General features: G+C 37.7%; 5 protein-coding genes across 9 annotated transcripts; 2 read left to right on the top strand and 3 right to left on the bottom strand.

Annotated features, from left to right (window-relative positions):
• Nucleotides 1-1,040: 1,040 nt before the first annotated feature.
• avpr1aa (arginine vasopressin receptor 1Aa) lies at nucleotides 1,041-6,783 on the bottom strand. Its single transcript, XM_066667418.1, has 3 exons — nucleotides 6,153-6,783; nucleotides 4,251-4,782; nucleotides 1,041-2,443 (listed from the first exon to the last, which is right to left on the bottom strand). Exons 1-3 carry the CDS (start codon nucleotides 6,489-6,491, stop codon nucleotides 2,151-2,153), a joined length of 1,164 nt encoding a protein of 387 aa, XP_066523515.1. The 5' UTR covers nucleotides 6,492-6,783; the 3' UTR covers nucleotides 1,041-2,150.
• Nucleotides 6,784-60,135: 53,352 nt separating this feature from the next.
• Nucleotides 60,136-74,039, bottom strand: coro2bb (coronin, actin binding protein, 2Bb). The gene is made up of 12 exons (XM_066667873.1): nucleotides 73,903-74,039; nucleotides 71,537-71,737; nucleotides 68,674-68,790; nucleotides 68,348-68,497; nucleotides 65,463-65,627; nucleotides 64,938-65,054; nucleotides 64,335-64,443; nucleotides 64,029-64,121; nucleotides 63,018-63,130; nucleotides 62,764-62,854; nucleotides 62,547-62,686; nucleotides 60,136-62,092 (listed from the first exon to the last, which is right to left on the bottom strand). Exons 1-12 carry the CDS (start codon nucleotides 73,915-73,917, stop codon nucleotides 61,967-61,969), a joined length of 1,437 nt encoding a protein of 478 aa, XP_066523970.1. The 5' UTR covers nucleotides 73,918-74,039; the 3' UTR covers nucleotides 60,136-61,966.
• A 4,671-nt stretch (nucleotides 74,040-78,710) lies between these two features.
• On the top strand, nucleotides 78,711-116,969 carry itga11b (integrin, alpha 11b). Of its 2 annotated transcripts, none has more exons than XM_066668193.1 (30): nucleotides 78,711-78,816; nucleotides 85,625-85,736; nucleotides 91,268-91,377; nucleotides 91,575-91,666; nucleotides 91,807-91,921; nucleotides 92,104-92,231; nucleotides 92,720-92,868; nucleotides 94,480-94,624; nucleotides 94,860-95,022; nucleotides 95,488-95,558; nucleotides 101,031-101,175; nucleotides 101,668-101,816; nucleotides 102,922-103,065; nucleotides 103,780-103,983; nucleotides 104,143-104,273; nucleotides 104,368-104,534; nucleotides 105,792-105,934; nucleotides 106,904-107,014; nucleotides 107,184-107,269; nucleotides 107,428-107,626; nucleotides 108,853-108,951; nucleotides 109,749-109,825; nucleotides 110,042-110,125; nucleotides 110,312-110,402; nucleotides 110,546-110,659; nucleotides 111,084-111,170; nucleotides 111,407-111,517; nucleotides 114,079-114,174; nucleotides 114,675-114,788; nucleotides 115,194-116,969. In XM_066668193.1, the coding sequence occupies exons 1-30, from the start codon at nucleotides 78,768-78,770 to the stop codon at nucleotides 115,266-115,268; spliced, it is 3,561 nt and encodes a 1,186-aa protein (XP_066524290.1). In that variant the 5' UTR covers nucleotides 78,711-78,767; the 3' UTR covers nucleotides 115,269-116,969. The 2 variants fall into 2 exon arrangements, with proteins under 2 accessions (XP_066524290.1, XP_066524289.1); XM_066668192.1 differs by having other exon boundaries at nucleotides 107,428-107,632.
• A 3,709-nt stretch (nucleotides 116,970-120,678) lies between these two features.
• fem1b (fem-1 homolog b) lies at nucleotides 120,679-124,587 on the bottom strand. Its single transcript, XM_066669293.1, has 2 exons — nucleotides 124,222-124,587; nucleotides 120,679-123,699 (listed from the first exon to the last, which is right to left on the bottom strand). Exons 1-2 carry the CDS (start codon nucleotides 124,467-124,469, stop codon nucleotides 122,064-122,066), a joined length of 1,884 nt encoding a protein of 627 aa, XP_066525390.1. The 5' UTR covers nucleotides 124,470-124,587; the 3' UTR covers nucleotides 120,679-122,063.
• A 29-nt stretch (nucleotides 124,588-124,616) lies between these two features.
• Nucleotides 124,617-139,795, top strand: cln6b (CLN6 transmembrane ER protein b). 4 transcript variants are annotated; one of them, XM_066669295.1, is made up of 9 exons: nucleotides 124,715-124,751; nucleotides 130,376-130,399; nucleotides 130,493-130,867; nucleotides 132,557-132,677; nucleotides 133,078-133,176; nucleotides 135,182-135,370; nucleotides 135,503-135,558; nucleotides 136,098-136,220; nucleotides 139,284-139,795. In XM_066669295.1, the coding sequence occupies exons 3-9, from the start codon at nucleotides 130,809-130,811 to the stop codon at nucleotides 139,558-139,560; spliced, it is 924 nt and encodes a 307-aa protein (XP_066525392.1). In that variant the 5' UTR covers nucleotides 124,715-124,751; nucleotides 130,376-130,399; nucleotides 130,493-130,808; the 3' UTR covers nucleotides 139,561-139,795. The 4 variants fall into 4 exon arrangements, with proteins under 4 accessions (XP_066525395.1, XP_066525391.1, XP_066525392.1 ...); XM_066669296.1 differs by lacking the exon at nucleotides 124,715-124,751 and adding an exon at nucleotides 125,056-125,155; XM_066669294.1 differs by lacking the exon at nucleotides 130,376-130,399 and having other exon boundaries at nucleotides 124,624-124,751.
• The last annotated feature ends 4,384 nt before the right edge of the window (nucleotides 139,796-144,179 follow it).

The raw sequence follows: 144,179 nt of genomic DNA, 5'->3' as shown, positions 1-144,179 counted from the left end.
GTGCTACAGACAGGTCATATAGGCAGCTAACTTGCAGATAGTCCATGTTTCAGTAGAGTTCTTGTATATTAGCCTGTTTAAATATCTAACTAGCTTTGCCATTTGTTTTGCAAAGATTTGTTGTAAACATGTACATGAGGGTTTGATCAGTGAATTTAGCAGCTTTTGTGTATTACTGAGTCCAGATGATAGTGACAGGCAATATGAGAACAAGAGGAAAAGCAGTGCAGTATTTTATTCTGGTATGAAGGACTGAACATTGTCCCCAAACACATTCAAAAGTAATGTTGCTAAACCGTGAACAGGAAGTCTATAATGATTTTTAGGTGACATACACATTGATTAATTTTGAGCTGTATTAGCTTTGTAACTCCTGTGCAACACTAAATATGCAAACACTGAACTGGTTGATCAACTACATTTGGGGTAAGGAAGACAGGGAAGTCAATTTAAATGTACTGTACCTCTGAAGTGGAGATCCATGCAGGTCTTAAGGCTTGACTGCTTCTTGTTCTGATACTTGCATGCACACAATATCATGCTTTTCAAGACTAGCACAGCTGCATCTACTCTTTGCTGCTGTTTAAGCTCGTGGCAGTAGCTAGCTGAGAATATGCACATGGTTCATTTGGGGGAGAGGAAGTTTGTGACAGAAACAGGAAGACTGTTAGGCTATTCTGGGATGTGTGGGGTATTGGAAGTTGGCGGTAGCTGAAGACAAACTGTGTTTATGCAGGCCAGCCCTATTTGTACTATTCTCTAACAAATGCACCATTTACTGATCAGCCATTGGGTGATATGAAATAAACACTTACTGCTTTCAAAAGCCATCACAATGCTTCTGCACAAACTCTGCACTACCTCATGTTTCCACCACTGGGAGCAGTAATGAAATGGAGCCTGACCATTTCAGACTTCAAATGATGAAATGTGCTAAAAGCAATACGAACCAGAGATCATAAAATGTAACTCTTTCCAGAAAGAAGATGAGACTGGCACTTCCTACACGATTTCACAATGCAGAGCAAAGGAGACGTTTCATGGAGTGGTTTATTGGATTTTTGCACATGGATACATCGATATGCTTGAGACGTGATGCAATAATACATAACGGTTAACCAACAAACACTGCATCAACAACACTTTGAGCAGTACTATATCATTCAACGACATAACATACAATATAAGACTTTTGATGACACAAACCTACAGAACATCTGCATATACACAAAAATAACATCCCATTAATTGCAGTTGTATGTGGGCTTTTTATTTACAGATTCGATAAATACAGCAACAACAGTTTTTACACATGCACTGATGGAAAATCTATTCAAACTGTTCTGAAACTAGCACTAATGAAAATCCATAACTGGAGATAATGGATACTTGAGGATATTCCATTCAAACAGTGACTTAAAGTAATATTCTCATTTTGAGGAGAAGGCTTGTCTCATTTGTGTTAGCATTATTTGTTACTGGTTTGAAGCTAAGTCATGAAAACTTTGTAATGAAATTGGAGATAATAGCTAAGACTGGGATAGATGGAGTGGAAAACAGTCTGTGAGAGCGAGAGATCTCCTGAACACCTCAAACTTGGTTACTGACCCAGGTGACCACATCTAACACTGTAAACAACATTACTTCTCAGGAGCATGAACATTAAGAGTCAGCTCACAGCACTGATCTCATGTGTTCAACCTATTTTCCTCCTATTTGCAGAACATCTAAAGACAACTCATATTTGATTATTTAACCTGCTTGGACATTCATTTCAGTGTCGTCCACACACTGTGTTTTGTACAATATATACATTCTACAACTGGCATTTATTGATTTAGAAATAATCCCAAACTCAGAAGAGCGATGCTGGCTTTGTCCTTGACTCCAGGGCTTTTACTGGCATAAAAGTGAGGCTGCAGGCTTTCTGGAGCCCAAATAAATCCCGTACTGGTCCATAATTGGGCACTTATCAGCGGAAAGACCTTGCCTTCAACGATCATGTCTATTGTGCTTTTGTACCACGCTGGAGATTTACAGCACTGCCTTCTGAGTTTATCTTCGACTGCCCTAAAAAAATCTTTGAAAAACAACACCTTAAACATGCCCCAGCTTTGATAAAATATTCGCAGTCCCAGGCTTCAACAATGTCATGTTTCCAGTGGAGTGGACGGGTCAGCTTTAGTGACCTGGTCAAGGTCTCTCCAGTTGCCCACACTGCAGGTGGGACTGCGGTTGGGCAGTTTAGTCAGTATTGTGGTTCTGCGTATGCTGCTGTCTGAGTCCTCCTTTTTGAACTTGTGCTGAATTTTGGGGAAGCAGGGGAAGCAGTGGGCAAAGTCATAGAGAAGGTGTCCACTGAAAATCATGTAGATCCAGGGGTTACAACAGCTGTTCAGACTGGCCAGCAGGGCAGACAGAGTCACTGCAGTGTTCTCGGAATCTGTGTGGATTAAAGGGGATACACAGGGAAAGGTTAGACATGGTGAATTCTAGATGACATAAAATGTTTGAAGATACTCTTCAAAGTATCTTCAAGTAGCAGTAAGTAGGAGATGTCCCCAGCTAACAGTAACATTCTCTACTCTTCTGGGAAAGTTTAACAAATTGTGACTTATTGATTGCCACAACAAAATTAGCGAGGTAAGTTTGTTGGTTTGTTCTGGATCACAAACCCCACTCATTTTGCTCCAAAATGCTCTAATAACACTGATCATTAAGCATCAATTCTTACATAAGCATTTATTATTACTGTTTTTAATAATGTGGTATTGATTGGTTGATCGATTGAGAGTAAATACATTTTTGGAATCTGAGTTGCAACCGCAATCAAAACAATCTCTATGGAAGGCTGGAGAATAATCATGCTATAGTCTGAGATTAGAATAATTTTCTGAATATCTCCATTTGTTTTATTGTGTCTCTTTTGCAGCTAACGACATGAAAGAAAGCAAGACACTGTGTCCAAATTCCGAGTAAGTCTGTGGGGAATGTTAAGGAGCGTTTTATTCCTTATGAATTCCTCACAGCTGTCTTCTACTGACAGGCTATTAATTCTGCATAGATATCATATCTCCATAAATATGTGTTATTTACCTTCTAACCAACCTTATTTGTCAGAGCATAACCTAATCAGACAGGGAAGGATGGGCTTTATACATTAGTTTGTACATACCAAGAATCCCAGAATTGATTAGAGCCAGGTATTTTTTTTACAGTGTAGAATCCCCAGTGATGACTGCAGTGGCTGTGTTTACTTAAGGGCAGCCAAAAGGTTTAATAGTCCTAAAGACTCTCATTAATGAAAGCTTACACTAGAAGCAGATAGTGATATCTTCTGTCCATGTCTGTTACACTCCATCATAAATATTTACCCTCTCTCTCATTTTCTCTCTCCCTCTCTCTCTCTGTTTTTTAGTACAAGGCTTGGAGCCAGTGGGAAATAAATGACATTTAACCTATTTTGCAGAAGAATATAAACCAAATTCAGACATACCTTTGTCCTGTCTGTGATTATCATCATTCTAATTAGCAGTGTTTTTATGTTTAATACATGACAATTGGACAGTTGGAAGTTATTAGCCTAATATAAGGGAACACACTATTTTCAAAAATTAATATTATGGTTATAATTACGGTTAAAAAACATTTTCCTGTGCCAAAGTTATGAAAAATTATGATGATGTGACTTTGATTTGATTTTAAATATTGATCCGAGATGACATTAAAATGACCTTCTTTCTGCACTCATTGTCACTTTGTTCACTTATATCTGCACTTTGGAGTCCTGTGTTGGACACACCTACCTTGTTGATCCACCTTGTAGATGTAAAGTCAGAGACAGCAGCTCATCTGTTGCTGCACAGTTTGAGTTTGGACTTCTTCTAGTCCTTCACCAGTGGACTAGTGGATATATATATTGATGCGCTATTCTTAGCCCAGCAGTGACACTGAGGGGTTTAAATAATGGAGCAGCCTTGCTGTTACTGATCCATTCATACCAGCACAACACACACTAACACACCATCACCACATCAGTCACTGCAGACTGAGACTGATCCACCAGCCAAATCATACCTCTGTGTCCCTCTGGGGGTTCTTACCTTTGCAGAACAATGTGAAAGAGGTCTAACACTATAGTGTGTAATTGTAGAATTACAAATTGCAAATATGTGGCTTGACAATGAGAACAGTGAGGTATATTTATGATATGGCTGTTCAATTCAATCAAATTTTTTAAGTCTCCGTACCAGCCCAGCTGAAGTGGGCGTCCCACACGGACCACATCTGCACGATGAAGAAGGGCGCCCAGCACGCGACGTAGGCGAGCACGATCACGAGCGTCATCTTCACCGTCCGGAGCTTGGCTCTGCTGATGGAGCTGACCCCGCTGACCGCGCTCTTGCCCACGAGCCCGTTCCGCCGGCTCTTACTTCGCACGTTCTTCCAGATGCTACGGCAGATGAAGCCGTAGCACAGCACGAGCACGAGCACGGGCACCACGAATATGCCCACCGTTATCCACGTGACATAAGCGCGCAAGCTCCACGGCTCGAAGTGCGCCCAGCAGTCGTAGACCCCGGAACCGTTGTGGATCTCGCTCAGGGAGAAGATGAAGAGCTGCGGCGCGCTCAGCAGCGCGCTCCCCGCCCACGTGGCACCGATCATGGCGTGCGCGCGCCGCGCTGACTGCTGCAGGCTCTTCAGGGGGTGGCAGATCGCCACGTACCGGTCCACCGTCATCATGACCATCATGTAGGTAGAGGCAAACATGCCCAGAACCTGTAACACAGAGGAAAGTACTTCATAGTTCATCACTTATTTACTAGCAGTGATAAAGTGGAAAAAAGGTCGTTAATATTTAAAAGAGTAGCCTATAATACAGTTTTCACGTGTTACCCTCCAATACATCCACAGATTAGATACAAAAATATTAAGAACTATTTTGTCTCGTATTGTCTTCCAATGTTGCTACGGAGATGGTTAGCCTAGCAGAGGCTATAGCATTTGTTGCTAATGCTAGTAGATATACTACAAAATAAAACTAAATAAGCACAATACAGGCAAAGTTTTGCTTTAATTGTTTCTGTTCAAAACGTCCGCGGCAGTCACAAGTACACAACATCTTCCTGTTCAATCACTCACAGAATCATAAACATGGTAAATTGCCTGCTCACTCGCACACTTACTCACAACCAACCACTCTCACTCAGTGGCTTGTGCACTCACATATCTCAAGTTTTCTAAAACAAACATCTCCTTTGTAACAGTTTGAAATAAATTGCAAAAAATAAGTTTTTATGTAAAATAAATTGCAAATACGTTAATATATTTGGATTTCTTTGTAAGATGTAAGGAGCAGTATTCATTTCCTTGTAAGCTCCAAAGTTTTTGCAAAATCTTTGGTGCAGTTGGTGTCAGAATAGGACTTCACCCTTGTTCTCATTCCTCTGGAGATACTTTCACATCCTCCTTGTTTTTTTTATAAATACAAAAATAATAACAGGTTTTCTGTTATCTGTTCCTGCTTGTTTTAGCTTTTGGAATAACACATTTCACAACATAGATTAGAAGGAAATTTGGGCGCTTAGAAAGGATTTCCCCTTTGATTTATAATTGTTCTTCAATTGAATTATAGGCTGGCTATATTTAAACCTGTTGTTATGTCACATAGCTCTGTCACTGATAACATGAGCCCATTCATGATCTCTTCTGGGATTTCAACGAACAAGTCTGAATGTTCCCACCTAAAATTTCTTAAATGATTAATTGTTTTTTTTTATTATTATTGCAACATTCTACATACACAGAAGACTGTTCTACAGAAATATGACCTTTATATAAAATTTTTGAATTCAACTTTACACATTTGTAGCCTAACTGCCAGTGTTAAATAAAACATTTTGGCTGTAAATTGTATGTTTTTAGCCCTCCACTTTTAAATTTTCGATGTTTTCTCATCTAAATCCAGTAAAAAAATGTTTGCTGTTGCTATGAAACATTAATTTAATGGACGAATTGTTAAGGTTTGCATCAAGGAAAAATATCACTGCTAATTGTTAATTTGAAAAGAACATTTGCTTTAAGTCAGAGTATCCCATTTTCCAGTGTAAATGAATATGTCTACGCCTCGGTGAATGAGTGCTGGTCACCTGCACGTGTTTGACGAGCCTACAGAGGAGGTCAGGACCGCTGAAGCGGAAGGTTATCTTCCAGCAGAGTTGGGGCAGCACCTGAAAGAAGGCAACAACCAAGTCCGCCACGCTCAGGTGCTTGATGAACAGCTGCATGCGCGAGGGTTTCTGCTTGGTCCTGTGCAGGGCCACGAGCACGCACGCGTTCCCGAGAACCGCCGCCGCGAACGTCACGCTCAGAACCCCGATCTCCAGTTTCGCCACCTCCTCATTGCGCCCGAAAGGGTCCGTGTCGTTGTCGGCCGTGGACGTATTTTCCGAACGCGCCGACAACAGCGAAGAGTTGGAGTGGAGCATGGTCGACCAGGGGTAGATTTACGAAGAAACCAAATACGTAATGATCAGTGTACATACACTTAAATATGCTCTTTTAAAAAAGGCGCAACAAAGTCCAACTGTGCGCCTTCAAGTGGAGTTTAAAGATTCACTTTCCCTGTGAAGAGGGGTGTTGTTGTAGTCCCTGACGTATTTTCAAGGCATACTCGCTCTGCAGCTGCTGCCTTTGCGCGCTCGCTCCCTCCAGATGTTTTGTGCGCACTCATCTCCTGCCCATTCCTCCTCTTCGGCGCTCGCTCCAGAGGCACTCTGCGATATAAAGCGCCTACCCACCAGCGCTCAGCCAGTCAGAGTGCAGAGAGACACTACACTCAACACACACGCGGAGAGAGAGAGAGAAAGGGAGAGAGAGAGTGTTTGGGGGAAAGAGGGGCTGTCCACATCCTCCTTTTGCTTTAGTGTGTAGTTTCAGTACACAAACCAAAATTAACCAATCAATAAAATCATAAAACAACTCTCTATATAATTGATTTTAGGTCACTTCTTTCTGTTCACAAGTGAGCTATACATTTAACATTAAAAAAAGTACAACCTCAGGAAATCCAAGTCTGTCTGAGTAATGCTGAAATCAACAACTGAAACCACACTTCTGTTATCATATGTCTTCAGCACTACCTTGGCAAATCACTTGACACTGTTAATTCTTGCATCTCCAAATGTAGGTTTGCACAGAGTAATCCAAATGTCTGTTATTTCACGGGACTGATACTCAGTGGTGATGTACATTGTAGTCTGACAAATTAATACATTACAATGTTTCCTCAAGGCCCTAGAGCAAGTGTGCCATCCATACTGATTTTTACCAGTGTAAAGTTCAAAAGTCAGAACCTCTAAGTACATTATTGTCCTGTGCATTGAGTCTTGGTTGCTCTCAAAGTTTCTTCCTCGTGTTCTGAAGGAGCTCTTTCTTGCCAGTATAGCAAGGGATTATTGTTAATATCGCACAGTTTCAAGTTTGTAGCTAAGATACACCTGAAAATTCATTCATTGAATCTAGGTCCCGGGAGCTGTGTGACTGCGACACTACCTGCTGCACCACCATGCCGCCACATGAAAGTTTATTCACAAAATGATGGGAGTTTGATCAGAACCAACCCTTCATTAAGGTTCACTAATGTTGCTTAAATCCACCTGCAGTACACAAGATAAAATTCTCCTTGTTGCTAAAGTGACTAGCCGTCTAGACCACAGGCACACTGCAGTGTACCACTTAATCAGGAAACTAACTTGACACTGTCCCATAATGTTGAATTTATTTTTCTCGTCACCTCATGTAGAAATAACACCACTAGCCTGAAAAGAGTTCCCTATAATAGTGCATTATATAGTGAGTAATGTAGGGAATAGTGTACTGTTATAAGGACCTTAATACTGCACTACTATAGGGAACTTACGATTTCAAGCCTTGTAAATTAAGTTCCATATAATAGTGCACTATATAGTGAGAAATATAAAGAATAGTGAGTAGGGGGCTATTTTAAACATGCCTTCCAGATCAGATTGCACTGTCTCTACAGTTTAATTTAAAAAATACCTAAATATTAGAGTCTATAAGAGCAATCTGGGCGATTTACAACCATACTAAAATTGCCCAAACCATCTAGGACAGGCACAGTATGTATAACATTGTGCTAGAATGTGACAGAAACATTTCTTTCTGTTTTAGTGGCACACTGACTAATGGCGTTAATGATCTACCTTTGCTCATATCCTTGTACTTGACAAGGATTTTGAAAATAATTTCAACCATTAACAATTCATATTTTGCCCCCTTGTATGCTGTTTTTCCAAATCAATTCAATCCAGATTCACATCAATTTAAATCAAATAAAAGGTTATTTGTCACATACGTAGTCATACAATTAGCAATCAAATGCTTTGATGACTGCTCATTCCATAAAAAATGCACTGAAGTGCTGAATAGATCCATGTAATTAGTATTCAATGGAAAGAAGGTCCAGTGCATGCTGAGTTTGTGTGTGTGTGTGTGTGTGTGTGTGTGTGTGTGAGTATTGGCTTATTGTCCAGAGTTCAGAGCCTGAATGACTTGTGGGAAGAAGCTCCTCCTCATCCTTACAGTATTTGTCTTCAGAGAGCGGAAGCGCTCCTCTGATTGCAACATTGAGAATAGTCCATTGTTGAGGTCCTTCCTTCACAGTCCTCAGTGCTTTGGTCCAGCACCACTAATTGTATATTGTCTGCAGGTCAGGAAGCTCTGCCTGAGTGATGCGCTCAATTGAACGCATCACCATCTAGAGAGCCAGGCTGTCCTGATTTGTGCTGTTCCTAAATCAGAATGTGATATTTCCTGTGAGGATGCTTTCAGTGGTGCAAATGTAAATGTTCTGCAGCACCTCGGAGGGCAGTGTGAAGTCCCTTAGCTGTCTGAGGTTGTACAGACTCTGACAAGCTTTCCTCACCAGGGAATCAGTGTGGCACAACCATGACAGGTCCTGTGAGATGTGCATTGCAAGGTGCTTGAATCTCTCCACTCATTCCACTGCATCTGTCAATATACATGAGTTGGTGGCTCCTTTCCTGCTTCTTACTGCAGTCCACCATCAGCTGGACCTAATGTCTTGCTGACATTAAAGAGCAGATTATTACCCTGATCTCCAGGTGTATGATCTCCTCCAGGTAGGCCCTCTCATCATGATATCAGGCCCACTTCAACTGTATTTTTGGGCATGTGTAGTACATTGCCTCCCAAACTGCTGGGAGAGTGAGAGACAGAGAATAAGACAAATACAACACTGATTTTTTTTTTTACATGTGTCAAATATAAAGAACAATATTTGGAAGGTAAGTAACAGGAAAATATATGCAGGACATGCAGTGCTCCAGTGGAGTGGACCTCTTGCTACCACTGATCTTAATACAAAAGTTTACATAGTCAAGAGAATTCTGTCCCGGTGTGTAAACTGGAATGCATTTTTTAGAAAATGGTTTCATACTACATTACTATGTCCCAGACTCCTGTTTCCTCTTGGAATTCCAATTGCCAGGATTCCTCTGAGGAACAAGTGAAATTGACAGTCATTTCACCAACCAATCCTAGACCAGTTTCAGTACCTTTTATATACCATAATTGTCAGCTTTGTCACTGAGAAGTATGCCACTACTTCTCTATATTACTGAGTGTTAGAAGTCATTTTATTTGTTTATTGCTTGCTTCACCTGTTTCTGGTTAAAGTTTCAGACTTTAACAACTGCAAGTGTTCTTAATTAGGATGATTTCACCAAGCTACCTTGTAAGGCCTACATTTTTTCCCTTCATGAACTGATTCATTTTTGCATTTGCCTGGATGAGTTTCTACATAAATCCAAATGCACAGGGAGTTATCCCTGTTTACCTAAACAGATAAATACTATCCAGTAAGCTTGTGTTGGTTCTCTAGTTGGACAAGGGACTCTTGCTAACCACTAAACCAGTCATGATCAATAGGTGACCCACCCTCAATTCACCACTGCACTGGCCCTCTGGGTCGTCCTTGACTGTGGAAGGTGGTCCACGTCGTTGGACTTTTTTGGGGTGCTGACATGCCTCCTCCTGCCTCAACAGCTCAGATTCCTTTTCCCTGTAGGATCTCCAATTTCCAGAATACCTCTGGGGAATATTTGATATTTCCAGGTATTTTAACAGTTGAGAATTTGAATTCCCTTTTGGTTAATTAAGGTGCAGTTGCTTATTTTTATCTGCATATGTGTTAAATTCTAACACAGCCTGGCAATTTTTGGCAGGAATATTTTTTTCTTTCCTTTCTGTGCATGCAAGGATTATGTGCAGAGACTGAGAGGTTTTAATTCATTCAGTTGGGAGTGTGAGTTACCCTTCAGTGAAAAGGGATTAGAAATGGCCATGCTTTTTCAAGTCTTATGTAAATTAATGCTCTTCAGAGTTCCTCTTCTGATAGTGGAACATATTCAAGAATTATAATTACATCATACACTATAAATGCCTAAAGAATTATGCTGAATGTTGTACAGTAAATTATGGCAGTTTCTCTAGTATCATCTAAAGTTACGTTTTGTAGATTTGCTTCAACGATGACAATAGGTAAATGCCCCCTGTTCTTACTGTCATTAAAACTCCAGTCTAGACTGAAACACCCCTCATATTTTTTTTAGTGTGAATGGGCGGAACTAAATTGCTGTTGCTGTTTTTGTGGATTATTCCAACGAATGGACTATGGATTGTACAGTCTTTACATACTAGACACAAATCCTGACTTTTCAAAATATATAAGATATACAAAATAAGATGTAAAGGAGAGGCACAAATAACACTTTGGACAAATTATGACTAGTATTTTTTTTACAGTCCTTATCAATTCTGATAACATTGTTTCATGCAATCCACACAACATGTGTGCCTTGTACTCAAGAAAAAGCATTTCAAATTGTTGTGGAAGAAGGCTATTTTAGGTCTGCTGGAAAAGAAACCTCTGTTTTGTTGTGACTGGATTTGCAGCATTTCTGCACTTTCATCACATTTCTGAGCTAGCATTTGTTTTCTGAACTTGCATCTTGTTTGTTAAATGAAGCCCAGGTGTTGTTTTAATGGATGTGTTTTGTGCTGTTGCAGTTTGTTTTATTTTGCAGTGCTTTGGGCTTTCTTGGCCACCGTACACTTCTGACATTTTGGCACTTAAGGTTAGGGTTATAAGGGTAATTTTTCATGCTGGGTATAGGAGTCAAATTCATTTGATACCATGTAGGTGGTCCTGCAGCTGTGAAGGCTTCTTTAGTATGTACATAACTATCAAACACTATAGAACATAATATGTCTCCCTTTTGTCATTTATTTATTTATTAGATTATTTTCACATTAGATTATATTACACTAACCTGAATTAACGGTACATTTTCAATATCAATATTTAGTATAGTGTTTCATATAATATAATCTATGGAGAGAGATTAGTCTCAAAATACTTTACAAAGGTGTAAATGTTAATCCACAAATTAAACACAAGTCACAAATATGTTTCACTATTAACAAATGAATACATCCCAATCTGTGTCTCAGTCTGCAATTTGTACAAATACAGTCACATTCGTAAATATATGTTTTTGGTTTTCATCGAAATCTCACAATTTTATGTAAAAATATATTCATAATATCCACTAGGGGACTTTTGGATTTTGAGTCTTTCCTTTCGCATTTCACCTGATACAAATATAAACACAAATTTTTAATTTCGTGTTAACTCGCATGTGTTCACACCTTTAGAGCCCAACGGCGTTCTATAGACCTGAGGGGCGATTGGACACGAAAACAGCGAAACATCACGTGTGGCGTCATACTTAACAAGTGGATACTAATACCGTGTCACTGGAGAACAGAATGCGGTTTACGTTACCATGGCACCCCACAGCCTCAAAACAGAGCAGTTTTTTTTTCGGGGTTTTTACTCTGAACTGCGGTTGTCATTTTACACAGGATACACAATAAAATGGCACAGGTGGGTAGAATTGGCATTGCACAAACATCCACAACTCAGATAAAATCTCACCAGTCTCTTCGACACAGAGAGGAGGCTTGGCTATGGTAGTCTTGTGATTGGTCAGGGTAATACTGACATAACCATTACCCAGTTTCAGAACTGCCCATTCTATATTAAGAAGAGAGCAATATTGGTAATTTTTAAGGAGAGATTTGTCTTTAAACTGTGCTGAATGTTTCACATAATGCCCAAGTTTATCATTATACAATAAACAAATAAATAAATAAATAAATAAAAATAAATATTTCAAAATGAAAGTTGACAGTTAAAAGTTTGGTTGTGACTGGGTCATGAAGGCTGTGGTTCTGTGGTGTATAACTTTCCTGCAAGTCTTCTGAATTTTATTTCTCTCCTCAAAACACTTTTTGTCCAAAGGTTGAGGTCACATCACCATTCAACACTTAAATCAAGGGTGTTAATGGGCAGTCTGTTCCCCCTACACTTTTGGGAAGGTTTTCACAATATGTTGGAATGTATCTGCAAGGATCTCAATGCATTCAGCCACAAGACCAAAAACACTATAAAAAAAGTGTTAAAAGTCACAGTACCAAAAACACTATAAAAAATAGCTGAATTATTTGTATAATACTAAATTGTTCAGCAAAGTAGCAATGCAGACATATGATAAAATACTTTTCAAATTCCAAAATAAACTCATCAGTCTCTACTCTGAGAATGCAGCAGATGTGGTCTTAATATTATAATTTTCCTACCCTTCTGCAAAAGTTACAGAATGCAGTTTGTGCAGTGATGAGCCCAGAGTAGCAATGACAACAGTCAGTAAGGTTTAGGTTTCCATGGTTTTAAATCAAACAGGTGATTATGACTGCTTTTGCCTAACTTCAAAATTGTATATATATTTTCCTTCCATTGTAAGTAAAAGTAGAAGTAGAGTTGAAGGAAGGGGACAAAGTCAACAACACATTTTATTGTTTTAATCACTATTTATTTATGTATGTATTTATTTATTATATAAAATATATTTATTAATGAATGTATTATTATTGATTATTATTTCATTATTAATCCCACCTTCCCCGCATCTCTCACATTCACCCCTATACCCAAACATATAGCCCAGAAACAAACAAGCACACACACACTTTACCCTGGCTCTCTGACCTTTTTTAGCCATGTGTGTGCCACTCTGCTGGTGCCAGCCTACCACCCACCACCATTCTGCCCTCCCTCACATCCTCATCTAATTCTATCTTCCTACAACCCCCATTAACAGCCATAAGTGTTAGCAGTGATCTGGAAATGAAAGGTCTCTGATTTCACACTGGAACAATGCATGCTGAGAGCAGTAGCTGAACTATGTGACTGAGGTCATAAATGATCCCTCAGATTATTAAGAGGGGCTGAATATTCCCATCAGAAACTGCATCTCAAAGCTTAATGACATCTTCTGAACGATAAACCACAGTTTCCCAGAAGGAAAGCCTTTTGTTTAGTTCTTCTGTCTGGACTGTGGTGGAACAGGGTGACCGCTTTATGGCCTCACGGCACTGATCAGATCCTCATGCTAGTGTTCTCTCTACTTAATAGGTTGAATTTACTGAGTACCGTTTTAGATTTATGGGATTTGTCAGACTTTTTGTCTCACGAATCCCAAAGCTGATCTGGCTTGTCCCTCAAGGTTTCCCATTTTTAAGTCAGCAAAACTTCTCAAATTAACCTAGTACCCATGACATTTATATCGTCACCAGATGTTCTTATTAAGATTTACACTTGTGATCATTTTTTAGAGGTAGACTTATGTAGTGTCAGAACTCTTGCCCAACTCTTACACAGGTATTTGCATTAAAAGTAGCCAGACACATTGCAATAACACAGCCTTCGTAATGGTTATTGATTAAGTCATGAACACAATGAATCACTATTATGCAGTTATAGCATATTATTTATAAACAGAGCATCAGTAATATCTGGCTGATGAATATAAATAGTTACAGGTATAATGGTGAAGACAAAGTAAGATCAATGTGTAACAAGATCTAAGATCAATACAGATAGTAATAGATTGTGTTAATGACCTATTTAATAAGCATTAAAAATCTAAATCATTCATAATTCTTTATAAGGCTATCCATACGCTAACATGTTTCTGTTTACTGTATCATATCAAAATATCCTAATTCCATTTGTATTCATGTTTTATATTTATTTACAAAATGTATAAATTCCAGTTATTCCTTTACAGTGTAATGATGAATGGTCATTCAGTAAGTAAAGTAACTTAAAAAAATCTCATTACATCAACATAACCTCAAATGTACATATATTTTAAAATATCTCTGTTATGATTTTAGAACATTCACATTCTCTTCTCTGCCAGGGTATCTCACAGTAGGAGCACGAGTTGTCAGGGTTTCTGTGCAGTTTGTGTAAACACATAACAGCAGACATTACTGTGGAAGATAGGCTTTGTTTCAAGTATTTTCACATCTAAAATAGGATGTGAAATATCTTTGAAATGGAACTCAACAAATGACACAGTGAAAGTTTCAGCAAAGGCCATGTTATCTGACCCTGAACCTTCCAATCTGAAAGTGTAAGATGGGTTTTGGGCGAGCATTGCACTCCGTCCAATCTGTTTTATATTTTCATTTAAACGTCAAGTCTTCAGCAGAGTAGGAAAAGGCAATGAAGAATGTGGGGATTTTTCTAACGTCAAGGCCCAGACTCTCTCAGTCTTCCCTCTCAGAAACAGTTTTTGCAAAAATCGAATTGGAGTGTATGCCCATGTTTTAGTAAAAAACTGGAGAAGTTCTAGGATGGAATAGCAAAGTGAAACTCTCCCCAAATCGAACTGCCTTTTGCTTTTTAAAAATCTTGTCTCTGTTTGCTCAGCTCAGCACCTGACTTTGTTTAACAATCTGTAGTGTAGTGTAGTGACTGTACTGAAGGATGCTGCAAAATGTAATGTGGCTGATGCAGAATATATCCTCGGATGTATATTAGGGCTGAATAAGCTTTTCTATTAGGAAACATTATTATTTTACTATACTTCAGTTGTTTAAAAGGTCTTACAATAATGTAGTAAACACAAGTGTAGAATACCCATAGGAACTGTAAAAAACACCACAGGTGGAGGCTGTTCATTAGCCTATCTTCAAGGGCCTGTGACTTCAAGCCTCAGTGATGCCTTGGTCATCTGAGGCCAAGAATACCAGTGTCAATCAGAGTTTCAGAAAAAACATGCAGAAAAGTGTTTGTATGTTACACACACACACACATATATATATGTATACAAATATATATGGAGTGTCTTGTGGAAGTACGCAGTGCATGCGCCGTACCATTATACAATATCATCAATATACAAGACCCTAATCCATGTAATTATGTAATGAGCATAAATGCCACAGTGGAAAGAATCAATGCAAAACTCTATGATCCATGCTTCAAATTATGACTAATGCATACAGGAAATGAACAAAGGAAACACGATTTATACTTTAGATTTCACACTTCTGATTCATAAGTCATATTATGGATGTATGTTCCTAGGTTTAAACAAAAATAATAAATTCACAAAATAAGCAGAAGATCCAGGCCTTTTCTGTGTTGACAGTACTGCAGCTTGTGATAAAAATGGTTGATCACAATGATTCATGGATCTTTTGACTTGGAATTTTTCCATCAAACCTGACAATGAATACAACTGCTTCAGTGCACACAATGCAAGGTTATTCATGTTTTGATTAGGTTAAATTGTCATGAATTATTAGTGAAATTTTGTTCTGAATATTATATCATTGCTGTAGAAAGAAAACCATGTATATCCAAATGTATTAACAAGAGAAAGAAAAATACTTTGTTTACATTCAATAGAATCAGTTCAATAGAAAAAAAATCCAAGTAACTTGAAGCATTTCTATTGATCCTTTCATCATGAAATTTTCACAAAATGCTAAGGACAGTACCGTGTTTAAATGATATAGTAAACTAAAAATTGACAATATGGAGATACAAGTTTGTTATTGGAAGGTGACAATATGCTTAACTTCATATTTTAAGTTTTTTACTGATTTATTATAAGGCTGTGGGCTGCTTTACCCTGAAAACATGCAACATTGTCAAACCATTGTCTTCTTTCTTGCAAAGTTGATAAAACTTGAATTGTTGCATTTGTTGAGTTCATGTCATTTTGAATGGAATGTGGGGAATCAGCACATTTTAGCCTCTATGTTGTGCTGCAAATTCAAGAACCAGTGATGAAGGAACAAGTTTTAAATAATGTCCAATGGGAGAATCCTTCATCAGCCAAGACATCCCATGATTCATTGCAAGCTGGTGAGGATTTGAGAATATGACGGAATCAGCAAAGGAGCAAATGGCAGCTGATTAATCTACTTTTATATATTTTTATTAACTTTTAATTGAATGGTGGTATTAACTGATGGAACAAATGTTAAAAGCATAGAAACATACATCTTCTAATGTGTTGTTTTGTTTTGTTTAGTGAGCAATGAGCAGATGGTGCAGTTTATTAAAGTGTGAGGAGAAAATTAAGGGTTGTTCACCAGAGCCTATATTTGGCTAGTGTGGCTTGGATGTAATTCAGCAGTTATCTGTTTGTGTAATAATCTCCATCTGACCATCTTGTAGACCACCCTGTTTTTTTTTTCCTTTTTTTTTTTTAAAAAAAACTCTAAGTAATTGTGTTTTTGCGTCAATACAGTACAGTGGCAGGAGAAAAGAAGGCGAAAGCATGGGTGAGCTTCTAGAGCTCATAAAAGTAGGTATGAGGTGGCAGAGAGGCAGAAGAGAGAAAAGCACATTAGAGCAGGGAAAGCATGGACAGTCTGTTCTCTCTACTTGAGGACTTAAGTTAAATTAATTAAACTCAAGTGTGTTAACAACCTTGATAATGTGTTTATTGGTAATGTTTTTAGCGCTGCTATTTAGAACAAACAACATTCAAAAATTAACAGTGAACTTAATTAACAATCTTTAACAAACTTTATTAACTAAAATCTACTATATACATGTGTATTCTTGGTTCTTACAGCTAACCAGAGAGTCCCTGGTTGTTGTGCTGGACCTGGATGGGTGGCCACAAACATATCATGGTATCATGTGTCAATGGGATATCATAAGGTTTGGTCTTGCATGTGTTTGAAAATAGATATTTCCACTGTCCACTGCATCTTTTATCAACAGGGTTTGCTGGACTGAGGCAATCAACGGTTGCCATGTCACTAAGAAGATTTCAAAAAGAGGCAAAAATACAACCTAGAACTCAAAATACTACTTTACAACCTTGTTTTAACCAAATAAATTTTACTCCAAAACACTCATGGTCAGGGATGCCTCCTCCAGGGCAAATACCTCTGCAGACCACTGACTCTCTTCAAACCATTCTCCCCCTTATTCTCCTGGGCCATGATGATATAAGCCCATAGGCAAATGTTTTGGAGAATGGCACATGCTCTTACAACCTGAAATAAAATGATAAAAAAGTTAACCTCCTGAGAGAAGTTATTCCTCTTGTTTGATTTAATTTTTTCAGTATTTGAAAAATCCCAATTAGTGATTACTTATGTGAGGTGCAAATATGTTTATCAGCACTAAAGGACTATCTGTAATGAAGCATGTAATGAAATGACTGCTATTGAAATGCTGGACTTGCACACCTTGTAATGGCCTCTTGTAGGATATTATGAGGCGGAGTGGGTGTTGGAGGCACCATCTGCTATTATAAAGAGCACTGGAAGAGGGTAGGACGAGCACAGGTACAATGTGTTGTGGTGGCGCAATCTAGAGTCATGTACTGACCCATCCCATGACCCATGTCAATAAAGTGGTCCTGATGATGGAATGGAAGAGTTGCCTGTTCAGCCCACTTGGTAGCTTGATGCAGACATGGCAAATGTCAATTGCTCAAGCTGCTCTCAGAAAGGCCTTGTGTCTTGCCAGCCCTGCAAACCCTCAAGATATATTCTCTGTGTTTTGAGGAGAAGGATGACCTTGTGTCAATGGACATCACATCCTCAGTGACTGTGTTGATGATATGGTGGACAGCAGAATGAGGCAATCTTATAAACACTCGGGAAACCACTTTGTATGAGGCCAGAGGAGAAATATCAGGGTCTCAGTTTTGTACAATTCAAGCATAAAGTTGCATAAAATGGAAGTACGTAAGTACAAATGATAGTTTTTATGTAAACATGTGAAAAAGAGTTTTTTTTTTTACTTTTTCTAATTTTGGGGTCATTTTAAGAAAAAGTAATCCAATTTCAAGCTAATAAAAAGTTGGGGGTGTTTCTCTGCTGGTATACATAATGGTGGGTCATATTTGACACATAAGACAAGATAAGGGTAAAATATGTTACACATGTGAATTTAATTAGTTACATTCTACCTCCATTTTATTTTAAATATTCAATCATTGTCTGTAGCCACAATTTTCAATTCTGGGTCACTGTGGGTCCCGAGCCTACCCGAAATCATTGGGTGCAGGGCGGGATCACACCCTGGGGCGCCAGTTGATGGCAGGGTGATAAACACTCATGATTCTATGATACTTATGATACCAATATTGTCAAAGTAAATAGATATTTGCCATAAAGTAACTACTGGCTGTTAACTGCCTAATGTTAAAGTTATTTTTGGCTAAGTACACAGCTTTACAATTTTTTACGTCTAAGGACATTTTCATGCCTTTAGTTTGTTTGCACTGGTCCGAATCAGTAAGGAAGCACATAATCTTTAAGCGATTGGCCAGACTGGACAGACGATTCCTGAAAACAGTAAGAAGGTCCTGTTATCTAGGCTAGTGTACAAGTCTTTAGTATTTCTCTGATTATCTCTGACTTCCATGATTCTGGATTATGCTTCAAACATTGGATCACAGATTTATCACATCATCTTTAGCATTGCTTTAGCAAAATGTACATTTTTAAACCATGAAGGGTTTGTTAAGCTTGTGGATAAAATGACAGAAAGTCCATTCTCTGTAGAAGAGAACCTGGGTTGTGTTTGCTTTAGAAGGACTGAGGAGTTCTATCTGCAATCAAAACCTGCACTGAACATCGTGAACTCTCTGAATACGTAAGACACCTTATAAACTCAGTTTAATTGGCACCATTCAATTTGGATTTCTATAAAGCATTTTCATCATGTCCAGATAGGATGCAAACACACATCTCATAAAAGAATGTTCAATCCATAAAGCACCCATCATAAAGTTTACAGTTATGCAAGAATTATATTTGCCTGTACAGTACATTTGTTTTTAATTGAATGCCAGTGTCATGTAAACAGAACCATGGGTAACAGCAACCAAAAGATAAACTCTCAGATATTGTGGCTTATATTTCATTTGAACATGTGTCCACTGTCCTGATTTTAAAAATGCATTTTGATTGGTGATTTGAATGATATTTAAAGGTGAAATCTGTTTCAAGTTTAAAGTTGTTTACAGTGGACAAGTTTTGCTTTGTATAGTTTCTCCTGACACAATATGTAGTGTCATATATTTATTTCTGATCTATAATGACATTGCATTCCAAAACTTCCTAAAAACAATATTTTACAAAGCCAATTTAAAAATTGTGATTTGTGACAACACTGCTAGGTTTGATCCACTTGTATCAGCACAACACACATTAACACACCACTCCAACATAAATGTTGTTTCAGTCTGAGAATGGACTACAACCCGAAAAAATACCAGATTTGTGGTGGTTCTGTGTGGATCCTGAACATTGAGAACAAGTTGGAACAACCAAACAAAGTTTGCAGAGCAATAGATCCCATGGAAATAAAGAATAGATGGACTGGAACTTTATTTAATTGTAGAACTACAAAGTGCTCCAGTATAGTGGAGCTGATGAAATAAACAATAAATTTAAAAGAAAGGCTTTATTATTATTCCTTATTGATCTTAATCAGTGTAATCAGAAAAATCACCTCTTTTTAAAAAGAAAAAGAAAACATGAATAATGGAGTTACAAACTTTTGTCTCAATAGGCACAGCATAGATATGTTTTCAGAGACTAAAAATGTCAGTCAGGAGTCAAGGGAATTGTTTGTGTAGCCTCAGTATTGATTTGGACAGGTTTCATGAAGCAGCTGAAGTACACCTTCGATCCTTCAGTCAATATTTAACTTATGAAGTTCTTCCGAACCAAGTCACACAAGAAACAATGAAGTTGTTTTTTGATGTTGATTGCTAGTGGCTTGAATGCCCTGACCTTGTATTATCGATTTATAAACACTGTTCCTAGGTTTCTAGGAAAGAACCGAGTGAGATATGTGTGTATCCTTTTGAGTCCTTTGTGATTGCTGATGGTAGCTGTTTTCATCTCTGAAGTTCAGAACAGTGCAAATCCTAATGGGATTTTCTGCCGTTTTCCAAATAACCCAGTGGGATCACCACATTCCAGAAAGACTGAGGGCCAAGATCCCAGTCCATGTGCTGAACCACACTTAAAACTTATTGTCTCCACTGAAAATCATGTAAATCCCTGGAGCTCACTCTTTTTTTTTTACTTGTGAAAGCATGATTCATCTGCAATATCATGTCCAAGTAGGCTTGATGACTACACAAATCATTCCAGTTTATGTGAGCAAAATTGCAAGCAAACTACAAGGCGGTGGGCCTTCCAAGTAAATGTTCTAAGCAAAATAGTGTGGAAAAACCACTCCCCTTCACAACCACAGCAGCCAATGAAGGGCTAACTGACATTAGACGTCTGAATGCTGCAAGTGTCATGTGAACTACTCCTTCCATCTGAACTCATGGGAAAGCAGAATTCCATAGAAAATCCTGTGCTGCTTTGGGTGGAAGTTGCCCTTTTAGTGCTGATAAAGGAGCAGCCCATTCTTTCCAAACTATGACCTTAACAATTACAAGAGAAAAACCACACCACTCTTCTCAGATGAGCATTAAAGGGCACCTATTCCCAGCACCCCCTCTTTTCTCTTCTGAATGCTGTGTGTGTCTCCTCTCTCCCTCTGGGCCAAGATATTTCTTTCAGATCTCCATCGTTGAACTGGAACGGATGTCTGCTATTTTGCCACTAAACTCTCCCTTAATAGCAAGCAGCTCTGTTTATAATGTCATCCCTGCCACCAAGCAAACAAAATATAACCAAGATCTGCTCAAGATACTGCTGACAATTTGGGAGCTAGCAGCTTCTACTCCAAGCTGCTGCCATAAACTGAAGTGTAACAAGCAACATGGGTGTTCTCAGTCGTAGTTATAAATACTCAATCCTTCAAAAAGCCTCTTGGGATCTTTAAAACAACAGACATTTTTAACATACTGCATCAGGGACATTATTCTTTTGTTAATTGGTTGTGTATCGTGAAGTTTCCCACAATAGTAAATGCTCTCACAAAAAGTTACGATGAAGATGTGCCACTGGGGATGTAAACACACAACTCTGGACACAAAGTCCCTTCCAGTGTCTTTAGTATGAGCTGGAGTGGTGTTTGTGATCCAGAACTAGCCGCCTAGCACCCGTACATGACCTCACTGTTTTCATGGCTGAATTCCACCAAATGTTCACAGAAACATGTTAGATGAAAATTGCCTGAAGTATGAATTGTTACTTTTTTCCTGAGAAATGTCAGAAGATTAGGTATATTATAGTCCCTGGGTATTAGGTGCTGAATGTCAAATTTAGAATTTGTGAGAAATACATTACAAAAAGTATGTAATCCTGGACTCACTTTATTTTCCGCAGAGAATATCCATTCATAGTGATTTTTACTACAAGTTAATCAATTAATCCTATAGAAAAATGAGAAAAATCTCAGAACCTTGATAGAGTCCACCCTTAAACTTTCAACTTCAAGGGATTAATAACTTCACACTAAATTTAAGACTACTAATAACAAGATCTACTAGACCACCAAAACTGTCACCAGTTTAAGCTGTACAGGGAACGTCTATGATTGTGGGCAATTGCAGTACTCCCTGCTTGTTTACATTCTGAGGTCAAGTGTCTTTTAAGGTGGAACAGTGTGTCTGACGGGAAAAACTGACAGTTGTTTGTACATGAATGAATTTTAACTTGTACATTTTTGTTCATGATTTGAATTACCACAGAAACGCATTTGGAACTCGAGTGGTTTAGTTTTGTAGCACTTTCTGTAATTCCGAAATTGGAGACATTTCCACCTTAAGTGATTAGAAACAGCAAAAGTATGTGAACAATACCCACTTATGGAGCAGGAATAAAGCAATATCCTCATTTTGGTTCATGCTTTTCAATGTTTGGAGTTCTCTCAGTTAAATAAAAATACATCAGATGCCTCTGCCATAAGCAGAGAGAGAGTGAGAGAGTGTGTAAAACTAGCATACCAGAGCCATTCTTGACTTTTCACTAATTTACAGACACTGTGGCTTTGTAAACAGATCTGACTAGTTTCCAGTATGAAAACAGTCAGAAGAGCTAGCAAACGGTGAGTTAATAGCTTCTGAATTTTAACAAAAGTGTTTTTTTTCTTTTTTTAGTGAACTATGCCTTTAAAGCAGCCATTTTAAAGAGAGAAATTTATGATATGATTTGTGTGAGTGCATGTGGGTCACACAGACTAAATGGTCACTGGATTAGAAGCACATACAATTACTGTCCATTTGATCAGCTCCAGTGACCGTAAAGGAGCACCTTGGAGTTCTACAGTTACAAACTGTAGTCCACCTGCATACTTTCTTATCCCCATTTCACTCGGCTCTTCAATGGTCATTACCCTGACATATATAGATCCACTTAAAATGATCCAGCACCTAAATCATATCTGCTCTGTGCTGGTTTTGTCGAGGTCATGACCACTGAACAGCAGAGTTTATATATATATATATATATATATATATATATATATATATATATATATATATATATATATATATAGTGCTGAATACTAAGTATTATTTACTAATTGGTTTTAATGTTGTCTAAGCTTATAACTATTTTATTATTGAACCCAAATACTTCTTGTACTATAGATTATTTTGTGACGTGATTGACCTCAAGGAGTTTGGTTAAATTGTTATTATGGTCGTGTCTGGCCTGGAGAGAAAGGCCTGAAATAGAAAGTTGTCAAGTGTACATTTGCGATTAACTTCTTTAGCCTTCTATTTTATCCAGTTACAGTTCTGCTTCTTTACCTGTTTCTTTCATTCAGTTCTCTCTCTCTCTCTCTCTCTCTCTCTCTCTCTCTCTCTCTCTCTTCTCTCTCTCTCTCCCTCTTACTCATTCTCTGCCTGGCCACGCTTGAATGTGTTTTGCTGCTGTTTGAGGTTTATCATTAAACCACTAGACTCCCATGAGCTTGAGACTGTGAATGAATGCAAATGAAATGTTTAAGCCTGGAACTTGGGGGCTCTTCCACTTCCTCTATACAGTACACATATCACCTGGCTGAATCAGCCTATCCTGCACGCTAAATGGGAGTATGCTTGCTGCTTGGCTAAGCTGCTGTTTTCCCCGCACTGTAATGTATGCACAAAGTCAAACTCGATAGTTGAATTCAGGCCATTGGCCTGTGTGGGTGATGGTGACCCCAGTCAATAAGCTCCATGCAGTGACCATAGTAAAGGCTTCCTATGACTGTTTTGATATTTATCGTTTATGACAGAAATCCTTGATCTTGTTCCAGTATAATATAGTCTCAAGGGTGAAATGAACTAAGTGGCTTTGTGTGTGACTGAAACTTATGCCTGTGAGAAAGAGCATCATTCAATATTAAACAAACAAGTGACATTTTGTTTTTTGGGGGGTGCATGCAGACGTGTGTTCTGGGGCATGCATAAAATGTTTGTGTTCCCCCATAGATTTGAAAGAAGGACATTTCTCTCTCATTATCTCTTTCTCATTGTCTCTCTCTTTCCGCCTCCAAGAAACACACACGCAGTTCACACAGATTCAATGTAGTCGTAAGAATTGATGAATCTGTGCATTGTTCTCTAGCCAATGTCATAACCATATAAGAAACTCTGTTTTTTCTATTCACTGCTATTGCAGCTGTCATGCCGTGTGGCTAAACTGCTAAACAACATCATAATTCAGAACATAAAGTGGCAAAGGGAGAAGATAAACACAGGATAAACATTTTAGGTTTGGTTACCAAACAGTGCAGCAAGTGTATTTTTCAAAACATTTTTAAATTTTCTCATAATGAAATCTGATCAGATTGGAATTCGAAATATGGGCAACTTATTTGCTGATATTTAACCTTAATGTCTACATTTACCTCTTTAAACTGCATTTAGTTATAGACAATAGAGTGGTGAATATTAGCTTCAACCCATTGTGTTAATTGCATTCAGAGCAGAGCCCTGATTATGTATCTGTTACATAAATATGCATGACTTTAAAACGCTATTGAAATAAATGTGTCAAATGAATTACTAAAGCAAAGCAATTACTCATAACTATTGTTAAACAAATGACAACTACAGCATTAACAATCATTACAGTAACAACATTTCTATATGCTCTTGCTCTCTGTTAATTATCTTCTTTAGCAGAGCCACAGAGCCTCTTATTCACTTATTTCCCCTCTGTTTCATTCACCTCTCTCTCTCTCTCTAGGATAAAACAGTGGATGAACTGAACAGTGGCCTCATTTTAGAGTTCACAAAGCAGTTTTGAACCAAGATATGAAATTTCTCTGAGAGCTGGGATCTCAGACTCCTACTTTCTGTTCTACAGCTCACTGTGTATGCATGTGTGCAAAGCAGAAACTATATGTATGTGTGGTAATGACAGAGAGAGGATTGCCTTCAGAATTTCTCACAATTCCAGCTGCTAATGGTGGACATATGTGGAATGTTTCAACCAACACACATAGCAAGTTTCAGTGATGGGGCCAGGATAGGACAAGCATAAAGTCAACATAGGAAGCCCACCTAAAAACACAGTATTTCTATAAATGAAGGCAAGCCACATTAATGAAATAAAGGCAATCCACTTGTGTCCAAACAATAGGCATTGTCAAAACCCACCAAGAGCCCATGCTCATCTTGGGCTTGGTGGGTAAAAATCTACATTCATTTTTGAGGGAAACCCACAACATACATTTACTCACATTTACATCCATATTTGGGATTTTTTATATAATTTTATAATTTATAGATTGGGATTAAGTAAGGGACAGTAATTTAATTACATTAAAGTTATATACATAACATCAGTTTCCTTTTTTCTTCATTTTTCACATGCAAATTTAACAGATTTTAAATAAAGATGGACAGACATCCACCCACAGCTTATTATAAACAGGGGCAATGGAGTAGATAAAAGAAGCTGGACAAGAGGCCATGTGAAGTTTTGTGGCATTTCGTATACTCCTTATCTTATTATATCTCCCAGTGCTGTCTAGTTATATTACACAGAAAGCAGTCATGCCACCAAAGTCCATGTTTTGACTTCAGCCCTTCCTCCTGCACTGCCAGCCCCAAAGATAAGGGCTGTAGGTTCAACTGAGCAGTGTTACATCTATTGTGACCGGAGAGTATAGCAACTTTCATTCCAACTCAAATTTCAGTCTACCACCTTAAGTAAACTGAGAAAGATCAAAAGTCAGAAGTTAATAGGGATGACCCATTGTTTGTAGATTTTAATCAGCCCCACACATAAACCCATAATCCATAGAAAGACTTTGTAAAACAATAAAAATAAAGCACATTTAGAAAAGCATATCTGGTGTATTTCAACTTGCACAAGTGTTTCAAGTGTAAAGCATTCCCAGAAGTCTAGAAGCTATTACAGTAACAAAAATATTCCTATTGAAATGTGTGAGGATGAATGTGTTTTTAAAAGTATGTAAAATTAATGTTTGAATAAATGGTTTTCACTTGTACAGGAGCTGATTTTAGACATCAGTGACATTAATATTCTAAATCATCATTCATAATATGCATTGAAATATAGGGTTTTAAAGCCATTTTATTCATTCATTCATTCATTATCTGTAACCGCTTATCCAGTTCAGGGTCGCGATGGGTCCAGAGCCTTAAAGACATTTTAATGCTTTTAAAATGACAAAACAGTCTCAGAAGTATGTCATTTTATAGTAGCTATATACAGCCAAAGCACACAGTCTCGGATGCTGACAAAGAATATGCAGGGTGTTTAGCATTGGCACACAAAAATAGCACCTTATCAGTGTTGCCAGGGTGACATTTCACAGGCCCTCAACAGAATCCCTAATAGATGGCTTTGACCCTTTTCACAGGCCATAATACTGCCACTCAGACATCTTGGCCAGTGCATATGTGTACGTCTGGACTAAAAATCTTTTGAATTCTTCTCCCTAAAGCATGACAAACTGTGGGTGCTTAAGAATTTAATGGTAGACAAAGGTCTGAGTTTTCAAAACAAGAGCAAGTCATATCTCGAAAGATTATCTGAATCCCTAAGAAGTTCTTCAGGTTGAATTAAATCAAATGCTCATAGTAATGTTCCAACATTTGGTATAAAAACCCTTCCCTGATTCGTTGCTGTTTGTGCAGCAAAGGGGATACAGGAATATTTTAAGAATGCAATACCCACTTAAGAAAAAAAATAGTTTCCTGAATGGACTTTGCATAGATATATACAGTTCAAGGAAACACGTTCACCAAGGTATGACCTTTATATTGTGTACAGTGTATCTCAAATTTCACAAAAAAAAGTAATAATAATAATAAAATAAACATGTAAGGGTTGGTTTTTATTCCAGTGATTGTGAGCTGTTTTGGAATCCAACATGTGCTTTGTGCATTTTAGTGTTTTTTTTTTTTATCTGCTTAACACAATGTTTATTAATTAGCATGTAACTTGATAAGAGCAAAGAAAATAATAAAATGTGCAGAGCAGAGGACCTCAGGCTTCAGGCTTACAGTTCTGTGGCATAGTTCCAATTATTTTTGGCACTTGTTTTAAAGAGAGTAGAGTATGTCCAGAAGTCATCCCACAGGAACTTTTTATTGCTCAAATGTTGCTTGCTGATGGCACAAGAAACTTAATAGTGATTCTCCTAAAATTCCTTTGGGAAAATATAATTAGACTCTAGACATGAGATACTGCTGTTGCAGATAATAATGGTATAATTACAACATTAAGCAAAAATTTATTTAAACAGAAGTGCAACCCCAGTTTCAGAAAACTTAGGATGTTTTGTAAAATGTAATATAAATTAGAATCTGAATTGTTAAACATTTTGAATCTTTATTTAATTGAAAAAAGTACAAAAATATTTCCAGGGTTTTCACTGACACATTTCACTGTATTTTGTTAATATAAGCAAATTTAAAATTTGATGCCTGAGCACAGTCCCAGAAAGTTGCACATAATCATGAATATTATCACAGCACATCTGAGCCCAGAGTGATTTTCCTGAAATCTGTAGGAAAACGCACGAGTACACAAATGTGAAATATCTCTTGAGCAGCAGAAGTTTTATTTGTCTTTCCATTGGATCGCATTGTTTGTGAGAAACTATAGCAACATTAAGGAGATCTCTTCGATGTTTATTTCCTTCCTGTGGGATAGTTCCGGGCACTGTTTAGGATACATGTTAAGAGTTAAAGAGGATGCTCATAACAACAAAAGACCCAAACAAAGTCAAACTATTGCCATGTCAGAAATATACTAAAGAAGTGTATATCTCTACATGCAGTGGACCAATCACAGTCACAGAATCTCAAGGAATTTAGAAATTCTGTTCAGCCAGCGGTGCACACCAAACCACTGCATGGTTTCGAGCAAAATGCTTTAATCTTATTTTGCCCACAGTTCACTGAGGCCCATTTAGACCCCTATTAGGCCACAATTATGTAATGGGAGAAAATAATAGGGAACTGCATAAAGCACAGTTGTCGAATGCTTTTGTAAACATAGTAGTTCCAAACCAAATAAGTTTTGTCCTATTCAAATTCCTCCTCACAATGAGGCTGGACCCATTGAAATATGAGTTCATTAGCAATATCACAATATGAAGTTTGTAATATGTGAGCTGACAGTGCTGAGCCCTTAACTGGAATCACAAGAAAACCTTACCAAATTTCCCAAGACTAACCAGCAGGATTTGTCCAGTGAGGGAGGCAAGATGCTGTGGCAACTGAAAAGTACACTTTTCAGGAATTGGTGTTGTTATATAATATGGTCTATGTTCAGTCATAGGTTTACTTTTATGTGACATCATATCAAACATTTCAAAGCATAAATTAAGCATTATTCATATTTTACAATTTCTAAATGTAAACTGGAAACAAACACAGAACAACAACAGCAATTTTCGAAAAGCTTAGACCTTGTTTGGACCTAATATGGTCATGATGCTGACTACAGACTGATGCATGACTTCAGCGATCTGTTCAAAATAAACAAGAGGCAGGAACAGGTTAAAGCTGAAAGAACACAAGAACAATCCCAGGAATTAGGAACAGAGAACATAGCTTAAAAATTGAGCTAAGTTGTACACAAGGCCTCAAAGACAAGCTCAAACCACAGGCTATTTCCACAAACAGAGCTAACAGCACACAGCTGAACACAGTGATCAGTGGATAGAGCCTGACTCTGGAGTTAATCAGACACTAGTCCATGTAAGAGAAGAAAGGGGAATTTTGTGATCAGTGCTGTTTCTTCAGACACGCATTTACACACACACGAACAAACAATTTAGAAGCACAGTGTGCATCAAACGAGGTTAGGAGAGGAAGGAACGCATGGGCCTTTAATCGGCACAAGGTTCGTTTAGCAGAATTAGTGGGATTAGTCAGATCTTCGGTGCCCTGACACCTTGTCAGGCTCATCTCAGATTTAACAGCAGATTACAGCCTGGATTGTCTGTAATGACACATATTTGTAACCAGTACAGACATTATAGTTAATAAAGCACGTCTCATGAGTTGGGGATTTACTTCAGACAAAAGGTTAATTGCTGTATTTCAATGGGTCAGAGGCCTATATCTGTGCAGCAGGTTTGCTCCAAACATCCACACTATCTGTAGTGACACCCAAAACTGGTGGAGGATAATATCCTGGTAATTTATATTTAATAATAAATCTTAATAAAAGTTATTGCAACATTTTTTTATTTGGATTGAATATAATTGCTATTACATATAATCACATTCATTTTCAGCCAGTGTGATTTGCGCCTGTCTCTGTGTGTGTGTGTGTGTGTATCTATTTCTCTGTATGTGTATCTCTCTCTTGCTATCACCCTTTCATCGCTCTTTCCCTCATGCTTTCTCTCTCCCTCTCTCCTTGTTCTCTCTTTCCCCTTCTCTCTTTCTTAACCTTCTTTAATTATATCTCTCCTGCACTCATACTTCTTTTAGCTTGTTGCTAAGGGCTATTCCTGCACCCTGACATCTGCCCAAACATAATTGCCTGGATTTTTATGCAGTGCTGTAAAAATGATAAATATTGATCTGTGTGGCACACTGGAGGCCTGCGGGTTTCATACGCATCCATAGAAAGTGTAATTAAGCTCACCTTTTAAAGCAGAGCTAAAGGAGAATGTTCAAAGGACTTTATATATGTTTCTGCAATTATATTTTATTTAACATGAAAAATGCTTTCATCATGCAGACTATGTTTTGGACAGGGCTGCATCCTTTTGATTTCACTGCTCTACAGCTTTATATCCCTGGCTGATGCTTGACATAGAGAATGGTGATATTAACCTCCTATAAAGATTTTAGTTTAGAATAGTGTATTTCATTACATTATTTTATATGGTGATAGCCCCAGCAAACAAATAAATTAGTACACAATTGAACATCTGCCTCTTCTGAATAAATGCCACATTGAGTCTCATTGGCACTTTGCAAAGAAATAACTGGAAGACTCTGATGCCATGAGGCTAAAGGTTTTAGGGTCAAATGAGACCAAGACTTTTAAGACTAAACTCTAAGCATGATTACAAACAAACAAACAAACACAGCACACAACTCAAAATACATTACACACCTGTCCCTCTATTAAACATACAGATATGGGCAGGTTTGAAGTTCACCTTCAAATATGACAGTAATCCTTAAAACACAACCAAAATAATAATAGTAATAATAATAAATAGGATAGGAAAGTGACTATACTTGAAAGGCCAGGTCAGAGCCTTCGCGCAAATCTCAAAGAAAATCTGCATATAGACTTGTAGAGAGCTATGCATTGTCACACAACATGAAATCTGACTTATCTCAAACTATTTTACCATGGTCAATATTCCACAAATACAAACCCAAAACAGGCTGAGGTGGCTCTAAATCGTATTATATCAAGGGACTTATCATTTTCCTAGCACTTCTTTCATTTATGTTCTAATTCATTTCTAGGTTTTCATATTTTATTACTTTTTTACAATGACTTTTCTCATTAATTACATTTTTTATAAATTCATTATCTGTTACCACTTGTTCGAGGTTGTGGTGGGTGTGGAGCCCACTCAGGGGGCTCCACACAGGACACAACACACTCTCACATTCACTCACACACACTCACTGCTATGGTCATTTAAACACAGCCAATCAACCAACATGTGTCTTTTGAGTCTTCCTCGTGCACTGAGGGAGTTTTTCGTTGCCACTGTTGCCCTTGGTTTGCTCATAGGAGGCTTGTACCCAGATCTCTGTGCAGCTGCATTATAACAATTTTCTGTTGTCAAAAGTACTTATATAAATGAAATTTGATTGATTGATTTCTGGTGTCTACAACCCACAGGAGTTGCTCAGGTACTGCAGCTCATCCAGGATAGCACATCAATGAGAGCTGTGGCAAGAAGGTTTCCTGTGTCTTTAAGCACAGTGTCCAGAGTATGGAGGAGATACCAGGAGACAGGCCAGTACACCAGGAGACGTGGAGGGGGCCGTAGGAGGGCAACAACCAAGCAGCAGAAACACTACCTCCTCTTTTGTGCAAGAAGGAACAAGAGGAGCAGTGCCAGAGCCCTGCACAATGACCTCCAGCAGTCCAATTCCATGTTTCTGCACAAACAGAAAAAGACACAATGAGGGTGGTATGAGGGCCCGACGTACACAAGTGGGGCTTGTGCTTACAGCCCAACACCGTGCAAGGCAATAGGCATTTTCTAGAGAACAACAAGATTGGCAGGTTCCACATTGGCCCCAGGTTTACACGAAGCACATGTGACAGAGTTTGGAGACGCCATGGAAAACATTCTGCTAGCTGTAACATCCTCCAGCATGACCGGTCTGGCAGTGGGTCAGTAATGGTGTGGGAAGGCATTCCTTTGGAGGGCCGCACAGCCCTCCATGTGCTAGCCAGAGGTACCCTGACTGCCATTAGGTACTAAGATGCGATCCTCAGACCCATTGTGAGACCATATGCTGGTGCAGTGGGCCCTGGGTTCCTTCTGATTCATGACAATGCTAGGCCTCATGTGGCTGAAGTGTGTCATCATTTCCTGCATGATGAAGGCATAGGTGCTATGGATTGGCCTGCCCTTTCCCCATCCACCAATGCCACGTTGCACCACAGACTGTCCAGGACATCACTCAGAAGAACATCCACTGCCATCCACGTGGAGGCCACACACACTACTGAGCCTAATTTTAAATTGTCTTGAGGAATTTCCACTGAAGTTGGATCAGCTTATAATTTTATTTTCCACTTTTTATTTTTATTTTGAGTATAATTCCAAAACCAGACCTCCATGGAATAATAATTTTGATTTACATAGATCATTTTATATAATTTTGTTCTCAACGCATTCCACTATGTAATGAATAAAGATTTTCAACTGCAATAATTCATTCATTGAGATCTAGGGTGTGTTATTTTAGTGTTCCCTTTATTTTTATGAGCAGAGTATATACCTCAAAGTTTCTAATTTCCCTGTATTACTTTGGAAGCCTAATCTGTGTAAAGAACCAGTTTTAAAGAATATCAAACGTATAGCATAATTTCTGTTGAGATAACCTTAGTGCTTTTATCTGCATCAGTCTTGTTATTTTGAGGGAACAGAGATTTATGCCTTCAGACATTCAATAAAACTTCAGATAGTGTTGCTTGTGTGAAAGTTCTGACGTTTTGTCATAAAAGTGTTAGATGATGAGGGGAAAAAAGTTTTCATTTATCACCACTTCCAGTGGCTGTGATATTGCACTGATTCATCTTTGGCCTAGATCATGAGTTTGACTTCTGCTTGGTGAGTCATGTTTTATTACACTGCCTTCCCACAATCTGCTGCTGACTGAGGCAGATGGCAAACTGCACACCTGCTGACCACAAAGCATTTTAAAAGGCTAAACACTGAAGTGGGCACTGACACTTTACTGGGAAACCTCCCTGGACCATTTCTGGTGCATCAGAGCAATAGTCCATTACTGAGGAACCATTGCCTTGACACTAACAGTGACTATATTTTATTTTCTTTGGACGTTTGAACATACAAGCTGGTGGCCATCCATCTTTTACATGTCGCAGATTTATTCTAGGAAGAATTGTTATTGTTTTTGGCTAATCGCAAATTTCCATTGAAAAGTGAAGGTCTTGGAAGCAGATGAACTGAGAACAGCATCTGACTGGAATCTGAGCTGAGTGTGAGCACATTAGTGTCATAAATTCCAAAAACCATGGTTTCTTATTAATACTTGGATAAAGTCCTGTAACTTTAAAGCATTTTCTACAGCAATCTATTCATAAAATTCTATACTATTGATGACCAGAAAATGTGTTAATACAACCGCATAACATCAGCACATTAACATATTTGTTTTTAAAATATACATCCAGTTATGATCTGGACAGATAAATGCATGCATATATGGAAAGAGATTAGTCTCAAAATACTTTACAAATGTGTAAATGTTAATCCACAAATTAAAAACAAGTCACAAATATGTTTCACTGTTCACAGATGAATACATCCCACTCTGTTTCTCACAGTCTGCAATTTGTACAAATACAGTTACATTCATAAATACATGTTTTTGGTTTTCATAGATATATCACAATTTTATGCAAAAAAATCATTTGTTTAAATTTTCATTGTATATTTTTAAAGTCAAAGTCTCGAATTTAAAGTTTATTTGTAAATGTTAGAATCTGCGTTTGTGGATCAAGTCACTTGCATGTTTTCCATGATGTGCATTTGTTCATTTCCTCTCGTGGGTTTTTGGATTTTGAGACTTTCTTTTGCATTTCACCTGATCCAAATACAAATGCTGCCTGATCCAAAAATGTGGCCAGCAGGAGGAATCAAGATGGCGGAGTGAGTGACAGACTAATTGCAGGCTCTCCTGGATACATTTGTTTTTTAAGTCCTTGGAATGTTAGTCTATAATCCTATAACTCCTTACTGCAAAGACTGGCGATAAATTCCAACCCCCGAATTATAATTTGAAACAGTAATTTATATTGGCTGTGATACCTGCTAAGTTCACTGCTAGCATGAATGAACATAGTTACAGTCAGGTTGTGCTATATGAGGTGTGTGATGACACAATATTAAAGAAATCGAGATGAATCAGTCTCTGAAAGAACAGAAAGTCAATAGAGAGCACACACCATTTAATAACCCTCATCCAAAAACAATTAAGCAAAATGACATAGAAGAAAGCACTGGAGCAGTGATTCTTCACGCTGTGCAAGCCTTGACCTAAAAGATGGAAGAACAAACTGAACTTTTAAAATGTTTTGAAAAACGTATTGAAGCCAACACAGTTGCGACTAAAGAAAACAAAGAGGAAATTATCAAGGTGCAAAATGAAATTCATTCGTTACAGAAACAACCTCTACCTGAAGTGTGCATGTGAGGAACAAGCCCGATATAAGAGAACATGGAACCTGAGGTTGACCGGTCTTCCAGAGAAAAAAAGGAGAAGTAGTAAGAGATGTGATCATCGGGATGCTCACGAGAGTGGTGCCTTTATCTGTGGAGCGATTGTGGGAGACGGTGGATACAGTTCATTGTGTAGGCAAGAAGGGGAATGCTGCTACCTCTAAAAACATGCCGAGATCAATCATCATCCAGTTTGCTATGAAAACTGTGCAGGACGACGTATGGAAATCGATCGAAAGATGCAAAAGTTTGTAAGGAAATGCACATACATTTTAAAGAGGACTTTTCTAAAGAAGATCGCTAGGCTCGTTGTATGCTATGGCCGCCCGCGGGTGGAAGAAGCAAGAAGAAAAGGCAAACAAGCTTCCTTGAAGGAAGGGTATGCGATGATTGATAACCTAAGAATAAATGCAAAATAGGCTAAGAGACAACATTTAGGCCTAATCGTTAAGTTGAGTGCTGTAATAAACAAAACTGCTTTAAAGTTCTGAGGCTTATAGCGCACAAATGAGGCTATGTTTTGTAAGGACCTTAGTTATTCATTCCTGCACATCGGCTAAGACCTTGGGCCTTCATTCAAAATGCTTTAATTTATCTCCTTAAACTCTAGGGGTTAAAAAGCAATGGAAAGCATAAGGCTATTTTTCTTTTTTGTAAGCAGCAAAAGGTTAACTGCGTTTTTCTACAAGAGATTAATTCAGTTAAAGATGACTCAATTTTCTGGAAGGGTCAGTGGTGTGACACTTTTTTGTAGTCATGGTTCATCACATTCAGCAGATGATTTTGTTGAACAGATTTCCTGGTAATGTAATTGACCACAAAAGTGATGAAAATGGGCATTGTGTAATGGTGGTTGTACAAATGACTGGAGTATACTTTATCTTATTGTGTGTTTATGGGTTTAACAGAAAAGTACAGAACAAATCCTTCTATTCATTGGTGAGTAACATGTTGGATTTTTAACATGGTTCCTGACTCGTATGCCTCCTAAAGGGAACTGTCATAATTATCATGAAACTATCCTTGAACTAGTCACAAAATTAGGCTTGATAGATTATTGGAGAACACATAATCCCAGTACACAGCAATATACCTGGTTTAATGCAGCAAATAATGGTCAATGCTCTAGGTTAGAGTATTGGTAATTTCAGAGCATTTAATCAACTATGTTTCTAAGTGTGAAATTTCTGCTTCTTCATTAACAGATCAATGTGTTGTAGCATTATCTCTGTCTATGTATAGATGGATAGAGGATATGCCAAACCATGTCTGGAAATGTAACAATATGTTGTTAGAAAATGGTCCTTTCTGTATAAATGTTAGACAACTAATTGGAGAAATTGCTGGTTTGGAAATGTCATATCTAAGTAAATGGGAATGGTTCAAATTTCAGGTTAAGCAGATAGCAATTAATACAAGTAAACATACATGTAAGTCTAAAAAATTAAGACAACAACACATCATCAAGCATATAAATCAATTATGCTGTAAATCTGATTTAGCTGAAGATGAACAAACTAGTTTGCATAATCTCCAAACTCAACTTGATGCCTTTTAATTTGGAAAAAGCCAAGGGAGCCTTTGTAAGGTCAAGGGCCCTTTGGATCGAAGAAGGAGAAAAGAACTCATCTTACTTTTTTAGTCTTGAAAATCAAAGATAAATAAAAAAGAAAATTCAAAAGTTCAATATAAATAGTAAAGTGAGTGATAATGGATATTAAAAGCAAAGTAATTAAGTTCTATAGCAATTTATACAACTCTCAGTTCTCAGAGACAGGATGTTCTATATTCTTTGAGAAAATTGGAAAATTTTGAAAAAAGAAGATGGATGATGTCTTTAAACAAAATATGGAAAATGGTATTAAATTCGAAGAATTGGATATGGTAATAACAAGTATGGCAAAAGGAAAGTCACCAGGAGTTGATGGGTTAATTGTTGAGTTTTATTTGTTCTTTTGGGGCGAAATCAAAATTCTACTACACAAAGCCTTTAAAGGATGTATTTCAAACAGAAAATTATCTGCTACTGTGAAACATAACGCTAATTTCAAAACATAATAAAGATAAAAAAATTTTTAGATAATTGGCAACCAATAACACTCTTATGTAATGATTACAATCATGTTTATGCAAATCGACTACATGAGGGCCTAATGGCTATAGTTGATGAATCCCAATCAGCCTTCATTAGGGAAAGGAAAATTCATAATCACACAAGATTGATACTAGATATGTTGGACTACAGAAAGTTCTTCTACACTGATAGTTTTGTTTTTATTCCTTGACTTTTACAAGGCTTTCGATACTGTCAAGCATTCCTTTCTTTTGAAAATTTCTTGGTTTTCAAGAAAGCTTCTGCAATATAATGCAGATGTTCTTTACTGACACATATATAGCCCTGAATTCAGGAATGAACCCTAGGTTTCAGGTGTAGGGTGGTATTCTCTCCTAAATGTATTTATTTTGGCCACTCAGCTATTAGAATTGCTTGTTAATAATAGTCAGGATTTACTTGGTATTACTATTTTTGAAAAATAATTCAAAATGAATAATTTTGACGACGATATGTCCAGCTTCCTCAAAGATAAAGGTATGATAGAAAAAGCTTTAAAAATAATTCATGCTTTTTCCAAAGCATCAGGGTTAATCCTCAATACAAAAAAGTTTGAAATACTTCCTATACACACTTGAGCAGAATCCTCTATTGCTTCAATTATCTGAAGCAATCATCTTAGATGAATCTGAAGTGAAACTTACTTAACAGAGAGGATACAAATATCTCAGTCCGAACGTCAGACATGAAAAAAAAAAAATCCCTAGCTGTTGGCTATCCAGAGACCTGACCATTTTTTAGAGCGATTCTTTCTAGGACGGATGGCATTTCACATTTAATCTGTCCCTGCCATTCACTATACATTTCTCCTAACAATGTCAAAAAAGCCAATTCTTTCGTTTTTCAATACCTGTGGAAGAATAAAACACACTACATTAAAAGATGAGGGCGGCACGGTGGCGCAGCAGGTAGTGTCGCAGTCACACAGCTCCAGGGACCTGGAGGTTTTGGGTTCAAGTCCCGCTCCGGGTGACTGTCTGTGAGTAGTTGGTGTTTTCTCCCCGTGTCCGCGTGGGTTTCCTCCAGGTGCTCCGGTTTCCTCCCACCTACTCCAAAAGTGTTTGTAGGTGTGAGTGAGTGTGTGAATTGCCCTGTGAAGGACTGGTGCCCCTTCCAGGGTGTATTCCCCCTTGCACCCAGTGATTCCAGATAGGCTCTGGACCTACTGCGACCCTGAACTGGATAAGCAGTCACAGATAATGAAAAATGAAATGAACATTAAAAGATCACAGCTGGTTAAAGACTATAAAGTAGGTGGTATCTGAGTTCCAGATTTTGAAACAATGGTTGAGACTTTGAAGGTAAAGTGGATTAAAACATTTTTGGCCCAGTCTGATTCTATGTGGTTCCATATAGAGAGATCAATTTTCACTAAAGAAGGAGGAATTAATTTTCTGTTAAAATGTGGTTTTGATATTAATAAGATTCATTTGAACCTTTCAAGATTCCATAAACAAATTCTTCATTTTTGAAAGATGATATTTACCCATAATTTTTCACCTCATGGGGCAACCTTGTGGAACCTTGGTATTAACATCAATAGAAATTCACTATTTAAGAAGGATTAGTATGAGAGAGATATTTGGTTTGTTACTGATATAATGGACGGGGATGGTGAATTTTTGGAGTATAATGTCTTTTCAATTAAAGATAGATTGAAATTCTTTTCACACGAATATAAGAAAATTTGTAAGGCAATCCCCCTACTTTAAATTAAATTGATATAAAAGACCATGAAGTCCTCTAATGTTAGATCTCTTTTGCCCCAGTTAATCATAGCTGAAACTCACATAAACGATAAGAAGTGTTACAACAGAGTTGTTAGTACAGCCTTTAAAGTAGATTTGTTCCATAATTTCAACAGAGCTCTGTTAAAAATAAGTGATGAAGTGACCTTGTCAGTTATGGAAAAGGTCAAAGAAACTCATTTTAAAATAATAAATAAAATTTATCCAGTGGCACATGTTTTATTTATGCCCTGTAACTAGAACATTTTGGCTGGATGTTAATGATTGGTTATCCTTTAAGCTAAATGATATGTCACCTTGTATCATCTCTCATATAATTTTCTACATGCATAATCTAAACTCTTCTGTTTCTGGTTTGATAAATATTGTCATACTTATGGGTAAATGCCATATTCACTGCTGCAAATGGAGAAACTATAAGCCCTCCTTTTTGGGTTTTGTCAGTGATTTAAAGTAATTTTTCCTTTCACTCCAAAAGCTTAAGTCTAACATGGCTTGTAAAATATATAACATTGTTTATTTTATGCTGTTGTTATGAAATCACCTTGCTCCTTTATGTCACTTTACCCCAATTGTTTGTTCTTTTTTAATTTGTGTTTGTAGTTTTTGTGGTGTATGTCTCCTCTATGAGATGCTGTAATTCTTGATGCTTTAAAAAAAAAAACAATAAAAAAAAAAAAAAACGTGGCCAGCAGGCGAACAAGCCACAAGTGCTAGGTGGCACTGTTGTTTTCCCCAGTGTGTCAGGACTGACCTGTTTCTCCCAGGGCTGCAGCAAACAAACCTCTGTAGGCGGGAATGTGACTCCATTGGCTGCAGCACTGAATGATGGACAGCTAACGCTGGCTGTGGATTGGCTAAATAAAAGTAATGACCAATGAGAAAAGCATTTTCTGTTTGAGGGAGAGCATCTGTCTGAAACAAACCACGTCTTAACAATCCAATCTCAATAATATCAGTCCAATACACAACACAGTTTTTAGTGTCCAAATACGGGATGATTTTAACGTATTTTATTTGACAACTCTAGTCTGCAGCTAAATTAGGGACTTTCCACAGGACTTTAATGTCGGTAAATGTAGGGCACCTTTATAAACAGTGATCCCCCGTTTCTAACTGTCTGTGATATGAAGCTGAATTCAGCTTATTCTGCATTTTGTTCAAACTTCCACATTAAATGTTGCGCAAATGCAATGACTGGCGGGACCCAGAAGAAGTCTGTTTGGTGGTGTTTTGCTGCCATATTTCTCCCGTGTGTATTCTGATTGGGGATGGTAGTCACCGATGCACCTGTGTCCACTTTGAAACTAACAAATCGTCATTTAGGTGAAGTGTTTTGGTCCATGTGGATGATTGTGGCAGGTTAACTGTTCCTAGGAACGCTGCCACATCATCATCCTTAATAGATTCCAGCTTTTGGGCTGTTCTGCAAACTCATGCAAAATGTTTTTTGGCATTTTCCACATTCAACCTCTTTTGCTGGACAGTCAGTCCATGAATGTTTTGGAGTTTTTCCACACCTCCCACACTGCTTTGACTTGGTTGAGTTTGGCTGAGTCCGAGTATTGCTTGTGCCTTGAGCAGACATTTTCCTGTAGGTCTGTCTCTTACTGCTACGAAATACCGCATCTGCTTGCTCTGGTGACCGCAAAACTGCTTGTTGCTTTTTCACCTCTTCGTGCTGTCTTACTTGAACTATAGCTGTAGCCAAATCTAGTTTGAGTTAAGCTGCAGTCTTTCAGGCAATTTGGCATCACATATCCTTACAACAATCCTATCTCGGATCATTTCTTCACGTAAGAGGCCATATTTGCAATGTTCATATAATTTGTGCACTGCTGTAATGAACTTGTCAGCTGATTCGCCTGCTTTCTGATATGGCATATTGAACTTGGCTCGTTCATAAATTACATTGTGCACTCCCACAAACAGAAAATAAACCAAATGAGCTACAAATTACTTTATTCAATACTTTATTTCCCTGAGTGATTCATAACTTTTTCTCATTTGTAAAACAATATCATTACTTAGAATAAAGTTATTTGTTTTTTTAAGTTATATTTCATAAAAACATAAAACTATCCATTAACACAATGGCACATCTCAGAAAAAGTATTTACTTATCCAAAAATATCTTTAAAAAACTCTATTTTTGGAAGGATTTACACTGTGAAATGATTACAGTTGTTACAGTTGTTTACAAGTTGTGTAAAACCACACAGGCTTGTTTTAACTTTGCATAGCATTCAGCTTCCTTCTGGCTATTAGTCAAGTGTAGATCATGTGAAAGATTTAAACATGGCAACAGTGCTAGTACTTGTATCTGGTCACGTCTCCTCCTCTTTTCCATTCTCCATTCATCCTGCTGAACTTTGAACTACACAACAGGGAGAAGAAGGGAGGGAATCAGACGAGAAGAGAAATTGTATGATGCACTCAAGGTCTTTATAACTTGGGAAATGGCAGCAAGTCACTGTGGAAAATGTCATTTTTGTCATGTCACCCACTCCCACTGATCCCAGAGGCCCATCCTGCCAATTTAAATAAAACCAACATCCTAGATTATCTCCTCTGACTGTGTTAACATTGTGCTTTTTAAGATGAATGTGTTCTATGAAATGGAAAACATTTGAAGCTAGTACTGAATTATCATAGCATTTGTAATGCAATTAGGTTGCTAAAGTGGAAATGATCATTTTCAAAATAGGAAGAAAGTAAACATACCCATTTTTAATTTTAGTGTGCGAGAGTTCTCTGCCAGTGGCCTCCTGTGATTTGTGTAATGACATCCACTGTTGTATTCAACTTTGTATTTCCATTGTGATGTTGTAGCTTTATGTAACACAACTTTTAATATAATGCTCTTAGAAAGAGATATCAATAATTGGGTAAATCCCATTTCTTGTATTTCGAGTGGTGCCCTGTAGGTAGTGATATTAGAGGAGGCCTGCTTTAGTTAAATTCCTTCAGAGTTGTTTGACAATCATATATTATCATCTACACGTAACTTTTCTATGAAGCTGATTACAGCTTCTTATTCAGTTGTCTTTTGTTTGAAACTTCCAATTCCACCTTGAATATTGCAGTTGCACCAAGCACCCGAATATAATTGTGTCAATATTTAAAGCAATGTTAACGATTTTAATAAAATAACACTTTTTATTAAATTCAAAAGATGTTTCCTCACCATTTACTAGCTCCAGTTTTTAGTATGCTCAGTACAAGTGTAATGTTTTTCTGAAGCCCCAGTGTCATTAAACAAGTAAAACTAACCAATGGTCTCTGTCCAGAATGCTAGTTTCTCACATAACTCTCCCATATACCTAATGCAGCCTTCATGTTCATTAATTGAGTCATTCAATGTCTGTAAGTGCTTATCTAGTTCAGGGTTGCAGTGGGTCCAGAGCCTACCCAGAATCACTGGGCACAAGGAAGGGAGGGTGCACCAGTCCTTCACAGGGCAAAACACACTCACACATTCACTCTCACACTCACACCTATGGACACTTTTGTGTCGCCAATTCAACTTCCAAAGTGTGTTTTTGGGCCATGGGAGGAAACCAGAGCACCTGGTGGAAACCTACAGGGAGAACTCACCAAAATCCTCACAGACAGTCACCTGGAGCGGGCCTTGAACCCACAAACCCAGATACCTACCTGCTGCGCCACAGTGCCACCTGCATTCATATGTCTCTGTAAGATGTTTATATTGTTCAGCTGCTCTGAATGAAATCATCTGCCAAGTATGTTGCACTTACCCTTGGTTTTGATTATATAGATTACTTGAATAGATTTTTTATCATGTTGCCCTCTCAAATTTATTGCTTTTTTATCATTTGATCTTATAGAGGTGCTAGTCATAAAATTACAATGTCATGAAAAAGTTGATTTATTTCAGTAGTTCCATTCAAAAAGTGAAACTTGTATATTATACTCATTCGTTACACACAGATTGATATATTTCAAGTGTTTATGTCTTTTAATTTGATGATTATAACTGACAACTAATGAAAACCCCAAATTCAGAATCTCAAAAAATTAGAATATTTTGAAAAGGTTCAATATTGAAGACACCTGGTGCCACACTCTAATCAGCTAATTAACTCAAAACACCTGAGGCCTTTAAATTGTCTCTCAGTCTAGTTCTGTAGGCTACACAATCATGGGCTGACTTGATAGTTGTGCAAAAGAAGACCATTGACACCTTACATAAGCAGGGCAAGACACAAAAGGTCATTGCTAAAGAGGCAGGCTATTCACAGAGCTCTGTGTCCAAGAACATTAATAGAGAGGCAAAGGGAAGGAAAAGACAAAAAGGACTGGACTGCTGCTGAGTGGTCCAAAGTTTTTTTCTCTGATGAAAGTAAATTTTGCATTTTCTTTGGATATCAAGGTCCCAGAATGCTGTACATGCTCATACTTTTCATGTTCATACTTTTCAGTTCGGCCAGCATTTCTAAAAATCCTTTTTTGTATTGGTCTTAAGTAATATTCTAATTTTATTAGATAATGAATTTGGGGTTTTCATTAGTTGTCAGTTATAATCATCAAACTAAAAGAAATAAACACTTGAAATATATCAGTCTGTGTGTAATGAATGAGTATAATATACAAGTTTCACTTTTTGAGTGGAATTACTGAAATAAATAAACTTTTTCATGATATTCTAATTTTATGACCAGCACCTGTATATGTGTCCGTCTCGTCTCATATTTCTTGTGTGTGTGGCCTAATGATTCCACCGGGAGCTGCACTGGAAACACTTGAGTGGGCCTCCTCCTGCCTTCTTAGGGAACAGAAAACCTCAGGTGGCAGCCCACAGCAAAAAGCTCACTGCTATGATACATGTTTTCTCACTTACATCACATCTGCCAGGTCTCCTTCAAGTCCCTGGATTCAAATCACAGAAGTAAAAATGAATATCCTCCTCTTTGCCAATAATTATTTTTCCAAAGCATAGTTTCTGTGGAGTAATTAAGCATTTCAAAAGATGGTGTTTTTAAAGCCAGCTCTGCTTGATCATTTATCATGTGTTGTAGTTTACCTAGTACTAATGCTTTCTGAATGAACGATTAACTTCATTGAATGCTGTTGCATTTTTCATTAATTTACAGTGCATTGATTTAAAAATATCCTTATCTTTTAATGAAAGCTTAAGTTGACATTATTTGATACATGGAAATGAAATATATTGTGTAATATATGCATTTGAACTTTTCAAACATTTTCCTAAGAGCTCACTCATTGCCAGGTTTTGTTAATGTATATACAAAGGTAAAGTCAGGCTGCAAATACACAGGTACTGTTTAATATTAAACAAAGACAAAGCGCAGACAGGTACTAAATAAAAGTAAACACTTTAAACAGGAAGAGTGTCCTACACATCATTTGACTGAAATGCATAAAGCAGATGCAAGAAAAAACAGAACAGAGAACCGTCATAAACCTACCCTTCCCCACCCAAAAAATAAAAGATTACATAGTGAAGTTTCTATAGTGCTGAGCCCAGAGCACTACCCTATTACAGGTATTTGGAGCATCACACTGATATTTAAGCTACAATTTTTAAAAATATTATATAGTGTTTCTTTCATAGATGAAGGGTAGGGAAGGGTAAGTGAGTGGCAGAGACAAGGACCAAAACGTGTTCAAGAACAGCCAATTCCTAATAATAATAGGAACAAAAAAAGAAAACACAGTGGATGGGGGGGCAGAACATGACAGCTTTTTTCTGCAAAGTTATATCCAAATAAAGGAAATATTTCCACTAAAGGAAATATTTTTTGTGGAAAAAAAATAAGAAATTGACAGGAAATTACATACATACATTTTCTTTCCCGCTTCTCCATTTCAGGGTCGCGGTGGCAACAGGGCGAGCAAAGAAGCCCAGATGTCTCTGTCCCTTGCAACATACACCAATTCCTCCTGGTGGATCCCAAGGCGTTCCCAGGACAGCCGGGAGATATAATCCCTCCAGGCTGTCCTGGGTCTACCCTGGTGCCTCCTTCCAGTTGGACGTGTCTGGTGTACCTCCAGTGGGAGGTGTCCAGGAGGCATCCTGATCAAATGCCCAAACCACCTCTACTGACTCCTCTCAATGCGAAGGAGCAGTGACTCTACTCCGAGCTCCTCCCTTGTCACTGAGCTCCTCACCCGATCACGGAGAGTACGCCCAGCGACCCGTCAGAGAAAGCTCATTTTGGCCGCTCATGACCATAGGTGAGAGTGGGAAGGTAGACTGACCGGTAAATTGAGAGCTTTGCTTTATGGCTCAGCTCTCTCTTCACCACAACGGTGCAGTACAGTGACCGCATTACTGCAGACGCTGCACCTATCCTACGGTCAATCTCACCATCCCTCTTCCCATCACTCGTGAACAAGAACCCGAGATACTTGAACTCTTTCACTTGGGGCAGGTTCTCACCCCTTACCTGAAGAAATTGACAGGAAATTACATTAAAATATAATCAGTTTTATGAATTGTATTTTTTATAATCTCATATCTCCCCCTCCCCCAACCCTTGCACTTACTGTACTACTTTCCATTATACTACCCTACGTCTGAAGATTATTTGAGCTGATTCCCACATTAAATAAATTAATGGATAAATATGAGAATTACAGCATTTTGAAGTTTCTAATTTCTTTCAGTTTTTCACCAAATAATAAATTTTACTCATTCACAAACACTATTTTATTTAATTTGTGTTATCACTGATCCAGAAACTAACTGGACTCGTGGTACACTATATAATTTGGTTAACAATTAATGTACTCTTATTTTCCAGTGGCTTTTGACAATCCTCAGCTGATGCTGTAGGATTACAGGCTACGTTTACAGTTAAAAAGACATTATGCAGCCAAATTTAACATGTTGCTTTATAAAACTTTAATAATAATAATAATACTTTACATAATACCATTGTTTAGTTTTCTAGATAACCATGAACTCTCTCATGTTGGCTACAGTATATATAGATAACCCACTACAAGTTTGAAGCTGTTAAATTCAATGTGATCACAGATTTTACCAAATGGGAGCTGTTGCTTAAACAAAGCAGTGATCTAATCTTGGAGAGGGAGAGGGAGTGTTTGATTTCTGTATTTAATAATTATGTTCCTGATCCCTGAATCCTTATGGGGTCCCATATTGAAGAAGATCTTTAAGTTAACTTGAAATATCAAGAGAATAACCTAAATGAAAAATACCTATAATATTATTTACAACAGTCACAAACAAAGCATTCATTTTTTTGGCATATACACAAGAAGAAAATAAATCGCGCTAAATTATTTTCACCCACAAATAGAACAGCCTTGGTTTACTGTTTCATTTGTTTGTCTTGTTGTTTTGGGTTTTGTCCCCTGTCCATGCATCATTCTGTGTTTAGGTCAGTATTCAACCCTCTCTTCACCTGTCCTAGGTTTAACTTGTGTGTGTTCAAGAATTTTAAACCAAATGAATTTATAAATGCACCCAGCAGCCTGGATTAAGATACATTTATTTAAGCTTCTAAATCTTCTAAAGAAAGGAAACCTCTTGGAAAAGATTATATCAGAATGTTTGCAGACACATTAACTTTTCAAAGGAAAAACACATTACCAGCCTGCTGCTCCTGTATTTCTTATGGCTGAAAATTCTGGTCTGGGCAGGGACCAACATAATAGAAAAATGTGCTTCTCTGATATCCACATTTAAGTCCATAGCCCCAGAATGATGTATAACATTTCTTATTTGCTGATGCTAAATGTGTCTAGCTTCCAGTTAGGCAGAGAAATGTATGTGCTTGTTCCAGATCCACAGCCCAACTCAGCTGATGTAAAAACAGCTCATGTCTTGAAGTATTCCAGAGAGGAGCACAGAGTCAGAGCACACCATTAGAAACCAGTCAAACAAATATAAACATGATCGAAAACACATGCAGACAGGACAAATTTACAACTATGGATTTTCTTGGTTTAAGGGCTTTCCAAAGCTTTCTTTTAATAAAGGGGGAAAATCCTTTATTTGTTTCCATAATCGGAAACAGCAAGGCTGGCAGTGAGTTTAGAGAGGAGGATTTAACAGTTAACCAAACCTGCCCTTTACAATATTAAACTCATCTTTAAAGGGCTCTAATCAGATTTTAGCCTACAGATCCTCCAAAACACAGTGGGCTGATGACATTTACTGACACTTTGAGAGATTGGTGGAAGGGTTTACGTGATGGAGAGTTTATGACTCATTTTTTGCACTGAATCTTTGTTTGAACTCTGTGCTGTCACCTAGAAACATCACTAAGATCATCAACACAGACTACCTTTTGAGTGAAATCTTTACTATAAATAAAACTTGTCCTTATTCTGTCATGCTTAAGCATTTTCCTCATATCATAAGAGCAAAGGGGGTTAAGGGGTGAGTCATCTTTCCTCTTGAGATGAAACTCTGCTCCTGTATCACACCTTCAAAGCTGTTATTTTTCAAGTGCTCATCCATAAAAAACCCTGAATTGGAGAAGGGTGAAAAGACAGATAATATTGGTTCTGTTTTTGACAACAAATGTTGGATGTTGTAGGTGCAGGTTAGCTTATATAGCAGAACTGGCAGTTGGCATTCTCTGTTCAGTGACATTGTGCTGTTCAGTGGCATTGTGTTCACAGCAGGTCTCATGTCAGTGGTGTTGTGTTGAGTTGTTCAATAGTGTTGTATAGAGTTATTAAGTTGTATTGTGTTAGCAGCAATTAAAAAGATGCCGTGTCAAAGAAACCTGTGCTAGACTTCACTCTCCCAGCTTTTTATCACTTTGTGACTGGGCAATAGCTAGCTACAAATAATTTAATGAATACAAATTGTCGAGAAAAAAAATTACCTTCTGTGGCACGGTGGATCAACAATGATAGTAAAAGACACCTGGGATTTTGACTTCAAGCCCTGCTCTGGGTGACTGTCTGTGAGGAGTTTGGGGTGTTCTCTGTGTGGGTTTCCTCCCATGGTCCGAAAACACACATTGGTAGGTGGACTGGCTGCTCAGAAGTTTCCACAGGTGTGAGATAATGTGTCAATGTCTCGCTCTGCAAAGAACTGGCGTCCCCCCTCCAGGGTGTGTTACTGCCTTGCGCCCAGTGATTCTGTGACTCCGGACCCACCGTGACCCTGAAATAGATAAGTGGTTACAATGATATATAATTTTTGTTATATATGTATTGAACTTATATTGAGTCTACATTTATATATATTATTTGATCTATGGTGTCATTGTCAAATTTTATTTATATCGAAATTTGTTTTGATTATTTAAATAATTATGTATTCGCTTAAACTTATTTTTCCTTACCTGTAAAGCAGTTTGAAATGTATGAAAACTGCTCCATAAATAGGTATCCCATTTCTAAAAAATTTGGGATTTAATGTAAACAGTTGTGTCCTTAATTTTGTGTCTTTTTTTTCCAGCATTTTCACCCCCAATCATGGCAGTATAAATATAATTAATTTAATGCCTGAAACACACTCAAAAACTCTGAGAATCTTTGCTCATTCTTGAGTGAAGCAACAGTCTTTTATTGATGTCGTCTGATTCGTCACTTCAGGATGCCCAGTAGAAAACAGAAGTGGACTGTAGGCATACACAGACTGTTGTAAAATATTGTTTTTTAAATTTTTTGCCACAAAAATATTATATATTGGGCACAAAGTGTTAAGATTTGACCGTTTTTCTTTGCAATGACTGAGCCTTTGGTGGTTGCAACTCTTGTATTCATGTGCTTACACTAGAATATTTCAGAGTTTTTACATTGTTTCAAAACAATGTAACTTGAATATTTTATGAACAATTTTGCACCTGTTGTGACATTTTTTAGAATATGTTGCTGGCATCGAATTCTTAAATTCTTGTTCACAAAATAAAATTAAATTCATCAGTGAAAACACAAATCTTTTCTTTCATTTCCCCTTTTAACTTATAAAAGGTTTAACTTTAGAGAAAGTTTGGATAATTAGTTTCTCACTCCATTAAAAGGACTGGTTCAAAGAACCATTACTTGAAAGGTAGCCATTTTGTAGACAGCAGCTGAAATAAGAAGGAGATGTTGTGCTGTGTTGATTGTTGTGTTTGTGTGTTGTGTTTGGGCTTGGTGTGTAGTGAGATGTGGTGTTGCGTTGCTGAAGAACATTTATCTGTTTAGACAAGACCACTTTTATTGCTGAAGGGCCTTAATGCTGCTACTTTGAGTACTTTAAGTTTTGAGAAAAAAACTTAGCCACTGACCTTTTGTTTCATTAAACATGCTGCTTAAAGTTGCTCCAGTGGGACTTCTCCTTTAACTGGCTAATGTGTTTTGGCTTTGGGCAGAAACATCATGTAAAAACCAATGTAAATCCTGTGTGGCTTCTTATATTTATTTTATCTCAGTCTGTTCAGGAAAATTAATGAAGTGTTTCTTTTTATATCATCCACAATCTTCAACAACAGTGTGTGTAATAGTGGTCTGTATGCACAACCATTTTATCATGAACTTTTAAAAATGTATTTATATTTTCCCACCAATTATCTAGACTGCAAAATAACTTCAAATTTGAAAGTATAGACATTCTTATGAGACCCTCTTACAAAACATTGCCATAAAACAGCATGTGCTTAAGGGAACTGTATGTAAGAGCTGAGAGAGAGAGAGAAATATCAATGTTTCTTGCACAGAATGCAATTGTTTTCCTAGTTGTTCCACTTAGATTATCACAGATTTGATGGTCATACTTTAGATATCTATTCACAGATCCACTTTAATGGTCATATAATTATTAATTTTAGTAGTTTTAATGTGGAGGTGGATATTCCAGTAAACACGGGCTTTAGAAAGATGATACGGATGAATGCAACATTTTACTGAACAAGATTAGACTTTACAGTTCTCAGAAATGTGAGATTTAAACTGTGGGGGAAAATGGAGAAGTGACGACTAACACATTTTTATAGATACATTTTTATTCACTATTTTCAAACTGCATAAATGTGTCCTCAAATGTACAAGAGTGGTCTTAAAGTCCAGTTGAACTTTAGGTTACAGTACATTCACTTCCCTGAGGGCACTTTGTCATGAATTTGAAAAAAAAAACTTGGTGTACAGAATCAATGCAGCTTAACAAATAATTGCAAACGTTAATATGCTGTCACTGGGCTGGTATTTCTCATTCAGTAAAGTGTACCACAGAGTTACATATTCAGTAGTTTTAATTAAGACACATAGTTGTACATTTTTCAACTGCATTTATTACATTTTCAATGTTGTCTTACAAATACACCCCATTCTTTTTGTGCTTCACTTAGAAAGATATGCTATGAGGATCACACATATGCATCAGTCCTCTTGGGAAAATTAGATCTTAACTTACACAATACTTTTACCTTTGTATACCCCATTTACAGTGTTTGAACTTTTGGTGAATAACAGCTCCTGAATACGGGAAATATATTCATGCAGTAGCTTTTATTAGTGTGAATCATTACTGCAGTTGGCTCTTCTCTCTGTTCTCTGTTCATACTTTATATGGCATCTCCTCCATTCTTTCCATAGTCTTCAAAAGACATAATGAATATCAAAATGCTGCTGTTACAGGTCTGTGGAAACATAGCTGTAACTCTATTTAGCAGGGTAGTGAACCTCTCTTAACCTTTGTTCTGAGAGCTGTAAATTCTAATCCTGTTTACTGAAATAGTTTGCACTCTCCTGTGTTAACTTTCTGCAGCTCAGGTTTACGAAAATATTCACCTCCACGTCAAAACTACTTACATTAATAATATGACCACTGGAGGACAAAAATATTGTTAATGTTGACCTGTGTAATAAGAATCTGGCCCTCTCTCTGTGTGCGAGTGTGTGTGTGAGCACTATGCCTCCTATGATGCACTGGTGCATTCTCTCTAGTATTTAATATAGCAAGAACATTAAAGTGTGGATGCAATGCAAAATCTGCTGTAGGTCTCAGGATATTTTGTGGGTCACTTCAACATGAAGCATGTTTCCATACAACACAGAAACAGTTACAAATACACTAATATTTCAAGGATAGCAACTGGTAGTGTGGCTGCCACACAGCTTCAGGGTCTTGGTTACATTTTTGTGTCTGTTTGGGTTTCCTCCCACAGTCCAAAGACACATTGGTAATGGGGTTAGCCATGGGACACTCTCAACAGGTTTGAGTTTGTGAGTGGTTGTGTAAGTGTATGATGTGGAGTCAGGGGTGTGCTCCTGCCTTGTGTCTAGTGATTCCAGGTAGACTTTGGCTCCACCGTGACTCTGATCAAGATGAAGCAACTACAGAAGATGAATGAATGAATGTAATATTTTTCTTATTTTAAGTGTCTGGTGAAATTATTGTTTGTTATATAAGTCAAATTTATGATATTATGAGCTCTACTTTCATAGAGAACTTATGATGCTTTAATTTCCAGTAAAAAAATCAACCAGTAAGTACATTCTTTTCATCAGACATCTAAATCGATTAATCAGAAGATAAGATGTAATCCAACTGAAGGGGTAGAGTTGAAAGGTACAAAAACACAAATTGGTAGGTGGATTGGCGATTCAAAAGTGTGCATAGGTGTGAATGCATGTGTTGCCTCGTGAAGGACTGGTGCCCCCTCCAGGCTAGTTGTTTTGACCTTTTATCTTATTATATATGTTGGCAGTCACAGTATGCATTTATTAAATCCTCTGTATGATGGGGGTTGACATTCTTTTTAAACCTTTTAAGAACTTTTTTCCATCTGTTGGATTCTGAATATTAGGCGATTTATTTGCATAAGTCTACACTACATGTATTTCTCAGAGGGCCTGAAAGCCTTTTTTCAGAGATGGCACTTTGATATAAAGCGGACATGCAGATTCCCCATCGGCATCAGGAGCTCATGACATTTCACACCTGCTCCTTTCTTTATTTCTGCCATCTTTACTCAAATGTTAGTGGCTGTGCAACCTTAATGTTTTTAAGAGCAGAATATTTACTACCTTTTATATAGCAGCCACTAGTCATTGCAGGTTGCTACAGAATTCCTAAATATTATGGAGAGTTAAAAGTCTGAATTTGGAAGTATTACAGTTACATTAAATTTTGTAGACACTTTCTCTTCCAACACATAAAGGGTATCAATAGGGAGTGTGTATCTCTTTGTGACAGTAGAAGCTGATCTGGAAAGGCTTTATATTAGAAATTGGGAAACTGGACAAATTGAAAGCATTCAATCTTAAAAAATTAGTGAGGTCAGATAACAATTTTCAGTGATTAGTTCTAGATTACAAATGCCACTCAAACTCATCCCAGAAGTAATGGATGGGGCTCCATCACTTCCGAGAAAAAATGCTGAAGGACTTAATATACCTCAGGCTATGACTGGCATTGACCAAGGCTCATATGCAGCTGCTCCTGGTGCTTTGTGATTTATAACATAAATGCAATCCAATATGTATTGGCACTAACAATATGTTGTATAGTGGTAGAATCTGTAATTGATTTAAATGAAGACATTGACTGTAGCTGTAAACAAATTTGGATGCAAGTCATATATGTAGTTAAAGGCCTTTAGCCATACATCTGCTGAGAGATAGAGTCTTAGTGTTGTACTAGTGTGGGTTTACTGAGGTTAAAGCTGTATTTACCTGCTTGTTTTCAGCATCCCAGTCTTCTGTTCTGTCGTTAGCAGTAAATGTCCCATTATTACGGACATCCAAAGCAGACACACTTAACTGCTTCTTCCATTCTATCATAGGCCTGTTACATAAGAGATGGAGACCTGGATATAAACCAAGAACATCAGGCTTCACTCCTCTGGTCTGTGGCACAGCCTGTTGTTGTAATAAAATGGCTGCAATTTTGAAGTAAATTGACGTGCTTTGTTTAAAGGAATGTTTAGTGGAATAATGTTTGTGTAATGTCAATTTGCTGAATTAACATCTGAGTTAGAGCCATCATCAGGAACATTGTGAGTGGCTTTTATCTTGGCCCTAATGTTTATAGCTCAGTTTGAGCCGTGCACATCTCCATCAAGATCTCCCAATCAATGCGTATTATAAAATGAAGTCAATAAATCTTTTCAGCTGAGAAGCCCTCTTTCTGAACCCCTGTCATTGGAGGATGATGTGCATTTCACATTTCTTATTATCTCTGGAGCTTTATGCAGAAGCTCCCCGTTCAATAACAGGTCTACAAAAGTCCTATCAATATCCAAAGACATTGTTAAAATAGTAATAAGCCAAAAACTTGCCTCACCACTCATCTCTGCTGGTTTTGAATAAAAGAACATTGATCTGTAACAGTATTAATCTAAAATTTAAGCAACATTTAAACAATGCAGAGATAACACCTTCAAGTGTTTTAATATCATTTCACATTTTTCATTTATTATTTATATTCCTACATTTTGCCTGATTATCAGATTTGTTTAAATGTAGTGTCTGTGGGTCATGCTGCTTTTACGTGAAATAAATCCTTGGGAATTTTTGAGCATTTGAGACTGAGACTATAAATATACTTGCTCTGTAAGTATAATTGCTCTGTTTTGCTGTTCTCAAGGTCTTGTTTTCACCCTCGATAGTCCCACCTTGTCGGAATTTGGGCCCTTCCAACATATGTTATGCCCTGCCCAGTGAGATCAGCATTGCCCACAAAGCTTTATCTGATGGTGGATTCCACTACCAAACATTACAACCATTGCCACCATTCACATATTCCTTCACTGAGAAATAAATGCCGCCTTCTGCAAAAACAGCCACGAACAGAGTGAGACAAGAATCAGCACTGGACTGACTCTTTCGATATGGAGAACACTAAGTTCTGCTGAAAGGCTCCAATAAGGCCCTGAACTCACTGCTGTTCTCCTGGGAATGCTCACCTGGTTCAGTGTCTCCTCTCCCCATTGATGTGGTGTGATGGTGCACTGGGAAGTACTGCTTTTTCTTCCTCCCTATGTCAGGTAAATTCCTGCTTCACTCACTGCTGTGTGGTGTCTGGGGGATGGGGAGGTTGGATTTTCACATCCCACCTTAAATGCTGTCGTATACTTCTATAGTCAAATTTCAACCTTTGAAAATCCTATTACTGCAGTAAAATATTTTAAATTAAGCTTATTTCATATACATCAAGTATTATTTTGTAAAAGCACAATAAGGAAATTCAGTGAAAACATGGTGAAATATGGACATTTCATTTTTCAGCACAAGTCTCAGAAACCTCAATAACAATCAACACAAAAAATATAAATATTTGCATTTATTTAAATTTTTTTTCTATCTACAGTAGAAAATAATGTCAGCTAGAATTGTCCAAAGATTTTCCTTGTGATAATGATTTAAATGATTCCAGGCCCTGTCCCATTATACACTCACCCTTGTGGGTCAGTACTGGCGTAATTGTTAAACAGGACTTAGGACTGAAAGTCAGTGGTTCGAATTCCATGACTGTCAGAAAACATTGGGGGCAGTGGGAAGGAAGGAACAGTATTGTCCTCTTTCCTCGATTCATGCCGGAATTCCCTTTGAGCAAGGCACATAACCTCCATCTGTTCACTGATAAATAATTGCGCATTTGTATTGCACATATGTATTGAGGTAAGTCCAGACACAGTGTTTTTTATTGTATTGAGCAAACCATTTTCTCTCTAATGTTGTGGTTTAACAAATAAGGAAATTAAACTTTTTTTGTGTGTGTAATGTTAAAGTTACATAGAAAAGTTGTGCAGATGTACAATCAGACTCACTTTTCCAACCTGAAAGGCAAATAGAGATCAAAGCCTGATCTGTCACAAAAATGCCCTGCTTGGATATGAGTTTCTCTAAAAGGATTCAAGTACCTTCTATGTGTGTCATTAGAATGGAGGAACTTGCTTAAATTGTGGTTTGCAAATTCAGACCATGCTTTCATTGGTATAACATTTGGAGACTGAAGGAGGAAAGAAAACTCTGGGAAATTCAGCTGGAGGCCTCAGGCATGTTCCTTTTTCCAAACCTCAATAATATTATAATTCAATTTATGGAAACAATTATAGTTACAATATGTGGAGCATTCATTTTATCGGTCTATGGCCCCAATAAAAAAATGCTGTAGATGTTATGAAAGAGTGGCACTTAGCATCAGTGATATCGTGTTAGTGAAATGTTTGGCTAAACATGTATTTACCTGATATAGTAGCAGTCATAAAAGAACAAATATGTGGGATTTCATCATCTTATTGCTTTCATTATAAGTGACAGATTATTTTGGATATGCTCGGCTGGGGCTCTAGTTGAAATACAGAAAGTGAGAAAGTTGTAAATTCTCTCTACATGTAGCAGTCTGTGGCCCTCCACACAGCAGAGCCTCCCTTCAAGGACTCTGGCCTTACTGTGGCATGCATAAATTACTAAATATATGTACTAAAGCAGGCAGTGCTTTTTCATTTAATAGACATAAAGTGTTTTCAGAACAGTGCCAGTGATAACTGTTAATGGCCTTTTAAGGACTACAACTATTTTCTACAATGTACATAAAAAAGGCTCATTAATAATATGGAATCTTTGTCTGGTTTACTGAAGTATGTGGAATGAACAAGTGCTCCATGCTCTTTCCTTTCTAAATGAATCAGTGTAAATGTTATTCGTAACCTTAGAATTTCACACTAAGTCTGAATTCCTTTGCATGAGTCTATACAACAACCCATCTGCTTTCTATAAGAATTATCTACACTGTAACAGGTTTCTGTTTCTAACGTATTAAGTGTCCACTTCAAAAGATGAAAAAACGATTTTACCTTTTTTGGACATGAAAGATGGTCAGTTCCAGTGCTGTTAATATCTGCCCTGTGCAACTGTACTGTCTGCCTGAATCCTCAATCATTTTTCCAGGTTGTAGTGACATCTCCTAGTTTTGTTAGAGGATAATGTAGTGTAACTGCATATCAAGTGAATCTCTTAAAAGCACACCCTAGGGAACAGCTAAACCTTCTAAACAACTACACATTATGTGCCACTAGAGAGGGATTTCTTGAAACAATTATACAATGTTTGAAACTCTGAATGTTTTCCTGATTTATTTTATGACTGACAAAATCTGTACACATTTTCCTTCTTTTGAGGTGGTATTAACACTAAACCTCAAAACTTCAGAAGTTCAGAATGTTTCTTGTTTCTTGGAGGTGGTTGGAATTTTATTGCATGCTGAAATCCAATTGTTTGGGGAGAATTAAAACTATCTATTTCACACTTTTAAACACTGCACGCATATAAACAAAGATATACAAAGAAACACATATAAACCTTGTCCACACATATAAGCAGATGAGGCTATTAGTAAACAGTGTAAGACCAGAACTTCATGATCAAGGCATCTTCGTGAATCCTTCCATTTTAGTCCATATAATAGATAATACAAGCCAATAGAAAGCCAAACAGAGAACTAATTTTTTTCTGCTGCACCCTTCATACCAATCTGATTAAACAGTGCAAGCAGATTATGAGCTCCTTGATATCTCCCTTGGACTATGAGTTTGTGACTTTGAGAGGCCCTTGCCTTTTGTGTTTTATGGACATTGTTAATTCTGGGTTAGAGGAGCACTGTGGAAAGCTTTTTCACTGTTACAAGTTTATGCTGCGTGTATTCAGCAAGCCAAACCAAAAAATTATCTTACCTCAGCCTATCCTCTTCTGCTGTGGTTTCTGGATTTTTGGACCACCTCATTGCAATTCTCAAAGCTGTTGTCATGCCCCCAACTTTGATAGAATGGCCCAGTTATGAGACATTAGGCCAGGCAGCAACTCATTATTCAGAGCGGGATGCTACCCAGTGGGCTGAACTTACACTGATGTCGTGTCATGGATCCTGGAGGCAGTATTACATTACTGCAAGGTTAGAGTGCAGCTTTGTCACTGGCCACCACCTTGTGAGGGTAATAGATGTTACGTATCTGTTTAAGGCCTGAAATTTTACTGGCAAAATTTTCCTCAACATCCTCTCAGCAGTTTGCAGTTCAGTTTGAAGGGTTCTGTTTAATTATACCCCCCCCCCCTTTTTTTATATATATATATTTTTCCCCCTACTTATTGATGGCAGTCTTTGATTTGTTGTCACTGACGTTGAATATGTAAATGTATTTTTGCTTCTGTTCATGTGCCCTCAAGTCTTTCACTTTGTTTTCCAAGATTGAATACTGCCTTAAAATCTGATCATTTGCCCCAAAGTGTTTAAGGCAAGGCAAGTTTATTTATAAAGCACCTTTTGTACGCAATGGCAATTCTACATCCTTTACAAAACAATACTGAAATATTACAGTAAACGTATTACAATTTTAAAAGATTTAAAACATTTTAAAAGCAATATTATTTGCTGAGTAAATATTTTAGCTAGCTACCAGCTGATTCCTGTAGATAAGGCAGCAAAATACTGCATTTATAATGTTGTGGAACAGCATTTGATTTACATTAACATTAGAGAGTGAGGCTGTGTCCCAAACATCACACTATAGAACTTTACATACTACACCACAGAAAACATTGCTATTATTCAGTGTAGCAGTGTGCAGTTAGGGTCATGGACAGAGACTAAGGTTAACTTACTGCATGTTTAGAGTGCTTTCTCACACCCTGAACACAGCTCATATTAACGTTCACTAACTGTCAGATCCTCCTCTGTTTCCCTAAAAGTTATATACAAGCCACTTTTATAACTGTAATTCGCCGTCATTGTTATGTGTTGTGCTCTCGTTACTGACCTCAAGCCCAGATCTAAGAGGTAAAAACTAACTTTATAAACCAGACTCTGATGGGGAATCGGAGGCCAGTGAAGCTGATGTTTGGAGCAGCTTTATATTTGAAAAGGTGCCTTAATGAAGGCTGAAAGAATACCCACGTTTTCTGACTCGTAGCCAAAACACATTAATCTCTGCGGCACATTTTCAAAATAAAAGTTTAAGTATAAAAGCATATTTTGGTTCCCAACAGGCTGTGTTTTTTTCTGGGGTCCCATCTAATGCTCTTTTGTGAGTGAGTGCTTTATACTGAGTAAGCTTTATAGGCAAGACAGAAAGGCATTAGTAAAGATGGGCTCATTAATAAAGAAAAGATAATTTCTTTAGATTCCTTGGGCCCCACATGCAATACCTACACGTCACACTTTGAGAAACGCTGAGCTAAATCCAGTATTGTCATGTGCTCAGCCTGGTCAGATAACTTGGCTGGAGTCTTTCACATCAATTACTGGGGTGACAGGAGGTTGATAGATTCATTCCACCTTGCATACAATTTGCTTACACGGCTCTTTCCAGGGTTTACTTTATTGCAATCCTTCATAAACATTTTGAAATAGTGAAAATGCACACACCTCTCTTTCTGGAGAAGAGAATGTAATGTACCTTTAGGGAACAAAACTGGACTTTTAAACATTGTTGTACCTTTAAAGGTACATTTAAACTGTTTGTACATTTAGTGACCAACAATGTATCTCTACGGCATAGAATTTTGACCTGTAACCACCACACCTTACTGGTGTTTCATATTAAAGTTGCAATTATTATAATAAGCAATTATTGCATCTTTTCTCAAGAAGAACCTCCTGTTCTAAATGGGGTGTCTGGTCTGGCAGCCTTTCATTTTTTAAACTGACTAAAACGAGCTTCTTGCTGCAGAATAGGTACTTAGGCAAACTATAAAAAATTTATACTAGGAATCTGACACTACAAAAATATTCTGGAACAACGTACTCAATTTTCTGTAAAATGCTGAACAGTGGAACGTATATTCATAGTAGATGCTACATCCTTCCATGCATTCTTTGACTTCAGATGAGCACAATTAAAGACAATTCATGGAAGAGGATATTTCGCCTTGTGCTTCCTGTCCGTGTAAATTCTTCAGGTTGGGTCTGCATTACAATGTCTCATCCAACAATGAAGATGTTTTTTTAATCTTCCAGATTTTATACCAGAACTAAGGAAAATCTCTAACCTCCAGGGGACGATTCTGATAGACTAAGCTTTCCTAGAAATATCTTGCAGTGAATTCAAAACATAGTGACCAATGCTGCTGACAACTTGTAACACATATTGTATTAGAGTGAATGTTTTACTAAGCCTAATGTGTCTACTTAAGTAAATAGCACTGATGGTGATGACCAGAAACGGAATAAAGGACATTCTTCATTAATTTTCTGAAACTGATTTCTCCTGAGGGTCATGGAAATAAGGAACAAATGCCTGATAAATGAACATAATCTCCATATCCAGTGTACACTTAAGGACCTTCACATGCAGATATTTGTACAGCATATCAACTACTATTCACAATGCAAAAAATACACATTACTTCCTGGTTATAAGAAAAAAATATTATGAATCTTAAGTAATAAGGATTTTCACCACTTGAATTTGTCTCAAGGGAGGAAGTCAAAAATGTAAACAGGAAAAACATTCAGGTTATATTAACAAAACAGTGCCAGAGTTATTAGTACATGTGTCAAAGTTAAAAACCTCAAAGAATAAAGGTGGGTGTTATCTGACCCTCATACATTTACAAATAATTTATATCTGAATCAAAGATATGTATAAACTAGTTACATTTAAGTACCGTATAATCTTACTGCATGTAACTGGACTATGTGAGGTCACTAATTTTCACACAGTGTGAAGAGCAACTGCTGTTGAAACACTATGCTAAAGAAAACAAAAGTGATTAGTGTATGGTATCATGGTCAGAACCAAAAATTCTTAGAATTTTTCACACTAAATCATTAAAAAAAAAAACAGCTCTATATTGAGTAAATATACCATGGTGAATTTATCAACAGACATGGTCCAAAAATAGTCAAAGTGAAATGAAATCATGAATGAGAGATTCAGTGGAAGCTGAGAGACAGATGCCCTAATACTTGCAGTAATAATAATTATTTTAATTATTAAGTATTTTCACCTTAAAAAAAAAAAATTCAAGCATGAACTGATGTTCTAAAAATAAATGCAAGTATCATTTTAAAATATTAACACTTTCCAGTAATAGTTTTGCTACTTTGTGCTATAAAAATTATTAATTGAAATTTGTATATTAGGGCAGCACAGTGGCGCAGCATATAGTGTCACTGTCGCACAGCTCTTGTGTCTGTGAGGAGTTTGGTGTGTTCTCCCCGTGTCCATTTTCCTCCCACGGTCCAAAAACACACATTGGTAAGTGGATTGACGACTTAAAAAGTGTCTGTAGGTGTGAGTGTGTGTCACCATGTGATGGACTGGTGCCCAGGGTGTGTTCCCGCACCCTGTACTGGAAAAACTGAAAATTGTTTTATAATAATTTTTTTGTATTATGTACAATTATTTTCTGGCTCTGTTTTGTCCCATACAGCTTTTTTTGGCACATGTTACACCTTGTCCTTGATAGTTTTATTCATCTAAATGTATTAAATTACACAATCAGAGACTTGTCTGGTGGACAAATAGCTCATAGACAATAAAAGAATCTATTTTAGGTAAGAATTAACCACATTAAACCACATTAAACCTATTAAAAAAAGTGTACCCAGAAATTACAGAAAATTAATGGTTCACATCGTTCTGACAATTGCTTTTGCAGTATGATTGCAATGTGAACATTATAGAGGCAGCAGCATGATGTTCACTGCTCTACTCTTTACTCAAATAGAGGTGAAAGCCACCCACTCAAAAATGTGATTAAACAGAAAGCTTTCATATATTATCCTGCAGAGTTCTACTTTCTCCAGCTCTGGAGTGGGGGTGAAGGGGGTGTGGGGTAGCAGAGAAATAAAGGAGAGCAACAGAGAGATGGAAAAAGAGGAAGTGAGTGAGTGAAATAAAAAAAGGGGAGAGAAATACAGGCAGAAAAGGACAGACAAAGAAAAATTGTGACACAAATAAAAAGAGCATAAAGCGAAGGGAGGGAAAAAGTGAGGGACAAAGATATGGAGTGAAATATTTGGAGTAGTGATAGGCTTTATCAGACTGCACTTGACAGTACATAAGTCTGAGCAAGGCCTATATAATAGAGGTTCATTTAAATTCAATGTTAAACTCAGTTTGTGTTGAGGTAAACATATCGATGGTGCCCAAGACAAGGTCACAATCAAGTAACTTGTATCCAAGTGCTTTACTCTTTTAGAAAAATACAAAGTTTTGTGTTAATCTTAGAGTAAAGTGGCATTGTCCCTCAATATATTGAACATTTGAGTATAGATTTTCACCAAATACAAACTTCCAAAAAAAAATTGGGAAGCTGTGCAAAAGTAAAGTAACAGAATGCAATGATATGCGTAGGTTAATTGAAGAAAAAAAAAGGGATTACGATTAGTGTATAATTTCACTGTCAGAACTCAACCCAAGGAGGCTTGTTATAAGTGTAAAATTCAAAAGCCATCTGTGATGGTATGAGGAGGCAATTGTGCACAAGTTGTTACTTGCACATCTGTGAATGCACCGTCAATGCTGAATGATATTTACAGGTTTTGGAACATTCTGCCATCCAGACACCATTTTCTGGAAATGTCTTTATTATATTAGCCAGACAAAGCCAGTTCACATGGATTATAAAAGAATTGTCCCATTGTAAATAAGAGTTGCTAAACTAGTTCTGATCCATTGAAAAAATCTGGTGAATTATGAAATAAAAAAAATAATAAAGGAGACTCAAAATACTGAGCAGTATAAATCCTATATCAACCAAGAATGGGGAAAAAACATTCCACTTTCAAAACCTTGGTCTCCTCAGTTCCCAAACATTTACAGAAGAGTTGATGCAGCCCAGACACTACCCCATTCCCAGTTATTTTGGATCATGTTACTGGTGTCAAATAAAAAATAGGTCAGTATTTTTTTAAAAAGCAAACAATATGTCAATATCATTTAAAAGTTTAAAATGTTCTTTGTTCTTTTTAAAATTTTAATACGTTTTTGGAAGTTTTATATATTTTGCACATCAATGCATTCTGTTTTTATTTACATTTCGAACTTTCCTGGAAATGGGGTTTGTGAGTTAAAAACCTAAATTAAACTGTTTACAAATGAAGAATAATTGATTATTCCTTTAATACAATAACCTGATCAAGCCGGCTCTGTGTCACCAAGGTTTTGCCTTAAAAAAGCATGCAGCCTTCAGAGCTGTCTGAGAAAGAAAGCAAATAAATACAATGATGAATTAAAATAATTCATAAATCACATCAGTAAAGTACTTTGAAATCAAGCATAACAAAAACAACAATTTGGAATCCTAAGGGGGATAAGCTGTTATGGTCTGATTTTAAGCAGCTATGTTCCACCACACTCCAGATACATTTTACATGTTTAAAACATTTAATCTTCATTTGTCACGGGGATAATACTTAACAACCTCCAAAAACCAAACACAAGTGTAACTATGCAAGGAAAAACATTAATCCATAGTCAGTGTGTTGTACTGTGTGTGTGGCATAATATTAGGAGAAGATTAGGACACATGTATAGGATCAAATACATTTTATTCTTCTGTGACGGTGAAAAGTTAGTGCACCCATTTGAGATGTGGAGAATGTGATGACACAGCAGTGTTACTTCACTGCCATCTGTAGGTAATGGCCAGCAATTCTTGTCTTTATAGTGAGTGACTAGAAACATATTCTTATGTAAAATACAGATACGTCTGCCCTTGTACCTGAATATTTTCTCATGATAATACGTTTAAATCTACCCAAGTGCATTAGCAAGAAAAGGAGTTTTCATTCCTCTTTTGCATGCAATTTCCTTTCGTTTCATTGGTGCGCTGCTCTCACACCAATTCAAGCTTTAGTATTTTATTTTATACCAGACCATTATAGAATTATAAGAATAGATTCATACAGAGTTCAGTACCTTTGCTGGTTGATGCTTAGTATTAAGACGTTCCAATGCTGTTCTACAGGTCACTCAGTATTAGATTTTGGAAGGTGCTTTGAATCTAGTCACTATTTTACTCAAGTAACAATGCTTTTACTTGGTTATGAATTTAGGTTTATCATGACTTCCCATTAACAGAAGCAGAGGCATACATTCACAGTTGAATTACTGGCTTATTCCTAACATTAAATGATAAATATAGCAGTTGTGTGATATGTGTTTTTTCATAAAGCAATCATTTGACTCTGACCTTCGTAGTAGTATTAGAATCATGACCTCATACAGATATCTACAATCAACCTGTTACCATTAAAAGTCAAGTAGATATCAATCAGTCTAGTGCTCATCTGCAAAATTATATCGTATTACAAATTGATATGGGATTATATTTATTTCCACGTTTCAGATGTTGCCATTTGTGGCTTTTGTGGTTCACTTGGAATGCTTGCTTAGAGCATGCAGTTAATCTTTAATGAGTCACATTCTTCAAGTTGTTAAGTTCTAGTTCCAACTGCCTGATTTTCTCATCTTTATCACTGAGCTCCTTCTGTAGTCGTTTCAGTTCATCCTGCTGCCTGTAGAACATCCTTAAAAACTACAAGAAACACACAAAATACACACACACATACAAACACCAAACACACACACAAACACCAAACACACACACACAAACAGGCACACACAGAGAGACAATTAATATCACGTGTAACATGCAGGTCATATGTGCCACAGTACTTTTTTATAAAATTGTTTTGGTTGCTTAAAACAATTGGTGTGGGTTAAAGGCAGCTTATAATCCTGAGATGGCCTTTCACATTTTAATAATAATACACCAAAATGCATTATCAATACTGTAAATATTTAAATAATACACATATTTAAACAGGTGTGCTGCCCACTACTAACTCTAAACAAGAATAAAACATGAACCATTAAAAATCTCTCTAGCAGTTTTTTTTTATAAAATTTAATCAAAAGTAAAAAAAAAAAAAAAGTTGATTTTTAATTTTTTTTTATTTTGGGATAGTGACATTATCTCACATACACACCTCATTGTCTGTTTTGTGAGAAATATTCTCTAGCAGGTCAAGACCTTTCATTGCCAATGCTCTCCTCTCTCTCTTGGCAGCTTTAGGTCCAGCAGGGTTTGGTCGCTTATAGGTCTCCTTCAGAGATATCAGCACTGGTCCTATGTGACATATACACATGTATAAGGGAAATAAATCATAATGATGTGAAATTCTGTGGGATAGAACATCTATTTACCTCTGTCTATCCCACTGAGCCACTCTTCTGCAGAGAGAGCTGGCTCTGCACCTGCAGTCTTTGGGTAGATATCCTCTTGGAATTTCTCTGCCTGAAACAGCAAATGAATGTCATCTGTCATGTTGACATTACTCACTAAGTCTAAATTCAGCTCAACAGCAGCACTGCACTGATGTTATTAAAACTGGAATATCTGGCAAGCTCAAAGCTTTATATAAACCCCAGCATATTATTTGAGTCAAGTCCAAACTCACTCTGCGTGGAACTATCATTGAGATGGGCTCCACTAGACCTTTCAGAGTCACCAGTTTATAGAACCGGTACACTTCACACTCTCCCACATCTAGGCCCCTCTTTGGCATCACACCTAGGAAGAGAAAGAAGCTATATTAAAACAGGAATCGTTGTTTAACTCACTGATTTTTTTTTTTCTACTTGAGACTTATATTACAGTGTACAGGTCAATGAAAAAAATAATTCCTATTATGTTCTCTAATTGTTGAGCAGTTAAATAGTATCAGGCCCAGATGTACTCCACTCAGTGAGGTTTTTGTTTTTCAAATAAAACTAGCATTAACTTTGCTTTATGCCATGTTATGCAATATTCTCTAATGCAGGAGAGTTAGAACTGACAAAAAAAACATGTTTTGTTTTCATTTCATTCATTCATTCATTCATTCATTCATTCATTCATTCATTGTCTGTAACCACTTATCCAATTTAGGGTCACAGTGGGTCCAGAGCCTACCTGGAATCATTGGGCGCAGGGAATACACCCTGGAGGGGCAGCCAGTCCTTCACAAGGTAATACACACACACACACACACACACACACGCACACACATTTACAGACACTTTTGAGTCACCAATCCACCTACCACCATGTGTTTTTGGACTGTGGGAGGAAACCAGAGCACCTGGAGGAAACCCACGCGGACACAGGGAGAACACACCAAACTCCTCACAGACAGTCACCCGGAGCAAGAATCGAACCCACAACCTCCAGGTCCCTGGAGGCTAGTCCATAAATTGAGCTATAGGTAATGATTTAATCTTAAATAGATTTTAAAAAGTATGTTTTCTTACAAATCATACCTGAGAAAAAAGAGACAAGTGCTCAGCAAGACACCCAGATTAGCTAAGTTTTGAATTGTAGCTTTTAGCTTTTGACTTTATCTTCCGAATGTTTGTGCGTGCGTGTGTGTGTGTGTGTGTGTGTGTGTGTATGTGTGTGTGTGTGTGTGTTGGTGTTTGGTTTCACTTACCAAGGCCTTTTTGTGGAGTGGGTGAGTTGAACTCCATTAGATACTGTAGACAGGGCTTCTCTTGCCTGACTTCATAATATCTGATATTACCATCTCCCTGTGAACCACAGTGGAAAACCAAACAATCCAAGAGTTTCCAATCTTTTCTGTATTTCCAAACAGTTAACATTAAAACCTTATGCATAAGTGAGACATAACTGCTACTGATTTAATACAAAGTGATACTTCTTTGTACCTCAGTGCTACACAGTTATGCTGCACATCAGGATATTGTGATTACTGTGTAGTGTATCTAAAAAGTAGCACTTGCCTTGCCTGCCAGGTACAGCATGTGTGTGTCTGCGTCATAAAAAGGGAAAAGAAGTCCAGACAGCCCATCAATCTCTTCCTCAGTTACTGGCACAGACAGGTTCTCCTACAGAGACACATACATATTTGAAATCATAGTCAATTGAGTTCTCAATTAAGATTCTGTGCAATATCTAAAATTTATTGTCACAAAGTGGTTGTTTAAAATTGAAATTATCTATTAAATTGATTCTTTTCATATATTATCAGGGAAAACCTCAGCAAGGGAAATTGATTCTAAAAGATGTCTTAACAGTAAAAATTGTAAAGGTCTGCCCCATCCTCTGTTGTGTTCTTGTCTTGTTGTTTTGGATGTCATTTGTTCTCATGGTTTACCCCCAGTTGTTTAAGGTTTGGTTTCTGTTAGTTCAGCTGTGCATTTCATTTATTTTCCTGCATTTTATCCTCTTTGTGTCTATTATCCACCTCCAGTATAGTTTCATCCTTGAAGAATTGTCTTTGGTGTTCCTGTCAACACTAAAACACTTCTTCTAAATTTAGAATAATCTTTGTTTTTAAACATACGTTGTTGTTATGTCACTGCTCACGTTTTTAACTCACCTGATCCCACAGTGCAACCTGCCTTGTGTTCCACTGAGACACTCCAGTGGTGAGCACACGTTTCATGTTGCCCAGAAACACTACTCGGCCGACTCTGTGACGCTTACAGTCTGCTTCCTGAATACACACACAGACAGCCTGGAAACATTCTCCTGCAGTAGATAAAATCTGAAAGTGTGCAATTCTGACCAAGGTCCTTTATCAGCTGTACAAGCAAAGGATGTCATTAATACGGTCCCCATTGGTCTTAAAATGTTTGGCCACTGGAAAAATGAAAGTCCTTAAAGCTGGTGTTTGAAGAGTCAACAAGCCAATCAAGCAGTCATCTTCTCTTTCAATATGCATATGTCAGCACATCCTCTACAAAGAACTAAAAGTAAAATATTTGCTTTTTGCATAGGCCACTTTCTTTATTTTTCAAGAGTTTTCAGATAAATTTGCCTAAGATGTTTTCATCGATGTAAAATCGAATAGCAGCAAGAGGCTTTTTGTTTTGGTGCTGTGTGTCATTCCTAAGAAACCCACCTGGAGCACTCTTCCTGAACGTGCATCCATAATTCTGAGCTTTCTGTCCTTACAGCTGGTGGCCAGCAGGCTTCCATCAGTGTTAAATGACATACAGAGGATAACGTCTGAATGACTGTCAATCATTCTCACGGCCTTGCCCTCCTCCAAGTTCCAGATAAAAATCTTTGAAATAGAGTGGAAACCAAAAAAATAATAATTATTTTATATTGCATTAGAAGCAGTAGCTACAAAAATGTACTGTTAGAAGGTTTTTTTTTTACAAGCACTGTAATAAGATACGTTTAAGTAGTTTGCATGAGAACACTGTTTTCAGGGATAAATGTTCCCTATGAACCAATCCTTTGACGAAGACATTATTTATCCTTTTATCCTGTTTTCCTGTTATTCATCCTTTTAAACCCAATTTATAAAACTGTCACATAGGGATCTAGTTGAGTTTGCACCATGGTGTAAACTGGGGCCTGATGTTTAATGTGAAGTTTTGTGAAATAAGTGTTGCTGTTTGTATTTAAAGGCATTCATTTGCACTTCTATCCAGCGATTTTTGCTTGTAGATTAATATGGTGAAATAGCTCCATTAGTTCAGCAGGATAGTTAGACATGGAACTGAACAAATTGCATGCACATTGCTGCACATCACCATCACTTCTCCTAAAAACTTGAGAAAGGTGTTCCTCCAAGCATCCAGATAAAGATAGGAAGGTTCTCAAGTTGGACCAATGTTTGGAGCAGTAACTTTAGAAGCTTTTGTAGTTTGGGTGACTTTAAATTTTCTTGGATATTTTGATGTAACTATGATGTCAAAACTAACAAAGAATTCAAAAATAACAAGTAAATTAATACCCTCATTACAGGCTGAAGCATGTTCTACAACCCCAATTCCAATGAAGTTGGGACGTTATGTAAAACATCAATTAAAACAGAATACGATGATTTGCAAATCCTTTTCATATATATTCAACATATATTCAGTTGAATACACTAAAATGATGAGATATTTAATGTTCACCACTTGGCCACAGTTCTGGTCTTACAACTTCCTGATCCAAACCTTCCTTTCTGGAGGAAGTAGATGCTTCAGACATAGGCATAGGGGCAGTACAGTCTCAGTGCTCGGCTTCTGACAAGAAGAATGGAGACACTGGCTAGAGGGGGCTAAACACCAGTTCCTGGTCTGAATGGACCACAAAAACCTGTCTTAAGTCCAACAGGCCAAGTGCCCCGTCAGTCCAGATGGGTGCTTTTTTCTGGTTTGATTTCATTCTCTCATATCGACCATGTTCTAAGAACGCTAAGCCTGATGCCCTCTCTCAGTAGTCCCCCATGGGGGACATTCTGCATTGTATAGGGACTAGAGTAGCAATGACAGAGGCTCTATTCTCTCAATTACAGGTCAGTTGGGCTTCACATTGATCTTAAAGGTGTACTTTTAAGGTAAGAATACTACCTAGTGTTGCTTTAACTTTGATCCTACTCTACATTTATTCTCTGACACTCACAGTAATGGACATCCTTAGCTTTGTCTGTATTACTTCTTCCAACATGCATGTTGTATGTTATGATGTTCACATCCCTGATAATGGAGTAGTCCTTTTTGAACTATCACTGTCTCTCCATTCCATAAAAACGCACACTCTTTGTAGTATCACTTTTAGTAAGATCTGTAATTCCTGATAGTCCTTTTGCTTTTGTGAACACCCTTGACCTGTTTCCTCTTCCACAGACTCTCTTGTCAGACATCTTCTGTGTCCCTGGGCAAACTTGATGTTGATATGCTAAGTGAGCACGCCCTTCTTTGAACACAAGTTGTGACTTTGTGCCACCCTGCTCCTTGGTTTACTGCTAAATGAAAGCAAGAGACTGCCAACTGGAGCACCTTATTAACTGACACTTCATGCAGTTGCTTACAAATGCCATATTCAGAATTACACAATATTACCAATAGCTGTCTCCTCTACAAGGCCTGCAAATAGTTCTATTTTAACTCTTATGACAGCATTTTGCAATGACTTCATTGTGTCCAACCCACCACCCTCGACCCTATTAAAGCATGTAAGTCATCACTATGCCTGCTCATCAACAGGATTATCACTACCTCCCCTCAGCTCAGGAATTGTTCCTCCCAAGAGTCTTGCCTGACTGGTACACAGTTCAAAATGACCATCCCATATTAAACACTGCTTTCTTTAGTAAGATACTTCAACATGTAATCTTGTACTAATTCAAAGAATACTCAGCTTCCAGGCAATCCACACTTTCTACCTCTGGATTTATTTTGTCCTCTGAGGCCCGGCCTGGTGACCTCTATCATCTTTAACATTAATAACATAACACTGCTCTTTCCACTTGAAAACCAATGCTAGACATCTTTTACTTTCAGTAACTGCAACCCTTATTCATGCCTTTATCATATCCAGACTGGATTGCTGCAACTCTGTATTGGTTAGGCTCCCTGCTAGTAGTCTAAGAAGCTCCAGTATGTGCAGAATTCAGTGGCAAGAGTTCTCACGCACATCAGACCACAGGAACATATCATTCTCAAGTAAAAGACCTACAATGTCTCTTGGTTCAATGTCACATACAATACAAAATCCTCCTATTGGTTTTTGAATTTTTAAATGGTTTGGCCCCTGATTACCATTCTGCTTTTTTGTCCAGACACTACTCTTCACATTTGCTCCAATCTGCTTATGCTCATTTGCTCTCTTTCTCCTGCCAAGTTACATATTTTATATATTTATATATTTGCCCACAGCTTTGTGGTATTTTATTACGAATATGTCATGCCACATGAACTGATATTGATATAAGGAGAGATGTATTACATTGTAGTACAAAAACAACTATAAGTTACTTGAGGTGGTTTTGGATTTCATGGTTACCTTGTTGTCATATCCAGCGCTGAAGAGTATTCCACTGCATGTGGGGTGCCATTCTATGAGCCCCACCCTCCTGCTGTGTCCGGTCAAAACCAGTAGAGCTTCCGTCATATTGCGTCTCAGGCCTCCATCAGGAATCTCCCAGATCCTCACCTGACGTCACCATCATGATCATGCGCATCATCATCCATACTGCCATAAGTTTATTAAACTGTATAAATCGTCGTTATCATCATCAGCAGTACACAGCATTGCTCTCACCTTTTTAAACAACCATCGCTATTTTCATCATGCATTTTCCACATGTAAAAATATAGTATACAACTCACAGTGCAGTCTTCTGAGCAGGAAGCCAAGATATTATCCCTGAAAGGACTCCATTTGATGTCCAGCACACTGCCCTGGTGACCGCATACCTTTGGATGATGAGTGTCTACCCGACCTGTCTGAGGCAATAAAATAGCATTGGTCAATATTTCCATTAATTTCAGTTCAATAGCAGAATATCAGTGATGTTAATGATGAAGCATGCTGCACTTCCACTCACTTTCCATAAGGTGACACCCTTTCTCTTAAATGAGTTATGACTGGTTTGCTTACCAAAATCCAAAGATTCCAAAAGGTTGCACATCAGGTTTATCATTAAACTATTCTGTATGTATGCAAAATATGTAAAATAATATCTGGATTTGCATTTTTTTGCATATTTTAATATTCTCTCTGAGGTCCAGTTATGAAGATTGTGTAGATTTATGTATAACCAAAACCAACAGATTTTTATATAACTTGCTTACAACCTCTCCTTATCCTGACATATTCAGCAGTGTTTTTATTCTTGTCTATTTGCTCTCATCTGTCTAGCTGATTAGTATGTTTAAACTAGCTATTTCTTTATATACCTATTTTTTAAAACTATTCTCAGATCACACACTGCTCCATTTCATAGCGACTAGTTGGGGTTAAATTGCTTATGGGATGTTGTGACATTATAAATACAGTGAACTCAAAACAGCTCACTTTGCTGTTTTATTTCTGAAAAATGAATGGTATTGATTGGGAGAGAATTATTTAATTTTTAAATACATCAGTAGTTTTTAAGCATGTCAGACACTTTTATTCAAACAAAGGAAAGGATATTATATTTTCCAAGATAAGGACCATTTTATAAATAATACCTTGACAAATTGTATCAACATCTACATTTTTAAGCAAAGTATAGATTACATCTGACCATATCACAGTTACACCACAAGGACATCCAAAGAAAAAGCGAGGCTGTGCACATTCAGAGATGGTCAGCAAGATTTGGCCACATTCCTCACAGGCTGAACCCTGCACTCAATTACACACATTTTTTTGGAATTTAGATACAAAAGCATATACAGTTACATTTACACATGAAAGCCAAGTGTAAATTCAGCATTGTGTTAGATGATCATGATTTAGCAGATGTATCTTACCTGGAGTTAAATTAGAGTAGTATATTTATGTAATCTCTTATTGTAATATAATTTTGGAAAATATGTATAGCCCCATATTAAAGAAAAATCAATATCTCTGTAGTTTCTCCTTGGCCATGAGATCAGTTGGAAAGACTTCAGTCAGCTCAGTTGTATCTCCTCTTGTGTTTTAATTAAGTTCTCTGATACCATCCATTTTTATCATGCTTAATTCAACTAAACCAAAGACCAAAAGCTCAACCATTTCTCATCCAAGACTATGATGGGCCACTGAGCCTCCTGAGACAAAATTTCCTTGTGGCAGTGCTGGTCACATTGGAACACAGACATATCAATTGTGTCACTTTTCTGCTTTATGTAAGTCCTGTAGTTGTGTTCAGAAATCTGCTCTAAATGGGCTAAACGTGTGTGTGTGTGTGTGTGTGTGTGTGTGTGTGTGTGTGTGTGTGTGAGAGAGAGAGAGAGAGAGAGAGAGAGAGAGAGAGAGAGAGAGAGAGAATAGTGACACCATTCAGTATCCAGAGAGAATGAAGGAGCTGATCTGACTGGATGAAAGTCACATGGCTGATTCTCTACCACTCTCGTACATCTCCATTCTTCACTCAGCAGCCACGCCATGCAGTCAATACAATAAGCCCAAACACATCTATGTGCACTATTTGGCTTAAAGTTTGTGGATAACTACTCAGTCCACATTACTGAAATCTCATGTATTATTAATGAGTGTGCCCCTCTTTTTAGCCCCTTGTCCTCTAAACAGCTTCTACTCATCTGGGAAAACTTTACACTCGATGTTACAACATGTGCTGTTAAGATGTGATGGCATTTAGCCCTAAGAGCATTAGTCAGGTTAGATTCTGATGTTGGGTTATTAAATCTGGATTAAAAATGCTAATTCAACTAATTTTGAGATGTTCATCACTCCAGAGAATGCAGCTGAGAGGTTTTATACCCCTCTAGCCCACATATGATATTGGTTATGGTCACCTTAGGCTCATGTGCAGGCATTCTGTCTATGATGTGGTTGCTTAGGTGAATGTCAGTGTGCAAAATGGGTACAACTTAAAGTAGCTGGATTCACTATTGGGTTGTCTACAAACATTTTTTCCAGTATGGTCTGCCAGTGTACATAGATTAGTCAAACATTAAACTGAAAAAATTGTAGTGTGATACTCTGCATAGTGTAATGCAGCTATGGTTGTGCAAGGTCCCTTGTGCATTGTGAAATTTTGATCTCAAGCTATAGACCTATTTTGATCTGAGCACCTTCACAGCTCAAAATGTTTGCAGCATTATTTGTATGTATCTAGTGTACCATTATGTTTATTTGAAGTGGTATTTAGGACACTACATATGTGTCTAAGGTATTATGTAGGGTTGCTTTCCTGAAGAATGTTTTCATTGTAGCACCAGGACTGCACAACGTTTTGATGGGAAATTATTTAATTCAAGAAAATCTAATCATAGACAAATCTTAATACCTGTCTTCGAAACTGATCCATAGTGTTTTTTTTTTCTTAGTGCATTATCATGGTAATATAAGGTGAAATAAAAATCATATTAATCATATAAGTTTTGTATCAGCTCATGTCTTTTTAAAAGTTAAACATTTTCATGTTTTTAATTTTCAAAGGGCACATTAATATTGAGGTTCATCACAAATACTTTTGAAGGTTCTAATATGTTAATATGAGGAGAATAAATGGTGAGTGAATGGTAGGTATTATTTTACCTTGTAAATTGGTATAACCTGAAAAGATCCTCCTCCGGATGTTTCTGTGACGACAGCAAGAAATTTGGGATTGACGGCACAGAAGTGGTTGTCATGAACGCTCCTGGTGATGGGAATACCGTCATAACACTCTTCTCGACTGCTGGCTTTTCCAAACACATTCCTGAACTTTGAGCTTCTGTAAGTCGGCCGCCATGACATCTAACACAAAACAAAGTGAAGATATATTCTGGCATTATTTTCACACTTTTTTTTTTTTTAAAATGTGAAAACACATTTTGAAGACACTCCTGTCACTTGATGTTACAAATGTTGGTGAATGCAGCATTGAGAGTCTTGCCCAAGGATTTTTTAAAAGTGTGGTGTTTCTGTCCAAACACGGAATCCCCAATCTGCTGCGTGGAAGGCAGTGGTGCTACCTACTTATACCAATCACTACAAGTTACAGATGAATATTAAGACCTTTGGATAATGTATTTTATAGTAATACCAATTCAGGACCAAACTTGTTTACTTCCAGTCATGCTTATTGCCTTTATCACCTTGATTGCTGATGCTCTGGCACACCAGTGAATGGTTGTTGCTGAGCTGATGAGTTGAGTCAGGCTTGTAGAGATCAAGCAGCAACATCGTGAAGTGCAGTAGAAATCCAGGCCCAAAAGTGAAAACATTCAGTGTACAACACAGCCTCTGGATGGTGTTCCTCTTTATTTAGCCATAGCAGCAGGTCATATTGTACAGATTTTAATTAATATTTGTTAAACCCATTTTCTAGCAGGTTTTTATATCAAGTAGGTAAATACATTAGTTATGTAGCCCCTGCCTTCCTTTGGGTACAGCTTACTCATAATTTGTGCCAGAGTATATTAAAGGATTTGGGTTTTTGTGCGGAGAAAAAAAAAGATCTAAAGGTTTATTTTTGTATACAGAGCACAAAGGGATTTTGACAGCTTCCTGCACCCACATGTTCATCACATCTTCCATCAAATGATGCAAAGTAGGCTATGTGACCTATTTTTTTCCTCTGGTGATGAACACACTGATAGGATTTGTAGGATGAACATGTAGATGATGTTGTTTCTCCAGCCTAAGCTGCTTTTTTGTTTCAGAATGTCCAATGTTATCATGGTCACTGGAACTCACAGTGCTCCTACCTCCATATTGAGGATTCTGTGGATTTTCAGAGTTTGAGGTTATTCATCTTACTGAAACAGCAATGTAAACACGGAGAGATAGATACATCCGTACACTCACTGTATGGCCTTCTCATACAACATTTCTTCTGAAATGAAGGGCATCTGTAGGGAGTATGCTTGTTTGCTTCAGTAACAGACTCCACCTTTCTTTAAAGGCATCAGATCTAATGTTGTAACCCTTTCTGTAATGTGTAAAATATGTAGCCGTACAGCCACAAGAATCAGTCACAATCAGTAAAGTCACACACTGATGTTGCGTGATTATTACTGGATCACAAACTGCACTCCCAATCATACAAAATACACTTGAAAACTTCAGAGAACACAGTTCTACTGCTCCACAGTCCAGTGCTGCTGTGGATTTATACAACTGTAACCAGTGCCTGACACTGAGCTTGGTGATCTTAAAGCAATGTGCCGCTGTTTCAGATCATCCTATTTGATTCTATGAATTTCTGTGGGGATTATATTATAAGCTGTATGCACCATAGTTTGTCTCTTTGTGGAGGATACAGTTAAAGAAGCTGAATTCACTGATTATACATGGTTTCCAAAAACCTTTGGGCCTAGAGTGCAGATCAATATATGATATAAGTGTATAGATGATTAGATTGTAGTGCATTTATACATTGGAAGGTTAAAAAAAAACACACAAGCTCAAAACTTCTGTTAACCTCACTAAGATATAGTGTATTGCACAGTTACGGTTAGGCTATTGTTTCTGGTCATTTCCTGGTTAGGCTTCATGGGTTTCCTCCTCTTTGTCTTAGCCAACTCCCAGAGCATACAAGCACATAGAGTTAGTAATCCACCAGGGATTCAGACATAATGGGAATCCACTGACTCCCTCTGCTCGACTCAAACAAAAAGGAAACTTAGTGATATAAATAGTTGTATGCACCATAGTACACCATATGCTTTACAGTAAGAAAGCCTAAGGAATGTGATTACAAGCCATGAAGCATATATTTGTTTCATGTATAAGAGTACTATGTGTCAAATCTTTATTGGAATAAGTGTTTACAATTAAAACAACAACAACCACTATTACTACTGCTACTACTTCTAATAGTAATAATAATAATGGTGATGATTGTGATGAAAACTATTGATGATGAGGATGATGTTGAGAATAATTGTAATAATGTGCCTGTAGCATCCTCCCCTTACCTTGACTGCTGGCATGAATAGGGTTTTCAGTAGCTCTAGGATGATACTAAAACCCACTGAATCCTCAGGTTGAAGGATGGCTAGTCCGGTGCCTTCTGTTCACACAGTCAGTAGCTGTCACTGCTTCTGAGGTTGTTGTGGCCTGCTGTGATGTAGCTCATGCACACACATTCTCACACACACACACACACAAACACGCACACACGCTACAATCAACAAGAGCTCCTCCCCTCTTCTTTTCTCCTTTCTCCATTTTTGCATACAAACCTGTATGCCCAAGTTGTGAAATGACATGTAAGTAATGCTGCCTGTCTGAGCAACCTCACCCTATACAGGGTAAACATTGTGCCATTTCCTGCAATTATTTATCAATTTAGCAGTTCTACTTGCCATATAGGTGTACTTTGCAGTTTTACAATTACAGACTGGGCTACATCTGAACAGAGAGAAAGGGCACTAAAAGAGTATGCAGAGCAACAGATAGACTACAGTACAGAATTGCAAGAACTAGATACAAAAAGTACAAGATTTAAAATGAGTGTAGAAACAATGAGGTCATTTTAAAGTTTTGGCTGATAGGTGTGTATGATACCTATGAAACATGCTTTCAGAAAATGGCAAAATGGTTATGTTGTATATGAATGGTTATGGTTATGCTGTATGTGAAGCTGCTCAGGCTGTATTACTTCATATATGTATACGTACACATAATTATGGGTGTAGTCAGTTAAAATGTATCTTTAACATTCCATACAACCAAATGAAGCACAATTATTTATAGAGCAATTAAATGTTTAACATTGAAATTTGAGTGAATGATTTATAAACATCAATAATTACATTAGTACTCTTGAAAACGGTAAAATCGTTTGACTATGTAAATAATGCTGTAAATAAATTACACAAGCAATTGATTATGGATTCCTATCATCTTGATTCCCCTGTGCTGCCCTCATGTGGATGTAAGTGCAACTTCATCATTGCTTTCCAAATTTCTATGCCTTAAAGATCAAATATAAAGAGAAGCAGAACTGAAACAGAGTCTTTGCTGTGCCTCTTCTGCACAGTTTAAAACACAATATAAGCCAAACTTTTCAAAGAACACAGTGCATTCTGCTTAGAGCCTTCTGCTGTTGATTTAAATAAAATGTTCACAAGACATGTGTACAGCCATGACTCTCATTAGGATGTGCTTTTTAGGACATTTGCAGACATTCTGCTGCTGCAACTATATAGTCTCTCAATGTTTCCCCTTTTCAGCAGCAGAGCATTCTTTGTATATTTGTTCAGGATGTACTCTGAAGATCTCTGCATGATTTGGCTCACTTTGTGTGATTGTGTGTGCCAGCGCATGCGTGTATTCAGTCTCAGTGTGCTCTGTCTCTCCGCGTTGTCTGAATTTCCCCGCACCTCTGCTTCATTCCTGTCATCGTTAATTCTCAGTGTGTTGATTTTGGATTAAGATAGATTTACTTGTAACTCAAATGAATGGGGACTTAAGCATTCGAGTTGGCAACTTGGCACATGACCATGGTCCATGGATGTAATAAATTACACTTCTAAAATCAAACACATGGATACTGGGGCAAATAGACTTTAAAATGGAGAGGTTTCACAGGCTCCAAAGGCCGATTTCTTCTGAGGGCTATTAGGGTTGCAATCAATATGATTTCAATGCCCATTCAGGAATGGCAAGGAAGAACTAAATGGAAATGAATCGAATAAGACTTTATTTCACCACACTACTGAGGTTGAAGAATATAGTGTCAGCCCCCCAGCTCTGCTTCCACACCTGGTTTTTATTAACTTTACATGCATGTTAGAGTATGTAGAGTCCTGCCAGTGCTTGAGGATAAACACTCACTAAATTAAGACCATGCAGATCTGTGCTGGTGAACACTGGAAGCCCTAAAATCTCCTAGCAGTAGGAGCATCTCTATCTGGCAAACTGCATGCTACTGCAGCCCAGGTCAGTTCGGCAGCTGTTTGGCTCTTTAGCACAGCGTCTGCATCAGTAATGCACACCAGCTCCATTTGGTTTAACTTAATGCAGCTTTTCTTTTTTTCTCATAGTTGACCCAAGACTTTGTTTTTCTGGAAGGAAATGGAGGATGGTTTATGTATGTTTCTGTGAGACAGCTTTGATGTCATCTCTAATGTATTTAAGGAAATTTGTCACATTTTTGGTGAATTTGACGCATGCCCATTCTAAGTTTGACATGTGGTTTAATTGTCACTCTCTGGGCTGTGATTGCCATGAGCTCATATGGCTCTATATAGAACTTACCCTTGTGTAGATTGTTGTTTATTGGATTAACTTTTTAAACCATTGCTTGCAGTTGGATGAGCTTCAGTTCTTCAATAACTGTGGTGGCCAGCCAGACGATCGCGATCGACAGGTCGATCTCCAAGACCATGCAAGTCAATCACAATTAATTATGTCTGCTTCAGGTATCACATTTAATTTACTATAGCTGTGTCATTCTGCATCTGCAGTGGTTTGCAAGCTACTTAAGCAGGGACATATAAAGCTGTGGTCACACAGGGTTTGTTTCTGTGAATACATGCAAATTTGCATCTCTGAGCAATAGTGCTGCTGCTCTGTCTCTGCCCTCTCTGAGCCGAGCAGAAGTTGAAGCAAATTTTTTGAATACTTTATTCAGCATGTACAGTTTTGGAATGCTGAAGCAAATAACAGTAAGCTAATATTGCATAATGTGCTGAAGGAAAAACAATCGAAGATTTCCCATGAAGACATTAAAAAACAGAAAGCCTCAAGCACTAAGTACCACTACAGCCAAAACTCAGCTGTACATATTAATGAAATAAGTAAACCATTTAATTAATTTATGTTATTGGAGGTGATGCGGACATACACAGCTTTGTTTTTTAAGTAGCCTAAGCCTGGCATTTACGCTGCTAGATCTTTCATTTTTTTCAGATTTCAAAAGGTGATTTTGTATGGAAAATGGTTGGTGACCACAGTTATATAATATATCTGTACATCTATTCTTATGCAGGATAATTTTGGTATGGATTCCTCACACCAAAAAAGACTTTGGTTTAGCATTCAAAGAGAATTTACTTATCAGATGGAACGGAAATGTCTTCTTTATTACGAAATTAATTAATAAAATACATTTAAAACAAAAGTGAAACTTGAGAGGGAAACATGGTGGTGCAACAGGTAGTGTCACTTTCACACAGCTCCAGGGTCCATGGTTTGTGGGTTTGACTGTCCGCGTGGATTTCCTCCCACGGTCCAAGAACACACCTTGATAGGTGAATTGGCGACTCAAAAGTGTCCGTAGGTGAATGTGTGAGTGTGTGTTGCCCTGTGAAGGACTGGCACCACCTCCAGGGTGTATCTGTGCCCAGTGATTCCAGACAGGCTGCAGACCCTATGGATACTTTTGAGTCACCAATCCACCTAAGAATGCATGTTTTGGGACAATGGGAGGAAACCAGAGCATCCAGAGGAAACCCATGAGGTCACAGGACGAACACCTTTTGAATATTTGAAATGAATATTTCAGGGTTTAAAGAGTAACTCACAACAGCAGAATGGCACTACATTTTAGCAGGTCTATTTTTCCTCTTGATTTAGTCATGTGACGTTTTAAGTTTTAACAAACAGTTCTTCATAGTGCAGCTGTAAGAATTAAGTTCTCGAATGCTGTTAAAATTCTAATGCCTTCCTGAATCTTTATGGCCGTTTACTGGACTCTGGCTCTTTGAAATCCTATGAAGTTTCTTATCGTAGCTCATCCTTGTCTGGAAACACTTTCAATCCCTGACTCATGCAGCTCAGAAATATCTCGGTGAATCAGTGCTTTTGTGTGGTTACAGCTACTGTCTGCTCTGCCACCTCCAGGATATTGTCTGTTTACTAAAGTGTTTAATGTCCAACAGACACGCTCTATCTAATGGGTTTGTTTGTGATGAACCACTGTGCCCATATTTGGAGAATAGAACCAAAGTGTTCACTTAAACAGGTTTTAGTTGCATAATTTACCACCTATTAACGCAAAGAATGAGGTTAAACCACACACATACAACATAATTTTTAGAATATCATCATCCTCTTACAAAAATAGACGGTAGAGATTGATTTACATTGTTTCTGTTTTGGGTTTTTTCAAAATTAATTATCAGCATATTTATTGTTTAATGAATCAAGGTTATGTATTATGTGTTTTTAAAAAACACTTTTAATTTGCCTGATAATATCCCTCATGGACGCATGGATGTGGGTTCCCGGAATGTAGTCAATGTGTTTACTGAAATTTGTGAAGCCCAAGGCACTGGACTGGTTAAACGTTCCATGGCTCAACATCTGGAGAGTTTCCCCTCATTTCATTGAAAGAGAGAGAGAGAGACAGAGAGAGAGAGAGAGAGAGAGAGAGAGAGAGAGAGAGAATTGTTAAGGTGTAGTTACATTAAAAGCAGTAAAAGAAGAAAGGTAACTGGCACTGCTCCATAAAAATGTCTTTAAAGAGTAAATGTCTTCACCACTCGCCTCCTGTCTGAGCTACATGAACTTTACAAAGACACACTACACCCCACACCTCCCACCTATAAGGTGTGCATGTGTGTGTGTGTGTGTGTGTGTGCGTGTTGGGGAATGGAGTGGGGGGGTGCTATGGGATCATTTAGACCTCTAGTAGTATGTATGTGTGTGTGTGCCTGCAAGCCTTGTTGTCATTCAATAGTGTGCTGTTTTAGTGCACCTCCTTGCAGATGGGAGCCACTCCTCCCCAGATTTAGGGCTGCTGTGGCAGTGCAGTTGTCTCAAGAAGACCAAACATTTTGCAAGAAGCGGTGCTTACCGATTCACACGCGCTGACCTATGCACATACATTCTTATGGAGTATTTTCCCATCCTCCTGCTTTGGACCTGCTTCCTACTCCCAGGTAAGAGACATGATATATGCATCTATTTGAACTGGACTATGTGTGATTATGAACAAGAATTTAGCATGATTTGGAATTTAATACAAAACCTGACAGTGTAAAGCAAATGTACAAATAGACAGGCTGCACAGAAAAAGTGCAGGAATAAACAACATTGTAATAGTGCAGTATCTTTGAAGAAAGGTGCAGTTTGGCCTTATCAATATGAAGTTAACCATCAAAACTAGGTTAAAAACAAGTACTACTACGTTTACTGTATATTTTGTCTGAACTGACTGAGTGGTAATTAGCTTATCCCCCAGGTGGTAATGTAAGGCTGGGGCTCTGTTCACAGCAGTGGGGCCTGTAGAAGTAGAACTGATCATTCTTTACAAGTTCATATCAGTGGCATTCATGATTATCTGTCAGTCCTCTGATATAGTTTTCAGAATAAATATGGAAAGATCTTTGCTGTGTAGATATTAGATTTTAGGATTGGCACTATGTGCCAAGGCCTATGGTGCAGGCATAAATGGAATGTACAGTGAGATGCTGTGGACATATACACACTACTGAAATATCCATATTCAGAAGTGGATAATCAGCATAGACCAGCTACCAGCAAAACCAGCACATGTTGTGTTTTGGATGCTGGTGCTGTGACCCCTCACTTCAGCCACGGTTAGAGACTGTTAGAGGCTCAACCAAGTGTTAAATGAAAATTAAAAACTTCAGATTAGCATTAGGAGTAGGTCTCCAGCTTTATTTTAAGTTGAGGTGTTACATGCATCATCTTGGACAGTCTCCAGAGGAGAGGAGACTGATTTTATGCAATTATGAAATTGCCCCAACTACAATTTACAAATTTTACATAGGTTGGAGTATGTATTTACAAAGCCAGTATTTACAAAGCATAAGCATTTCTTGGATCTAGTTATTTGAAAGCCAGTATACAGCCACTTTATTTTAAAAAAGCACCTGTTTCTCTGTGAGACAAATTGCAAAACTTGCACCTGTTCAATGACAGGTCTTATCAGGTATGGGTGGTCATTGAGAAAGCTTAAAACATGCCTTTATGCACATAGGCACATTGTGCTTTTTGAGGTTTTCCAGAAGTCACTCTATAGAAGACGTATGACCTATTCTTATTTCTTTTAGAATTATTAATATTTTCCTTTGATTCAATAATTAACTGAAATGGGGGTCGAGCAATATGATCATACTGTGCTAACCAACTAAATCAAGCACAAGAACGGAATGGAACTCTATAGTCTATGCTCTTTTATTCAGCAAGGCTAGTTAGTTATGTTTGCTTAGTTACAGTTTTGTATGGTTTTACACCTATTTTTGAGATACTACTTTATGTTTTTCTACTCATGGTTTTTGGTTGTGTTTTTCCATTGGGCCCTTAAGTTTTAGAAAATCTTAGTTTAGATATATTTGATTTTTTTAACAAGGCGTTGATAACCACAGATTGTGGTCACATAATTATTTGGTGTGTGGGCGCCATGTTGGTGACTGATTGTCTGGTTTAGCATGCAGCACTAATTTAACCGAATGAGAAAGATGGATAAAGAGCTATATCCAAATCCTCTCTCTGTGCTGGACAGTCTTACAACACACAAAAACACAGACACCCACTGCCTTTGTGTGTCAGAGAGGTAAAGAATCCCACAGTGTAGCATAATAAGGAGATAAAAACAGTTCATCTTGGTTAGCCACATTAGCATTTTTGTCAAAAGCTCTAATGGAAAGCTGTTAGCATGTCAGACTCTAATACATTTCTCTGCTCTTCTGTCTGTATCAGAGTGAGTTATTCAGACACAGATCATATACAAGCTTCAGTAGTCGTCTTATTTGACTTGTGTGTTGTTTAAGTGTGTATAGGAATGCAGACACAAGCCACATATTCAGTTGTCTGTATTTTCCCCTGTTTAGAGTGCAAATAATCTGATCCTGCTGTCCCTGCGCTCTGAGAGTGGAACAGATTTTTGGAGGATAATGTTTTAGTGCAAGTATCTGCTTGAATTTTTCCTCTGGTTTGGCTTACAGTTTATTAAAGTAGTTCTCCTTGTCTGAAAGTGTGAGTGATTAGTGATAGAGGTTTCCATGCTGCAGCAAACTACACTACCCACACCCTCCGTAGCTCACAGTCTGTCGTACAATAACAGTTTATGCATTCATGTATGTAATAAATAATTTTTATAGAGACATAAGGTTCAGGTTTCCCAGTTAAATTAGTATCTAACCGCTACCTGTATAATTACTTTTATGATCTGTCATCTAGGGAGTATGACACAAGTTTGGACTGCAGCCTGAGGTCCTTTAGATGAATGTTATGCAAATAAATGAGTCAGTGATCCATGTTATATATATATATATATATATATATATATATATATATATATATATATATAAAAATGTAACATCTGTATGAAGACTAAAAGTGTTGACAGAAACAATAATATGTCCCCTGGATTGGGGGTTCAAGAGTGAGACAGTAGTCTCAGGGTTGGCCCTATCATCAGGAGTTCACTATTTCTATCCACAGTGATGCCTTGGCCTGGAGTCCTAGAGAGCATATCTGAAATCACTCTCTCTTAGTGATTAAGAAGGTTATAATTCTCCTCACACATTTTTTGATTGGAATAACAGATCTACAATGTTAGATGTGTTGTAAGAAGCATGTGCTTGATCTCACATTCCAAAATTGGTGTCAGAAGATGGGGGAACTGGTGATGACTGGGTATAATAAATTCAAGGAATGAGTGGTTAAATAGGCAAACCAATGTACTTCCACAAAGGAATAATGGACATGCCACAGTGTCATCCAAAAAATCATGGAAACCATCTTGGCAAAACTTAGTTCAAACAGCTGTAGTTTCCAAACAACCATTGTTCCACAATCATGACAGCCACCACAATAAATTTAAATTACTTTAAGATATAGCTTAGTAGAAGTAAAGCTATATAGCTAATATTGTGCTGGTGATGATTTTATATTGTGGAGATTACATATAACTGCACTTGCAATTTGTCTAATTTTTAAAAATATACTTAGTATTTCATAAAGAGGCTCTAATAGGAGTATGTTCAGTACATACAAAAAAAAAACAAAAAACAAAATAACCAGCTATTTTGGTTCATTTCTGCCATTACTCTATAAAATAAGGCTTTAAATATACTGGAGTTAGATTAAATGGCTACCATTGCTGTAGCCAAACAGTTCTTAATGACATTAGTTGTCAGATAATGTTAGGTTGGAAGAGTTTTCAATCCCAACTCTGTATTAATTAAATTACAATCAGTAAATGCACTGCAGGTGGGGTTTACCTCATACACTGAAGTATATATTTCTTTTAATTCATCAGTATATCGTTTTAGGTATATCTAACAAGATATCATTAAGGGCAAGTCCTGTGTATATTCAATGCAAACATTTGACGTGCTTTGTGCAGTGTGGTGTAGCCAAGACAAGATAATTGGAAGCTCATTTCCTTACTTTATTTTATTTTTTTAGTAATTATTGCACTGTGTTTGCAAGTTTATGTGGGCCATGACTGTCAAGAATAACAAGATTCTTATTGATTGAACAATGTTTTCTTTAACCCCTGAGTATGCAGATGGAGTTTTAAGACTGGGGAAGTGTGGATGATCTGAATCTGATTTGGCAATGGTCATTCACTGAAGTGAGGAATGAAGGTCTCCCTCACATATCCCTATAAATGCAATACACTTCAGAGTGGTGAGGTTGCTGCAAAATGTCATCATTGTGGTTTACATTTACAATGATGTTTCTGTAAAAAAATGTTCCAAAATAATTTGCTTTCACTATGAGTGCATCAGCTCTATGCAGGTATGTCTGTGTTGTAGAATAAGATTTTAGTAATAGAAGTTGGGAGCACAGAGACCGTAGTTCAGTGGTTCGCTAATGTAGGCAGATAATAATTATAATAAGATGATTTAGTTAAGAAATGTGCTAAACTATACAATCCCTCCAGGCCTTTGGCCAAAGTGTTGAAGACTCATAAGGCAGATTATATGAAGGCTGTTAGTAATAAAATTTGAGCATGGCAGGCATTAGTTCCATGTGCTGTTACAATTTTTTTGGTTGTGTTGCCATAGTGAATGTCTTGGAGAGGACGTCAATTGGCCACTCAATAAAGGAACGAGAGGTTTTCAGCTTGTTTAAACGGGCAGTGTTTTGCTGGATGCCCTACTGATATTACTGAAAAAAGCCCTGAACTTAAAGACCACTGTGGTTTATAAGTTACATACTTATGTAACTTGCTGTTTGTTAACCTGATCAAGCAGTTGTTTTTTATGTTGGTTAGTTTTTAAAACAATGACTGGATTGAAACCAAGCATTGATTTAGGATGGAGTCCAAATTCTATTTTGTGGATCTCACAACTGAGCCTGAGAACAAATATGACATCCAGTTTAGGTCTAAAAAACAGAAGCAGGAATACGCTATACTGGTGTACATGATGACATTATCATGATTCTGTATTGTAAGTTGTAACATTAGTGTATCACAGATTGGATTCTTAATGAATGATGGCTTTTGGCAGATTTCAACATTTCAGATACCTCCAAATACTTGCATCATCTGTTAAAATACGTTACAAATTTAAAAAATAAAACTCATTGAGTGTTTCTCCTAAATCTAATACACTTGCTTGGCAAAGAGAGCAGCCTAAACAGTGCAAATTAATCTAGAAAGTCAGACATGAGATATAGCAAGAGGCCATCTCCAAAATAGTGACTTTATAGAAGAAGGAAAAAACCTTAACCTTAATGGAAGTCAACGTAAAAGTATTTTGTTCCAAGTAATTTTGGAGCATTTCTATTGGTCCAATCATCATAAAATTTTTACACAACATGAAGGACAGCTGCTGTGTTCAAAAGTTGTAGTAAACAAAAAAATGGCCAAAAATTGAGTTTTTCTCTGGATAGAGATATTATACCTTAAAATTGATTTAAGGTGAAAAGTAAAAAAAAAAGATTCACCACCTTTTACATAACATGGTATGTTTTTTAAATGCCAGTGTAAAATTATTAATAAATACATTAAAAAAGTCAGTTAATGTTAAACTGATTTGTATTTACGCTTTGAGCCATTTTTAGGGATTGGACAGTTGGCTGTGTTGGAAAGCATTTTGAGCAATGGCTGATGTAGTGATGCAGGTAGCTGTACTGCAATATCAGTGGTGAGAAGGCAGGACTTAAACCGACATGTTCAAAACTGTGTAAATGCACACACCAAATGTCAATTTCAGTTCCTTTTTCAGCTTTAATGCCCAGATTATCTTTCATAAGCAAGACGGAAATCTGATTATCATTTTTTTTAATAAACCACAAAACCAGGCATTTTATCAGAGACGTGTAGACTATTTTATATCCACTGGAAGTCTACAGCAGCCATCTTTCACATACAGAAAAAGTGTCATTCAAATGTAGTATAATTTGATAGGAAAAGAAGGAATACAAGAGGTAACAGATTTACAGTGCATACACTTTGAGGGGAGATGCTGCATTAGAGGTATATTCACAGATAATCATGTGAAAATGTAAAATGTTATCTGATTATACCTACTTTAACATATAGCAATTCCTAAAATGCTGCAGTTCAATTGTTCTGTGTTAACTGAACACATGGCCCCAGCTGTGACAGTCAGGGGCTTTATCCTGACAAATTATGTGGTTCTACTGCCACTTCTTATGATAAAACAAGGTTGTGAGACTAGCTGTAAGTTCACAGTTACTTTGTTGTTATTATTAGACACCAGAATTTGATCTTGGCCTTGGTAAAACAGCTGCAGATGCTATGACAGTATGATAAAATATGGTTATACGAAAATCTGAAAAAGAACAATATACCTACAATGTGTTCATATCACTAGAGACGGAATTTGGCTCTGCTTCATAGGAACTGTGATTGCTATTCAGGCTGTGTTTCCCTCTTGTTGAAGAATATTTAAGAGCAAACATCATGTCAGGGGTAATAATCCACACAAAATAAATCTAAAGAAAGACTCCTCTGATGTCAGAGACTTTCCCTCTGCTATATGACTGGATTTTTTGTCATCGAGTCATCAGTCAATGACAATCATACACAGGGTCATTTGGAGACCTGGATAGGCATATGCAGCAAATCTGTTGAAAAGAGTGTTGAGAAAAAGAGCATAAGAGGAAGAAATGGACAGACAGGAAGACTAACTGAAAAAGAGAGATTCCAGATGAACAACCATCTTGAGCCTTTTGTCTCTTTTTATCAGCGGATGGACATTTCTTCTATTCCATCCATTTTCACATTTCAGAGTTTCCTGCTGGGCAAATTAAACTTGAAAAGCAATGTGACATCGTTACCTCAATATGGTATTTCTGCCTCACTTGGCAGTAGCAGAAAAGGCTTCCTGTTCTGTTTGACTGACCTCTGCAGATAAACATTTAAATTGAAACCAGACTTTATAAATATCAAATGTCTCAGGCTAGACCTGATCTAGGATCAGCTTTCCATGAACTTAGACGTATTTGCCTGTTGTCTATTTGATCAGTACGATTTGGTGTATGTTTGATCTCACATTTCTTTCTCTATCTGATATATATATATATATATATATATATCAGATAGATATCAGATATATATATTTATTTGTTGGTCTGTAGATGGTGTGTTTTGAAAAATTTGAATAAGTAAATTTTTTTTATTATTATTTCTAGTGGATGTCCTGAAGGAAAACTTTCCAACTGTGATTAATACCTACCTGCCATTATTCAGTTACTTTAGTGAATTTCTATTGCTTAACTTTTTCTGTTTATTTTAAGGGAGCCGGGACTGCTTCAGTATTGACACGAAGAATGCCCAGATCATCCAAGGTCCAAAGGAGGCTCAATTTGGCTACACAGTGCAACAACATGAAGCACTAGGTCAGAAATGGTATGACTTTTTTTTTTTTTTTTTTAAGAATTATGCTTTTCTTCTGGATGGCATGGTGGCGCAGCAGGTAGTGTCACAGTCACACAGCTCCAGGGACCTGGAGGTTGTGGGTTCGATTCCCGCTCTGGGTGACTGTCTGTGAGGAGTGTGGTGTGTTCTCCCCGTGTCCGTGTGGGTTTCCTCCGGGTGCTCCGGTTTCCTCCCACAGTCCAAAAACACACGTTGGTAGGTGGATTGGCGACTCAAAAGTGACCGTAAGTGTGCGTGTTGCCCTGTGAAGGACTGGCGCCCCCTCCAGGGTGTATTCCTGCCTTGCACCCAATGATTCCAGGTAGGCTCTGGACCCATCGTGACCCTGAACTGGATAAGCGGTTACAAATGGATGGATGGATGTTTTTCTTCTTTATTTGCTATTTCTTAAATTATAGTCATTACTATTTCTGAAACCAAGAAAATGACTTGGGTGTTAAAATATAAACACATTTTGTGTTTGGAAATGTAAAACTGGAATCATCTCATTTCATTAATTGCTTAGTAGAGCAGAAAATGCATACAATGTCAGTAACACTGCATGTCTGGGCAAAGGCTGCTACATAGCAAATTAGTGTTCAATACACACTATACACACAATAAGATGCTCATAGACCTTATTCATTCTAAGGGAGAGAAAGGAAGCGTTTTATGGTACTGAAGAGTCTCTTGCACATCTCAGTTTAGTATTTCACAGAACAAATTTTATGATTTGTATTTAGTCCCAAGTGCTGTCTGCTGGCAAGAACCGAGTCTGTGTTCTGCCTTGTAGGATTCCTCCAAGCAATCAATCATATTTCAAATCTCTTCTGCTACAAACCATTGCTATTTGACTATATTTGAATCATTCATTCAGAGCCTTTTTTTGTAAATAAAATGAGCCACAGGTACCAAATATTAACCAATAACATTAAGGACTAACATATAATATATAACATATATATTGTATATAGTCATACATTTAAACCTTTTTCTAGGTTTGACTTTGAAAAAAAACCCAGAAATTAGTTTGCAGCAAAAAGAGCACATATATCAGAACTCTTTGGAGTTAAAGGCTAGTGTTGCTGCGTGTTTTTACTAACCGAAAAGTACACGATTCACAAGATATCATAGAGCAAACTGCTTCAGAGGCTGAATTTTAAAATGCTGTTATCAACAGCTTTAATTCATATAAATCCCCTTGGTAGAGCCCAATATATGACTGGGTTAATTTCGCATTGTGCTTCCTGTCTTCCAGCTTGAGGTTGGTCAGTCATGATGGTAACTCACAGTCCTTTAGCATTGTGAAATGTTTTGCTCTTTGAAGTTAACAGGTAAATAAGTGGAAACTATGTGCTCTTGTCTAGCAACCTGTCTGATAGCCTTGTACAGCAGTAGGGGCTTCTGGAAAATATGTGTGGCAGTCTGTTATTCCCAAGCCCCCCACTGTGCATCTCACCATAGAACAGATTAACTCAGTAGCAGAAAGCAAACGTCCTGGTATGTGATGCTTCAGGAATGTGAGTGACTCTCTAGTAGCACATCAGAGACAGGAATGTTGTTTTTCTTTTTGAAGTTAGTAATAGCAGTCTGACAGCGCAGTAGTCCACACTCCCGTAGCCACACGTGTTGTCATAATTCAATGTATCTTCTGCCCAAAAAATTAGGAATGACCAACTATGATGTAGTTTCCATCAGGAAATGTGTCACTGCTATTTTATGCCAAAAGTGAACAGTTTTTAATGAAAGGCCTTTATTTCTTTTAAATGTGATTCAGGCCATCAATGAATTTGCCAAAAATAACTTTTCTTTTTTCTTTGATTTCCTCAGTCCCCTAGACAAATTCATCATTCTTTGTTTCCAGTGAAATAGCATAGCTGCTTCTTTGCTCATGAAATACTCATATATTGAATGACTCATGGCAACAATGTCGCAACCAGGTGAACCAAACTCTCGAAGATTTAATCAAATGCATATATAAAACAGCTGTTCGTCTGTCTTGATGCAAAGGCAGGTGTTCTCTATGGAAAATCTAGGAGACCATACATCATTGTGGAGTTCTGCCAAATGAATCCAGATAGACTCCAGACCCACTGTGACCCTAATCAAAATTAACTGGATATGGAAAATCATTGAATTAATTATTCATTCATTCATTGCCTGTAACCTCTTATCCAGTTTAGGGTCACAGTGAATCCAGAGCCTACACAGGATCACAGGATACCCAAGGTGGGCATACACCCCGTAGTGGGTGCCAGTCTATCTCGGGGCACCAAACACTCACACAGTCACTCATGCCCATGGACAATTTTGAGTAGCCAGTCCACCCACCAATGTGTTTTTTTTTTGTTGTTGTTTTGTTTTTTTGGACTGTGGAAGGGATGTATCACATTACACAGAGCAGTGCACCCTACTGCATCTGGGCCAGTTTAGCCACAGACTGATCAGAGTATCTAGGTAGTGAGATGCTCTAGGTAATATTGTGCTGTGTGTAGACATTAATGTGGGTGTCCATTAAACACGTGCCACCCACCATAAGGGAGCATTAGGACAGTGGTCTTATTGCTTTTGTTTATTGGAGAAGGTCAGCTAGTTCTTATACATCCTCAGTAAACCACCTGTTGCTGGCCTCCAACACTCCCATAACTAGCATATTTTTGTCTGCTATTTGAGTCGCTTCAATCACAGTATGATCTGTTTTTATTTAGGTTAGAAATATTTAAAAAGACAGTCTTCTTCTTGGAAATAATTTTCTGGATGGACTAAATTTCCACTCATTGAGCCAAGGAGCTGGAACAGTAAATTCTTAAGAAGAAAACGGGAAATACCTGCTGGATGTAGCAGAAGACCGAAGGAGGAGAAGGCAGGATTAGTACCCTTTTTTGTACTGGCCTAGCTCAATATAACCTGAGAACTTATTGGCTCTCACTGATTCAACAGTGCTCCTAAAGACGAATGAAAATGTTTTAGCCTCAACATATGTCAGGGTTAATCACTACAGTGAGTAAAGGAGTACTGCTGGATTTCTATATATTTAAATTATCCATTTTTCTTTATATGTTTTTAAAAATATACTCAAATTGTGATTTACTTAATGAATTAAATGCAATAGAAATGTTGTATCAAATTCAGGTTAAAAAATTATTTTCTTTTAAATAACTGATGTGGTATTTGTTGACAATTAAGAATCCATTTACTAGAAGGTGTATTAATGTGCAGGGATCACATAGCCTTTAACTTGTGATGTGCAATTCTCCCTGAACCAACCAGAAAACAGATGATGACATGCAGTAAATCCAGGGGTCTCTCGGCTGCTGAAGGATACTCCCGTTGTGTTGTTCATATCTTTGGAGAAGGAGGATGTATATTTCTACTCCGTATGATGGAGCTTCTGAAACATAATTGTGCATAATCAACCTACAAATGAGTCCTTCGAAGGGGTATGGTTGTCCCTTTGGTATTGGCATTCCCTAGCACATCTGCTCAAATGAAGCCCAGAATGCAGTTCTGGCTTTTAAAATATGACTATGAATATATGCCCATACATTATACTTTACTGCCTCCTCACCCTCCCCGCCAGACAAAGTGGTCTAGAACAGGGGCTTTAAAGGGGTATAAGTCATGGATGAAGAGCTACAGCTCTTAAGTTTCTTGGTGTAAATATTAAGCAATCATGCAAAAAAAAGCCCTTTCCTCTACAGGCTTGAGCTGTACAGTTAGTTAGTTTTGTTATCAATATTAGTCCCTAATTATCCAGACAGCCATTCTAAATAGTACATTTAATCACTGTATGGTGCATCCTTTGCTTATACAGGTTTTCCATTGCAGAGGAAAGCACCTCCAATAGAATGAGACATTGTAGCCTATAGTTACCATGTCCAGTTTTTTAAGCCTTGGCTGAATCTATATTGTAAAACTAACTGCATACTCTGGAAGTACATTATTGGTCACTAAATGTACACACAGTGTGAATGTACCTTTATTCTCTTCTCCAATCAGAGAGGTGAATATCTGTAAGATTGCATTATAGGACTGTGTGATATATAATAACATAATATAAGTCTTGGAGATGAAATGGGATGTATGAAACCAACACAATTTAAAAATCTAGAATTAATATAGAACAACGTACATTTGTGTTCCATAACTGAAGGTACTGAAATGTACCCTTGGGGGTACCACCATAGTGGCATGCCCTTGCCCTGTCCTATACTGTTGTATGTCTGTTTCCCCACAATGTGCTCTGCTTGCACATGGCTCTCGGTTTGTTTTGGTCTCTTGTCTCTGCCTTAGCTCCGCCCTCTCATCAGTGTCTCCACCTGTGTCTCCTCTGTGGTCATGCCCATCAGGTGTTCCTCGTTTGTACTGTGTATATATAGTTCCTTTGTTTCAGTAATCCCTAGTCTGTGTGTTTGTAGATATGTTTCAATTTTTGTGTTTTACACGGACACAGCAGTTGTCTCTTGTTAAATTCTGTCCTGTTTAGTCTAGTTTGTGTTGATCCTCAGTTTATTGTCTGTTTTTGTTTTTGTAAATAAAGATTCCCTTGCATGTACGTTTGCCTCATTGTCCTCCCTCCAGCTGTGACTCACAGTGACAGTAAAAGGTACCACTGCAGTGACAATTTTTCTAACAGCGTGGCGTGAAGAAGCTCCATTCAATAATTTTGTATGAGTAGAAGTGAATTTTCTTTGTCCAGAACTAATTAACCCACATCAGTAACTTGAAGATGCAGTCATATCAGCAGTGTTCCTGAATGTGGTGTGAAGGGAACGCTTCAGAAGGAACTTGAGTGAGCAAACTTCTCTTCACTGACTTTAGGATGGATAATGTATTTCCATGAGGAATGAAAATTTATACTGAATTCACTGCCTAAATTGCTAAAGGAAATTTTAAATATGTGAAGCCTCTGGACTCATTTCAAGGTTTGAATTGCTTGGTCATTGTCTGGTCACTTTAACATTCCAGGGGAACATAAAAAATGCTGTTTTTTGGGAACTGAAATGTGGAAGTATGTTAGTGGGATTATTATATTTAGTCTAATATGCTAACAGCATGCGAAAATGAACTGGCAAGTTCCTCCTCTAAAGAAAACACATGGATGTGACTGAGCAGTGGCACGGGAGCTTGCCAGAGGAATGTAAACAAGTTCATAGATCCATCACCCCAGCCAAAGCATAAGGAAATGTGGTTTGTTGTTGCTGGTTTGAACATGAGCAGTAGCAATATATTAGGCCATGGCTCTCTGCAGTGGTTCTTTACTATGGGATTTTATTTATCAATGCTCATTTTATGCATTTATTTGGATTGTTTGTGAGATAATCATGTTGGATTGTAATACTAATATTAGTGAATTTGTCTTTAAACCATCTCACAAAAGTCACAGAGAGATGAACAGATTCATCTGAACCCAGCAACTATAAATGGATTTATTTTGTAATTTCATTAGGATAGTAATTTAGCCACCTGTGATAAACAGTGGGTTGCATATCTCTCTGGTATTTGGATTTCTGTTGCTGTAGGCTTCTGGTGGGAGCTCCATTTGAGAAGAGTGGTGAAAATCAGACGGGTGATGTTTACAGGTGTCCACTGGAAAGCAGAAGCAACACAAACTGTTCTCGACTGAACCTGGGTAACTTCATGTTTTTGATATAAAGCACTTTAAGAAAATGGCTTGCAACTCACAACACTGTACTTCTCAGAGAATGCTACTCAGTGCTTCTTCTTAATGACATTGTATGTCTTTGCTGCATCAAGGGTTTTTCAGCATTACTTTAAACAATACATCTCTTAATTATTATGTTCTTTCCTTGTTTCCTTTCCTTCAAGGAGAAATATCCTTAAAGAATGTTTTTGAACGCAAGGACAAAATGAGTCTGGGGATGTCCCTTGCCTCCAATCCAAAAGATAACAGTTTTGTGGTAGGTGTGGTTCACATAATAGCCCTATTTAGACAAAGAAATTTGGATCTGTGTCCTTCTAATTTGGAATGTGTCCATTGTTTAGTCAAATAAGTTTCAAGGTTTGTACTGAGTGTGTTAAAAGCTGTTTTATGTTCTAGGCTTGCGGTCCATTATGGTCATATGAATGTGGCACATCATTATACAGCACAGGGATCTGTTCAAGAGTTGACAGAAATTTTAACTTCACACGCAGCATCGCCCCAGCCTTTCAGAGTAAAATGCAACTTGTTTTTCATTTCATGTTCAGCATATTCCCTTGATAGATTGTTTTCATTAGAAAACACTGCTAAGATATTTCATGTAATTAGTTTTGCTATATTAGCTAATTATATATATTCTGATTTTCCAAAATGATATTTTAAATATGTTCCACCCCTCCCCTCCCCCTACCCCAGGATGTGAGACATACATGGATATTGTAATAGTCCTGGATGGATCTAATTCTATATACCCTTGGTTTGAGGTGCAAGAATTCCTAATCAACATTCTTCAGAAATTTTCCATTGGACCAGGACAGATTCAGGTACATATGAACACAGCACATACTGTTTTCTTTCTATTTATTTTAAGTGTGTAAATAATAACGTATTGTCACCTTCCCAAAAAACTGCCTCTCTAAATTGGCTATTTTACAGGGGAAGGCAAAACATTCTGAAACTGAAATTTAATATTTATTTATATAAGCTTTTTCATTTCTGTTGAAATTTGGAGAAAATTAGATTTTTTTTATGTCCCATAATTCAAGTCTAAACCATATTGTATTAATCTTGGAAAAAATTGCTTTTCCCTATACCATATACTGTATAATTAATTATTTTGGCCGTATTTGCATTAATTTTTTATATATATATATATATATATATATATATATATATATATATATATATATATATATATATATATATATATATATATATATATATACACACTCACCAAAGCCTTCTGTACACTGTGTAAACCCATCGTTAAGGGGTGCTTTGCCTTTGTGGCCTGTTTTCGATCTCTCTGTAGGTTGGAGTTGTGCAGTATGGAGAGAGTGTGGTTCATGAGTTTTACCTGGACGACTTTCACACTGTAAACGAGGTTGTGATGGCAGCTCAAAATATTATCCAACGTGGAGGAGAGGAGACACGGACAGCTCTTGGAATTAATGTGGCACGGTACACCAGACAAACAGAACAGTGATTTTACCGAAAATACTACACTTGCTCAGTTAGTTGTGACATGGTAAAAATGGTTAAAACTGGTAAATGGTAAAAACTGAGTTGTGGACAACTATTAACTGATTATATTCAGGTATCTCTAAAATACAGTCATAACATCAGGAAATAACATAAAAATCTATTCAGTCTGCCCTACATACTGCAGTGTTTAATGTTTGAACATTTTAAGTGTCTTATTCAGAAGGCTTACTTTACCTTCATTATTACTTTCCTCTGCTGCTTAATTCTGTTATGTAATGTTATCTAATGTGGTTTTTCAAAAATTCATCTGTGATGTTTTGAGTTAGAATGAAATATGCTGGGTGGGCCATTTATATGGATACACCTTAATAAAGTGGGAATGATTGGTGATATTAAGTTCCAGTTTGTGGCACATTAGTATATGGGAGGGGGGGAAACTTTTCAAGATGGGTGGTGACAATGGTGGCCATTTTGGATTCACCTTTTGTTTTTTCAATGGGAAGAGTGTCATGTGACACATCAAACATGTTGGGAATTATTGGGACCTGACACCCATAATGTGGTGGTGCACCATCTTGCTAGAAAAACTCAGGGAACGTACCAGCTTCAGTGCATAAAGAGGAAAACACATCATCATGTAGCAATTTCACATATCCAGTGACCTTGAGGTTTCCAATGATGAAGAATGGCCCCACTATCTTTGTACCCCATGTACCACACCATACCATCAAGATGTACACCTGAAACTGCGGATACTGGAAGCCTGTGCTAACATTTCTCCTGCGGTGTTGCTATTAGTGTGTAAAGAGTGGGAGAAGAGGGTTGCATTGACAATCCAACACAATGGGCAGCACTTTGAACACATTTTATAAGTGCTCAGAAACTTGTAAATAACTCATGAAAGAATAAAGTTATATATATAAAATATAACATATAAATGGCCCACCCTGTAGTTTCTCCAGGACACTGTGCTAATATTAGTTCTAAAAAGCAGTTAGTTCTAAAAGCAGAGCTATAGTTCCCACTGTTTTAGCACTGACTTGAGCACTGCTGCAAAAGAACCCCCTGTAGGAGGGACTGAGACTCAATTGGCTGCAGCACTGAATTATGGACAGAATACTCTGGCTGCTGATTGGATGACTGAGAGATATCTGCGTGTTTCGGTGTCAACCAATAGCCATAACAGTGCGACCTCAAAAATATGAAACAAAACGCATCCCTTATCGGTTCAAAATGGAACACATATTTTGGTGTCCAAATACGGGATGATACCGTATTTTACGGTACGGTTGGCAACACTACGTGTGCACATCCTGACAAGAAATCAAAACACTCCGATAGCCAGTTTATTGGTGTGTTTTATGACGCCGTTAAATGGACATGCAGTAACAGCAGCAGCTCATAGTGCGCCCAAGTTTCATTACATTATTAATATGGATACAGAGAGAACCGTTGTTGAAAATGAAAGAATGAACAGGGGTGGGCTGTTTTTACAGCCTAACACAGGTCTAACGACGTCCATGTGATAGCTCTAGGTTACTTAACTGACACTGACACTACCTTTTTGTGCTGGTTAAAAATGTATAGATCCCAGGCATTTAAGCATGGAGGGCGACCAGATGCGAGGAAGGTGATGATTGTGATCACTGATGGGGAATCACATGACAGCCCAGACCTACAAAAAGCTGTAGAGGAAAGTGAGAGGGATAACATTACCCTGTATGGAATCGCTGTGAGTCTGCAGATATTATCCATTTCCGCTATTACCCACATACAATATTGTTCTAGTCTATTCTCAAAGCCATGAACTAGGACTCTGAAGCAACTTTGTTAGCATGTTTACTGGATTTAAATTATCCATAAGAGTGATTTCAGTGCAGCATTCATACTCTGAGAGATATATGTGGGCTAAGATGGAGATTCCAGAAGTTGTGGATCACAGTCCTTTTCTACAATGGTGTCTTCAGGTGCTTGGCTACTACAACCGACGTGGGATCAATCCTGAGGCTTTTCTAAGAGAGATCAAATACATCGCCACTGACCCTGAGGAGCACTTTTTCAGTGTGAATGATGAATCTGCTTTGAAAGACATTGTGGATGCCTTGGGAGAGAAGATATTCAGCCTAGAGGGTACAGTCCTATCTTATGACTTCATTACACAAAGCTGCTATTGTGTCAGTTTAGAATATACTTGTACAGCTTACATAACATTCCTGTACAATCAAAAACATGTATCTCCATTTTTGTAAATGTTTACTTTGCTAGATCATTGGAACACAGCACCTGTCCTTCACTCTCTGTGAAAATTACATGATGAATGGACCAATAGAAGTGCTCCAAAATTACCTGAAAATAAATCTTTTTAAGTTGACTTCCATTGAAAGAAAAGAAGGTTCTTTCCTTTTCCTCTAAAGTTACTATTTTGGGAGATACACGTTTTTGATGGTACAGCGATGATATGTTTTCTGAATTTTCCATTTATTTTTGGAAGTATAAGCAGTTGAAAGATTAGATCATAGTGTTTTTCATAGAAACATGTTGAATTATTTGTTTGACCCTCACCTAGCACTATAGTGATTCATTCTGTCTCTCTAGGTACAAACAAGAACGGGACTGCCTTTGGACTACAGATGTCTCAGGCAGGTTTTTCCTCACACATTGTAGAGGTAGGTTTTGCGTTTAATTTTTTAAAGGCCAATCTACATGAGATCTGAAGCTTATAGAAGTGAAATAGCTAGTAGTTCCATTTCTGAAGAGCTACTCTCATACTGTTTTATTTATTTTATTTATTGTTTGTAGGGACAATACAGTTTATGTAAGTGTAACTGATCTACAAAGTTGATAGTCTACTGCCTGTTGTCTTAATTTAAGAGAACTTTCTCTGCTTTCATCATTTTTCGTGAGGTATGCAACTTAATAAGTTTAAACAAATGCAGGTGAGGTAGACTAGGACTGAGAGGTTTTTGCAGCAGGCAAAGCCTAAATTTTCCTGGGAAAAATAACACAGGTTCATACCTCACATTGTTGGATTCCTGGTGCTGAACAGTGGCAATTTGAGAGGGAAGATAACGTCGTGGAAAATTTTTTCTCTCCTTCTTGACTCTGAGAGGAAAGCCATCCAAAGAGCACATATGGTTTTGTTGAAGTCAGGCAGCTCCAAGGAGGGACACACTCACAAAAACACACTCAAATGTGCCCTCATCTTTTCTGTGTGTAGTTATTCATGTGACCCTGTTTTGCTTTATTTGCTTGTGACAGAATTGTTCAAATGGACTTCATTTCTTTTATTAGGAAGGAGGGCTGTGTCCATCAAACTTGGTACAAATAAAACTTAATCAGATGTAAATAAAGGCTCGAGCTCTAGTTTATTAGCCTGGCTTGACATGGACATGGAATAATAAAACTCTGTGCTGTTTTTTACTTTCTCCAAGTTTAATTCCTTGAGATATTTAAAGATCATATATGCAGGTCCAGTCTTGTTCCCTTTCAATTGTAATGTTTACCGTCTCAAAATTTATTTTTCCTTTTTTTCATGTCCCAAGTTATAAGACACTTGAGGTACTAAAATATGTGTCCTTTCTAGTTGACCTTACCTGCTTTATGATTAAAAAAAAAAAAGAAAAGCTGGGCACAATGTAAATAAAAACAAATTGCATTTATGCACAAATGATTTAAACCCTAGAATCGGCGATGGGAACATGTTTACCACTGTAAAGCATCACCTTTACTTTTATCATTGCTCTGTAAGAATTTGGGAACTGGGGTGGCCAATTACTGTAGTTTTGAAAATGATATGATTTTCCATTCTTGCCTGATGTAGTATTTCAGATGCTCCACAGGTCTGTGGAAAAAATTATTTTTCAATGAGTGACAGATTTGGACTACTTTATTTCCCAGATTCCTTTACTAAAGAGCCATGCAGAATATGGATTGGCCTTGTCTTTCCAGAAAAAGACATCTGGATGGCAGCATGTTGCTCCAAGCCCTTTAAATATTGTTCAGCATTAACGGTGCATTCATAGATGTGCAGGTTGACTTGTGTACTAACCCTTGTGCTAATGCACCTCATACCATCATCGATGCTGGCTTTTGAACTGTGCACTTATAACAAGCTGGATCCCCTCCTTTTTAGCCCAGAGGATGTGCCACCCATGAGTTTTAAAATTAATTCAAAATTTTGATTTGGAACCTCTGCAATTGGTGAACCCTTCCCATCTTTACTTATGAAAGACTCTGCCTCTCTGAGAAGCCCCTTTAAAAGGATTACTATACAATATTTTACACAGTTTTATAGCATCAAATGACTCATTTCAATGTAAAAGTTCTCAAGGCCTTGCTTTCATTCTTGAGACGGCAGATATTCATGCCCTCCAGAAACTTGCGCCCTCCCCATGTTGGTTTTGCTCTCCCCAACAAGACTGTCAAAGATTTCTCTAAGCAAGATGGCAGATTCCACTACCGTTTATTCACGATGACACAACAATTCACATGTTCTTCCACTGAAGAAAAAAAAAGTGTTCTTTTTTAAAAATGGCCACTAAAAAGAGTGAGACAAGACCAGAATCAGTGTTGGACTGACTTTCCAATATGGAGAGCACAACGTTCTGCTGAAAGTCTCCAATAGGACTCTGCGCTCATGGTCATTCTTCTTTAACTGAAAATTAATCAAAATCGAAGTTCAGAACTTATAATCGGCATAATTTTTCTGTATTGATTAATTCTAAAACATTTTTTTAATGTTACTGTCCATTTTTAAACCACACTACCATGCTGTTGTCAAGTGATTCTGCCACATGGAGGCAACATGGAGGAGAACCTAAGCGCTGATGGCCAACCGAGCGACTCGAGCAGCTTGTACCAAAGAAAGACTCTGTGGTTTGACGACCCTGAACAAAAGAAGTCTAATGTAAACACTGAGAAAAAACGGTTTCAGTGAGCAAAGCAAAATCACACACCAAATATGAACAGTGTTCAAAAAACAACAGAGGAAAAAGCTCCCAGCAACATTAGAAAAAATATCCCAGCTTTAATACTGGAGCATACTGCAGTCACTGAACTTTGAAGGTCAAAAATACAAAAACAAAATAACCATTCATTAATCGTAATTGTAATAAAATGTACAATTAATCATGATATTGATTTTGCGCTCATATTGCCCAGCACTAGCATCCAGCAATTATAATGCTTTCTTAACTCCCTTAGTCAGAAAAATTCTGGCTTTACTCAATACTGTGTGGCATCTTGGATTTTCATGTTCCACCTCAAATTCTGCTACAGTTTCACACAGTTTCAACTCACAAGCCTGAGGTTAGTTCTTTAGCACCAGTGAGAGAGCTCAATCATGCCTGTGAACAATGCGTGCTCTCTTGCGCTGTTGCTGCACTGCTATCACACCGAAAGAGAATTACTACACTCTATGTCCACACAATTTGTCCCCTGAGCACAGTTACCTGTGTTTAATTGTATCTATTGTTTTGGTGTTTGTGGATCTCTGGGAGCACTTTGGTTGGTGGAAAAGCACCAAGTAAATATGTTTTTTTTATTATAATAGTGTTCCATGTCCGTCGTCTTCAGTGACTAGCATAGTAACTTTAGCTGTTACAGATATTGTTAATTTGTGAATGTTATAAGCTTGGATTTAGTGAAACAGATTGACAAGTAAGGAGGTGTGGTTGTGTCCGGAACGAGGGTGAGGCTGAAGGGGTTTCTGAATAACTGTGTATGTTCGTCTCTGAGACACCAGTCTGACCTCTGCTGGCCAAACCTTAGATAACTTTTAAATTATCTTTAATTAAATTAAATTTTAATTACTTTTAAGCCCAGTATTTTCACCGACCTGTTGCCAGTTAACCTGATCATTTTTGTAGCATTCAACAAATGTACAAATTTTTCTTCCCCATCTCAACTACTCTTTTTTTAAGTTTAAAATGGGCATATATTAAAAAAAATAATGATAATAAGTTTCCAGTGTCAACATTTCAGATATTGCCTTTGGTTCTATTTTTAATTAAATATAAGGTTTGAATTATTGGCACATCACTGCAGCATTGTTTTGATTTACATTTTGCACAATGTCAATGACAGCCACAGGGTCGATTTCCCTATGTTAATCAGAATCTGAATCTGCAGAACACTTTCTGGTTTAGAGATTATAGCTTTAATTGATCTGCAATTTTATTGGTAAATTGTTAAAGTATTAAACCCTAGTAAGTTCCATGTAAATTTGTGGAAACACGTGGTTCAGTATGAAAACAAATTCATAAGATTGGTGGTGGAGCTAGGGGTGGGATTCCTAATGTCTTGTAAGACGATCAACCTGTCTTACTAAAATGATATGAATTATGAGATATGATAACGTTATTATAAAAAATATCATTTAAAAGATGGAGTTTATTGTGTAAATGTGCTGTGGCATTCAGTCAAACTGTCCACGTCGACGGGGTATGAGAGAATAGTTGGCTGATGTATGAGCTGGGAGCCTTTGCACTGCTGTCTTTATTTAACGACGGCTGCAGCACTGGCTCTCGTAGTGTCAGTGCAGCAGGCTTTTTATTCACCAGTGAATAATTCAGCCATTTGCTTACAGCTGTGGAATGCACAGAGGTGCTCTTCTCCAAGTATCTGTAGATTTTATCTAAGAACGACAAATCATTCCATAACACTGTGAGGTTTGGGTTAAGTGCTGGGCTAGGAGGGCAATGTGGTGCAGAGTATTTGGCAGAAATATGCACTCATTCACCAAGGTGAGAAAGAGTACTTTGGCAAGTTGACTGCATGCCATATAACAATTTTGTGAGGGTGGATTCCCCACTTGGCAGTTTCTCATGGTCTGCTAATGTCACTTATAGTCTTCTCCACAGATTTACAAAGCCTTGGTTATATTGAATGCAGGCTCGCTCTCTCTCTCTCTCTGTAGCATGTACAATTTTGGCGTAGGATTTATTATTTTTTTTAACTGCAAAGAAGTGTATTTTGTGTGTGTTGCTTTAAAACTCATTAGAGCTGCACAGAATTATTATGGAAGAACTTTATAATACATCTGGTTTTGTGACTACTTGTTTTGCTTTTATTAGGGTGTATAGTTTACTCAAATAACTTAAGGGAAAAAACAGCCAGTGCCTGTTCCACTTATAAAATCATTCAGAGTTCAGATTTGACAGGCCTAGATTCTACCTTTTATATAACATAGAATATACACCTAAAATTATTCATGCAGTCCTTCTAATGAGGAAATTCAAATACTTTAAAGTGTACATACTGCTGATATAGCATTCAGCTTGTATATGTCCATGCAAATTACTGAGCAATAGAAATTGATGCTCTGATGTTACACATAGCCTAAGGCTAAAACACCCAATGCTAATTTATTCCTTTCCCTTCTCCCAACACACCCGATTCAGCTAATCAGTTAATGAACAAATCCCTTCAGAGTTGCAGTGGGTGTGGTAAAGCAGGGAAACTTCTAAAATGTGAAGGGCAGGTTACCTCGTGGACCAGGGATGAGAAACACTGCTCTAGAGAGGGATAGTAAGCCTCCGAACTTTGGGCTGTGGTGAAGTGGAACTGATGCTACAATGTTGGAAACATGGAAGTGAGGTTCATCATTTAAAGCCTTTCTAAAAGGGTAGGGGATATTACTGCTACAACATGGGACAAACACATGACTGTTATTTCAGTATGTGCAAATAGCATAATGAATAGAACTATTTTTTGTGTTTGTCCCATGTTGTCAAAAATTTTTTTGTCAAAAAATTTAAATAAAAAGTTTGGGTGAAGGACACCTCAAATTCTTTCACTTACACATTACATGCTCAAGAAATTCTCCTCTCTCACTTCAGTTTTTTTATACAACTCTTTGCAACCCACTGGCACTTGGCACATTCCCTCTCTTCCATGATCGATTTCTCCTGTTGGGTGACAGCAGGGTCTGGCTTCCAATTACACAGCAAAGTCACAATTAACTTTCTCTGAATTCACCTCCACTCTCTCACTTATTAGTGTAGTCCCTCGGTACAAAAATGTAATTAACTGACAAAGTTTGTCCATAAAACATTTCAAAAAGGAAATATGTTTGAAAATATCTAAACATCGCATGCAACAACTGATGCAAATTAAGCAGTGTGGTTGTCCCTCTTTAGGATGGTGTCTTGGTAGGTGCTGTAGGGGCTTATGACTGGAATGGTGCTGTCCTCAAAGAGACACGGAATGGCAAAGTAATCCCTCCCAAGTCCTCGTATCTCAAAGAGTTTCCAGAGGAGCTGAAAAACCATGGAGCTTACCTTGGTGAGAAATAGAACACATATATATATATATATATATATATATATATATATATATATATATAATATTTATTTTATTTATTTATTTTTTTTTATGAAAAAAGTAATTAATTAATGCCTTAATTAGATTTCAGTACATGTCATATTATTCTTGAATAATGCTGTGTTATAAATTATGATGGCTGTAGAGGCAGTTGGGCTTTTTTATTAATAACAGTGATAGTGAAAACCCACAGCAAGAGGAAGTTTGTCTGGAATGTTGGCTGGGTGCCATCAACTAACCCCAGGAATGTGGTCTGCCCTGACTCTGTGTAGTTTGTGTACATGCCTTGATGTCCTCTGTAGTTAACACACCATGAAGTCAAGGCCATAGGCACATTTAAAACAAGCTACTATAAATCTACTCTCAGCTGCCTTTCCATTTATTTTATGTTGACCACATAATAGATTGTGTGTGTGTGTGTGTGTGTGTGTGTGTGTGTCACTGTGACTCTAGGTTATATTGTATCATCAGTAGTGTCAGTGTATTATGGACAGCTGTACGTGGCTGGAGCTCCTCGTTTTAACCACACAGGCAAAGTCATCATCTTCACGCTTACCAACTCAGGCAACCTGACCATACTCTTCTCCCTAACAGGGCAACAGGTAAATGAAAATCCATGTTTCTTGTGCTCTTTTCTCATCATCTTACCCTACTCTCTTCACTCTTGCCCTCTAAACAAAGCCTAATTATTAGTCTTCACTTCAGCCTTGTCTTTGGCCTTTAAGACTGATTAGCTTAGCCTCATGTCAGATACTATTTTGCCTGATGTACAACAGATGAACTATTTTGACTGTTGTCTGAAACCTTATGTGCCTGATCTGACAATTGTCTAAAAATACATTATAAAATAAAAAAGTGGCTTTATGCATCACAAACTAGCATTTCTAGGACCATCAGATGTAAAGTAATACGGAATTAATGCAGGATATCATCTATAGTATTCATATGTGGGAATGAGGTATCTAAAAAATGGCAAGAAATAAACGTTACTGTGGCAACTCTCCCACCAATGCAATATACTAAATAAACAATATTATCACAGAGCATTGATATCTCAATTGGTAAAAATAAACTAATGCAGCATGTAAAAGTAGCGGTGAATTAATTAATTAATTATTCTGCTTATAGTAGACATCTATCATATTGTTCTTTTCTTCAGTTATGGCAAATAGTCATCACTGTTTCCACTGCAGGCAATTTCATACTAAGTCAGTAGGTTGTCGTGGCATTAACGGATTAATAGTAGGTCTGTTGGTTGCTGGGGCCGATCAGGTTATTATAGGAGGACATATGTATGAGGGGAAACATGGTGTGACAGTCTAGACTCACACACCCGGTCCAGATGGCCGTTAGTCCTTGTAGTCCATGTGCATTTCATCTGTTTGAGTCCATGTGTGAAGCAGAGAAATGTTGTTTTTACGTGAGATTTGGATGAACTTTTCATCAAATTAAATTTTTTGTTCAAAGAGTGAAATTCTAACCATTTTAACGCAAAATGGCTGTTTATTTATTTTATTTAACGTGTTGGGAGGTAAACATTTCTCATGTCAAAAAAGTTGAGGCACATATTTGATGTTTTCTGTAGTGTTAAACTTAACATATTAGTTTTAGTGATACTGACATGTTTAGTTGATACTGAAAACTAGTATATGATAAAGCTGTCCATTTTCATTATAACATTGCCTGTGAATTTGTATGCTTTTGTAGATTGGCTCTTATTATGGCAGTGAGTTAGCTCCACTAGATCAGGATGATGATGGAGTGACTGACCTGCTGTTGGTGGCAGCTCCCATGTATTTCAGCAGAGGCTGGGAGAGGGGCATGGTGTACATTTACAGAATAAGCCAACAGGTAGGCATCTCCACAATTTTACCATTACTCAGGCAACTGACAGGAGCATCTACAATGGCATATGTGTTGCCAGGTTGGTCTTTCCTTTAACAGGAAGTGTGAATTGGTGGGTGGACATAGCTAGAGGCTGTCTTGTTATGGGAGGGTGTGAGACTCCAAGCAATATTAAACTCTAAGACCTATGAAAGCACCATTAACACTGAAAATGTTTATACAGTTTAATGAATATAAAAAAAACTGGACACTTAAAAAACTGTATAATTTGGCCTGATGTGTTCTCAGTTGTTTAAATGTGATGTAATGGTCAAAAATATGTGCCATTTTATAAAACAGGCCATACATGCATATATGCAGACATTATAACTGAATTGTAATGCTTTGCCTCACCCACCTGCGCCTGCCGAAGTCTGCAGCCTGGGAGTGCCAGTGACAACCGAAAACTACAGCATAAACTAGATGAGAGTGTTAAGTGTGAACTGACACCGAAATGGGCTAATAACCCCATTCTTTTACAACATGTAGTGAAACATGCCTATAATTGTTGTCTTTTTCCATCTTTGCCATGAACAGTTTACTAATTATGTCATATTGGTCATTTATTCTGTGTGGAATAATAGCATTATGGTTGAAATTTTCACCAGATATCTGGCAACCCTTTATGTAACTCTCCCTGTTTGCCTGCGTTTCACATTTTCTCCCTTTCTCCTTCTAAAGGGACAGTTTGTCCTGGAGGGCTTTCTCCAGGCAACAGACGAGACACAGAACTCGCGGTTTGGCTCAGCCATGTTCTCCCTGCCTGACTTAAATGGTGATGGATACAGAGAGCTGGTGGTGGGTGCACCTCTGGAGGATGACCACAGGGGGGCAATCTATCTCTTCTACAGCCAGAACAATGGTATTCATCCAAAGTATAAGCAGGTAGTACTCAAAGCTTTGAGGATTTTACTGTGGAATTATGGCATAGAGTAACAGATTGCAAGGCAATTAAACCTAAATTAAGTCTCTCTCTCTCTCTCTCTCTCTCTCTCTCTCACAATTTTCTACTTTCTCTCTCTCACACCCCACACCCACACACAGAGAATAGCTGCTGAATCCATCTCCCCAAACCTGCAGTATTTTGGCCGTAGTGTCCACGGTGTAATGGACATAAATGGAGATCAAATGATAGACCTCTCTGTCGGTGCCTTTGGTGCTGCTGTCTTGCTATGGTGAGTTTTCACCTTATGGATGACAGGTAGGTTGACTGTTAGTGTAAATGCATGTGTACATTTTTTCACTATTAATCTTTGTGTTAATTTAAAGGTCTCGCAGTGTGGTCCGTGTGTATATGGATGTTTACTTTGAGCCTTCAAAGATAAATGTTTTTAACAAAGACTGTTTGCGAGGGGGCAAGGAGGTGACGTGCATGATGGCTGTAGTATGTGTCTCTATCACCGCTCAAACACCAGTGTCAAAGACACAAGGAGTGGGTACGTAGCAATTGTTTTTCTGCACATCATTCCTCCTCATTAAATACATCAGAATCAAGTCATCATTAAAAAGTTGTAAAACTGGATATGTATTTAGGTAGAACCAGAACCATAATTTGTAGATGAGAAGCACCTGAATGAACGCACACAAGCACGCACTCACTCACTCACTGACTCACAGTTGGCAATTGCTCCACAAGGGGCACTAATTCTGAAATATTCAATCACATTTAAGGAGTGCTCCACGAGGGGGTGCTATTGTGCATTGCATCAATGACAATCTAGCCATCTTTCTTTTTTATTCTTATTTTTTTTTACCATTTTATATATTGGTTTACATAGTGAAACTAGTATAATAACAGTCCAGATATGCCTACAGCAATCATAAACAAACTGACAGCAATTTAAGAAGTACTAAATAAATAAATAAAAATAGCTACTTAAAAAAGAGGATTCAGGTGCCAAGCTGTTATAAGACAGAACATGCTGGTGTCTGCTGAGCTGTATGCTGGAAGTTTGACACTTCTGACCTAGGTCAATTAATGCATTTGTTTGTGTGTGTGTGTGAGAGAGAGAGAGTGTGTGTGTGTGTGTATCTATGTAATTGTGAAGATGGAGAATCTGAGAGTGTGTGCAGCATTTTTCACTGTCCTGAACTTTAATCTCTGTGTGTTTAATCTCCTTCAGATGTGTATCTGAAGGGTCAGATCTTTTATAATGGAAAGCTTTTTCCTAACGTGTACAGCCTTGGGCTAGAGGGGGAACCCTTTATACGTGACACAGAAAACATAGCCATTGAAGTCACTGTAAAACAGTGTCAAGTCCCTTTCCCTCCCTCTGTCTCCTCATCTGGATCATATCAACTTGTCTTCTTTTAAATATATATCCATCTGTTTCTCTTTTTTCTGTCACTTTCTCCAGGCTTTCTTATCTTTCTTAATACTTGGCTGACAATTTTTCAAAATGGATTTGTGGAAAAATTATCTATCATTTTCTTCCTCCCTCTTGGAGAACTGAGACAAAGAATTTCAGAAGATCTTTTATTAGGGTGTAGTACATTGGTTACACACACTCTCTTAGTGTAAAGATTAACTTTGATTGTACTATTTTATTTGGGTGTATGAACTGTATTAAAACTACTGAATATCATAGAATTTCTCTCTCTCTCTCTCTCTCTCTCTCTCTCTCTCTCTCTCTCTCTCACACACACACACACACACAAATGCACACACACTCACACACACACACTTTCTTTAGCTCTGAAGCTTAGCTGGGGTTTTGATGAGAGGCGCTACAGCCCCAGAGCAGTGCTGGATGCTACTGAGGGACAGAGTTCTTCTTCAGACATCTCTGTGTTGCCAGAAACTCAGCACTGTGAGCACATCTTCTTCCATGTACATGTGAGTCTGTGATGTAACCATCTGTCCTAGCAACTGAATGTCTCGTTCTGAATACTAAACTCAAGTAAGCACCTCAAATTAAAATACATTTAATTATTTATCATAAAGAATACAAAATAATACAGAAGTAACTCCATTTATTTGAAATATTTTTGGGGTGCAAATAAAATTAATTAAAATATATACTAATAAACTTCCCCAAAAATGTGTCTGTCATAGACAATGCTTACAAATCATACATTAACAGGAGAAGAAAAATAAAGATTAAAACACCTGTTAAAGGCTATGGTCATGATTGTAATTTATAACTTTTCATGTAAAAAAAAAAAAACACTTTTAAAACACTTTTTAAAAACATTCAAGAAATATTTCCTGACCATTTGCTAACTCTTTGGAATAAGGTCTAATCTATTCAAGAAGCCCTAGTGTCAATAAATGATTAAAAATAAAGTGGTTCAGTCAGACATGCTATACTCTCTGCTCTCGGCAAAAAATGGCAAAGAGCCCTCCAAGCATTGAAAATCGATTAAGATATTGCTTTATTCCTGCTCTATAGGTGGGTAACATTGGCTTATTTTTGGTGTTTCAGATTATGTAGGTAAGAAACCACTCTAAATTCAAGAGACTGCTAATTGCATTAAAGTAACACAGGGAAAGTACCAAAAAACTCATGTTCAAATTACTTTTTGTGGTTGTTCAAACTGTGAATTAAAACTTATAGACAAGTTATTCTTCAACCACGTACAAACAACAGTCATCTCCTTAAAAGACACTGAGCTTCTGAACCTAAACAAAACAGAGAGAACTGCAGTTCCCCACAATCACACTATAGTTGCTTCTTACATTTAAATTCTTTCATTCTTAATGACAGGTTCACACCATGTTTATAACCTGTGCCCCACAAAATTCAGTAATATATATTTAAGTATATTATATATATTTATGCCAAGATTTGTGCTCTGCCTGTAGGAGACTGTAGATTACACACGGCCAATAATCTTCACGGCAGAGGTGGAACTCCAGGACCCTGAGAGTGGCCCTGTTCTAGATGACGGCTGGCCCACTTCACTGAAGAAAGAGGTAAGATTGACCCTTACTACAGGCAAATTATCTTAACATCTCTTATTCACTTCTGTGAATCTATACTGAAAACACAATGTTAATGTTCTTTCATCTGTATGCATTGCTCTTTTCCTCTCTCAATTCCTCTTTCTGTTCCATTTTATATTACCCCTTTATTTTCATTTAGTTGCCCTTCTGGAATGGATGTGATGAAGAAGACAGGTGTTTGCCTAACTTGATTCTACAGAGTAACACTGATCTGCCAGACCGTGGGTGTGTTATTTTGAGTCTTTTAAATTCATAAAGCAAACACATTCAGCCTACATTAGTGTTTTTTTTTTTTTTTTTTTCTAATGTTCTCACACAAACAGTCCACCCTGCTTTTTTCTCTGACCTGTCTTATTGCCTTGTCACTTTTTTCTGGGCTGCAGGCAGTTCTGTAACGTGATAGAGCGTGCTGCATGGCCACTGTGTGTCCACCAGGGGGAAAGGGTGTATGAAGAGCGCGTGGTTGAGGCCAGCAGAAGACGAGTGTTGGTGGAGGTTCGGCTGGAGAACAGTGGAGAAAATGCTTACAACACATGGCTTCATTTCTCGCATTCATCGAACCTGCATTTCTCCAGCCTGATGGTGAAGGTTTGCTTCAGATTCGCAGGTCCCGCAAAGTCTGCTTTTTAGACCAGTCAGGACAATAGTCTCCAAAAGACAAATTCATTGTTTGGCTAATAATTACAAAATTTGAATTTGGATAATTCTATGCAGATTTTTGGGCACAGCTGGTCAAATGACATTTTTAATGCACAGTTACTGTTTGTGTGTTTGTGTTTTGGAATGTAATTTTTGAGGTAATATCCCTAATGTTACAGAGCTATTTACTAATGATTATTGACAAATTGGCATGTACTTTATGGGTAAATACAACCTGTTACCATAACTACCACATTAATACTCAGTTTAACATATATCCATCAACTTTTTTATGTCTTTAACCATCAGGCAAAATAAGAAGATCAGACATATGTATTGCATCTCGCATCTCACTGTAACTGCTGTATCTATCTATCCATCCATCCATCTTCACACTTATATGGCACCTTTCTAGACACCCAAGGACGCTTTACAATCCACACTGCTCAGAACACTCAATCCACACACTGGCGAGAAACGGCAGCCAAACGCGCACAACGTACTCTCGACCAGGAACGACCATCCACCTGGAGGACTGCATTGGGCACTAGAAATTCACCCAGGACAGAGTGCCAATCCATATCTGGGCACACACATATTCACTCACACAAACAGACAATCATTCACATACACACTCATTCACTCACACACCAGGACGGTTATTAGAGAAGCCAATTCACCTACCCTCCATGTTTTTGGACTGGGCCGGGAATCAAACCCCAGTCTTTTGTGTAGAAAGAAGAGGCTTTACCAACTACTCCAACCACTCACTGTAATTAAGACTTTACCACATACTCATCCTGACCATTTACCAGTCAAATAAAGCAGTAATATCATATACATTCACCAGAGCTGCTGCAGTGTGTTTGGGTATTAATCATACTATTACAAAATTGTTATTATATATAATTTTTGAATAATTTATTGGTTACAATTAGTAAAGTGACATTAAGTTCAAAGGGAATACAGCTTTTTTTTAAATGTAACATTAGCATATTATCCGCATGCTACCAATCAGTAAAGCGAATTCATTTTCTTTGAAAAATAATTAAACATTGCCCCAGGAGTGTTCAAAACTCTGCATACGAGTGTCAGTGAGCCTAGGTTTATAACAGAAATAATATTTTTGTGTTACTTCAAAAGCCTAAATGGAATTTCTTGTGTTCCAGACTCCTTCTGACATAGCAGTCGATTGTCAGGCAGCTGACAGACTGAGCCTGGAGAGGATCTGCAATGTCAGTGCTCCGTTCATGAGGGCACACACTCAGGTGAGACTGCACACAGGTCAGGTGTTGGTACATACTCATAACCCCTATAACAACACAAGATAGATGCCTGACAAAAGACACAAATCATGGTTTGTAAATTCCCTAATGGTTACAGCTGGAAAGAGACATAAATTTAACTTCATGGCACATAATCAAGATAATATCCTGGGAATAAATTTGCTCTCAGTATGTCATTCATAAGTTCTACAGTACTGAATTATTATTCACAACATGCCAAATTTCCATTCAGATCCATCTGTTTGTCTATTTTGGCTACAACTGCCCATTCTTCAGAAAGTTCATTTCTTTTGATTGTGTCCCATTCATCCAGTGTTCCATTATATCAAGCATATCACTTGCCAGATGCTTTCCCATCACTTGTCTGCAATGCTTTCCTTAATCTTTGGCATGATGTTCTCTGCCTGTTTTCATTGCTTTGTTCTGCAGGCTCCTGTTGAGCACACATGTTCTCCCATAAGAACCCTCGGTTTTTTTAGGTGTTGTGAGGTGTATTTCACTTAAAAGCTTGAAATTATTTATTCCACTCCTATCAGCAAATGTGAAATGTTTTAAAGTGTAGAAAAGTTTAAAGGGGGGAGTAGAAACAATGTTACTTGCACTAAGCTGTTTCTCAGATGTGTGACACAGCAAACTCTTGTCCCTTCTGTTCATCTCATATGAGTTAAAGATTAAATATTCCTCATAGGCTTGATGGTGAAGTTATATTCCTAGCTGACATTGGAAATGTTCAATGTGTGTTCATTCAACATTCAAACTTTTTTGTACCAATGTTCTAGGTTGTCTTCCGTTTGGAGTTTGAGTTGAGCAGGAAAATCTTTCTAGATTATATACAGGTTTTGATGAAGGTTTCCAGGTAAGATTAAAAATCAGAGAGATATGAAATATTTATATTATATTTATATAAAAGTACACATTTTAAATTGCATTAAAAAACACGAATGTTTAAAAAAACAGTCTTGGAACACAATCACAGTTAGATATTTTTTTTTGTCTCATTATTAAGCGTATCATATAGATGAAGGCAACATTCACTTTGGTAAAACAATGCCGTGTGACTGTTTACTTGCAGCAATGGTGAAGAGACAACTCCAGAAGACAACATCAGTAATATTTATCACTCTCTGATATATGAGGCTGATCTCCTCTTTACAAGGTATTGGGCTTAAAAAACTTAATGTCTTTTTGAATAATAGTCAGTTGTAATTTTAATGATCTTTATTTATTGAGAAATATACAATGTATACAAATGATATTTAAACACAACCAACCATATATTATAGAAGTAAATCTCTGCTGTTGTGATTCTCACTCATTGTGTCTTCCCTTTTTTATGTTCCAGAGATTCTAACCCACCACGCTTTGAAATCAAATCTGAGCCTCCTCAGGGGTATCTTGGAGTTATCGGGCCAACCTTCAACCTGTCTTATCAGGTAAAAGAAAACTGCTCTCACCTCCAGCTATAGACATTTTGATTCAGTGCATGGTATGGCCTTGAGCAAAAAACACTGAAGGCTTCAGTGAATGAAATCAGCTCCATTGTGAGCCTTTGATCAATGTTCACATTTCGTTGCAGCTCCAGAACCTTGGTCTGTTCCCAGTGACTCACCTGCTCTTCACTGTAGAGGTTTTCGCAGTCACTAAAAATGTCAATCAGCTACTGTACATTTCGGGCATTAATGTCGACCAGGTAAAGATCCAACAATACATTTAATACAATTAAAATATATTCTTTTATCCTCTTAGGCTTATGAGAGCACACACACATACACACACTACGCTTACATGCTTTAAAGGAACAGTACATAGGCTTCTGTTCATTTTGAAGAAACTTACCCTAACATTAACTTTACCCTAAATACATATTTGCCTTAAAATGTAATTATTTTCATCAATGTGAGTGTGTAAAAAAGATTTTAGTCCCACCACACACACACAAACAATGTTACCTTTAAAATAATGTCAGGTTTTTAGGTTTAGACTCGAGGGTTGTTGTTCTGTTGGTGAATCTGTTAAAAATGAAAGTTGTGCATATGAGTAAATGAGTGATTTTCCATCAAGAATGGTTCACAGCACAGTGTGTTACTAGTTTAGTCTTGGTTTGTTTTCCTCAGTCTGCTGGCTCAAAGTGCTCTTCTCCACATATTTATGCTGTGGCACCTCTGCCCTCCAATGAAGACCTTACACTCATCCCACAGTTGGTAAATATCTGTCCATTCCTTTGGGCTTAATTCCATCACATCATTGCAAAGTTTTCAGGATTTCACACACTCTGGTTTCTGTTAAGAAGCTTGTTTTGGGATTAAAATGATCAGGAATATGTAATGCCACAATCTTTTACCTGCAGTCCGAAATTGTTTTGCATGTACAGGTTTATCTCATAAACCTCTAGGTGATTATAGGGTAATTCTTATCTCCATTTGCTTCTGATAAACAGAATTCTACGACTGGTCAAGCGTTGTCTACCCACTGCAGACTCACTCTCCTGCCCCAACAGAAAGTTAGTGTGACTATAAAGGGGTGGCTAAACCTCTACACACTACTGACGGTAAGCATGTGCATCTTTTTTTTTTTTTTGTATTAGGTTTAGTTATTTGTCACAAACAATAATTCATTTTGTATGCTACGAATATGTTTTGTTTTGATTTAGTTCACATATGAGCTCCCAGGTTTATCCATCTCTTGACACTAAATGAAAAGGACTGATCCGATCTTGCCATTAGTCTGTATAAGTTGACTCATGTGTAGAAAAGCATTAAACTTTGTCCCAGTCTGTTAGTGTCACTCCCTGGCCCTGTCCTGTACTGTTCTGTGTCTGTGTTCCCCACCATGTGCTCTTGTAGCACATGGCTCTGTTTGGTGTTGTTCTTGTCTCATTTGTGTCATTGAAGCCTTCCAAGAAATCCAAACATCAAAATATAGCCGCAAGCGTCAATGGCGGGTCCTAGCACGGATAAGCCACATCAGAGCACTTTGACAGTGTCAGCCAACAATGAGGCCTTTGGGAGCATGGGCCTGTTTGGCCAAACAAGGGAAATTTGGGTGTAAGATATTGTTGTAGATGTCGTTATAATGTTTTAGCAAAAGACATGTGAGATGTGACATGTGTGTGTTATGACCGGTGAGTGCTAGTTTCAATTATGATAAATATTTATGTTCATATGTTATGACCTTTCACTTGTGCAGATGAATAGGATTTCATGAATGAAGTTGAACAAAGCAATATTTGGTCTTAGAGTGCCATCTGCTGGTGAAAGCGTGTACTTTTGACTCATGGAGCTGCAGAGGAGTTCATGTTAGAAATGCACACACACAGTTTTTTAATCGTCTACTGGTCTGTGAATATGTAACTAACATGGACATATGTGGTATCAGCGGATTCCTAAGGACCTGAACTTTAATAGTTATCAATAAAATGTTAAACTTTCATCACCATGTGGCTTATAGGCCCCTCCCAATAATAGAAATCCAGCATGAACACAGAAACAGCATATAACAAAATAAACTCTAATTGTAGCGTCACCTTTTGGTAGATTTGAGTCATATTATACACAATGCTTCAGGGTAAGGCTCTAAATAGTTATGTCAGGTTTGGTCTTGATTGGGCTTAGTTTGTTTAAGCTATAGCTGAAATAATTTATAAATCGCAGCACGGCTCAATTTATTAATTTATTGTGGCACTGGTTTGACTAAATGTTGAAATTTTTTGGATAATTATTGATCAATAGACTCTGCAGATTCCAACAAGTCAATTGTTTGGGAACAGAGTGAAAATCCAGGGACTAGTATAAAAAAGTTTAATTTTGAACAACTGGTTATTGAGAAAAGACGATGCATTTTTTGACAACACTTGCAATTACAAAGTTGTTAGGCCCTGTGCAGAGTATACAATGAAGAAAACTGCGTGTCAATATGCTTAATTTTTGCTGAGAAATATCAAATTTTCTTGATATAGCGCCCCCTTGTGGTTATCGTTACGTACATTTTTGTGCACTTAGGAAGTGCCACCAGGGACATATGAGTCAATTCTCATAATGATTGGACCTTGTTAAGGTTGTCAAACAGCTGTTGAAATCTAATTGGCCGATGACGATCACAATTTTGCCCGAATCGCGTTGTTCTTAAATTTCCACTTATATCCTTGCAGATAGAAGCAGCATGCCAAAGGGGGTTCCGATCTGCCTTACGTATGTTGAGTTATAAATTTGTAGCATTTAGAGCGCCCCCTATATGAATATTGGCTTCTCCTTTGACATGGTACCTCAGAATCATGTCTGAAAGTGTAATATGAAATTTGAACACATTTGAGTTAAGTATGAAATTATTATGAATTTTTAAGTAACACATATGAAAAGCCAAAGAGGTTCATTTGCATATGGCGGCCATTTTGAATCGAAATTTCAAATTTTTTTGGATAATTCCTGACCTACGAACACCTGTGAAGATTTTGGTACCAAGTTCTAGGGAAATGGACTAAAATCCAGGGACTAGTTCACAAAAGTAAATTTTACAATTTATCAATTTTAACTCAAATTTATTGTGGGCGGAGCTAAGTTTTTTTTTTTAATTTTGGTGGCTCTGGGCCTTACGGTCTTTGCTCCAGAATGAGTTTTAGCCGAGAAAAATAATACTAATAATAATAATAAGAAGAAGAAGAAACAATCGCTATAGGGTCCCCACACTACGTGCTAGGACCCTAAATATGTGCCTTCCAGCCTTATATGTTTTAACACAGCAGATATTTGAATACTGTGTGGCACATTGTGCTGGTGAAAAGGAAAGCCAACCAAAAGAGAGGTTATGTACATAAACAGTGTAATAACAAAAGGCATAAAAAGAGAGGTTGGAAAATACCAGAATTTATTTGCCAAACAAAGTAAAACTAATATATGTTTTGGTACATAAACCCACACAAATATGTGGACTTCAGAGGGAAAAAAATAAATACAAAAAAGAGAAGGATTTCTTGGAATGCGACAAAATGAACATGGTTTAACTGATGACTGGAGGAGGATTTTAAGGCTGAATCTACGACTTTTTGAATGGCATCAGCGTGGCTTCACGTGGTATATTTTAGGAAAAATACACTTTTGCTTGTTTTTACAACAGATACATTTCAAGGCTATTGAGCTTGTGATGACAGCAGCCATCGAATTGAGCCCAAACATCCCAGTGTTCCTGCATGAGGATAGGCCCACGAGACATGTAAGCACAGCCAAAAATGTAATGGTGCTAAATGCTATGCAATAAAATAATAGGGCACTGCTTTTGAACAATTTAACTAAACAATGTTTTGTTTAGATGAAAAACAAAGCAAAAAAAGACATTGGGCAAAAATATGGTCTACCTACATACCTCCTTCAAAGGCAGATGTAATTTGTCACTGAGTCTTCGTTAACCCTTAAAGAACACCTTGAGTTAAGTTTTTATGAATTCAGACAGCCATGGTTTCTTACATCATAAACCTAATGAAACCGATCCTGTTGGCTTGAGGTGTCAGGGGAGAGGGGAATGTTGGTGCACACTGAGGCAGGGACTGCCTGAACGAAAGTGAAGGTGCTACATCTAAGGCATATTTTGTCCTTGGTAATAACATCTAAATATGTAATATTTATAAACAGAGATTAGTTTTTAGGGGTTTAACTGATGACTGGAGGAGGATTTTAAGGCTGAATCTACGACTTTTTGATTTATTATGCTCTTAGATAACTCTGGAGATTACGAAGGATGGAGATTACAGAATTCCTATCTGGATTATAATCGGAAGCACTTTGGGAGGTCTACAACTTTTGGCTCTGCTAGTACTGGCACTCTGGAAGGCATGTCATTCTGATTCATAATTACAGTTTTGTAGAGATTGCGGTTGTGATAAATGATATCTGTTGCACTGTCAGCACTAGTACAGTCTTGTATAATATTGAGAGGCCACTTTTTTGAGTATATGTAGTGGTTTTTCAGAACCTTTTTAGTGGTTTTACTGATTCCTCTAATCTGCATGCTGCTTATTCACATCACCAAAAATGATAAGGAAAGTATCTGGAAATAATGTACTGCAGACACCCCTCACTTCAAACACCTAACCATGTCACATTTCAGGTTTAATGTTATATTGTTGTCGCATAAGACTAATCTTAACGCCACCATGATTTAAAAGTCAGATCAGAGGTATATTCTGTGCAATACAGCTGCATCCTAAACTCACAATCACCTCCTCTTGTCTCCAGCTGGGTTTTTTTCACAGACAGAGGCGACAAAAAGAAGAGCCAGTCTCCAGTGAGAAGAGCAGAGCAGAGCGATAAACCCATGACAAGCCAGTGCTCGCTCCTTCACAGACTTTGACTCAGGGACTCTTTAGGGGCGAGGACCTGTCTCTTCAGAACTCCAGCTAATCAGCAACTGTCATGCACTGCTGAGCCCTCACACTTTCTGACAGGAACGGTCTGCTTCCACATATTCAATTTGCAGTGCTGCGGTAAAGACATAGATCTCTGATGCCGTATCATAACCAAAGACCTATGTTTTGCACAAACAAGACCAAAGTCTTATTTCATTGTTTTATTGTCATTTTTCTTTTTGAAAAACACAGAGGATGTGTAAATATAAGAATACAATTATAAATGACAGAATATTTTAGGTGGGGGTGCATACAACCGTGGTAGAGACTTAAAGAATATTTAGTCCTCCACAACTTCAGTATTACAGTGATGACAAATCAGCATTTGATGTTTTTCAAGAGTTTTTTTTTTTTAACAACTCCGTGTTGATGCACTTGCACATATCGACTTGAACTTTGTAAATAAACAAACACTGCTTTTTGAAATGGGGCAAAGCAATTTAATATAATATACATGCAATAAATATGTATTACCGTCATGAAGATGTTGCTGTGCACACAAATGATGCTACTCTGCACCTTATATGGACTTTGGGTCCTCAATTGGCTTCTAGAATTAAGTTCAACTAAGTTGAATAATTAATAAATAATTATTCTTGATAATATATATCAAAACTGAGCGCCCTCCTTAACAAAGGTTTTGTGTGTGTGTGTGTGTGCCTCAGTCATATAACATTTAGTTATTTTAAGATACTGATTTAGTTCTGATCTGAAGCAACCGCGACCCTGAAATGGACTAAGCGGAAAAAGAATATGAACTATGGGTTTTTGAAAGCAGTTTCAGCTATGGGAGTGAGCACAAGAAAGGAACACCCTAGACAGGGCTCCAGTCCAGTCCTTCCTTGGTGTGAGCACATTAACCTCAGCTTTAACAAAATGAGTATTAATGTGTTTATAATATGTTAATATACACTGATCAGCCAGTGTTGCTCTGAATACTTTATTTGCTGCTTTTCGCCCTGTTCCTCAATTCTCATGATTCCCTTAAGATGTCTATTCATTCTCAGTGCTGCAGTGCCTCTGATATGGTAGTGGTTGTGTGTTAGTGTGTGTTGTGCTGGTATGAGTGGATCAGACACAGCAGTGCTGCTGGAGTTTTTAAACACTGCTTCTCCCTTTGTGCTTAATAGGACACTCCTGCCTTGTTTGGTCACCTTGTAGCTGCAACGTCAGCAGTGGTATACAGTAACAAAGTAAATGTAATCCGTTAGCTACAGTATTTTTTTCGTATATCTGTACTTTACTGAAGTATTTCCATTTTGGGAGACTTTAACTCCACTACATTTCAAAGTAAATATTTTACTTTTTGCTTCACTACATTATTAAATCTGCATTCCTTTTGGTTTATGTGTGAATAAAAACTGTAATTTGAACAAATCTCCCTGCTCCGTACAGCACTCCGTGTGACATACAGCGGCATTGTTGCAAGGAGAATGAACAAAGTAGCTAAAACAAGTGAAAATATTTCTCTGCACACACCCAATAATACCAAAGGCAGACTGTATTTTAATCAACTGTTTTGTATCAACAATTTGACACATTAAGTAAACACTTCCAGTTCTTATAGACGTTATGATTTAAAATGATTTGTACCATTTAGTACTGTCAATTCATACACATGGTTTAAGGATCTGTAGATGTCTCACTGTGGGTGAGAATCAGTTCAGAGAAGTTTATTAAACATGTGGTGGAAAATTATGACAGAAATAAGAAAGCTGAGTCTCTGAGTCTTCATCAAGTAAAACAACAATTTATTGGAGAGAATGCTATGCGTAACACCTTTTCGTCTATCCCCGACCTGCTTAACAAGCTGCATCTTTTTACATGTGGCTCTCTACCTCTGATTACCATAGATTTCATTTCTTTACCTTATATGGCTACGAACCAAGTTACTCTACACATTCCATTTTTTTTCTTTGCATATCAATCACATTCTAATGCATTGTGTTCTCAGTATGACTCCAAGCCATTTTACCATTTGTTTTACTCTCTTTTGCATATCTTTCACCTTTCACAATGCACTCTGTACACCCCCTCTATTCAGTTGGTCTCGGTGGTCTACTCTCTGAGGCCTGGAGACAAAAGGAGTTGATTGAAAAGAAGGTGTCGATATGCTGTTATTTAAAATACACGCACACACATAAGTCTGCTGTTTCACACAGAGAACTGAGGAATAAAACAATTTCAGTTACACAAGCATACATGGTCATTGCTGATTAAAAATACCTCTATTGATTATGAATCATTTCAATAAACAAATTCCATCACAAACACAATACGTGAAGCAAGGTCAAAACCAGAAGAAATATTCCAAACCCCAAAAATAAGTACAGAGAGATAAGTATGGAAGACAAAAAATGAGTATCAGGCAAAAAGTCAGAATTGCCTCAGAATTGCAGAAATAGCTCAGAGTTTTTACATTAAAAATTCCTTCCAAATCATTGTGATGCTTCACTGACCTGTAATAGGGAGAATAGGGCCTCTGTCATTGCTACTCCACCCCTTCTCTCTACATCCTTACCAATTTCAGTAAAGTTCTGCAAAGGTTAAATGCACTAAGGTGAGCCCCAAGATCAGAAAAAAAACATCTTACCTAGTGTTCCTAAATGAGCAATAAACAATGTTCTGGTGCACAGAAAACACTAAAGGTCAATTTATGCTTCTGCGTTGACTCAATGCAGAGCCTATGCTGTATCCTGCACTATCCAATGCCCTATGCCATTGTGAAAGTTAACACTTGTGTGATGGCGTCTGAATTGCTCTGCAATTACACCACCAAACCAGCCTTTTGTAATACACAGTGTAGTGGTGTAGTAGTACTAGTTTTATTAATCTTTAAAGTGCACTATTTAGGGAGTAGGAAAAAAACAAATTTCCACTGCAGTCACACTCTACATTTAATTTTGAAACTATGTCTTAACATAGACAAATTTACTATTATACCACAAACCTTTGCAATCTCTGACCATTATTTAATTTCATATGAGCTACGTCTTAGCCATAATAAATGTATGTCCCCTTGCTATTCTACATATACGTAAAATAAATCCATCTACCGCCCTACAATTCATAGAAAACCTCCCAGAACAGATAAACCCCAGTTCCCACTCCATCAGACCCAATGGAGCTAGATGTAATCACTGACTACTTAGAAAATACCTGTCGATCTACTTTAGAAAATGTAGCGGCACTTAAAAGAAAAAAGCCATATCTTAAAACGAATAATGCGGAAATGGCAATCAACCAAGCTGGATGTGTTCCACTCTGCCTGGAAGGACAGCCTTATAGAGTATAGAAATGCCCTCACTATATCTCGCTCAGCATATCTGAGCTCGCTGATCTCCAATAATAAAAATAATCCTAGAGTAATGTTTAGTGTGTTTTCCAGAATTACAAAAAAACAGGCAGGTTCTGAACAACTAATTCCGGCAGCTCTCACCAGTAAAGTCTTTATGGACATTTTTAATAAAATAATTGAAATCATTAGACAACAAACTCAACCCACAGTATTAAAGTATAAAACATAACGTAATTGTAAAAGAAAGACAACATTTTTTACCCACTCCCCCAGTTATAACTAGAGAAGACTATCACCTCTGCAAACTCTACAACTTTCACACTTGATGCAATTCCCACAAACTTACTTAAAGACGTACTACCAGCTATTATCAATCCTCTTTTAACTGTAGTAAACTCATCCCTTAGCCTCGTTTGTCAAGATAACAAACAATCCCAGTTGGTGCTGCCTCAGTGCAGCTTTTGATACGACAGACTAAAATATTCTCCCTAGAAAAATTAGAAAACAGGGTTGAAATCGCAGACACAGCTCTATCATGGTTCAAATCTTACTTAATGGAACGTTATCAGTTCGTAAAAATATACGATTTATCTTCCAATTATTCTAAAGTAAGATTTGGAATTCCGCAAGGCTCTATTTTAGGACCATTATTATTTACATTATACATGTTACCGCTAGGCACAGTTATAAGAAACCATGACATTAACTTTCACTGTTACGCAGACGACACTCAATTGTACATATCAGCCAAGTCAGATGACAAACACAGATTAAAGAAATAGAGGACTGTGTAAAAACGTGAAAGGCTGGATTTTGCGTAACTTCCATCTTCTAAACTTAAACAGAGGTCCTTATTTTGGTTCCAAAGGTGACAAGAAATAATCAGATTTAATTTTAAATCTTGCTGACTTTCCAGTTAAACCTGGGTTAGCAGCAAAAAAAATAACACATCAAACCAGTTCTATCATCACTTCATTGGCTGCCTGTTAAATTCCATATCGATTACAAAATTCTATTATTAACATATAAAGCCCATGGGCTCGCTCCTGAATACCTTCAAAAAATGATTTCCTATTATTGGCCTCCAGGATTACTCATGTCACAGAGTACTAGATTTTTAATAGTTCCCAGAATTCAGAAGGCCTCAGGTAGGGGAAGAGCTTTTTCTTATAAAGCCCCCCAACTCTGGAATGATCTTCTAGAAAATGTTTGGGACTCTTCAAATCTACAATCATCAAATCTAGGGTAAAAACACATTTGTTAAGTTTATCTTTTGGTAGTTAATGCCTCCCCATAGATAAAAACAGCAGATCCAAGGGGTCCATGGGCACAGGGAATTATAGTAATCTGAGACGCTGGTGATGTCGTCCCATCACATCACGCAATCACTCAGGTTTGTCGACGGTGGAGCGGAGGGATGCCAGTGCCTCCGTGTGTCCTTCTGGTTCTCTCCTCTTAGTTAAAGCTGTCATAGTCAGATCGGCTGGAGTCATTAGCAACACTGGAAATGTTCACATTACATTTTTCCGAGTAATGACCGCCCGCCTGTCCGACTGGACACTGATGGATGACTGTTGAGTTCCTTCCCCACGCTTCTGACGAGCTGCCCACACTACACTGAAATTTTCACGGACCCCTAACTATTATTACCAGTAGTTTGACCAGAGGATAGGTCACCCCTTGTGAGCCTTGGTTCCTCCCAAGGTTTCTTCCTCTGCTGAGGGAGTTTTTCCTTGCCACTGTCACTCTTGACTTGCTCTCCTGGGGATTTTTATATTCTTTACATTTCATGTCAAAACTTTGTCTTACCAGAATTCTGTGAAGCTGCTTTGTGGCAACATCAGTTGTAAAATGTTTTATACAAATAAATTTGATTTGATAAATACAACTACAGCCCAAATATATTGTGAGGGTAGGATTGTGTCAAAGGGAAATACATATTTAAACAAACAATGAGATAATGCCTTAAACAAAGTCAGTTTTCATTTTATTATGTATGGTTTAGACCAAAGGTGAACAAAACTTAAAACCAAATGCAAATATTGTGGCTGCATTTTGGATACTGTTGTGTTGGTGTAAAACACAGCTATTAATTAATGAAACCTTGTGGATGGATGTAGAACCCCATAAATGACTAACACGCAAATCCTGAATGAGAGAAACCTTGTTAAGTGGTTTCACGTCTCAGATGAAGCATGTGCTTTCTCACACTTTCCCAGCTTGGTAGCATGGTCTGATCTGTCGAGTCTTAACGAGGTGATGGGTGGAATCTTTAATTACTAAACTGAAGAGGAGAAATGGGTTAAAATGATATAATGATAGATTCATTTAATTTGGAAATAAAAATACACAAACATTACAATCACTGGTTCTCATGGACAGAAAACAGTCATCATTCAAAACCCTTCAGAGTCATGTTTGGAGAATCAAACATTCATATCACACTCACAAACTAGCACAAAACAGAAGAGGGAAGACATGCTCTTTCTCTCTCAGACTCACAGTAAGGCCGCTTGAGGCACTGCAGCCCACTCAAATAGAGCTTATGCCCCAAAGCTCTACTTAAAGCAAATCATCACTTTCAATAAACAACTTGATGGTGGCATAGTGAAAAAAAAATGTTAAAATCAAAACAACACAAAGAAAATAAAAAAATTTAAATAACCTGGCACAGGCACATATTTCTAATATTTTTAGTGTACTTATAAAATATTTTTACTAAAATGTTTAGTTTTAGTACATCAATTTCCAGCTACTGATTCCTTAGAAAATAGATTTTCTAACTTTGTTTTTTTTAAATTATCTTTTATTTAATAAAATATGTTGTTAAAAAAGCACAAGAGCAAAGTGCAGCCAATAAAAAAAAAAGTGTTCTATCAAGACTTTGTCATTCGCACACAGACCAAAGCCAACACAGTTCTTTGTCCGTTCAGTTCTTTAGCAATGGCCAAGTTATTTCAAATAATTTAGCAAAAGATCTCCCCAATAGTATGTAAGAGCAGAATGTAAAACATTGCATGCCTGGGTGGACATTCAGGGAGGATTTTTTGATATGAGGAGAGAACGAAAAAAGAGAAAAAAAAAATCTCTAAAAGGTTTTGACTGAATGAATTACATATAGTTTGCCCGATGGTGAACATGCATCATTCACTGATTTCACCTACAGCAGTGACAAACCCTGTAACACTCCATTAAATCAGAGACATCAGTGAAAGGTCTAAAATCCAGTCGCAAATCATTTTGACTAGCACTTTTAATAAAAGTGACAATTAAAAAAAAAAAAAAATGTATTGGGGCAAATAAACATCTTTGATCCTGAATTCCCCACACCATTGAACTGGTTAAAATGACTTAATAAACTAAAAAATATATATAGAGAGAGTTACAAAACCAAAATATGCATCAGTGAAACTCTACAAACTCCTCAAGGCTTTTAGGAATCTGGTCTCTGTAGGTGATGTGATGCTGTCGAACAGCACGAGCAGCCAGGCACTTTAAACTCATTTTCATCTGTGTCTTTAGGAGGATCTCGGACACACCTGTCGTGCTTTTCTCCAGCGGAGTCTTTTTCTGTTTGTTAGTCATGTCTGTGTGGGCTCCAGCTTCCACCAGACTGATTATGATGGCATGAAGTGTGAGGAAGTCACTGATGGGCCGGTTGTACTGCACTATAAGGTGAAGTGGGCTGTTTCCTTCGTTGTCTACACAGTTCACAAGGGAACCGCAGTCTAGCAGGAGTTTGGTCACCTGTGCATTAGGAAAGCTGCAAACGTCATTTGTGTGGAAGTCATCCACTGGTGTGCTAGAGCTGGCTGCTAGATGGAGCAGCGAGGAGCCTTCTCTGGTGCGAGGGTCGAGGCGAATCAGGTCGTAGATTTGCTTGTTGAGCCGCGCTCGGTCTTCTTCACTGCACTGAGTCTTGGTGGAGATACACACCAGGTAGAGAAACGTAAAGATGTTGGATTCATAGTTGTCCATGCAAGCTGAGTGCTCAGCGTCAGAGGCTGCCTTCACACGTGCCATGCTTCGACAAATCTCCAAAACACTGCAGCGTAACACCTGCTCCACATCTGCAGCCCGCACCGGCTCCTTGAGGTGAACCATCTGTGAAAAAACCTGGGCAAAGCGTAAGAGGTCCTTATGTGTATTGCGGTTGCTTCGTTGGCGCAGGCGCAACGCATGCAGCCATAGCTTAATGCACTGCTCAAACTCCATGTTATCTGCATAGACTGCACCACGGTATATTATGGGATGTGAAACATCTATGTTTTCCGCACCTAATATACGTTCACGGACCATCAGCCCTTCCATATGCAATGCATCCCGGTCCTGTCTGATGGCCTCCAGGTCCTGAGGAGTCCTACACTCTGCACGACCCCCATACGCCTCCACAGGTGGGGGGAGATCTTTGGCTATGATCCTCTCAGGGTCACGGTAGCGCTCCAACATGGCTAGATACAGATAGTGGTACGTTTTAAGAATGTCATAATTTTCCCGATCATTAGCAAAAGAAGCACCAAGCAGCTCTAAAGCCTCAATGCGGCTGTGAGGGTCACAGTCAGCATGGGACAGAAGCAGCTCCACTACATCTGCCTTACAGCTTTCTGCTGCCACTTTAAGTGGAGTCATGCCATGGCCGTTCACCACCATGGCTGCCTGGCATTTCACCAGCTCCTTCACAATTTCCAGATGACCAGCCTCTGCAGCAAAGTGCAACGCGGTGGCACCACAGTGAGCCTTTGCATTAGGATCAGCGCCTTGTTCAAGTAAAAAGCGCACCACATCTGTATGGCCCTTATAAGCAGCAATCATTAGACAGGTGTTGTCATACTTGTTGGCAATGCTAATGTCAGCATTATGTTCCACTAGGTATCGCACAATGTCCAGTCTGCCGTCAAAGCAGGCAGCCCTGAGAGGAGTAGAGTTGGTGAGGGTGGTGTGGTTCACGTTGGCACTGTGTGACACAAGAAGTCGTACCACCTCAAAGTGTCCTGCCCCTGCTGCACACCAAAGAGCTGTGGCTCCATCAATGACATACCTACAAGAGTGTGAGGAATATAAAGAAAAAAATTGAAAAGAAAGGGGCTTTTAACTCAGTGTACATTTCACAATTCAAGGGTACTTTAACAACAATCACAAAAAATCTCCAATGTCAACAGTTACTCAGAGTGGGTTGATGTGAAATGTTATCTTTTATGGAAACGTCGAAAGGGAGAATCGTTCATTTTGGTGGTTATAAAAACAAAGCAAATGGGGGAAAATATTTTGGGTCTCAATAACTAAGTATGACATGATGGGATAATGGGCATCCCTTTAATATTTTAACTTTTGTACTGCTGTGGTAAAGTACTCAACCATATACTTCCTGGAAATCAACAATGTCAATTCATGTAACAGTGTAATGGAAAACAATCACCAAAATTGCATTTCTTTTCAGATTAACCACTATTTAACCATGTAACAAGACTGATCTCACACAGATCTCTACAGGTAACAATATTACATTACATATTAACACTGTGTAAACTTCGAGGACTGAGTCCTGTAACTGTGCTCTTACCCGTCGAACCTGACGGTGCCGGTCTGCTCGGTATCCACGCGGTAGTGGTCAAGGAGGAGGCGGACCACTTTGTCGTGCCCATTCCTGGCGGCGATAATGAGGGGAGTGGACCTCTGCCCAGAAACCTGGGTGACGTACTCCAGCAAGTAGCGGGTCTCCGAGGCGGAGAGGTTGAGGAGAAGCGCGGCCAGGGTCAGGACTCTGCCCTCGCTGGCCGCTTTGTATACGTAGCCCGCCAGAGACTCCATCTCGTGCGCCTCGGTAAACGCCGCGAGTACCGCCCGAGAGAGACCCCTCCCATTAAAAATCCCCGGTACCGCTCACAGGCACGAGTTAAACACACAATCACGCTCAGACCAGCACACACACATCTGTCCGGTCGGAACGAAGGAGAAGGTGCACGGATACTCGATACTGGTTTACAAATCTTCCCGGTTAAGCAGCCGCAGTTAAAGCTAACACCTCACTAACAGCGGCTCGCTCTGAGAGACACGTCAGACCGTGGCCTCCCCACCGCAGAACAGCCCTCGGTAAGACCCCCCTCTGGTGTTATCCGTCTGTTAATGAGGTAAGATTTATGTTCTGACAGCGGTCAGACCGCTCCTCACAGCTGCAGGGCCTCGGAGCTGGAGGTTAATGTTACCTTAGCCACACAGCAGAGTCCGGGACGCCGCTTACACAAACAGAGCCCTGAGCCAGAGACACGCTGCTGCGCCGGGTTATTAACGCACAGACACCCGCCGAGAGACTCTGAGCGCCGTGTCTGAGCTCGGGCCGCCGCCGACGTGCTTCAGAAACAGCGTAGAACCGAGTTGAACTTACCGAGACTACTCACAACACACAGCTCACTCACACGGTGCCACAGCGACCTTTCACAATAAAAGTCCTCTCAGCTTCCTTTATAACACCAGACAGAAAACTCGATGTGACAATGGTGAGAACATAATTTACATTTAAAGTAATGTATTATTATTATTATTATTATTATTATTATACATCTATTTTTTAAACTTTAGTTGTATAAAATGTAAAACCTCCCCATCCACTAATATAACACATGTTCATTAAATTTACATATTTAAAAATTATTTATTTCCCAAGAAAATAACTCCCCTAATGCCTTAAAAGTGTCTGTAATTCTACACATTTCTACATTTTGTTTGTGCAGATCTTTTAATATGGAATTAGTCATTGTCCCTGTCTCTAGCGCTCTCCGTCCAACTCTCCAGCTGCTCACTTGCAGCTGTGATTTTATACGGACCCCACCAAGTTACGTGACCGACTCTTAAGTTTTATAATGCAAGACAATGTGGCAGTCTGAATTCATCCTTTTGTGATGAAGAGTTTCTTTCGAACACTGCCATTTCAAAGCAGAAATTCTCAGTCGTTGTCTATGGAGAGGAACTGGTGCCAGTTTGAAAAGCAATCACTGCAACAGGACAATGTGTAATGCACTCCACACACGTTATTGCGTTTCCAAACTAACATGAAGAATACGTGCCAAATTTAAAAGCAAAACCGCTAATAAAAAGCAAAACCGCTTAATTAGTATAAGAATTGAATACAGTCACCTCGAAACTTAACCAGTACACAACTGCATTGCTTACATCGTGAGGGACTTCAACTGAAAAGATATTACTATCCAATCACAAATTTGGGGGATTGGTTCCTCAAGGGTTCCTTAATAAAGACTTTGGTTAATGACCTCAAACAGTAGACTAGATACAAATAGAGAATATAAACTGTACACCCTCTTACAACAGCTTTATTTTTGAGTGTACAATCATTTCACTACGGTAAAAAGGAAAATGACAATTAATCTATTTTAAAATACATTACTAAAATCTAGTCTAACCAATAACCAGGGCAGTAATTGACGTTCAGGTCTAATGTTATCCATTGTTTGCCATCATATCATATTCTTGACAGCAGTATTATAGACTTGCTTCAGTAACATAATAGAGCTCATTGGGAGCACATGGCATTAAATGAGTGATGCTTGCATGTGTTGTACTACCATTATGAAGTGAAAGTGGTGTGTGCAAATTGGAGGATTCCTTTCAATAATAATCTCAACATACAGAGTTAATATAACTGAAATATGTTGGTTAACAGTGGTACTATTCTGAAATGACACACCAGAATGACTTGATATTAAGTGAGAGACATATTCATGTGCTGTACTTTCATTGTGGAGTGAAAGTGCTGTGTGCAAACTGGAGGATTCCTTTTAATAACAATCTCAACATACAGAGTGAATATAACTGAAATGTGATCATTAAAGGGGTTCTTTTTTAAATGGCATACCGGAATGACTTAATATTAAGTCAGTGAATTAATCAGGTGTAATATCATTATAAAGTGAAATTGTTCTGTGCAAACCAATGGTTTCCTTTTAATAGTTATCTATATTTGGAATTACATTTACAGAGCTGGGACCATACAAAGGGCCTTTATTTTGAAATGACACATCAGAATGACATGATATTAAATGAGTGACATATTCAGGAGGTGTACTTTCATTCTCCAGTGAAACTGTCCTGTGCAAACTAACAGTTTCGTTTTAAAAGTCTTCTAAATATGGAATTAAATTTACAGAGATGGGACCATACAATGGGCTTTTATTTTGAAATGAAACATAAGAATGATGTGATATTAAGTGAGTGACGTAATCAGGTGTTGTGTTATCATCATGAAGGGAAAATGGTGTGTGCAAACTAACAGTTTCCTTTTATTAATTAATAATATGCAAACTGGGGGATTTCTCTTAACATTTAGAATAATAATGACAGAAATATAACAATTAAAAAATCTTTTATTTTAAAGTGACATGCCCTGATATCTTCATTACATCCACTAAACAGCAAATATTTTGTTTATTATTCGTGTATTATTTATTTAGAAATATATTTGTTTAATTATTACATTCATTACCCGTTAGTAACTTTTGGCTTTTCTTTTGAAGTCCGTTCCCTACACGCTCTTACCGTAATGTTCAGAATACGCAGTTCTACCAAAACAGAGTGGAGGTTAGTTAGACCAAGCTTTACCAGGTGGAGGCTGGCTTGACGCCAGGGTTTGTTTTGCGGCGGCGCTGAAAGAAGCAGGTTAGAGCTGGGAACCTATACAGGTGCTGGTCATAAAATTAGAATATCATGAAAAAGTTGATTTATTTCAGTAATTGAAACCTGAAAGTTCATTCTGTGTGGTTTCATTACACACAGACTGATATATTTCAAGTGTTTACTTTTTTTAATTTGATGATTATAACTGACAACTAATGAAAACCCCTAATTCAGTATCTCAGAAAATTGGAATATTACTTAAGGCCAATACAAAAAAAAAGGATTTTTAAAAACGCTGGCCAACTGAAAAGTATGAGCATGTACGGCACTCAATACTTACTTGGGGCCCCTTTTGCCTGAATTACTGGAGCAATGCGGCGTGGCATGGAGTTGATCAGTCTGCGGCACTGCTCAGGAGTTATGAGAGCCCAGGTTGCTGTGATAGTGGCCTTCAGCTCTTCTCCATTGTTGGGTCGGGCGTATTGCACAGTATCTCACAGATTTTCTATGGGGTTAAGGTCAGGAGAGTTTGCTGGTCGATTTAAGAACAGGGATACCATGGTACTTAAGCCAGGTACTGGTCGCTTTGGCACTGTGCGCAGGTGCCAAGTCCTGTTGGAAAATGAAATCTGCATCTCCGTAAAGTTGGTCAGCAGCGGGAAGCATGAAGTGCTCTAAAACGTCCTGGTAGACGGCTGCATGGACCTTGGACCTCAGAAAACACAGTGGACCAACACCAGCAGATGACATGGCACCCAAAACCATCACTGACTGTGGAAACTTTACACTGGACCTCAAGCAACATGAATTCTGTGCCTCTCCTCTCTTCCTCCAGACTCTGGGACCTTGATTTCCAAAGGAAATGCAAAAGTTACTTTCATCAGAGAACATAACGTTGGACCACTCAGCAGCAGTCCAGTCCTTTTTGGAAATGAGACGCTTCTGACACTGTCTCTTGTTGAAGAGTGGCTTCACTGCGACAGCTGAAACCCATGTCTTGCATACATCTGTGTGTGGTGGTTCTTGAAGCACTGACTCCAGCTGCAGTCCAGTCTTTGTGAATCTCCCCCACATTTTTGAAAGGGTTTTGTTTCACAATCCTCTCCAGGGTGTTGTTATCCCTATTGCTTGTACACTTTTTTTCTACCACATCTTTTCCTTTCCTTCACCTCTGCATTAATGTGCTTGGACACAGAGCTCTGTGAACAGTCAGCCTCTTTACAATGATCTTTTGTGTCTTGCCCTGCTTCTGTAAGGTGCCACTGGTTGTCTTTTGGACAACTGTCAAGTCAGCAGTCTTCCTCATGATTGTGTAGCCTACAGAACTAGACTGAGAAACTAAATTTGGGGTTTTCATTAGTTGTCAGTTATAATCATCAAATTAAAAGAAATAAACACTTGAAATACATCAGTCTGTGTGTAATGAATGAGTATAATATACAAGTTTCACTTTTTGACTGGAATTACTGAAATAAATTAACTTTTTCATGATATTCTAATTTTATGACCAGCACCCGTAGCTGCTTTTAGACAGAACTACTGTTCAAAACCCTGCATGGGTTCTTTACATTTACAGGTTTACATGTTATGCTTGTTTTGATTTAATATAAATACATTTTAAGCATACCTCCTATTTATGTTTACTATGTCCAATATTCATTAATTCATACATTGAAGTCTTTCTAGGTCATTCTGTCTACCAGGAATCAGTGGGTACAAGGCAGGAACACACCTAGAGCTATGACGTGTTGTAGGCCCATGCCAATTGCTTATCACTGTAACATAAAGGTATTTTGTTTTATAGATACATAATTTTCATTGTAGCGTATAAATTATATCAGATTAATGATCTCTTGTTTGTCCCAGCAATGTCAGAACACAAATATCATAAATATAACCCTGCTGGGAGTTTAAGAGAGACAATTAATTGGAGTTATTACTCTCCACTAGAAATGGCAGACATGAGGTTGTATTTCATATTTTCCAATGTTTGCCATTTTAACACTATGAGGTTTGGTCAGCAGGGGGAGCAGAACCCTCACTACTCCATCTCAAGCTCCGACTAAACACATGCTCACCACCCTCATGACTCCATCCTGAAGGGTGAGCTTCAAGTAAACATGTATGAATGGAGCCGAGGTAGGCAGCGCTTGAGTTCACCCACTGATTATGATTCATCAACCGCGCACATATCTGTGTTTGTTTCCAAATCAGGCAAATTTTTCATGAATCAGACGGAGATTTATTCAGTACGCCCGGAACTATGCAAATATTTCCCCCCTCTATCCCCAGTGCAGCAACTTGAAACACTGCCAAGTTAACAGGATTGTCCTTTGGTTTATTATGTAAGAGATCCAGGCTGTCTCAGTTTGCCCACATGAGACTGTCTATGGACAACAGCAGTTTCAAAACAACGGTTGAGCAATATGGCATGAAATGTGTTCTGTAATTAAAATTAAAAAAGCCCCTCACAAAAGCACATGTTTACACAGTTAAACTCTTGGTTTTCATTGGATGGTTCTTTAAAAGTGTTGCTTTAAATTTGATCTTAATTTATTTTAATTCAGCTGCGAAGATCAACATCAGTGTTGTTAGATCAATCTTATGTAATACACTATCAATTATACTCTTTTCATGATGTATGTAGCATTGTAGGTGCATGTCAAATGGATAGCTAATATATTTTATTAATAGAGTTCTAATTTTCACTGTAGCCAATTCCCCTGTTAGCTAGGTCTAACTTTATACACAATAATTGCCTAGTATCGTACTAGAGCAAGTGCAGTTACTCTCTCTGAAAAACTTTCTAGGGCTCAGACCCACATTTCCCAGCTGGTTCAGCTGTACTGTTCCTGCTCTTTCTGGGTGGATGACCCTCTCACGTCAACACTAGCCATGCAAGAAAGGGGCTTTTGTTCGCCTACAAACTTGTAAACAAGTGAGAGTGTGCCATGGCTAAACATTTGGAAGTAAAATAAGTGTGAAAAAATAAAGTAAAATATGAATCAAATGAATGGGCTGTTTAGTTGAAATACGTGTATTTATAATATAAATATATATGTTGTAATTTGTTGCTTTTGTATTAACAGGGATGGAGAATCACCAAGTCAAGGGTAGGCTTTAGAGTTTATGTGAAATAAAGCAGTGTGCAGACTTGATGTTTTATGTAGTTTGGCTCGCTCCAAAAGGCTTTTCTTTCCTTTCAGCGCTGGGGCGTGCAGCGCGGCTCAGAAGCCGAATTAAAGAGCGCTGAGGCTGAGGCACTGAGGCTCGAGTTTCACATCGTCTCGAGAGAGACCGCGGGGGCCGGCCATGGACACGTCTTTGCTGGTGTTGTTTGTGCTGTTGTTGTTTTGTGAACCGGGAAAAGAGAGGGTATCTTTCGCGGCGAGACTGACCCCGACCCCTGTCTGACAGCGACCGGTCCCTGGTCACAGCTGTAGAGACGGACAATTACACGAGGCAAGAAGAGAGGAGTCCGACTGCACCTGGCAACCTGCGCATACTGCAGCGGGAAGAGCAATGCACCCCAGTGTGAGACAGAGACACGACACTGCCCCGCACCTGACCTTTCTTTCTAGGTTTGACTTCTTTTAACGGGCCGTTGTATCATCTCAGTGGTGTATTTTAGATGTACTGATGTATGCTGAGGTTTAGAGTGTCCTGGAAATATTACATGGTTTGTATTTTATTTTGTAAAGTGGAAATGAGTTAACCTCGGTTTACATCGAACGAATTTGCATATGACCTTTCCAGCAAACTTTACGTCAGAATTTCGATTTATTTACTGAAATTAATATGTCTCTAAAATAAAACACATGTATGTCCTATAATCTGCACAGGCCAGATTTTATGTCTGTTTAGGTTTAACACACACACTGTAACTGAAATAAAGTGTGCTGAAGAATGTTGTTAGAAAATATGTAGGATATATATTTGCACTTAAATGTCAAAACATGTAATATGGTCAGTTAGGTCAATACCTATTTTGTTGCATTTCTCTGTATACTGAGTTTGAATGTCCGAAAGCTGCTAGAAAATGTTTATCATATTCATTCATTATTTTAATCAGGTGCATGAATAATTGTATTGCAAGTGAAAAAAATGTTTGTTATTATTTAGTCAGTTTTATCATTTATAATTAAATTGTTTTAAGAATACAGCCTCTGTGTGTTCACACTATTGAATCTACTAAAATAAGCAATACAGATTGTTTAAACAGTGTCTATATTGCTTATTAGTTTAAGTTTTACTCATGTTACCTGAGATCTAGCCTTTGTTTGAACTGCAATGATTGAAAAAATAACCCTAAATCTTATTATGTAATGTGTCTTAATTATTAGCAACCCCAAATTTGTATATATGAAGTCCAAATGAAGTATTTTCCCATTCATATTTATCTTAATTTAAAGTTCACCCGAACGATAAGGAACACCTAAATGGTCAGGCATAGCCTTAAATTTACTGGGATATGAATATGAGGTGATACACAGGACAAATTTTCTTAATCACAGTAAATAAGGCCAGGGAATATAACAGTGCAACAAAATGTTTCTACAAATATATATACAATTGGGTAATTATGTAATTTTTAATTATGTAATGTAATTTTATCATAGCATGTCTAATAGGGACAAGAGTAATGGAATGGCATATATAAGTAAAATTAGCCCACTGCAAATCAATGCATATTTTTAAAAAAAATAATTTTGCTAATGCTAAGGCTTTCAGCTTTTAAAACAAATACTTAAGGAACAATGTTGGAAAATCATTGTATGACATTATCTTCACTGTATATCAGCACCTGATATTTGTATTAACAGTGCGCAGTGCAGGAGGTAGTGTGCCTGATGGCTCACAGAGCAGCCTGCACAGAGAGGATTTTTGGTGGGATTTGAAAGGATCAAATCGGATGAGATTAGAGTGTGTCTCTGCAGGCTATGTAAATGCACTGCATCCTCTGTGCATTCCTTTGACTCTGATATCATAAAAAAATAGATTTTCCAAGACTCTGTGCTCCCTCACGTAAAATTCACACTTTGAGTCCCGATAATTCTTAAACGGCTGCTGTGTTCACCATGGGTTCTAGAAATTAAAATACATATTTTATACATTTTACATTATATACAATAGGCAATTGTTATTATACAAATTCATTTTATATACTATATAGAGAGATTTCAAATCAGACACATGTGCTATAATAAAAAATGTATTAGGTTTATAAACTCTTAAAACTGCATTTGCTTTTGCTGCGTTTTCTCCCACAGTCACAGACATGGAGCCAAAGATGTAGACTCCTCAGAGAAGAAGCCTCAGTTCCACTTTGATCTCTGGTGTTTTTTCACCATCCACAACTGGGTGCTGGACTTTGGGAGGCCTATAGTAATGGTTAGTGACTTATTGCAGACATTTTGAGACATTTTTATTGTTAACACCAGCTTTTGACTACATGGATTTCATATCTTTACAACTAAATGTGCACTGCAGTATTGGCTACGAAAAAGATATTTCCAGACACATGGAACAACCTGAACTTCACTTCTTTTCCTTGTAAACATTTCAATCACTAAAATGCATCTTTAATGCTTTCAGTCTACATTGGCAGGGCTGTTCAATTCAAGACTAGGTCTCGTATCTGTCCAGGACAAAATGCTTCACATAAGCCAACATTCTTTATAATGTGTTGTTTGTGCAATGGCTTCTGTTATAACGTTAAAACCATGTATCAACAGATTGCCCTGTCTGGTGGCTTATTACTTTCTCTCTGAATGGTGTGTTTTCTACACAGATCCTGTTTTCACTTAAAGGGTTTCCTTTGAATAAGCCCACTGTTGGAGAATATTTCCACATGGTTTACAATATTATCACCCCTTTTCTTCTGCTGAAGGTAAATGAATGCTGATAGTAAATAGGTAACATGGATTTCTCTCTTTTATGCTTTATAGCCTTTATAGCCTACTTTATCATGTTTATTACAGTTTAACATCAAATCAATTTAACATCAAAGTCACTGTTTGTTGTGTAGCTCAGTGTTGACCAAATATTTAATCTCATCCAATCTGTTTAGTGTCCTATTTTAACAGGACAACACTTTTAGTCTTTGTATACAATGGCTTTTACTGATTATATGAAGTGCTTTCTTGCAACAGATCCATTGTTCTCCTAAAGACCTCCTAAAATTTGACAGTAATTACCAAATTTATATTGTGCAAATTAACACTGCATATGATTTAAACATCACTGCATATAACAATAATAGATGGAGATTCACTTTCTCAGGTTCAACAAGACAAAATATAGTTCTGTTGAATATAGTTTTTAATTAAATGTAAACCTAGAAATATATTGATTTTAAAGGTGTTAATTTACACTAAAGCTGGTCAAGTGTAGTGGGTTAAATGGCTGCTCCACTGCTGCATGAAAATAGTCTGTCTTTGTAAGTCAATCTGCATGTCATAAATAAATGTATGGTAAGTCTTCTAAAACTGAACTTACTCAATGTCACTAGAAGACCAGAAGCTCATTCGTTTTGGGACACCGGTTTTCTGGAGCAGTTTTTAATGTTGGCGTAGACAATTGAAAGGGAGATTGGGTATTTTGTGAGGTGGGTATTCATTTATATTACTGCCAAAGTGAAGCACACTCAGGCATTTCACCAAATCTGAAAAGGCACTAAGAAATATCATGTGTGTTTATGAAAGGAGGAGTGCTGAAATGTGGTAAGCTGAATAGGATTGAAAATGATGTATGACCCAGACAGCCAAAATAATCCCCACTGACCTTTACTTCTCCTGAAATATCTGGAAGACATTTCAACTGATGTTGGAGTTGAAAATGGCACTAAACCTGCATTTGGTCAGATCTGAAACTGCTGGGCCTTCCAAATAACAGCAATTTGCATAATATATGAACAACATTAAGCTCTATGTGGAAGGTGCCTGCACACACTGATATGGTACTAGAAGCACATCTATGCACAATTAAATCTTCAATGAACCCAACTGCTTTTTTTAACCAAAAATATACATCAAAACTCATGACTATATTCAAAATTATAATAAAAAATTAAAACGGGAATTACACTGATTTTGTTACTGTGTCTTTAAGACTGATCTATGGTAATATGTGTCTGTAACCTTTATTCTAACTGGCTGCATTTTATCTCCTTCAAAAAGCAATCTGTATATTTGTTTGTTTCTGCAAACCAAACTAAAATTTAAAGCTTGTGTTTTCAGCCATTGTATTTAAAAATGCTATATCTGTATAAATGTTTATGTATGCACTGAAAAGGCATAATTTAATTGATCCATTTACAGCATTTAGCAAACTCTTTTTTGTAGAGCAACTCACAAAAGTGTTTAGTGTTCAGATAGAAAGTGTATCCTAGCAAAGACAAATAGGTTTGGATCTAAACTCCCCCTCAGCTTAGATTCTGCTAGAACAAGGGCCAGTGCAGATACATAGAAAGAACAAAACATAGTAAGTGCAATACACAGCATCTACTCAGTGCTCATACATAGAAAGAAAGGAGTAAAGTGCTGTCTGTTTCGGGGAGCACTTAAATTAATGCTCACTTAAGTGCATCACAAAGAGATGGCTCTTCAGTCTGCATTTAAAGACTGCAAGAGAGTCCACTGATCGGACAGCCAGTGGAAGTTCGTTCCACCATCTGGCCTCCAGGACTGAGAAGAGTCTTGATGCTAGTCTTCCAAATGATCCAAATGGAGAAATTATTTCTATGAGACATATGTCATTCATACAGTTCTTTTTGTTTGCAGTGCTATTGTTGGCTTAGTTACATAATTGTGTTGATGAAATACATTTTATTTGTATGTGATTATTTCTGTAATCATATGCATTTTTGTACATATTTTCATCCCTTTCTCTTGCAGCTGATAGATCGCAGCCCAAAGACTTTACCCCTGTGGGCTGTTTACCTATGCATCATTACTTTTGCAATGGGCACCAGCATAAAGCTAGTGGGAGACTCCATGAATCACCGGCTTCTGGTCAGTGGCTACCAGCTGCACCTCTCTGTAAGAGAGAACCCCATCATGAAGAGTCTTAATCCACCTTCTCTGGTAAAGGAACTTTCTATTGTAGAATTCATAACAGGTAGAATTAAACCTTTTAACAAAAAGTTCATAAAAGTTTGTAATTACCAATAATGTAGGTAGAAAACATGTTCAAAACTGACAAATTTCTTTCAACAGGTTGAGTCCTTTGAGTTACTTTACTACTATGATGAAAATTTTGGCCGATTTATGTGGTAGGTAGTGAATATCCAATACTTTTCTATGTGATACTTCAAGATTAAAGTTCATTGCATGCTCATCCTCTAAAATAAAAACTGCGTACCATTGAGCAGAGGTGGTAATTCTATTTACTCAGTTAATGTGCCTTACTAAACATTTGAAATATTTAGATTATATAAAGGAATGTACATCACCTCAGGACAGATTTAGTAATTTATATGCATTTACATTTATATTTGACTATGTTTGTAGTCTTGTCATTAAGAACCTTTATTTAATGCAATGATTATTTGGCCATTTAATTTTTTGTTTTTTTCCTAGTGCACTTACATTATGTGGAGATTCTTAACAGTTCAAAAGATTTAAGCATCACATTTACAGAAGTGGTTCTGAAAGTGGCTCTACTCATTGGTTCTCTAAATTAATTTAGTCATATGCAAAAAAACTTTTAAATGTAAGTTGGCACAGATCCAGGGAGTTATGCATTGGAGCATTTTCAAGAGAAAAATAAATAATTAAAAGTATATTTTTGTGCAAAATCTTTGTTCAACAGGTACATTCCTTTCTTCCTTATCCTGTTTCTATACTTCTCCGGCTGTTTCACTGTCCTCAAAGAGGAGAAAAGAATGCCTATGCCTGCCTGGCTGCTCCTGGCTCCTAGTTCCTTGTACTACTGGTAAGTATCGTGTCATCTAATAGCATGGACATTTCACTTTAGTTCTGATACAGATCCAGCTCTTCTTCACCAACTACAAACTTTTAAAAGACAGTCAGGTTTAGCACTGCAATCTAAACCTGAACTCAGATGGTATTAAAATTTTTATCATATCTAATGATAGTTGTACAAATATTTTCTGTACGCTCAGAGAAAATACAGTGAATGTACTTTATGAATATGCACTGCTCAAAAAAAATAAAGAGAACACTTAAACAACACAATGTCAACCTGTCAGACGTGACAGAGCCTGGAGACGCCATGGAAAACGTTCTGCTGCTTGTAACATCCTCCAGCATGACCGGTCTGGCAGTGGGTCAGTAATGGTGTGGGGAGGCATTTCTTTGGAGGGCTGCACAGCCCTCCATGTGCTAGCCAGAGGTAACCTGATTGGCATTAAGTACCGGGATGAGATCCTCAGACACATTGTGAGACCATATGCTGGTGCAGTCGGCCTGGGTTCCTTCTGATGCATGATAATGCTAGGCCTCATGTGGCTGAAGTGTGTCAGCAGTTCCTGAATGATGAAGGCATTGATGCTATGGACTGGCCTGCCTTTTCCCCAGACCGGAATCCAATTGAGCACATCTGGGACATAATGTCTATTTCCATCCACCAATGCCACATTGCACCACAGACTGTCCAGGACATCCCTCAAGATCCCTCAAGAGAACATCCACCACCTCATCAGGAGCATGCCCAGGCGTTTTAGGGAGGTCATACGGTCATATTTAGTGTTCCCTTTATTTATTTATTTATTTATTTATTTTGAGCAGTGTACATGAGTATCTAATATAAAATTTGAGGCTTGTGAGAAAAGTTCATTTTTGTGCATAATTTAATTCAAATAGTTAAACATTCATATATATCATTTCATATCATCTATTACATTTTAAGTGACATATCAAGCCTTTATTTTTTCCTTTTTCCTTTTTCAACTTTTTCAATCAGTATAGGTTATAGTAGGTTTACTTATACACCAGTACTTAAAGAGCTTGGGGCTCTTTAACTATGATTTATTGCATCCATGCTGTGTGATTATGGTGACCGTCAGCTTGTGGTACTGCTGAGATGTTATTGAATTCCAGGTTGTTTTGGTATTGTCCTTCCGCTTGTCTGTATCACTGGGTTGGCTGTATCTCATCTTCCTCTTTGACAAATACTCTACAGATTCAATCCAGAGGGTTGTCTGGCCAATCAAGCACAGCAATATCATGGTTCACTAACCATTTTGTAGATGTTTCAGCACTGTGGGTAGGTGCTAAATCCTGCTGGAAAATAAAGTAGGCATCTCTGTTAAGCTTGTCAGTAGATCGAAGCATGAAGTGCTCTAAAATCTCCTGGTAGACAGCTGTGTTGACTTTGGACTTAATAGAACATAGCGGACCAACAGCAGCGGGTGACATGGCAACTCAAACCATCACTGACTGAGGAACTTTCACATTGAACTTCAGACCCCTTGGATTCTGTGCCACTCCACTCCTCCTCCATACTCTAGGACACTGATTTCCAAATAAAATAACAATTTTAATTTAATCTGAAAAGAGGACTGAGCATCTGTTCAGTTCTTTTCCTGATGAACGCTTCTGATATTGTCTTATGTTCAGGAGTGACTCAGTGTTAAGAATGTGGCCCCTTTCCTGAAGACATCTGTGTGTGGTGGCTCTTGATGCACAGACACCAGCCTCCTTGTGAAGTTCTCTCAAGTTCTTTAATGGACTTTTCTTGTCAATTATAGCAAGGCTGTGGTCATCCCAGTTTCTTATGCACATTTACTACCTCATTTTCCTCTTCCAGTTCAACTTTCTATTAATATGATTTGATACACCCAGCCAGCCTTCTCACCAGGGTCCTTCTGTGGTGGGGGGTGACTGAAGGTCTTACTGATCAAAAGTAATATGATAAATGCTTGGAATATCTCAATTTATTTGTAATGTATATGACAGTTTAACATATTGAATTAAATTGTAAATAGAAATGTATGTTTTTGTAATTTTGAAAGAAAAAAAAGATTTTTAAATATTTTTGAAATGCACCTATAAGTACATAATTTCTTTTGCTGGCTCTCCTTATTTTTTTGCTGAGCTACTGCTCATTATCACATTGTTGTATGCACATCTGCATGGGTCTTCATGATAAGATTAAATATGTCAAACCTGGAGTCAAAAAACTAATGTGGATACATCAGTACTAATTGCAGTCTTCCCCTTTCATTATTTATTGCTGTAAGCCTTTATCACAGCTGTGTCTGAGCAGAATTATTTATAGCTTGCTCTCATAAAGGGGAGAGTTTGGCTGTATCAGTTGATGAACCCTAGCAAACTAATGGCTTGAGGCAGATCCAAGCAGCGTCTCGTCTGACAGCAGTTAAAACTATGGGGCACCAAAAAGCTCAGGTGTCGTGATTAAACACTCTTTCTGGAGTGTGCTTATTCTAAAGTCACTGGGTCAAAACAGGACTTGCTTCAGGTAAATTTGTTTTTTGTTTCATGTACATTTGACACAGCAAAGAACACTGTGTCTAAATGTTTGCGGGAACCCATTACAAATAGTAGTTTTAGCTACTTTAAGGTTCACCCACTGTATAATATTCCATGGAAAAGCATGAAATGGGACCCGCTGGAGATGCTCCATATGAGTCTTAGATCATCATGCTCAACCCAGAGTGTCAACTACAGGCATGTAAATACTTAATTGTGCCGTGAAGCCTAGTAACTGTGTTCTCTGGAGTAATATCCACCTTTGGGATGATTAGGTGTGTTGTTTTTGTGATCCACAACTAATCATGCAACATCAGTACCTGAATTCACTAATGCTCTATTGGCTGAATGCCATCACATCATCACTGCTATCTTCCAGCATGCAGTCTTCCCAGAAGATACAAATATTATCTAGAAATAACACTGATTCCAAAGGTCCACAAAAATTCACTAGTATAAAATTGTACAAATTGATCTTTTAAAATGTGATCAGCATTAAATGAGATCAGCAGTTTGCAGAATTAAATTTTCTCTTCTCCACTAGGTATCTGGTGACAGAAGGACAAATCTTCATTCTCTTTGTCTTCACGTTTTTCGCCATGACAGCTACAGTGATGCACAAGAAACACAAAGGTTTGGTGCCTGACAGTAATGGATTGTTTCTGCTGTACAGCTTTTCTGTGGCTTTGGTTTTGCTCACAGTCTGGGTTGCCTGTCTATGGAACGACAAGATCCTCCGCAAAAAATATCCAGGAGTCATCTACATACCAGAGCCTTGGGCCGTCTATACGCTGCATATTAGAGATAAACTGAGCTTGTGATGTCTTCTTGGCAGTTATGACTGCCCGTCTCTGATGAATGCAACGACTGATGAATGAAGAAGGTGTGAATGGAAATATTTCTGCACACAAATTATCAGCACACAAACCTTCTTTGCTCATATTTTGTCTTTGCCTCACTCATAAGCTCCTATGTTTTACTTTACACTGTACATTTTTGAACATGCAAAAGGAACTTCTTTGTATAACCTCCCTAGTTTTTCCAAATGTTTTTGATATTCATCCTTTCAACATTTGATATTCTGATTAGTGTAATAAATACTATACTTTCCTTAATAAATGTGCTGTCAGTTTAATTACGAGGTGATAAATCTAAACTACCTTCAGCTGTGTTGTTTGTATTCTGTGCGGGGTTTCTAACATATTTTGTTATTACTTAACCTATGAACATCAGTCTACAATAATAAGCTACTCTTTCAGACATTTATGAGACAATCATCTGATACCTCACCATTCAGTGCTCTTTGTTCCTAAGATGCCTCATTATCCTATCTGTTTACTCAAGGGTGTGCCCTATTGCCTTTTGTGCTATAGAATTGCCATGTATGCCATGCCCAAGGTCAGTCAGTTCATACTGCAGCCTTACAGGAGCAATTAATGCTAATTCATATTAAAAGTAGTAATTACTACACTCTCATTTTTGCAAAGAATACTTTTGAATCCTGTAAAAAAATAAAGCTAAGCATGAATTTGACATTGCAATGCATGAATAGTGGCAAAATGTTAGATCCTACGGTAGATCTACCATTACTGCATGCTTTAAATTACTGATTTCGAAACTACCCAGTGGGCACACAACGGTGATGTGACGTCTTTTTTGTTTGGCTTCTCGTCACAGAAAACAAATACAACCAATTTCCAACATTAAAAACGTATGCGAGATTATGGTTGTGAATATGACGTCGACATAATGTTGAAATGCGACTTGAATTTGTAGACATTTTAAGCAGTATGTTGAATTGTGGTTGGGGTTGCAACAAAAATTTTGCTAAAAGTTTGGATCCAGTTCCTTTCTATAGCCTTTCCATTAACATATTCATAAATATTTCGTGGTTTTGCTATCTATATTTTATTTATTGTTTGCAATTATTACATTTCTCAAATGCCTCACTTAAAGGCGGCAGATCTCCTGCTCTGTGAATCATACCCAAACACAGTTGAAGGGTATAATGAGTAGGAGATCAGCGTCTCACAATGCTGTTCAAATCAAAACACTGGACAGTTCTAAACCGTTATTTTACTCCAGACGCTGCGAGAGAGAGAAAAAGAGAGCGTTTATTTCTTTAATACGGTATAATCAACATAGCATTAAAAACACTCACATGTGATGTAAAAACACCTGTTAACGTCCGCAAATCTGATCCTTATAATGTAGCGCTAACTGTGCTTAAAACAGGCGGAGAGCTGATCGTTCGGCACAGCGCCCAGACCTAGTTCCAAAGCCTAGGCTGCGGCCGAGCTCGGCTGCATTTCTCGGCCGCTACGTCACAGAAGAAATGCAGAAGTGCAGTCTACGTTCGGAGACTATTTGAAGGGTAACGCTCCTACACCAGGTTATAATGAATCTTCTCACTTGGTGAAAACCTGTTAGAGCGTCCTGGGTTAACTAGGTTTATGTTAGATGGCTATCAATATTTTAGCACTTATGAAAATATGCATAGTTTGGAACTTTTAAATACACAATGGCGGTGCCTCCAATTACTAAAAGGGCTGTATCTATACTAGTCCCCATTCTCTGAATAAAATAAAAGACAAAACTTAAAGACAATAGGATGCAAATGGGTTTGCTTTAATACACCCCGAACTAAGAGATATGGATCTGGAATGAAAACAAAATATGGATTTTACATACAATATATAGATATTTTACAAAATTTTAAATCACATTTTATTTCTAAGGAAAAAAAATCAAACAAATATTTAAATTAAACTACCATGTCCCTATCTTTGTAATAAACCCATTTCTATGTTTATTATAGACACAAATAGTAAGAAATCCAAACCTTTAACCTCAAACCATGTGATGACCTGAAACCAGTCGCTTTTACACACTCGGCAATAAAAGGCAAGCGATAACAGAAAATTACCGCGACTCTACTCATTTTACAACAGCACATTTACAGTTTAGCGTGATATCTAGCTGACAACACAACTGCAAATGACGGTAGTTGGTCAGTAGACCACCGAAACCAACAGAGAACTCTTTTTTTTTTCGACCCCGCCCCCACTTTCCTCACTCAATCACCAGAGTTCCAGTCATTAGACTCCATAAAATGAAATAAAACGAGAAAAATATACAACCAGAGACCAAACAGAACTTATCAACTATGAAAAATCACAGGAGGCATTTAAATAAATAAACTTATTATTATTAAAATTATTATTACTGCTAATAAGTTAGGAGGGTTACAGAAGGACCCAACAGACGTATCCTTCGTGGTCCTCAGTTGTATACTGAAGGCATGTGAGTAGAAATTTATAGGCGTATTTGAGAGGTTGAAACATGCGCAGTGGTTGTTAAAGAGCGTGTGTTTAAAGCAACAGCAAGGTCTTCTGTCTGAGTGCTTATACATTACCTCCGTGAAGCATAGTACATCAGATACCTGCAATTCTTTGCGCGTTGGAGAAAATAAATAAAACACAGCGAAAAACGGACCTTCGGAGTTCGTTTACTTCGTAAAGTGAAAAATAACTAAAGTTTAACTAAATAACTAAATAACTAAATTTGTCTCTATACCATATATAATCAAACAGCTTATTGGCATATTACAGTGCCACAAAAAACATATATTTAGTAGTGGTATTTGCTATTTTTAATCCCACTTAAAATGTAAGGTTACAGATTAAGTTACAGGTTGAAGTATAAGTTTTGATATTTTTAAAATAGTATTGTCTTGCATGATAATATTAATAAGAAAGTACAACTTATTTTAAAGGAGCAATCTGTAGGATATTTAGTGTACTTAGTCATAAAATGTCCAGGATGTGAGTGTCATAGATTTAGGAAACAGTCAAAGCTAAAACACTGCTGCTTCTCACAGCATTACTAAAGCAGTATATGCTCTGTGAGAGGTGCTCAGTCCAGAGTGAAGCTCCTATGATCCCTACCTCCGAGGTCCTGCGTGTGATCCTGCCCTCTGTCCAATCATTTTACAGTCCACAGTGTGGCCAGGTCTACAAACAGTGTCTCGCAGCCATGAAATGACCAAGTGAACAGAGGTAAAGTTATATTTTACCAGCTCCGTGATCAGAGACGGAGTAAAATGAGAGGAAATATTGGCCTTATGTTTGAAAAGTGGAGGTAGCACAAGCAGCAACACTGCTGAACAGAGCCTGAGCTGACTAATTTCCTCCTGATCAGGTCACAGCAAATAATTTCTGAAAAAATATAGAAGTACAAATGCCTAAGTATAGATTAAAAGGAGTAAATGCCACAGGTTGTGTGTTTTATATAAAGAAAATGAGGTGAGTTTGAAAGATGTTAGGACTGTGTTTTGTGTTTTATACGAAGAAGGTGAATATTAACATGATTTAAAATTGTAAATACCATTGTTTTAAAGAAATTGAGGCAGATTTGTGTGTGTTTCTCTGTGGTGTGTCTGTGTTTTAAACAAATTAAGGAGTAAGAATTGTGTTTGAAAAGCCAAGCATATTCACCTATTTAAGGTGGAACAGAGAAATCAAGCTTGGTAGTATACAGCAAATATAAGCATTTCACTAGTAGGTAGATGTTTTAGTGATATGATGTACACTTGGTCGTGTGTTTTAAATGGATAACATGGGAAATAAGAAGTGTCTCAAAATGAGATTTGTTCATAAAATCTAGAGCCAGCTTTGGCTTCACATAGCTGTTTAAGGTGGAAATGAGTATTCAAAAAGATGCTACAAAACAAAGCAAATAAGACTCTTAAACAGACCCATTTATGATGGAACTAAATGATTGAATATGAAAATTGTGAATAATTGGTTGAATAATACAATTAGTTTGTGTGATTTAAATGAATAAAGTAGAAGTTTCAAAAGCTATAGCACTAGCTTCAGTTCTTAAGGTGGAACAGAGAATTCAAGAAGGTGGTGGATAACATCTTTAGGACTGGTAAGCGGACACATTTAAGGTGGAACAAATTTTTGACTATGAAAATTGTGGAAAAGATCTGCCTCCTAAATGACATTTATGATGGATGGAAAATCGATAAGTAACACCAGCCTTGTCTAGTCTAAAGATTCCAGGTGGATTTGGACAGTAAAAGCTTGTAAATGCAGGGAAATTGCAGCCTTCATGTCTAAATTATTATGGCTGCATAATAATTATTCATAGTAATAACCTAATGGTGTTTAATACTATAAATGTATATTTACATCATACTACATTTACCATAATAATCAAATCTAAAGTAATCAGACTATAGAAAATATCCTACAGACTATAAAGAAATAAAGCAGGAGGTTAATAAAACATTCACGTTGACTTTGCAACTTTATTCAATGTGTAAGTAAATATCACCATCTATTGGCATAATGTAACTTCAGTGGAATGGCCAAAATGTTGTACAATTACGTCTGCACACATAAAAATATGCCATCTGTACATGGAAAATATA

This window comes from Hoplias malabaricus, chromosome 4 (genome assembly GCF_029633855.1).
Source record: "Hoplias malabaricus isolate fHopMal1 chromosome 4, fHopMal1.hap1, whole genome shotgun sequence".
Taxonomy (NCBI): Eukaryota; Metazoa; Chordata; class Actinopteri; order Characiformes; family Erythrinidae; genus Hoplias; species Hoplias malabaricus.
The sequence above is the reverse complement of the archived record's forward strand: the minus strand, read 5'-3'. Positions and strand labels throughout refer to the sequence as shown.

Bases quoted from the DNA above. Each gene is read 5' to 3' on its own strand.
- fem1b (XM_066669293.1), bottom strand. From the start codon at position 124,469: ATGGAGTCTCTGGCGGGCTACGTATACAAAGCGGCCAGCGAGGGCAGA. The intron at 123,700-124,221 runs GTAAGAGCACAG...ACACTCTTGTAG, and splicing joins GGCACCGTCAGGTTCGACGG to GTATGTCATTGATGGAGCCA.
- itga11b (XM_066668192.1), top strand. From the start codon at position 78,768: ATGGAGTATTTTCCCATCCTCCTGCTTTGGACCTGCTTCCTACTCCCA. The intron at 104,274-104,367 runs GTGAGTTTTCAC...GTTAATTTAAAG, and splicing joins GGTGCTGCTGTCTTGCTATG to GTCTCGCAGTGTGGTCCGTG. The intron at 111,518-114,078 runs GTAAGCATGTGC...TTTTTACAACAG, and splicing joins ACCTCTACACACTACTGACG to ATACATTTCAAGGCTATTGA.
- cln6b (XM_066669294.1), top strand. From the start codon at position 130,809: ATGCACCCCAGTGTGAGACAGAGACACGACACTGCCCCGCACCTGACC. The intron at 130,868-132,556 runs GTTTGACTTCTT...TTTCTCCCACAG, and splicing joins CACCTGACCTTTCTTTCTAG to TCACAGACATGGAGCCAAAG. The intron at 135,371-135,502 runs GTAAAGGAACTT...TTCTTTCAACAG, and splicing joins GTCTTAATCCACCTTCTCTG to GTTGAGTCCTTTGAGTTACT.
- coro2bb (XM_066667873.1), bottom strand. The intron at 65,055-65,462 runs GTGGGTTTCTTA...GTGTGTATTCAG, and splicing joins GTTCAGGAAGAGTGCTCCAG to GAAGCAGACTGTAAGCGTCA. The intron at 62,687-62,763 runs GTAAATAGATGT...TATGTCACATAG, and splicing joins GCTCAGTGGGATAGACAGAG to GACCAGTGCTGATATCTCTG.
- avpr1aa (XM_066667418.1), bottom strand. From the start codon at position 6,491: ATGCTCCACTCCAACTCTTCGCTGTTGTCGGCGCGTTCGGAAAATACG. The intron at 4,783-6,152 runs GTGACCAGCACT...TCTGTGTTACAG, and splicing joins GGCTCGTCAAACACGTGCAG to GTTCTGGGCATGTTTGCCTC. The intron at 2,444-4,250 runs GTACGGAGACTT...TAATCCACACAG, and splicing joins CGCCCACTTCAGCTGGGCTG to ATTCCGAGAACACTGCAGTG.